Source organism: Furipterus horrens, unplaced genomic scaffold (genome assembly GCF_987537825.1).
Source record: "Furipterus horrens unplaced genomic scaffold, mFurHor1.1.pri manual_scaffold_12, whole genome shotgun sequence".
NCBI classification, from domain to species: Eukaryota; Metazoa; Chordata; class Mammalia; order Chiroptera; family Furipteridae; genus Furipterus; species Furipterus horrens.
The window spans coordinates 65,161,229-65,305,407 of record NW_028327182.1 but is presented as its reverse complement, the minus strand read 5'-3'; the positions used below and the strand labels follow the sequence as shown (position 1 = coordinate 65,305,407).

Here is a 144,179-nt window from a genome sequence, read left to right as displayed (position 1 = left end):
CTCTCAAAACCACATGGAGAACTCAGCTTCTTTAATCCGCATGGAGAACTTAGCTTCTCAAAACTGCATGGAGACGTCCCCTTCACCAAGCCACATGGAGGGAGCATGAGAGAGAGAGAGCAACCTGGAGAGCCCCCTCCTCCAAACCACATGGAGGGAGAGCGCGATAGCAAGCGAGAGAGAGCGCAAGTGAGTGAGAGAGGAAGAGAGAGGGAGAGAGAGCACAAGAGCGCGCAAGAGAGCTAACATGTCCACAGCTGCTTATATATCCCTGACTGCATCCTCTGATGCAGTGGATGTTGCAACCAGTTTTGACCATTCACAGAACCCTACACAGGCTCTGTAGGCTCCTTCCTTACCATCCCACATTTCAAGACTCCTCCCATCTTCTTAGGCCTTAGAAGTATCAAAGCCATTTTGCATAACAAAGACACTAGCAACTAGCCCCAGGCATGCAAAGACGTCTTAAAAGCTGCTTCGTTTTCCCCATCCTCCAGCTGCAAACTCTGGGGTTTGTTTTTGGACACCCCTGTTTCTGTAACAATGGCACCCTGATCTTGAACCTCCAGCCTCTAGAACTGTAAGAAATAAATTTCTGTTGTTTAAGCCATACAGTCTATGGCTTTCCATTATAACAGACCAAAGACACTAAGATAGTTCTTCCTGAGTGGTCTCAAAATTTGTCTCATCTTCACTATGGTCTGAGGCTTTTACTGCCTAGTCCTTGCTTGCTCCCCTCTTTCCTGTCACAGGTAACTGATCTGCATTGGAATCCAGAGGTTGCCCTGTCCAATACTGCATAATAAACCTAACCATACTTTTCACACCATCCCTTCAAACATTTCAGCAGCTTTCTATGAGGATGGTAATTGAAATTTTTAATGTATGCAATAAAGCATGCCAGGATCTGGTATTCCTTCCCCTCTAGCCTCTTCACCACATTGCCCTCCTTCTCCCTCTCTCCCAATCTCTGTCTCTGCTCCAACCACGTCAGCCTTTCATGATGTTATAAGAGGACCACCACCCCCACCCCCCCAAAAATCAATTATATTCTGGAGGGCAAGCCCCTTGTAGTACAGGCTTCTCCCACTAGGTAAGTGTTCTAGGAACCTATCTGTATCATTGTACCAGTAGTGTTATTGTGAGAGGCTGCATTTAGCTGCAGTGAATTTTTTTGAAGCCTTAACGCATTTGCCCATTTCATGATGGGTGATTTACAAGCACACCTGCCCACACCCACAGTGCTGAGTGTTCAGAAGTTTTTGACCGAAAAACAGTACGACTCTCCTGCCTTGCCTTCCTTATTCACCCAGTCTCCCTCCAAGTGACTTTTTTGTTTGTTTGTTGCCCTGGATGAAAAAAATTCTCAAAGGGAAATGTTTTACCTATGTAGAAGAAGTTAAATGAAAACTAGGAGAACCACTAAAAGGCATCAAAATCAACAAGTTCAAAAACTGTTTTGAGCAGTGGGAAAAACATCTTGGTAGGTTTATTACATCAAATGGAGAGTACTTTGAAGGTGACTGAAGTTTAAACATGTAAGAATACACACACTATTTTTTATAAATAAATTCTAATTTTTTGGGTCCCCCCTCATATATGCACCACTCAGTATCCACACAGGTGGCTTCCTCTCCTGGAACCCTCCGTTCCTTGTCTTTCCCTGTTCATTAAGTTAACCTTAAGTCTTCCTTCAGAGCTTAGCTTGAATTATCCTCCCTAAAGAAAGCTTACCCTGTTTTCCCTAATGAAGCAATTTCTCCTGTTATTCTTACAATGCCATTTACATCTTTTTAGAAACACCCCAGTTACCCTTACACTGATCATTACAATAGTTTTTATTAATATGTGCCTCTTCCACTAAATTGTAAGCTCCCTGAGGTCCAGAGCCAGAACTACTTGGTACTGTTATTGCCTTGTTTTTGTTTTGTTTTTGTCTTTTAACTGTATTCTCTCCAACAGGAAGTACAATGCCTGGTAAAAAGTAGACTCAAAAAGCATGTGTTGAATAAATGAACGAATAAACCTTTTTATGATAATCACCAAAAAGCTGAGGTTCTCCCATGCCAAGTTCTATGAGTCAAAGAGGAGAAAATGTTGGCTTCCTTTCTTTGCTTTTTTTCAAGTCTTCTTCCCAGTGTTTCTTCCTGGAATCAGTTAATACAACTAAAACATATAAGAGTTGAACTCTGAGATTCAGCCCTAAACAAAGCGGAGTATTTGTAAACATTTAAATCAGGACTCTCTGCCAAAAAGCATATGTTGGAGTGAATTATAGCCATGTGGCATGGAGCTGTGGAGAATTTCTCTGTGGGTTTTAATTGAATTGGGGGATGCAGGCCCTTGCTGGAAGGCCCTCCCATCAAAAAAATAAAAATGTTTTTTTACCTCTAGAAAAATTGCATATTTGAACCAACTCTAAACTTTCACCCATTTCTACTGCAAAGTTCAAAAGTTGGAAGTTATTCTTGTTTAACTTCCAAAACTCAATTCCATCGTGAACTGGGCCTTTCTTTTCAATACTGTAACTAAATATGTCAGCCATTGAGTTAAACTTCCAATCTCTAGTTCAGTTCAGCATTGTTGAACCCATAAATCCTCAAGGGGCATTAGCAATACAGAAAGAATGAACAATTTCAATAGGAATGCATTTCCTCCTTCAGTTTCAGTTAGGAATCAGAAATACCTAACATCAGCAAAGTTAGTGAGGCCCATGCAGCCTAAACCCTGAACATCTTTTCAACATATGAGAAGTGTGTGATATGAAGGAAAGGATGAAACTATAAAGATCTTTATGGCTCTATGCCCCTCTTAATAAGCTCCATGCAGGCAAATATTTTCACCTGTGTTATCTATAGCTAAAACAGTTCCTGGAACACAACTCAATAAATATTTCTTGAATGATGAATGAACAAATGAGTGAATGAAATGAAAAGTAAGTTCCACGCGATTTTCTAAGTACTTCACATGTACCAATTCATTTCATCCTGACAACTACCTTATAAGGTGGCAACCGTTTCTATACCTATTTTCAGATGAAGAAACTATAGTAAAATTTAATAACTTATGCATGGCCACCAAGCTTGACAGTCATTTTTCGTAGGCTTAATCCCCACTCTAACCAGACCATGAAACCAATGCACTTTCTGGGGAATAGTCCCTGGTTTACATGTCTCTGAATGTCTACACTTTCAATGAAACTGTGGCTTCAAGTCTACATTTCTATGCCAGAATTGCCACTCAGCCCTATACATCTTCCCAGATTTCTAGGCTCGGAGTATACCAGCCTGGCACATCCCATCATCACCCCAAAAATGAGAGCTTGTCTACTAATGTATTTTTTGCACTAAGCTGAGTGACCCATCAGGAAGCATATTTATTAAGTAGAGCAAATAATTTAGTACAAGCAACAAGTCCTTGGACTGAAGGAGAAGTTGTGCTTTGCTGATACATATTTTGCATAGCATATAGAGCTGGCTTCATTAGCTTCTGACCATGAAATGAGAGCAAACTTATTTTTAATACCTCATTACTTATGGCAAAACCCCCAGGATCTATATGCCCACCTGGGTATGGTTCCTTCATCCTGACTTTTTCCTGCAGCCATGCTGTTGCCTCTGCTCTTCTGGACACAGCATCTCCCAAAGATAAATGTTTCCTGATGCCCTCTCCCATCTTGGATAAGGAATTCTGCTCTCCTAATCTCCCTGCTCTCATTTTCTCCCTCAGATGTCAGTAACTGTGACCTTTCACTAGAATGTATGGAAAATTTATGGTTATCAGAAAGACAGCATCTTGTCACACAGTCACTCCTAGAAGTATCACTATCAGGTCCCAACCACACCTCAGCAGGGCTCCCACCTGGAGGAAGCCATATCTATCACTGCCAGTGGAAATCTTGGAGACTCCAAACCTCTGAATCCAAACTGAACTTTCTCATAGTCCCAGAGACAGTTTCCTTTCCCCAGTCAAAGGCTCAGCTCAATGAGAGTAGCTACAGCTACTTCCTTCAGGGTTGATCCCATGTCCCACCCTTTAGCATCTAACTCAGAAGGCATGAATCAAACAATGACACTAATTCACAGAGAAATTCCCAAAGTCTGGCTTATTCAGTTTTAAATAACATCATGTGTGGGAATCCAGCAACCCAGTTCCAAAAAAAGAAAGAGAGAAAGAAAGAAAGAAAGAGAGAGAGGGAGAGAGAGAGAGAGAGAGAGAGAGAGAGAGAGAGAGAGAGAGAAGAATAAAACTGCGCTCTGAGCCCAATTTTATTGTCTTCCATCCCACACAAAGAGAACATCAGGCCTGCTTGTCCCTCATGTCATGGTCCAGTTTTCCAACTTGCCATCTAAGGGCTTAGGCAAGAATTAACACACACACCCTCTATGAACAAGCAATAATTTTCAAACACAGAGCACTTTAAATCATGATTCAAGAAAGAGAAAAACATTGTATATGATTTGCAAGAACGCAAACTTGGTAAACCCTACAGTTTACATTACTCAACAAAACACTGATCAGCCCAACATTATGCCTTGGTATTCAGTACTGTGCCAGGCAGCTCCCATTGGCACTTCTAAACCCACTCCCCCTCCTCTCCCCGTGCACCAGGCTCTCTGCTAAGGAAGGCTGACCTGTTTGGAACACAATGGGCCCCCTTGCCCTCTAAATTCCAGTTAGGCTTGGCCAATAAGGAGTCCTGATGAGAGACTGAGAAAAGACTTAGAAACATTATTCCTCTAGCTCAGTGGTTCTCAACCTTCCTAATGCCGCAACCCTTTAATACAGTTCCTCATGTTGTGGTGACCCCCAACCATAACTAAAGCATAGTGTTTAATCACAAAAACAATATGTAATTATATGTGTTTTCTGATGGTCTTAGGCAACCCCTGTGAAAGGGTCGTTCCACCCCCAAAGGGGTTGCGACCCACAGGTTGAGAACTGCTGCTCTAGCTCCTTCCCTCTGGGGTCCCCTGGAGCTGGCTGTGCCCCTCCATCCTACAAAGATGGTCCTCTCATTACATGATTCTCCCAGGTCCCAGTAACTACTGGGTCCCTCTGGGTCTAGGGATGGTAGCAGCTCTGTTTTATTAGCACTGGTTACTGCACTATTATTGCGGGCTTCCCAACAGCCTGCCCACACCTTTGTAAGTCACACTCCTGAATCATCCTAACTTGAAATGTCAGAGGTTTCCTGGTCGGATGCTGATAGATACAATGGCTTTTATGTAAAAAAAAAAAAAAAAAAAAAAAAAAAAAAGCTGCATGGTTGAAAGAGCTGGACAACATGGGTTCATTTTCAAACACAGGAGGCTCTTCAGGTAGTTTCTGAAACTAAAGACTGTTTTAAGTGACTGCACAGTAGTGTTCCTGCATCCAGTTATTTCTTCTATCTCCATCCAACACTCCTTTTCTTCCTCCTTCCTCACCCTGTAGCTGGGCTTTAGTTTCCAAACACAATAAAAGAAAGTCTGAAAGTGAACAGTACAAGTCTTGGCACCTTTAAGCAAAATATATTATTACACTTGTTTTTGTATTATTTGCAAAAGAAACAATATAAGAAGAAGAGGAATTTTATTATGAGCTGAACACCTCCATCCTGGTCATTCTAGGCAAATGTTTAGGACTTTTTGCTTTAGAGCTTATTTTATAAGGAACATTAACTAATAGGCATATTTTTCCTTAATAACCACTTGTTTTTTATATAATTATTAAATATTTACTCTTAGACTGAGGTTCTATTGCATTTTTAAATTTTAACATTTCTCTAATAATTTGAAAATGTCCACTTAGAGTAATGCTAAATGTAATTCCGTAAAACGCCTACCACTCCCTTAACAGTTATTTTCTGATATTTGGTCTCTGAAAGAAAGAATTAGAATAGAGCACCCTTTGTGGATACTCATACAGTTTAAATGACCAGGGACAGGGCTCCTGGAGAAAGTTCCACTCTGTTATCTGGCAAGCACCATGTTTTTAAAAAAAGGATAAAAGTGTACTGGGCAAAAGTAGAATGACCAAGAAGAAGTAGGAGCCCTAAACTACAATATAGGAAAAACAGATGAAAAATGGAGAAAAATTAGCCATAAAGAAAAAAAGCCTCCAGGGGAAATTACTAGGCACGTTCAGTAGTAATCATAACAATAATCTGTTATTGAGCAGCTACTATACACCAAAAACTGCACTAAGTGCCTTACCCACATTTTCTTGAATCTTCATAACCATAATGTAAGTCAGGTTTCATAATCAGCATTTTACAGGACAGGAGAACTCAGGTCAGAGAGAACAGGACTTTGCCCACAAATCTCTCTCACTCTACCCACTGCCTCCCTTCTGAGAGCTGAATGGCTGTCATAGAATGGAAAATAGGCCTGTTTCTTTCTGGGTCTGAGACATATAACTGGGAACAATGGGGGGAAATTACAGGAAGACAGATTTCAGTTGATAGCAGGAAGAACTCTGTAACACTGGGGCTGTTCACAGACGAAAGGCCCGCTGCCTTTGGAAACTAAATTTCCCACCACTGGAAACATTTGAGCATTGTTTGGAAGAGGGATTTTGAAGAGGAGACTAGAATAGCAAAAGTACACCTATATTAGATGATTTTTAAGATTCCTTTCCACTCTCCTAAAATTTGTTCAGCCTGTGAAGCAATCATTCCCCAGATTAGAAGGGGAGAGGAACACGTTTGCTTTCCCCTTTATGTCTCTTCTAATGACTGAGCAAAGAGCTCTGTAATATTTGAGTGTGCTAGAGAAGAACTTTTCCACGTCCACCTCATTATGGGTAAGGGCTCTTAGTGTAGGAGTTTGAAAGAAGCCCTGAAACCATGCCTAGCGTCTCTAGTCTCTGCATGAATATGATCCCAGCTTGAAAGTTCCTGAGTTCTCATCCCCAAGAGTAGTACCAAGTTCCAGGCTCTGCAATCCTTATAATCATACATTTGGGACTAGTTATTCAGTATCTCACAAAATCTTAGCAAAATAAAAGAAACAGAAAATATAAAATAACACAACTTTTTTTCACACAAAGCTTTAAAGAGAAAGTCAGCAAATGTGTTTTAGGCATCTCACAAAGTTCACATTGTATTGAGAAATTATTTTTAATGAAGCTGTTATTATGCTACAAGAATGCAATAAAACATCTGAAACCTGAAATTTCCTATTTTTATCACCTTCTATAAATTTTTTCAAAAAAGCCAAAATGATTTGTTTCAAAATACGTACAGGAATAATTGGATTGAGAGTTTTCATGCCAACTTTCCATTTGGAATGAAATCTAGAGATTGTTACTTCATAAACCACTGAAAACATGAGCACAAAATGAAAAGGGTAAAATATTATGGAATTTAAGTGTAATCGAACAAAACAGACCCTGGAAGGAACCACTGATTTACCATTTCCCAGTGTGTGGTTCAGCACAGGGACCTTTTTATATGACAAAGTATTCACAAATAATTGGTTTTACCTGAATCCCCTAATTACTTCTGGAAAGAGAAATGCAATATACACAAAATTCTGCATGTGAACATATAATGCAAAAATGCTAATCCTACACTGGTTAGTTTTGAAGCACAATATTATTTTGAATTGTTCACAAAGATGATATACCAGCTCCCTTAATTTTCTCTTTGCAACACACATCTTAGTCATTCCTTGTTACAAACACTGGCAAAAATCTAATCCTTGGGTGCTAAGCAAATGCATTTCAGCTCACAAATTGAGTATAAGAAGTTTATTTCAGATTGTGATTTGTAATAACAGTTCTGCCAAATGAACAGAAATTAATCACGCACCCAAACATGTAAGTATACAGGGAGATGTTACTTACCACATGATTTCAGATTTAATTTCAATTCACACCTTTCTTAAAGCTATTCTAGAACCTCAGTGACTTAGGAAACAGACAAACCCTCCTCAACTGCAAATCAAGTTTCTGTTTTTGGTGGAAGCCCTTTCCAAACCATTCATCTTTGTCAATGTACACAGAGCACGCTCTTTCATGAACAGTTTCCAGAATTAAGTAGAGGAATTCTGTCTACCATCTGGCTCTGTGAGCAGAACAGTTTTTTTCTACATGAAAATATAAAACTGACTTGCCCCATAGTCTAGACTTAAAATCTTTCCAAGGATATTATCCATCTCTTCAGCCATTCTAAATGAATGGAATTTTAGATGGACCAGTAATCAGAGGTGATAGGACTGGGATCTTATTTCATATGTTTATTTAAGTTGTTTTTAAAGAACAGAGAAAGTAGAATCACCTTTTTAAGAGTATCACCGTCCTTGGGAACCATCCCAATATTTACTTTTTACTCTGTGACAATTAAGCACATTTTCAGAAATACAGTAGGAAACCCTGCATAACAGAAGTGGCATGGGTCTTACCTAGCTGTGTGCAGATGTCAGTGGTTAAAACTACCCAGCTTTCACTGGTTGATCTGGAATTAGATCTCCTATCATTGTAATAATTCTAACATACTAGATAAAATCACAGTTGGGAAAAAAGAAGCATAAACAATCACTATAATAAGAGTAAGCTTAATTCCTATTTAATGTTCTTTTAATTCAATGGCTTGCTTGCATTTGCAAGTAAGTTTGAGTTTCAGTGATGGAATTGGTTTTTCTCCTCACCTTTCTCTGGTCCCACCAGAACAACATTGACAACTATGGTCAGGGCCACAGAGGAAAGAGGTCTCTAATATCTACTGCTGTGAACATTTTAAACTGATAATTTTTGAAACACTTAAACCACGATGACAAGAATTTTTAAAGAAATCTTATCTTTGTTTTACAAAAAGCAATTAATAAAACAGGTGTCCATTGTGGGGGAAGAGAGTATCATCATCTCTACCACACAAACTCATAGAAGTTGAGGCCAGCTGGATTCCAACCCTCTGGTACAGAATTCAGCTTAGAATCTGGGAGGATAACCTATAATTCTGCGTGCTAAATTAAGCTTCAGTACAAGACTATCCTCTTTCAGACACAACAGCACTGATAATCAGTCAATTTTATCTAAAAGATCTTGGTAGATCTACCGCAACAAGTCAAACAAGTCATCTGACTTAATGTCTTACAACCAGAAAAGTTCATGCTGCCGAACCCCAGCCAAACACTGTTCCAGCTGGAGTAAGAACTCCAGCATGTGTATGCTGGCCAGATGGCCAGCTGGAATCTGCCCCCTTGCTCGCTTGCTAAGTGACTCTAGAAGTGACTAAGAAGTCACTTAACTTCTCTATGCCCAGTTTACCTGTGCAGGGAACATTATAAAAGCACCTACTTCATAGTATTGTGGGAAGGATTTAATGAGTGAATATTCAACAAGTAAAATAAAGGATGAAGGTCTTTCTCTTTCAGCCTCTGACCAGCACCATTGATAGTTGAGGGAGAGAAATTTTCATAAGGACTCATGAATTATCAATTTTAAAAATCTGTGCCTAAAGAGAGCTGGAAGTAAAGCTATGAGCTCCCTATTCACATTTCTTTTGTACCTCCTAGAATGCATCTATATCCTCTTCTTGTCCCACTTCTCCTTCTGTTCTTTAGCTTCCTCATCTCAGTACCATTTTTTCTACCTTTTTCAGTGGCTCAGAGTTAGGCTTTTCGAGGTTTAATCATGGGAAGGAGAAAGAGCTGATGAATACTCAGCTCAAATGACATCTACTTTTTTATATGAATATTTGACTTTAGCTCAAGGTAATTGTATCATTTCAGGCTATGTGACACAAGGTAACATTTTTAGCTGCAGAATGGTCTTCCTAGGCTTTTTGATATCATATGGATCACCCCACCCTTCTTAAGACTATTATAAGCCTCAGAAATACCAGCATAACCCCAATGCTACACAATTTTTTCAGTAAAACATGGTGATTCCTCTCAAAAAGTCAATCAATGTGACTAATATCAACCTTACAGAACCAATATCATTTACATTAAAGTTCATATATAAACATTCAGAACAAATTTTCATAAATAATATTTTACTATAATAATAATAGAAAAATACCTAACAGGTCTGATTGTACGTTATAAAGTCTGATTTATAAAGTTGTGATTTTTGTGTGTATACTGTAATCAAATAATAAAAGATAAATATCTCACAATTTTGGATGAGACTGTCTGTTGCGCTTAAAATAAAAATTGAAACTCCCCTCAGCAATACATGTTTGTTTTTCTTGTTTCAACATCTTTTCAGTCCGCATGGAGCAGGTAAGCTGGAGCTGTTGTAAACACACTCCTACAGGTAATTTGCCATACTTGACGCTAGGGGGAACTGAAGATAAGATAGTGACTCAGGTCTGCAAAGAGAGAGGAGACAAGGTAATAAAGACAAAGCCCAAACGAAGGGGGAAAGGAGCTCTGGCTGGGCACCAGTGGTATTTATGGAATCTGTCATCAATTTCTTCAGGTTAATGATTAGGTGCCCTGATAAGTTAGCAAAGGTAGGGCCTGCCAAAGCAAGATTGCCAGGAGCTTCCACTTCTGAGAGAAGCCAAGTTTCTGCTCTTCTTTCATGTGTGCAGGGAAATGAAATCATGCTTCCTGATGAGAACCGGCATTTTTGATGAATTATCAGCCATGACATGGAACCCACTGATAACATGCTTGATTCTGTTCTGCTTCTGTTCGTTTTTGAACTTAACATAGTCTCCTCTCATAACCTCAGTGAGGAAGAGATGAGCTAGAGAGGACCATGCTAAGCATGTGGGGGCTTGCAAATAAAGCCCGAGTAACAAGCTCAGTAGAAATGAGTTTTTTTCCTCCAGATTTCAAAAACAATCTCTCCTCCAAAAATTCATGTCCCATTCAGCATTTCTAAGATTAATGGTAAAGCCACCATTTAAATGAATTGTTAATTGTCTGGTTTCAATCACTGATAAGAATAAACCCGCTGAGGCCAGTTGGTTTATTGTCACTATGGCTCATAGCACTATTGTCCCGGCACTGGAGATCTTGGAGAGTAAGGGGAGGAAGAGGAGAAGAAAGGGGGTATCCAGGGCAGATTGCTGGCCTTCTAGGAAAAGCTTACCACCCAAATGATCAAATCCAGGGGACCAAAATAATCCCCATCCAATTCTCACTAGGGGGGCCCAGAATTTGTCTCCATGGGAGCCTTTTGTGCCAAGATAGAGTCTCCATTGTACCGAGAAGACAGTGGGAAGCCTTTGATAGCCATTCCATCACTCTATAATATTATTCTAATTCTTGGCATAGCATTATCACTATTTAATATTTACCTGTACATTCTTTCCTTTATTTATTTATTTATTCATTGTAATTGCCTGTCTCTCTCAACTACAATGTAAGCTCCATGAGAGCAGGGACTTTTTCTGTATCATTTACCATGGCATACCAGAAAATAATCTAAGCAGGACATGGCATGTGTTCAATAACTGTTATCACATGGATAAAGATTTTTATTTGAGAAAGTGTCTTCCAGCAGCATGTGGATGATGGACTGTGGTTTGAGGGTAAAGGAGAGAGCAAATTATGTACCAAGACAATAAGCAGGAAATGTGCAGTAAGGTATCCATCCAATTCCTTCTTCCAGGAAAGTTGTGGTATCAGTGCTGGGGACAGACAGGAGAACCCAAACTTCAGTCTATAGTGTGTGAGATAGGAAAGCAGTCAAAACACAAAAATAGAAATAGTATTTAGGGGGTGAATCAGAAACTTGGGCAGATGACAAAGGTGGGTAGTCAAAAGGAGTGCAAATTGAAGTATGAACCATCAGGTGGGAAACCATAGAGATCCAGGTGCAGGGAGTAGATGTGATAAGTCCCTCTACTCCCAAAGAAATGTGCAGCAAAGAAAAAGCATGACAATGGAGCCTGGGTAGAATCAATGCTTACTAAGGTACAGATAGGTCAAGAGGAGTTTTAAAAGGGACTGCAGTAGCTGCAATGGTTCCCAGGATCCCATACACCATTCCTCAGTTGATGGGAGTGTTGGTGGTTCCTGGCTCTCGGCTGAGTCCCTCCCTCTCTAGGACCTGCCCTCAGTGAAGGGAGCCACCCTGCCCAAGTTCGCAGCATCTCCACAGGGGCTTCTCACATGGATGAAGTGGGGATATAGAGGCCTGGTTCTACCCTCATGGTAGGCAACTCTGAAAGGTCATCCCAGCTGAAACTCAACAACAAACTTCAAATTCCCCCTCTGCCTAAGGTTACTCCTGCTATTTCTTTATAGGCATCAATATCAAGATCTCTTCTCAATAAACTTGTTTCACACAAATCTTTATCCTCATTTCTATTTCCCAGAGAACCTAAGACAGATGGTGCCAGAAGTGATACAAGAACACAGACTCTGCAGGGGAATTATAGAGCTGGATCCTCCATGTGCTAGCTAGAAATTAAAACCCAACCTTGTTGAGGGGTGAGGGCCTGGGATTGTTAAAACTTCTACTGGTGATGAACTAGAGTGGGATATGCATGGAAGAGAATGCTTTGGTAAGTACAATATCCAGGCTTTTGAAAGGTTCAGAAAAGGTACCACATCTGAGAACAATGGAATCTGGTGTCTCTTGCTGAATGACTGATCATTAAAGAAAGATAATGTGAGGCTTAGGCCTGTGACCTAGCAATTGAAATGAAGTGTGCAAGTTAGAAAGCCTCATTGGTGGCATCTAAGGCTTTTAGCTCCTATGGATAGAGGATAGAAAAAGCTAAAAATAATATTCATGATTTAATTTATGAGAATAGCAGAACTTCAAAGAATTTAACCCTTCATCCCTGGCAAATCTGTTCTGAAAATGTCAGTGACTTCCTTGGTATGATTAAGACCCTACAACCTGAATGGGGACATCAGAATTAATGCCGATGGTTGAAATGTTAAAACTCCAATCAGAGCCATGTGGACCTGCTGAAGGGGCCCTCTCCAACCTGTTGATGCTCTGTTTGTGCCTTGTTTGAACATGAAGCAGAAGTCTCTGTATTGTAAGGTAATATATAATCTATCTTTCCCCCTAATTCCATCAGATCAGTTACTACAGTCCAGTGCAAACAGCACATGGTGGGAAAGTGCTGGGCCTGCTGAAAGAAAAAAGGAACTATGCCTAGAGGTGGCTGCAGGAGCCAATCCATGTGTACTGACCAAGACAGGGGTTGTTTATGGCACTGGATCTTGAAGATGATGAATCAAAGGTGGCAAAAGATAAAGTTGGATAAGGTGAGTTCACTTACATGAGTGCAGCCTACTACAATACGTAATTTGAATTCTGACAAGGACTTTGGGAGATAGTTTCATAACACTGCTAGGATGACTCTTGGAACTCTGAAGAAAATTATGGCCCATGTTAAGTAAAACAGAAGTGCCAGAACTGATGTCTCAGATTAAGTGATAAAACAAATCTCAATCCTTGAGCCAGTTTTCTGACCCAGACCACACTAAATAAAGAGAGACCAGGTCCTCATGGGTCCCTACGACAAATGAATATAGTCATGATCCATAGTCCTTTGCCAAAAGGATCTACAGTCATTTATTTAGGAAACCATACACTAGAAAATGGAATATTAAAGAGAATATGCAGAAGAGCCCCAGTGTGAATAATCTGCAGTCCAGACAGATAAAAGGGCCGAGGTGAAACAATAGTTGTACACACAATCTATGAAATTTTCCAGGCTAAAGAAAAACCTCATGTCTGCAGCTTAAAAGGGCCCACTGAGAGCTACGCAGAATAGATGAGGGAAAATACACTTTAATCTCCACATGACATAAGTCCATCAGGAAAGAAAAGGACTGATCATCCTAGCAGAGGGATTGACCCAGAACCTCTAGATGGGATGCCCCTACTTTGACACAATGAGAGAAAAGAAAAATATGTTTACAACCAATATTGAAGGTAAGGAATAAACATATCACCCATAGCCTAAGAGGGATATTGAGGCTAGCAGCTTACCCATCTCGGAAATGAAGGTCACTTTACCAGGTGAGCTCCCTGTACCAGCAAAGCTGCCAATGGAAGGGGCAGGCACTCTGGAATTGGTAGTAGAGGAAGGAGACAATGTCATTTATGGCCTCAAGATCAGCTACTGAGTCTGTATTTCATCCTGCTGTGGACTGAAGGCCTTTGTCCCCCAAATTCGTATGTTGAAACCTGACTCTCAATGTGGCTGTATTAAAAAGTGGAAGATTTGAGAGGTGAATAGGTCCTGAGTGTGAAGTCCTCACAAATAGCATTAGTGCCCTTATAAAAGAGACTGCACCAAGCTCCCTTACCCCTTCTACCATGTGAATACACAGTGAAAACATGGCTGTCTATGATCCAGGAAGCAGACTCTCACCAGGCACCAGCCCTGTGGTACCTTGATCTTGGAATTCAGCTTCCAGAACTGTGAGAAACAGATTTCAGTTGTTTATATGCCCCTCAGTTTATGGTAATCTACTGTAGCAGCCTGAATGGACTAAGACACATCCCATCAACGTTCCTCTTGTAACATACTAGGAAAAGATACTGAGAAGTCTTGAGGAAGCTATGCCCAGAACTAAGCTATGAAAGTAATGATTATGACAGCATAAAGACTCTTGAGGATGCTGTGGTGAGCTACTCAGATCCACCCTACATTGACTGAACATAGCTTCACCCAAGTTCATGTCCACTCCTTGGGAAGCAGCCCTCACTCAATGACTGGCCCATGACTGGAGGGGAATAATAAAGACCCATTTTCCTGACCTAAAGGTGGGACATCTCCAAAGGATCATCCCAACTCCAGAGCTCCCTGTAAGATCAGGGACTGAGAAGGATTAGCTAGAAAGAAAAGAGATAATAAAAAAGGAAGTAGTATCCCAGAAATTAGAGAGAAGTTCCTATGACAAGTGTGTGAAAGTCTTCTGGAATTTTCTTTAATATAATCTCATTAGAGATAGATATACATGAAACCAAATTGGCTATAATAATTGTGAAGTTGGTAATGAGTACAAGAAGATCCATTTATACTTTCTCTACTTCATATATATTAGAAATTTGTCATTAAAAAAAAAAAAAAAAAAAACAGAAAATGGCCCTGACCTTTGTAGCTCAGTGGGCTGAGCGTCATCCGACAAAGTGAAAGGTCTCTGGTTCGATTCCTGCTTAGGGCACATGCCTTGGTTTCAGGTTCTGTACCCAGTTGAAATGCAAACCAAAGGCAACTGATTGATGTTTCTCTCTCACATTGATGTTTCTCTCCCTCTTTTTCTCCATCTCTTACCCTCTCCCTAAAAATAAATACAAATTTAAAAAACATAAAAGGAGTGAATGTCAATGAATATTGTTGAGGTGGCAAACATAGAAAGCTAGGAAACTAAAACTTACCACTCCTTCATCTCTTAGCAGCACTGGTCTAGGCACTGGGGATACAACAGTACACAAAGCAGGTGAAAAGTCTTGCCTTTATGAAGATTAGTTTCCAGTAAGTGGAGACAGACAAACAAAATAATTAAGACTAAAAAACTGTTTTTGCTTAGCTGTTTGCCTACCCTGCTTTTTCTTCCCTTCCCTGAGGGAACATGTAACTGGTTCAGGGATGAAAATATTCTGTGAAAGTATTAGGATCACAGATTACATATACAAGTTCTCCCTAGACCTATTTTTATGTACCCACTAACCTAATCACAAAGTAGAAATATAGTTTCATCTAGCAGGACTTAACAGCATGGGAAGAATCGCCTAAAGGGAACCCAGAATCAACTATGCATTCCACAAAGCTGATTTTTACTATGAGCTTCATAAAATGCAAAATGACTATAGCGGATGTACACCTTACAACCTCTGTCATTCAAGTTGGCTAGAAAGACCAAAGGCTCTTTCCCAAGATATTAAGCAAAGGCTTCATTACGTGTCATTGGCTCTGATTGGGTCATGAATCCTTAACCAACCATTGTGACCAGATTAGTGTAATGCACTGATTGATTTAGGATTAAATTTTATGTGCTTTTCCTGAGTTGAGGGTGGAGTCTTACTCAAAGATGAATCACATATTACAAATGACAAGATTTGTCTTGACAGTAGAGTCAACAGGACTTGATAATGAATTTTAAAAAAATAATAGAGCAGTGATTTTCAATGGAGGTAACACCACTCAGGAGGGAGTTTTAAAAATTTATGGAAGTATTTCTTACTGGTACAATCATTGAAGAGGAACTACTGGCATTTAGTAGGCAGGACATAGGGACATCCTGATGCTCAGCAGAGAAAGAAAAGTTGTACAGAGCAGTTTTCAAGGAGAAGATATTCTTGGGTACTGCACAATTTTGATACATCTACCTATAATTAGGCCTGAATGTATGCTCTACAACGTGGTGGGTTACAAAGAGGAGGTTTGTTTTCTATGATACTACCACTCCCGATACATATCAAGACAAAGAAAATTATTTTGTCCTCACAATTACAAATAAAAATGCTCTACTCATTTATAAGATTACAATACTTGCTCATTTTTTTACTTCAACAGTCTCAATCTATAACTTGTCTTGACATATTATCAACTTACTTGTTTTAATTAAGGATAGTTTCCTCACCCTCTCATTTTATATCCTTGGAGGTTAAAGATCACAGATTATGAAGCACCTCTGAGATTTTCCTGATGGTCACTAGGGAAGGAGGGGCCTCACACAATCAAATAGGAAAAATGGAACATCCTGATGTTCAGCAGAGGAGGTAAAAAGTACAGCTATTGTCAAAAGTTAGTACACAATGGGGAAAGAAGTAATTCAAAAAAGTATTGATAACACAAATTTTAGAAGGATTATAACATTTGTCCAAGAAAACATTTAGATTCTACAAGCTAATCACAGTGCTTGTTCAAGAAGTAAGACATCAGGATTTATTGTTGGTTAAGGATTTTTTTGTTTGTTTCTTTGTTTTTGTTTTTGTTTTTTTTTAAACATAGAATACATGGTATGAAGATTACTGGGCTAAAGGGGGCTAATTTTTTTCAACATTGGAGTAACTGGTTTTTCTAAAACTAATTTCTAATCCAACATCAGTTTTCAATCAGTGTCCACTCAGATCTCTGCTCTTTCATGTTCCTGACCTTTCTCTTCAGAATGACTTCCAATCTTACTTCTCTTAAACCCAAATGATTCCCAGAAGCAGTTGCAAGCATCTCATTACTTCATTGTGGATTGTTAGTTTCCACCGCTGTGTAGCTAATCAACCTAAAATATAGTGACTTAAAACTACAACTTTATCTCGAAGTTTCTCTGGGTCAGGAATCTAAGTACAGCTCAGCTGGTTCCTCTGGCTTGGGGTTGCTGGGTCTCCGATAAGGCTGCAATCAACATAGCATCTGGAGCTACAGACTCATGTCAAGGCTTAAGTGTGGATGGGTCCACTTCTAAGCTCACTCATGTGGGTGCTCCAGGATTGAGTTCCATGCAGCTTTTTAAGTGAGGGTCTCAGTTCTTAACTGGCAATGGGGCAGAGGTTGTGCATAGTTTCTTTTAACGTGGGCCTCTCTATATAGAAGCTTGCTCCATCAGAATAAGCAAGAGCAAGAGTGAAAGCGAGAGCAGGGTTCGTGGTGGAGAGGTGATGAAAGTCACAGTTTTAATCAAGTAACCTTAAAAGTGATTTCTCATTATTTTGCTGTACTCTATTCATTGCAAGAAAACTACTAGGTCCACCCACACGCTAGGAGAAAGGTAGACACAAAGGTATAATTTAATGGGGAGCCTTTTAAAAAGCTATTTGCCAATAGCCCAAGCATTTGGTTTTAAAATATATATTTATATAATATAAAATATGTTATAAATTGCATTTTTATTTCTCTATTTTATTATGGCTAAGGCATTTTATTAATATTTTTACTACATGTAAGTTATATTGTCAATGAATTTCATTTTAGATGAGAAAAGAGAGTACTGCAAAATATTTGTTATAAAAAAGAAGAACATTGTGTCTGACAGAGTAGGGGAATACTATCCAAGATTATGTATAGTTCTAATAGGAATGAAGCATTGGAGATATTGACAATGGAACACAGGAAGGGAATAGAAGTCCTTGAGGAACCAAAGGAGATGGGAATCAGGACACATTATGGGGTTGAATTTCAATAAGGACTTAAAACTTTGTATAAAGAAGCCAGAGAAAATAAGATAATAATTATCAAATATCGAAATGGCTATCTTGTGGAAGAGGAGTTAGATATATTTACTATTGCCCCAATCAGTAGAATTAGACCAGTAAATAAAAATTAGAAGTCATGATAATGCATGAATAGGAAAGAAGGAACATTTACCAATCAAAACCACCCAGAAATAGACAAGGCTGCCAGGAAATGGATTGAACAAACCTTACTGCATACTTGCATAGGGTCCGTGCTTATGTTGCTTTATCAAATGATGGAAAGATTAGAACAAGAGTGGCTAAAATAAAGTCCATTAAGATCCCTCCTAACCATGATGTTCTCTGATATTATAAACTAACAAATGAACTCACATTTGCTGAGACATTATTCTATAACTATTTTTGCATTTTTGAGGAGCTTGTCTTTTAAAAGAATGGCTTTATCTTTTTAGTTCATGTTCTGCTTATGTGGAAGAAGTCAGCATCCACTCAAGGTTACAGATCCTAGTGGGCAAAAGACACAAACTAGAGCAAGAACAATAGAGGCAAATGGATAAAGTCCATCAGATGGTTAAATTTAATAATTCCTTCATTTAAAAATACTTATCGCAGAACTTCCATGTATCAGCTTTGTGTTAATTATTGGAATTGTGCTATAGGCTAGTTACAATTTTAATAGCAAGATATCCTCAGCAAAGTGAAATGAGGATAGGGAGAGAGAAGGACCTAAGCAGAACTTAACTACCTCTGAAAATTTCTGCCACATGATAGACTGGCATCTCTGTGAAGGTTAATTACGATAGTTAGGAACACTTAATATTTGACACAGGTGTGGGAAGTTTTTCTCTGAATATCCAGTGATGAGGCACAGAGGAAATGTCTTATATTGGGCTGCTAGAGGCAGAGCCTGAGAGAAGATATTTAATTCAGCGGTTTACTTAGAGCATGATCTTAGGAGATGAGGAGCACAAGGAGCAGAATGGAGAAGGAAAACCCTGGCAAGAATGCGGTTTCCCCAGAAACAAGCTTCAGTCTGATCCCACAGGGAGACTTGGAGTCATGATTATACACAAAGTTCATCCTCCCCTGAATCTAGGGGCAGATATTTATACCCTTGTATTATTCAGTCATTGGCCATAGTCCACATGAATTTAGCAACATGAATATTACTTATGACCTTAGTGAAAGCAGGTCCAGTGGTGAAGTAGGAACACAAACCTATTGAGTGCATTCAGGAGAGAATGAGAAGGGAGAAATTGTAGACAGTGGGTATAGGCAACTATTTTAAGAAGTACTACTGCAAATGGGAGCAAAAAAATGGATAGGTACATGGGGTCAAGAAAGTCAAATTATATCATATTTCTATGTTGAGAGATATAATATAATAGAGTAGACAAAATGATGATACCAAGAGAAAGGAAAGATTTAAGGAAATAAAGAGAATAGAAGTCAGTGAATAAGCAAAGGGTGTGGCCTTAGTGAGGATAATTCATCTCTAAGAACATAAGAAGAGATAAAATATAAGAGAATATTCATGTAAATAGGAGGGTAAGTATGGTGATTAGAGCATGTAGAAATTCTCTTCTGATTGGGTTTAGTTTTTTGCTGAAATAGAGTCATGAGTGAAAAATGAGCAAAAAAAAAAAAAAAAAAAAAAAACACCACTGAGGAAGACAGAAAAGAGGTTGTAGGTTTGAGGTGAAATAGGCACCTTGGAAGTGAGAAAGTAAATGTAAGAGGGAAAATTAGGGTTACTAAAGAACTTTACTAATTCAAATGGCATTTGAGTTAATGCTTTGAGATTCCTTAAGCACACAGTCTGAAAATAATCATGTCTCTTATTCTCTCTATATCATAATATGTCCTTTATTTCTGTGTCCTCCTCATTGTATTAATATTAGCCAGAATCCCAAAATGCAAAGCGCTATTGATTTTTGTTTCAAATATTTCATTTTATGTCTTTCTCTCCATCTCAACTATCACCACTGCAGGACACACTAACATCTTGCCTGAACACTACAATAATTTCTTAATAAGTCTCCTGACATTTTGTCTGGACCTTTTCCAATCCAATCTCTATTCCAAAGGCTGAGTGAGTTTTTTCAATATACAAATCAGATCCTGTCACCCTCACTCTAAATCCTACAGTGGTTCTCACTCTTTTTTGGCTAAAGACCCTAAATAACTTGCTCTGTCTTATATCTCTGCCTCATCTCATACTTCTCCCCTCTTTGTGAGTATCAGCCACAAAAGTCTTCTTGCAGCTTTTTCTCAAGTAACTGCATGCTCTTTCCTCTGAAATACTCTTAAACATTTTCCTGACTTTGCTCAGTTAATGCCTATTTACTCTTTATTTCTTATAAAATATTAAAGGGAAGTAAAGAAAAATAGAAGTTACTCTGAGAAGATTAATATATGTTTAATGGGAGTTTCAGAAGTAATGGAGGGAGAAAGAGTGAAGAAAAAGCAATATTTGGAGACACACTCACTGAGAACTTTCCACGAAGACATCAGTATGTCAACTCAAGTACTCAGTAAATACCAACCATGATAAATAAAAAGAAATCCATACCTGTACACAGTACAGAAAAACTGAAGAACACCAATAACAAAAAGAAAAACTGAATTTAAAAAAAGAAACTAGAACAACACAACAACAGCAATAACAAAAAAAACAAATTACCTTTAATGAAGTGGCAATTAGAGTTTCAGATGATTTCTCAATAGCAACAATGGAGGCCAGTAGACAGAATGATGCTGTCAAAAATTTACCATTGCCCTAAAATTGTAGAATATTGAAAATATCTTTTAAGAACAGTGCAAAGTAAAAACATTTTATGAGACTAAACATCTGCACCTTGCAGTCCCTAACTACAGGAAAGCCTAAAGGCAGTAGAAAGTGATCCAGTTGAAAGATCTGAGATGGAAGAAGAAATGAAGAGCAAAATCATAGTAAATAGGTCTATAGGAAAACTGGCAATGTAGGACAGCAATATGATGCAATTATAAGTTTAAAAAATGAACAAGTCTTCTAAGTTTTTGTATTTCTAAGTGTAGGATAAAGTTATTTATAAATTTTAGACTTTGACAATTTAAGCATATAATTGGACTTCTAAAATTCCACTCTTTTTATTTCAACTGGACCACTTGCCTCATTTGCATTTGATTGATTAATTAAAGCTTAGCTGTGAAAGGCAAAATTTTGTAACATTAGGAAGTATGAAAGATGTTTACGACCTCAAGATAAGCAAGGATTTTTAAAAACAAGACACAAAAATCATTTATTATAAAAGATATGATTGATAAATTGGACTATATTAAAATTAAGAACATTGGTTCATCAAAAAATGTCTTAAAGAGGGTAAAAATACAAGACATAAAGTATCTGAAGGTTTCATAATCGTCGTCGGCAGCCGTCCGTCTCGAGAGACGATGGTGTAGCTTCTTAAGAGTCTATCTGCACTGCCGAGAATGGCTGTGCAGTCCAACTCGGGAGTGACACGGTATCTGTCTCCTCCCGTGTTGAATCGACATCTTGCGATGACGCTGGAGTGTCCTCTCCAGTGAAGCTGAAGCTACAGAGCCTGGGCAGGGTGATATGGAGGGTCTGCTGTTGCCCATGCAGCAGACCCCCCCTCTCTTCGCAGCTGAAGGGTCCAAGGGAAAGACGGAGTCAATACAGCTTGACTTCAGGTGCGCCGCAGGAGTTGCCGGTGTTGACTACAACGTCAAACCACCTTAGGGACTCCGGCTCCGGATTTTCTGTTGGGGTTTACTCCCTTAGCCTTTCCCCTGAAGAGGTATGCCGCAAGGCAGCGGAGGTTTTTGGGAGTCAGAGTTTTCCTTCTCTGAGGTTTCATAATACATAAAATATAATGAGTACCATAGGAAATAACTCATTACTCAATAAGAAAAACAAACAAACAAAAAGATATAAACAGGGATTTACAAAGGAGAAAACTCAAATGATACATAAACATTTGAAAAAATGACTAACCTTATTAGCAATGTAAGAAATGTAAATTTGAACTTCAGTGAACTAGCAATTCATACCCAACAGCTTCTAAAAAATTAGGAAGTCTGATGATACTAAGGTTGTCAAGGGTATGGAACAATGGAAACTCTTAAGAAATGTTTTGGGCAATGTTAATCTGTTTAACTACCTTAAATAAAAATTAGCAATATCTAGTCTGAAAATGTACAAACTTATAACCTGTCAATTCAATTGCTGGAGAGTCTCTTGCATGTAAGCTACATATGACAATACTAAGAGAAGCATTATTTGTATGAAAGGGTGAAGCGGGAAAGCTTGTATGTATGAACCATGGGCATGGATTTGGTGGGGGATTGCTGGGTGAGGAGGGGTGCTGGGTGGAAGGGAGGAAAGGGGAAAAAATTGGAATTATTGTAACAATATAACCAATAAACTGTAATTCAAAAAAAAGAGAAGCATTATTTGTATTAGCCAATTAAACAGGAAAAACATGGAGACAATATAAATATCCTTCAACTGTAGAAAAGATAAAATATCTGAATATACTCATATAATACCATTCCATACATTGAGCATAATTCAGCTACCCACATGAACACAATAGAAATTTAATAATGCTAAGTAAGACAAAAACAAAAAAGCAAAAACTAGTCTCAGAAACAATAATATGTTTTACATAACAGACAAACTAAAAAGTTTGCAGTTTGGGGAGACATACAAAAATGGGAAACTATAAGGAAAGGGATACTTATCACAAAGTTCAAGAAAGTGATTGCTTCTGTGAAGGTAGGCAAAGGTATGTGATTTAGGAACATCACACAGGGGACATGTAAGGTGCTGGTGATGTCTTCCTATTTTAGACATAGAGATTTCTAATTGTATTTTATATTTATACAAATAACAAATTAATATATAAAAACAAATACATTTATGTTTTACATACTCTTGAATGCATGCTATATTTTACAAGTTATTATCTCACATTTTAAAAAATGAAAAATAAATAGTGATTGAGAAAGCTACACAAATAAATGTAGACAGCTTTTTCAAGTTTTGCTGTGAAACAGAGTAGAAAAGTGGTTTTAAAGGTGAAGAAGCATGACAGGTCAGTGAAAAATTCTTTGAGATTAAAAAACAAAACAGAAGTGCCCATGAGAATGAGCCAGTTGAGAAGAAGAAAGAGATGATACAGATAGAGAGATAGAAACTTCAGAAATAAAACCTTGGAGAAGGAAGGAGAGGGAGAATGGCAGAGATTAGAAGGGAAGGAGCTTGCCTTTAAAAAATAGCAGTGGTGTCTCGCTCATAACAGAATGTAGGGGCACATACATGCATAGCTTTAGTAAGGAAAAGTGAGGGTTTTCCTATCTGGTTGCTTGGAAGTCAGGGTTGACAGCTAACATAGAGGGAAGTGGAGAGGAGGGGATACAAAAATTTCAAAAAGAGTTGAAAAGTAGAAAGTATTTTGGAGAATGTAGCAGGACAATGAGGGAATGCTGAGTGTTCACATGGGGATTTGTGGTCATGAATTTTATTTTTTTAATAGTTTTTCTTAGGATTTTATTTATTTATTTTCAGAGAGAGGGGAAGAGAGGAAGAAAGAGAAGGAGAGAAACCTTAATGTGTGGTTGCCTCTTGCATGCCCTCAACTGGGCACCCGGCCTGCAACCCAGGCATGTGCTCTGACCAGGATTGAACTGGCGACCCTTTGGTTCACAGTCCAGCACTCAAACCACTGAGCCACACCAGCCAGGCTGGTCATAGATTTTAACTGATACCCTTCCACCTGGTGTATAATTTTCCCAGATAACTTGTAACTTCCAACAGGTAAAGTTACAGAAGAGCTAGAGAGTTGAGTTTGTGGGTTAACCAGGCTTGGAGATGGCTATAATAGAAGTCAGAGTTTTGTTATAAATTACAAGGGGGAAAAGGATTGAGAATGTTAGCAAAGGAGGAAGGAATTGAAAACAGAGTGAGGTTCCATTGTCACAGAGTGATTAGGGAGTATTCAAGTCAAACAAATGCCGTTCATGCATAGTTCAAAAACTGTTGGAGAAGGGTGCCAGATCAGGTGCGCTGGAAGGAGAGGTGGCACACAAGATCACAGTGAATGAATGAATTCATTGCAAGCTGTTGCCTGGTTTGTACACTGTTAAGAGGATGTCAAGAAGCCTCCATGGGCACCAAGTGAGAGAGCAGCCTTAAGAATTATGTATCTAAACAGCTTTTGGGAGGCCAAAGAGGCTCAGTGGAAGAACTCCAAATGGGTTAAGTCAAAAGGTGGGGACTATAAATAGACGAATAAGGGAGTTGTTTGGACCTCTGAGAAGCAGAAACAGTCAAAGAGTAAATACAGAGTCTACTGAGGTTCACTGAATAATAATGTCCAGAATGGGGAATGGAAGAGAAAGGAGATAAAGCCACAGGGGCAGGAGCTGAGTACATAAAGAAAGAAGCAGACACTGGGAGGAAAGATAGCAATGCAACAAGAGATCCAAAACTTCTCACACAAGTTGTCGGACGCCTCTTACTGCAAATGTCATCCTAGGTTCAAAGCACAAGGTCAGCATGAGAGTCCCTTCCCACAGAGCAATGTTTATCAGAATCTCAAAACACTAAGAAGTAACCTGAAAAAATAAGGTTTGAAAAAGACAAACAGTAGTTCATCTAGAATGAATAAAGGGACACATGTTCAAATGTGGGCAGGAGGGAAAGATTCACATGAGCTGTTTCATGAAGGTCAGAGAGAATGTATGACGTAGAAGAAAATAAGTCTTGAGTCTTTCTTCTTATTTCTCAGGTTAATAAAAGTAAAGGAAGTTAATATACAAAATTCAGTAAAGTTTTAAAGCAATGAATCATTATTTGGGGGCACTGAAATTTATCTATGTGAGTCAAACCTAATGGAGTAAGTCAGAAGAGAAGCCACTTTAAGTGTCACTTATGTTTCAAGGCTGACTGTTTACTTTCCTATTTACCAGCTAATATATGACATTTGAAGATTTTGAAGGGTAAGTAACACCATCACCTGTCTTCTACTTTGCTCTTATTGTTCATCACCTCAAACTTCTGCTCCTCCACTTCATGGCTATCACTTGTTGTTCACCTTCAAAATGTTGATCTTTGCTAAAACCTGTGTGTTAATGATTCTTAACTCCTATCTCCAGTCCCAAACTCACTCCTGCATTCTAACCTGCTGTGTATTAAACTGTCCAATGAAAATTTCCATTTGCATGTCTTCTGAGCACCGCAAACACACCCGGACCCAAAGGAGGTTCTTCATTATAAATGTCTCCCTAAGTCTGCTCATGCATTTTCTATGACTGTTCCTTGAAATCCCAGTGGAACCCCAAATGTTCCCAAACTCCTGAAGGTCATCACAGGCTGCTTCCACTCTTAACATTCTATCACTCCTCAGGGTTTAAGAATTCATTCATTTAACATCTGATATTCAATTATTAAAAAATTTTAAAGTGTTCACTCGTCCATGGCAATCTGTCCAGGGGAGGACAAAGGTTGCTTTCCTGAAAGATGGCTAGAAGGGACCTTAAAGCACAACTGCAAACCCAAAGGACTTGGAAAAGACAGGTGTTTACAGGCAAGGCTGAATGGCAGATATGTGGCTCAGTTCCTGTGCCCTGAGAAGCAGACTGAAAGTCACCCTAAAGTTTCCTTGTGTAAGTTCCAGCAAAGCAGACATAAAGATCATATGTGATCATTTGCTGCTCTTGTTGTGTTTATACAAACTAATAGGATAAATTAAAACTGGACTTAATGTGGTCCCTTTAATGACAAGGAGGGTAATCTTAGGGAGAAAAATCATGATTCAAGGAAAACCACAATGCTCAGTGGTAGACTATAGAGTAGTGCAGCTAACTGTTTTTAAAGTTTCTTTTCATTTAAAGTTTGTTTTCATTTGAAAGTTAAAGTAGGTCTGTGACATCATCAAAGATGCTTAATTTACAAATTTACAGGCAAGAAGAATGTCAAATGCCTTGCAACTAGATGTCTTTCCAATAAGAGAGTCTTGCAGATATAAAGACTGGTTGTGGGTTATGTTACATAAATTAACATGTGTGTTCTGTTTTCAAAGGGCAGAAGCCTATGATCTCATTACCTAAGTGATTGTCCGTACGTATAGGCCTCACTTAATTCTGTCTGCATTGCTGCCTCCTGAGACTCAATGGTTTGGCTGAACTAAGTGGCTGGGTTGGTGAAGCATGGCGTGGTCTGTGGGTTTCACTTTAAAACTGGTTTCTCTTCTCTATCCTAATGGCTTGGACAGAAAGGGCCCAGAGGTCTGGGGTGGGGGGGGTACCTAAAATATTCCACTTAGCCCAAACTAAGTATAGTGTGCAAAATGGCTTTGGACAGGTGTGATGTGCCTTGCACACCTTCCTCTAAATAGCCTTTCCCCCCCCTAATATGGGACATTGAAAAATTAATCCCTGCCTTTTATCACCTAGTAGCTATGGATTGAATGATACCTTTTAACACTGTTGCCAAATCTGTTGCCCTCAGAATACAACAAGGATGCTAGGCTGTTAAACCAAGCATGCCGTGGTCTGGGGACAGCCAACTGACCTGGAGTCTGCACGATCCTTCCCCATGTGGGAAGGCCACCCTCCCCTCCACACCCCCACTCTTATTAGGGATTTCTGGACCCAAGGGTAGGTAGGACAATGACCATGTCCAGCTTGAAGCAGCTAGAAGAGCTTGAGACCTTCACCCATTGTCCTTTATAAGATTATAAAGGGTCTTAAGTCTGAGAGGGGGAAATTGTCATAAAAAATTAATTAATTATTTTTTTTTAAAAAGAAGAATATAAGAAAGGGTGAAGCCAAAGAACTTATATGCACAATCCCTGGACATGAACTAAGCAGGGTGGGATTACTGGTGGAAGGGGGAACTGGGCAGAGAAGAGCAAAGGGAGAAAAAATTGGAACTATTGTAACAACATAATCAATAAAATATACCAAAAAAAAAGTGTTCACTACTAGTCAGAAACATACAAATAAACAGAAAGGAAAAATATTTTTAGTCAACCAGTCTGAAAACATGCAAAAGATGATACTCAATGTAGTTTAGGAATCAAATGAAATAAAGTCTTTTGTGTGTAGATGGAGGCCATCCCATGATGTACATCAGAAGTCCTTAGAAACGCATTTCCTTTAACTCAGTCACTTCATATCTAGAAATCTACACCAGGGAAGTAAACTGGGAAATACACAAGCATTTAACTACACTTAGTTTCACAATATTTTTTAAATAGAAATATATATATATATATATATGCAAATTGCATAAATGCATAAACAGCCTAAATAAGAGATTTGTTAAATAAATTATGCTATATTTTTAATTTCCTTGAAGCCATTAAGTCCCATTTGTTTTTCTTCTTTGTTTCCCTTACCTGAGGAGATATATCAGAAAAAATATTGTTACAAGCAATGTCCAAGATTTTACTACCTTTGTTTTCTTCTAGGATTTGTATGGTTTCAAGTCTAACATTTACATCCTTAATCCATTTTGAATTTATTCTTGTGTGTGGCATAAGAAGGTGGTCTAGTTTCATTTTTCTGAAGATACCTGTCCAATTTTCCCAACACCATTTATTGAATAATTTACATTTAGCCCATTGTATGTGTTTGCTTCCTCTGTCAAATATTGACTCTAAAGGCATGGGTTTAGTTCTGGGCTCTCTATTCTGTTCCATTGATATATGTGTTAGTTTTTATGCCAGGCCCATGCTATTTTGATTGCTGTGACCTAAGAGTATAGTTTGATATTAGGTAGCATGATTCTTCCAACTTTGTTCTTCTTTCTCAAGATTGCTGTTGCTATTCGGGGCCTTTTATGGTTTCATATATGTTTTTGAAATATTTGTTCTAGTTCTGTGAAACTACAACAAACTAAAATGTTTTGCACAGCAAAGGAAACCATCAACAAAATAAAAAGACAACTCACTGAATGGGAGAACATTGTCACCAATACACGTGCTGAAGGGTTAATTTCAAAATTTATAAAGAACTTACAAAATTCAACACCAAAATACAAACAATGCAATTTAAAAATGGACAAAGGACATGAAAAGACACTTCTCCAAAGAAGACATACAGATGGCCAATAAACATAAGGAAAAATGCTCAATGTCACTAACTATTAGAGAAGTGCAAATTAAAACCAAAATGAGATATCACCTCACACCTGTCAGAATGGTTATCATTAATAAATCAACAAACAAGTGCCAGCAAAGATGTGGAGAAAGAGGAACTCTTTTATACTGTTGGCAGGAATGCAGATTGGTGCAGCCACTGTGGAAAGCAGTATGGAGATACCTCAAAAAATTAAAAATGAATCTGCCTTTTCACCCAGAAATTCTACTTCTGGGAATTTATCTAAACAAACCTGAAACACATTCAAAAGAATATAAGCACCCTTATGTTCATAGCAGCATTATTTACAATAGCCAACATTTGGAAGCAGTCCAAGTGCCCATCGGTAGATGAGTGGACAAAACAACTGTGGTACATTTACACAATGGAATACTGCTCAGCCATAAAAAAAAGAAGAAGAAAATGTTACCCTTTGTAACAGCATGGCTAGACCTGACATCAGCCAGTCAGAGAACAACAAATACCATATGATTTCGCTCATATGTGAAATCTAACTAACAAACTGAACTAACAAGCAAAATAGAGACAAAGATAGAGAGCAGGCTCACAGCTCTGAGGTGGAGTGGGGGGTTGGCAGTGGAGGGATCAAGCAAAAAGATAAAGGACTTATTGACACTGACAACAATGTGGTAATTGCAGGGGGGAGGGGTGGAGGTGGAGGTGGAGAGATTATAACGGGGTAAAATTGTAATAAGAAATACAATAAAAATAAACTATAAAAAATAAAAAATATTAAAAGAATGATTATGTAGGTATATACATATTGACACAAATGAAAACCACATATATTTTTAGACAGAAGAAAGAATGAAAAATAATGTATTTTGTTTCCATTTTAGTTAAAAATATATTTATGTATGTATCTAAACATAAATAGATATTCTAGGAACTACTGCCTGTGCAACTCGTATTTAAACCTAAAATTATTTCAGAATAAAACTGCTAAAGAAAAATCACTGATCTGTTGAGGATTTCTGTTTGCTAAAAAAAGCATATGAACTTCATTAAGTTAAATCTTAGATCAGCACATAAATATGTGGGAATAAACTTCGAGACCATAAAAGGTAGGATGAATGTAAAACTGAAATACCTATGATTTGAGGTCAGTTTCTGCCTACTGAAAAACAGAAGTAACTGCTTCCTGCTCCCTATGTATAGCCAGGTTGTTATGAAATCAGGTAAAATAACTGTATTTCACATTTTTACACAGAAATTAGATAAAATAAAACAAAAAATTTAAAGTAGGACACAAGTTATAGTTGGACAGCAAATACATTTACTTAAAGCAAAACAACATGCCAAGGCAACATATACTAAGTGCTAGAGAAGTACAGACCTAAGTTGTGGAAGACAAAGGACTGATAAGGTCAAAGATGACGTCAAGAAGAGAGCAGGCTTCAGCCTGACTAAGTCTCATGTAACTATGAAAAAGGAAAACAGAAAGTGTATTTCAATTAAGACAAATGTTAAGGAAATGAAATTATGTATAATATGTTTATGAAAAATTAGAGGACCAACAAATGAAAAGAACACTCTTATAGAAGAGCTGTGAGAGATAAAAGCGACAAGAATTAAGATGCCACACACACACACCCCATACATAAAACATACACAATATATACATCCCACAGTCAACATACACACTACACATAATGCACACACAATACACCAACACACATACCCTAAATTCAACATACACACTAAACACCACACTCAATGTACACAACACACTCACAAAATCATGCACAACCCATACACATCCGACACAACATATACAATACACACATAAACTTACACACCCCATACACACAACACATATAAAACATGCCCCACACACAACATACACACCACATACAACACACAATCAAACAAAACATACCACATACACACAAAACACATGACTACACACAAACTACAACACAGAGATACACACAAAAACACATGCCACATAAAAAACATACATCACACACAATACACATGCCACACACCACACATGCGACACACACCACACCACTCACACAAAATATGTACAAGCACACCACAACACACACACTCCATACCCACACACAAATCCACCACAGCATATACCAGACACACAAAAACACAAAAGCCACACACTACACACACAACATGTATCCCACACACACAACACATAGCAAACAGCAAACACAAAACACACAACATAGATGATGTGCATAAAATGAGAGTAAATATCTAATTCCTTGACCCATAGTAAGTTATATTGTGTATTGTGAACAAAATTACATTTTATTATAATATAACTTAATTTATTAATATTTCTGTTATAAAACATTTGTCTCCATCTGTCAAGTTTCCACCCTCTCATCTCCCTCCTGGTTTTGTCTTCTGCAGACATATGGGGAATTGGTCATCTGGTGATGAATGGAAAGTAACAACCAGCAAGGTGACTGTTTTATATTCAGACTGTCAACCATTGCTCCTCTTTTCCCCCAGCCTGTCCCCTGCCTGCTACCACAACTCCTGCTTCCATTGGCTCACTTTCTTGAATGTTTAGATTCCAAGTTCTGCTTCTCTACTAACTCAATTAGTTACCATTTTTATTTCACTTTACAACTTGTAAAAATGCTCTGAATTCATCACTCTACTGATATTGTCTCTTCTCCTATTTTTTGGTTTTTATGTTGATTATTTATACCTTTGTATTAAAATGACTTCTCTGACATTCTGCTGGGGTATGGAGAGATTATGAAAATTGTTAGTTATGTGTGTTTACTCTGTATTTAAACAAAACTTCCTATAAAAAGTTCCAATTGTGGAAATGAGAAAAGGGCCTGGATAATAGTAATGTTACACTTTATTCCCTGTCACTTGAGATAAAGTTTTGCTTTTAATCCAACCTCCAAGTTTTTCAAAATAAATGCACACAAAAGCTCGTGCAGGCATATCCACCCCCACATACTGTAGAGCTTCTGATACCAACCAAGGAGCACCACATTTAAAATAAAATGATCTGACTCTTGGCAGTGAAAGACCCAGCATGATATATAGTCATTTTAGGAAAAAATAATAACTTTTCCCACAGATATAATTTGACTCCAAGCATGTATGACTTTGCATTTCAATCCTGTCACTCCTGGGTGGAACCAACTTCTATGAAACAAACTTAAGCAATGGAAATAAAAGTTCACTATTTTAAAACAGCTTTCAATCCCTAACTCATCCAAACAAATAAGAAAATCACACACTTAAATTTTTGGATAGCATCGAGTTTTGCTCCAGCCTTCAGATATCATGCAGGTGAATCTTTAAAGCAGTATTTATTAGTTTCTGTATTTCCATTCATTTATTCCTTTACTCATGCAATTAATCTTTATTGAGTAAATACTATGTTCTAGGCATTGTTTTAAACACAAGGGATGTAGCACTGAATGAGATAGAGACGATTTGTTTTGTAGCTTTTGTTCAAGTAATAGGTACAATGAAGAAACTGTGATAAGCAGGAAAATAAGCTTAAAAGCATGATAGCTTATTATGCAAAAGATTATACAATTTTTTATCTACACACAAGTAAATTCTCTAAGAGAAACAATGCAAAGTAAAGCAGAAGAGTGGCTGTGTGGACAGTAGAGAGAGTAGGCCTGCCTCTGTGAAGAATGATATTTGAGTAGACACATGAAAAAAGCAAAAGGAAGATGAATAATGAAAGGTAGTCTAAAATGTAGTGAGGAAATAAATTTGTGAAGTTCTAGGGTAGAGTTATAGCAACTGCAAAGACTCTGGGGCAGGGATCAGTTTGGTTTGGGGGGGGAGGATCAAAAAGGCAGAAATAGCTGAGCCAAAATAAGTAAGCAGAAGTTCAGAGATTTAGACAGGGTTCTTTGCAGGCATGAATTAAGGTTTTTCTAGCATGGAAATGTAGTCTGGTTTATACCACTTAAATGAGCACCTTTGTAGCTTTGTTTCCAGAATACTAATAGCGAGACAGAAACAGGACTTGGGGGGCCAGTCAGGGAGAGCTTGGAGTAATCTAAGAGAGACTAAAGTGGGCCCTCAAAGATGGTAATGTTACAGAAACAGGGGAGTCCAAAAACAAACCCCAGAGTTTGCGGCTGGGAGATAGGGAGCAGGAAGCAGCTTTCAGGATGCCCTTGCATGCCTGGAGCTAGTAGCTGGAAACATTGTTGCAAAGATCCGCTTTACTTCCAAGACTCAGGAAGATGGGAGGGATCTTGGACTGTGGGCTGGTATGGAGGAAGCAGACAGAGCCTACGTAGGGTTCTGTGAATGGTCAGAACTGTTTGCAACACCCACTGCGTCAGAGGACACAGGGGAGGGAGAGGAGCAGCTGCGGACATTTTGGGCTGGCTCTGGCTCTAGGAGGCTCTCTCTCTCAGGCTCTCTCTGGCCCTCATGCCCTCACTCTCTGGCTCTTGAGGGCTCCCTCCATGTGGCTTGGAGAAGGGGTCTCCAGGCTGCTTAAAGAAGAAGCTCTCACCAGGCGGTTTTGAGAAGGAGAGGAGATCCATGCAGTTTACAGGAAGAAGGCAGTTTGCAAGGAGGCTGAGAATCAAGGCGGTCCTGCATTGAGAGCTGGAGGGCACCACAGCACAGAAAAGACCTCCCCAATCAGAACTGAGTGATTGGCAGCTACTGGTAAAGCTGAACTGTGCCTAGGAAGTAGGGAAACAGTGTCTCTGACTCTCCTAAGACTGGCCAGGTCTGGGATGGGGAGGCAGGACTATGTGTAAATAAACAATTCTTTTTCTTTTCACCAAACTCTGGTATTAAGAGTTATAATTCTGGCGGCGGGCAATCGGGCCCCTAATTAAACAGCCAATGGGCTCTGTTTTAATCGGAGCAGCCCAAGGGTTCTGTTACAGTAAGAAGGGATCAGAATCAAGCTATGTACCTAAGTAAAAGCTTATAGGACTTGATGATTTATTGGGCATATATAAGCATGGAATTGGGAGATGTCCTGAAGAACTGAAGTGGCAAAAACTGGGGATAAAGAAAGTTCCTGTGAGGAACAAAAAGAGTTTTGCTTTGAATATGTTAAGGTTAAAATTCTCACTATCCATTCAAGTGGTGATATTGATTGATAGGATCTACAAGTCTGGACTTCAGGTTAAAGAACAGGGCTGGAAACACAAGTTTGGGAGGATCATTGGAGTTCAGGTGGAAATCAGGGCCTAGAGAATCCTTTAGGGAGGGAGTATAAATCAGATAATCAGAGGTCCTAGGAAAAGAGAAGGACAATGCACTGGAATAAGCAGTGAGGGAGGACAAGGTATGGTGGCCTGAGACCAAGAGAGAAAAGTGTTTTAAGAAGGAAGAAAGGATCCTCTCTAAGCTGCTGAGGGGTAAGATCAGGACTGCAAATGAACCATTGGGTTTGGTGAGCTGGGGGCCATTGGCAACAAGGACAAGAGCTATTGCAGTAGAGGAATAGAGATGCCAACCAAAGAGACTAAGGGGTAAGGAGAAGACATAGAAACAGTAAAAACAGAATAGATGTTTGTAGAACTGCTTGGAGAAATGTAGAGTCAGGTACTTTTTCTTCCTTTCTTTCTTTTAATGAGAGTTAATTCCACGTGTTTGCACATTAATGAACTTAATCTGGAGAAAGAAAAAATTAACCATGCAAATGAAAGGAGATAAATGTAAGAACCAGAAGCAACAGGATCTGGATCCAATTCAGGAGTTGAGTTTTGTCTGGGGCAAGGACAGTTCTTCCATTTTCTATTCTGACCCATTCATCTGTGTTTCTAACCTTGGCCCAAATCCACTTAAACCTAGAAATCTATCTAACTTAATGTCTGATAAAGCAAGGGACCTCTTGCTGACATTATTTTTAATCCTTAATTTAAAAATATATCATGAGTATTTCAGCACATATGTATTTCCAGCTGACCTAAGTTTTGTTTCAAGTTCATTTCATTTAAATTAATAACTTCATGTGGTTTGAAATTCAGACATTATAAAAAGCATACAATGAAAAAATATCCCTATGCTAGTATCTCCCAAACATTCATTACCCCCACTTGGAGGCCGGCAAGGTCACCATTTTTGAATATTATTTCAGAATTATTTTATACATATACAAATAATTTTATTACTTATTTCTTTTCCCATTTTTATACAGTTAGTGACACATGGCTCTGTCTGTTGCTTTATTTCTTAAACTATATCACAGATTATTTGCTATCAGTAACCAAGGAAAACGGTCATTCTTTTTTTTTTTAATTGTTCTTCAATTACAGTTGTCACAATTTTCCCCCATTGCTCTTCCCTGCCCTCCCCCTTCCACAGTCAAACTGTTACTCTTAAAAAAAAAAAAAGAAAGAAAGAAATTTAGCCTGGCTGGTGTGGTTCAGTGGATTTAGCACTGGCCTGCGAACCAAAAGGTTGCAGGTCCGATTCCTGGTCAGGGCACATGCCTGGGTTGTGGGTCAGATCCACAGTTGGGGGTATGAGAGAGGCAACCAATCGATGTATCTCTCACGCACCGATGTTTCTCTCCCTCTCTTCCTCCCTCCCTTCTCCTCTCTCTAAAAAAATTAGTAAAATCTTTTAAAATAATTAAAGAAAAAATCTAATAAGGAAAAAAATCTTCATTAAGACCCCATAAGAGAAACACGAGAACACAAGTAAAAAATGTCAAGACAAAACAAAAAGAAAAGAAAAAAATCATATGGAAATAAGAACAAATTGGAAGGTGAAAAAAGATGATATATTATTGAAAATGTAGTAAAAAATAGAAGATATAAATAATAAAAGAAAACAAAGAAAATTAAAATTTTTAAAGGATTAGTGGGAAGATGAGAGCTACAAAGAGTGCAAAGGGGAAAAAAAGTACACATGGTTAGAATCCCCCATGTATAATGACATAACAATAATAATAGTAATAAAACATTTAAATACAGAATTAAAAATAAACTTTCCAGATATAAAAACAAAGCAAACCTGTTTCTAAGTGAGAAAAGCACACATTATGTTTGAGCAACTATCAGTATCTTCAATGCAAATACATACCCTAATAAAGTAATCCAACCTTAAAGAAAAGACTCCTTTGGGCAGGTAGACAAAAAAATCAGTCTGGCTGCTGATTTCCTCAGATCAATGGTCAACACCAGAAGACAATAGAGTAATAACTCTTAAGATTAAGAACAAACAGTAACAACAACAGCAACAATAACCCATGACTCAAAGGTTTTATATTAAATGAGGTTAGTCTTCAAATAGAAAGGTGACAAGAGAGTTTTGGAGTTGTAACCACAACTCCCATGAGACATCCTTGAGGAACTCTCAGAGAATGAACTTTAGTCAACCAAAACCAACATAGAAGAAATTATTTTAAATGTAATGCATGATGAAGAGAAAGAAGAAGGATGCAAATGCCATCTGCACTGAGGATGCAGAAATGACACAATTAAACAGGAGCAGAGGAAGAAAATGGAAAGTAGAGTCAATATGTTGATCGCTAAGAGTGGGAGGATGTAATTCAAAGCTGACACATGAGGTAAGAGAAGTGTAAGTAGATTACACTGTTGAAATATAAATACTAAGAAACATATTATTACTGATTGAAATCAAGATATAATAAAAGAAAACAAGGAAGGAGATAATTCGAATGGCATCAATGCTGTCTAAAAAATAAATGAATAAAAAGTATGTGTAATATTATGTATATAAAAGTAGCCAATAAAATGAGAATACATAGCTTAAATATAGGAACTCCATGTACAAAGAAAGCATATTATATCATGAAAGATTTTTTTTAATACCCTAAATACTGACATAAAACATAAAATAATGTGACAGATAATACAAAACATAACTGGTAATCACTAAATGAAATAGGATTAAATCACCTATTGAAAGAGAAAGATCTTCAGCCCTAACTGGTGTGGCTCAGTGGGTTGGGCATCCTCCTGCAAACTGCAAGGTTGCTGGTTCGATCCCAGGGTCAGGGCACATGCCTGGGTTTCAGGCCAGGACCCTGGTTGGGGTGTGGAAGAGGCAGTTGATTGATGTTTTTCATACAAGTGAATTTTCCCCTCCCTCTCTTCTTCCCTCCCTTCTACTCTCTCTAAAAATAAATAAAATATTTTTTAAATATATTAAAAAATAAGAGAAATATCTTCATATTTAAGCACAAAGCAAAATCCAACACTGTGCTGTACACAAGAGACACACCCTATAAAAGTGATTCAGACTTCAGAACTTCCAGCCAAGATGGAGGCTTAGACTGACATGCTCTGTCCCCCTCCACAGCTAAGAAGGACTACAACTACCGCAAAACCAGAAATAACCAGAAGTTCCAGAAAATAAAGCTATAGGGAAGTCCAACGTATGAAGTTATAAACAAGTGGTGCTCGTCTGGATGTATACAAGGGGTAAAGCTGGGGCGGAGAGATCAAGCTGTGCTGGCAGCGGCAGCAGTGGCAACAAGGGGCGGGACTGTGATAAGCACAGACACCCATATTTAAGGGGACCTAAGAAGCACCTGGGGAGCACCCCCGGCTGCAGTCCAGACCTGTCAGCTTGCGATTCCAATGCCAGGGAAGGAAGACCATTGCCTCAGACTGTGAGGCCCAGAGGGCATGGGGACAGAGAAGGAGGCTCCCAGTCTCTCAGCAGAGAGTAATGGCAGGAACCCATCTTGGACCCCTGCCCCACACGAAGCGCAACAGTGTGATGAGAAGGGTCGCCTAGTAGTGATGAATGCATGTGGCTCTGCCCCCTATAGCATAGGAGGTGTGAAAGCCCCACCCAAGAAGGAAAGATAAATGAAAACGGTCAGGATGGCAGGAATCATGATTGAAATACCAATCATGCAGCTGACCAAAAAAACAAATACATGAATTAACCGATGAACAAAAGGATAATCTTTCTAGGCTCAGTTCAGAGCTATAGTTATAAGGCAGCTTACAGAATTAACAAAAGATATTGAACAAGACGGGGAAGGAATGAAGGCTAGTCATGCTGAAATGAACAAAAACACATATGAGACAAGTGGTGAGGAAAGGAAAACCAGGGATCAAATCAACAAATCAGAATATAGGGAAGAAACGAACAGTGAACCAGTGCAGAAAGAGGAAACAAAAAGTGAGGAATATGAGGAGAGGCTCAGAAACCTCTGGGACAGCTATAAGCGAACAAACATCCAAATTATAGGATTGCCAGAAGGTGAAGAAGAAGAACTAGAAATTGAAAAATTATGTGAAAAAATAATGAAGCAGAACTTCCCAAACTTTGGGAAGGAAATAGACTTACAGGTCCAGGAAGCACAGAGAGTTCCAGAAAAACTGGGCCCAGGGAGAACCACACCAAGACACATTATAATCAAAATGTCAAAAATTAAAGATAAAGAGGGAATCTTAAAAGCAGCAAGAGAGAAGAAAAGAATTATGTACAAAGGGGTCCCAATTAGACTATCAGTTGATTTCTCAAAGGAGACTCTGCAGGCAAGAAGGGACTGGCAAGAAATAGTCAAAGTAATGAAAATCAAAATCTACAACCACAATTACTCTATCCAGAGAAGCTGTCATTCAGAATAGAAGGGCAGAGAAAGTGCTTCCAGGACAAAGTAAAACTGAAGGAGTTCATTAGATCCAAACCACTGTTATATGAGATGTTAAAGGGACTTGTTTAGCAGAAGGAGGATCAAAACTATGAACATTAAAATGAAAACTGTATCACAGCAACCAACAATAGAAGCTAGGGAATTGAAACAAAGGCAAACTAACTAGGCAACAAGAGTGGAAAAAGAATTATAGGTATGGGGAACATATTGGAGGGAGGTCAGCAGAGAGGAGGAAGGGGGAAAGCGGAGGGAGATGATGCAAGAATTAAGAAGTATAGTAGGAGGGAATGGAGTAGTCAGGAAGATGTTGATAAGAACTATATGCACAACCAATGGGCATGGACTAAGAGGGGGACAACTGGAGGGAGGGGAGGTCACTGGGTGGAGGGGAGCAGAAGGAAAAGAAATTGGGACAAGTGTAACAGCATAATCAATAAAACATATTTTTTTAAAAGTGATTCAGTTTAAGTAAAAATGAAAAGATGGGCAAAATACAACTAAATAGATACAAACAAACAAACAAAAAAGCTTTGGTCCTGATATTAAAATCAGAGAGAATAGGATTCTGGTCCCAAATTATTAAAAATGACATGAAGCATACTTTGTAATGCACTAAATACCCAATAGTACTATTCTAAAACAAAGTCAAAGAAATAGACACAGCCCACAGTGGGAAGAGATTTGAATTCATCTGTAAGCATATGAAAAATCCACAAGCCAAAAATAGGTAAATATCAATAGTGAAAAGACATGGTAATATCAATAAATTGGAGGGAAATAGTTTCAGTCATATCCAGGACAAAAAAACTTACCTTACTGATATAAAAGAGTTCCTAGAAATTGAGGGGAAAATAAGAATTTAATGAAAAAATAAAATACATGCAAAGGATATAGACTACTCACAGAAAAACCAACATGAATAACCCTTAAATATATGAAAAAATACTCAACGTCCACCTTAAATTAAAAGAAAAGAAAAACAGTTATTAAAACTATACTGAGTGAGCCCTAGCTGGGTAGCTCAGCTGGGTAGAGCATCAACCCTATATGCCAAGGTTACTGGTTCGATCCCTGGTCAGAGCACATACAAGAATCAACCAGAGTATATAAATAAGTGGAACAAAAAATTGATGCTTCTCTCTCTCTCTCTCTCTCTCTCTCTCTCTCTCTCTCTCTCTCTCTCTCTCTCTCTCTCTCCTGTTTCTCTCTATAATCAGTAAATAAAAACAATAAAATAAATATAAATAAAACTACATTAAGATGCATGGTTTCTCATCAAAAAGACAAGCAAAAATCCCCAGGATTTACAACATACATTGCAGGAGAGGTTACTGGTTTTCAAACAGGCCCCCCATACATGGAGGGCAGGAAGAGACAGAAGAAAGAGACCCACACTCCCAATTGGTAGGTGGCCGGTGTAATAAGCAAGGGTACTTACATACCAGACTTTTTCTGGTTGCCACAAGATGACTAGATCTCCACACCTGCCTACCAGAATCTTACAATTTATATAGAGGCTAGAAGTCTTAACCAGGGTTCAGTCACATGTTCAGGCCAGATGATTTTAGAAATACATTACTCTCTCAAGGCTGTATCCTTGAAATGACAGCTAGTGTGAAAACAGTGTGCTTAATATATATTGATATTTTAGGACAGAGGAGGTGGTGGGGTCTCTGATTGCACTTGGTCCAATTCAAGAATCTATTGGTGGTCACATCCTCTAGATGATTTCTTTCTACAGATGTATTCTCTTTCCTCAGAGGACAAACCAAAGTAGTGCTCTACAGGAAAGAGCCCATCCTGGAAAATTTGAAGGGTTTGGGTTGTCTTTGAAATATATAATTAGCAGTTCTCAGCAATTTATGGGAGGGGGCAGCAAGAACTTTTTGACAAAAATAAATGAGAAGAATACGTTGTTTATGTTGTGAGATTTAGCAAATAAAAATACAGGTCACCCAGTTCAATTTCAGATAAACAATGCATTTTTTGGTAAAAGTATGCCCTATGCAATAAGTATGTTCAATGCAACATTTGTGACATACTGCCAATACATCTAGTTAAGAGTTTGGGGGCAATATACTTCATATAGGATTTCATTTGATCAGGTCAGGCATTCCACCAGTACTCTCCAGCCCTCATACTTCCTGACCACTTCCTATTTTGATAACCATACCAACCTTGGTCTTGAAGCTCAATAGCCTTGACCCTGGGCTCTAATAGTAGCTGAGAGATCTCCACATGTGGGGATGGGCCTGAGCAAATTCCTCAAAAGCTATCTAAAGAAATACCAAGGTTAGGGTCACTGTGAGGATGGAGAGCAAATAAAGCAAATGAAGCAGAGCAACAGCATCTAGCACTTGCAATAGATGGATGCTACATCTACCAGTAATCACAACTAGAGTTGAATGATGGTGATCAGATTTGTTTCTGCTTCATTCTTCCTTAGAATGTCATTCTGCCCTAAGTGGCATAATAGCTTCCCCTCAGATAAAGGTCAGATATAAAATTCAAACTAGACCCTCTAAGGTTTTAGAGGAAGAGCCATAAAATCATAGCTCTGAAAAGAGCTGTGGAACCCATCTAGTGCAGCCCTTCATCTTGCAGGTGAAGAAAGTGAGGGCTAGAGAGGTACAATATCTTACTCAAAATTAAACAGGGACTTGACAGTACCTTCCAAGTAGAATATATTACCATTTTCATTACATATTATGTGAAACACTGATTTGTAAAGGGTGATGTGATGATTTTTCTTTGAACTCTGATCAAAAAGAGTTCTACTTCTCACCAAGAGGCAGTATTAAACCTCTTCCACTTACATCTGGGCCAACCTTAGTGACTTACTTATAACCAACAGAGTGCAGCAGAAGTGAGCAAAACAGCTTTTGAAGAAACATGCAAAAAGGCCAGATAGTGTCTGTCTCACTTGTTCTCTTACTTAGGTCACTCAGGTTAAGAGCTGCTACAAAGGCTCCATGTTTTGAGGAAGCCAAGGGCACATGAAGAGGGCACATGTAGGTGATACAGTTGATAGTCTCAGCTAAAGTTCCAGGCAGCACCCAGCATCACTGCCAGACATGTGAGTCCTTGTGGCTACTGGTCACTGAGTCAGACTCCCCCTTCTGCTTTCTGTCATTGAGTCTTACTAGCTAAGCCCCAAGAAGTTATGGAGCAAAGACAAGTCATTCCCATTGTACTGTGTCTGAATTCCTGACCCAGAGTCTTGGACCATAATGAAATAGTTGTTTTATGCCACTGAGTTTGGGGGTGATTTGTTATATATAGCAGCTGAAATATAAACACTATTTTTCCCTACTAATAGGGCTTTTAAATGGGGCATGAAGAGCAAAAATTCATTCCTAGTCTATTTTATCTCACTTAAGGCCAACTAAAGTCAAAATACTATATCTGATTTGAGAGAAAAATGAAATAAAACCTGGTTTGGAATTTTAACTTTCTGTAGCACAGTTTCTCTGAGGCAATTCCAAGAGGTTTTTCTTTTTATAATGTCCTGATTTTTTCAGATGATAAACAATAGCTTAGCAGTATAGTTCCCAAGCAAATACCTAGGCAATTAATCACACATACTGTATACAGGACATTTTCCAGTGGAGAAAAAAATGTTGTTGAAAAATATAGCTTTAGCTCTTCCAGTCAAGATGACAGCATAGGTAAACATGGTTCACCTCCTAAAACAACCACATAAAAATTACAACTAAAATATAGGACAATCACCACTCAGAACCACCAGAAATTGAGTTGAATGTAAGTCTGAACCATGGAATTAAAGAAACCACATTTATCCAAACTGGTAGAAGGGGCAGAGATGCCAAATAGTCTGGTCCTGCAGCCACATGTGGTGGATAAAACTTCGGGAGGGATATCTCAGGAGTGAGGAGTCCCAGCCCCACACCAAGCCCTGTAGTCCAGGGTTCCAGTTCCAGGAAGATAAGTCCCCATAATTCCTGGCTACAAAAACCAGCAAGAGTTGAGGCAGTAGAGGAAACTGCTGGAGTCTCAAGCAGTTTCTCTGAAAGAACCCACACACAGACTTACTCAGACTCATTCCCTCTGAGCTCCAGCACCAGTGTAGCAGCTTGGAAGGCACCAGTGGCATACAGGGAGAAACTGAAGTGTCTGGCATCAAGATGAAAGCTGGGGAACAGCTTTCTCCCAGATGGAAAGGCAAGCAGAGGCCATTGTCCCCATTCTGAACCCTTCCCCCACAGAGCCACAGAGCCAGCAGACTGGTGCCATATCTGAGACTCCAACAACCTGGCTAACACTGTTTGCCCCACCCTGGAGATACCCTGAGACTCCATCCCTCCCAACTTACCCAACCTACTGGCATACCCAAACTCCTAACAGTGACTTTTCCATATGAATGGCTTGTCTTGGCTCATGCTTCACAACTTCCTAAAGCCTCTCAAACAAGCAACAGTTGGCATCAGTGAGCCCTCAGCCCCCAATGTTTTTTGTTAAGTGGCCCCAGGACTGGCACTAGCAGCAGCCAACCTTGGTTCACAGCTTAGCCTTGCCTAGGAATCTCCAAGCCCAGCACAAGTAGCAGCTGTCTCAAATTGCTTGACAGCTCATGCAGGGTGGCCCCAAAGAACACAGGTGGGAAGAGACCTTGGTCTGTACCACCTGGGAAACCCCAGAACCTGTGCACCCAGTAGACAGCTACAGATCATGTCAGAGCACCACCACCCAGCTCCTGCGTAGTTGATCCTCCATGACAGGTGAAAGTTGGTAGTCAGTGGTCACAGCCAGTCCTTACAACTGACTGGCCTGTATAAACCCCTACCAATTTACTGCCAACAGCAACCAAGGCTCAATCACAAGAGAAAGATGTACTCAGCCCACACAAAGGGCACACCTTGAGTACCCAGTTTGGGTGTTAGGGGAGGCTGGGTGACTGGACCCTACAGGACACACACTACATTAGGCCACACTACCATGACTGGGAACATAAGCTCAACAGCTAGTAACATACAAGGGAGTTCCAATAAAGCTACCAGTTGATTTCTCAACAGAAACACTATAAGCCAGAAGGGAATGGCACAAAATATTCCAAGTAATGAGAAGCAAAGACCTGCAACCAAGACTACTCTACCCATCAAGGCTCTCATTTAAAATGGAAGGCAAAATAAAGAGCTTCCCAGACCAAAAAAAAAAAAAAAAAAAAAAGTGTAAGAGTATATCTCTACCAAATAAGCATTACAAGAGATGCTAAAGTGACTGCTTTAAGAAGATAACGAAAAAGAAGGCGCGCGCACGAGAGAGGAGCATAGGCACAAAGGGAAAAAATGGCAATGATTAAATACCTGTGAATAATAACCATAAATGAAATAAATTAAATGCTCCAATCAAAAGACATAGGGTAGAAGAATGAAGAAGAAAACATGACCCACAAATATGCTATCTATAAGATATCCGCCTCAGAACAAAAGATATACACAGACTGAAAATGATGGGATGGAAAAAACATTCTATGCTGGGATAGGAATACTTATATCAAACAAAATAGACTTCAAAACAAAGGCCATAACAAGAGACAAAGAAGGTCACTACATAATATTTAAGTGAGTTGTTCGACAAGAGAATTTAACCCTCATAAACATATATGTACCCAATATAAGTACTGTACACTGAAATATATAAAGAAAATATTGGAGGACTTTAAGAAAGAGCTAGATAGCAATACAGTCATTATAGGGGATCTTAATACCCCACTGTCAACCATGGATAGATCTTCTAAACCAAAAAAAAAAAAAAAAAAAAAAAAAATCAACAAAAATATTGCAGAATTAAATGACATTCTAGATCTAATGAACTTAACATTTATAAAACTTCTCACCTTAAAGAAGCAAAATACACATTCTTTTCAAATGCACATGGATCATTTTCAAAGATAGACCACATGGACACAAAACAAGCCTTGGCAAATTCAAGAAAACTGAAATAACATCAAGCTTCTTTGTAGACCACAATGCCTTGAGACTAAAAACCAACCTCAAGGAAAAAACTCAAAAATATTCAAATACATGGAGAATACCTAACATGTTATTAAATAATGAATGGGTTAACAATGAGATCAAGGAAGAAATCAAATACCTGGGAAAAATGAAAATGAACACACAACAATTCAAAACCTATGGGACATGGCAAAGGTGGTACTGAGAGGAAAATTCATAGCAATATAAGCCTACCTAAAGAAGATAGAAAAATCTCAAATAAACAACCTAACCCTACATGTAAAAGAACTAGAGGAACAACAACAAACAAAGCCCAGAGTGAGTCGTTGGATCGTTGGCAGCCGTCCGTCTCGAGAGACGATGGTGTAGCTTCTTAGGAGTCTACCTGCACCGCCGAGAATGGTTGTGCAGTCCGACTCGGAAGTGACACGGTATCTGTCTCCTCCCATGTTGAATCGACATCTTGTGATGACGCTGGAGTGTCCTCTCCAGTGAAGCTGAAGCTACAGAGCCTGGGCAGGGTGATATGGAGGGTCTGCTGTTGCCCATGCAGCAGACCCCCCCTCTCTTCGCAGCTGAAGGGTCCAAGGGAAAGACGGAGTCAATACAGCTTGGTTTCAGGTGCGCCGCAGGAGTTGCCGGTGTTGACTACAACGTCAAACCGCCTTAGGGACTCCGGCTCCGGATTTTCTGTCGGGGTTTACTCCCTTAGCCTTTCCCCTGAAGAGGTATGCCGCAAGGCAGCGGAGGTTTTTTGGAGTCAGAGTTTTCCTTCTCTGATGTGCCCTGACTGGAAGATCGAACCAGCGACACTTACTTAGCTCGCAGGCCGACGCTCAATCCACTGAGCCAAACCAGCCAGGGTAAAGTCAGAGGATACAGTGTAACAAAAGTAGGGTTTTAATCATCAAACTGAAAAAGAAGAATTTAAATTCTCCTACAAAAGAAATGACTGAGGTTTTCAGATATTGCAAAATGTTCATTCCCATGTAGTTAAATAAAATTCTGACTTCTGCCAGAGTGAGTAGAAGAAGGGAAATAATCAAGATCAGAATAGAATTAAATGACATAGAGAGTAACAAAACAATTTAAAGGACCAATGAATCCAGGAGCTAGTTCTTTGAAAAGATAAACCAATTTGACAAGACTCATCAAGAAAAAGAGAGAGAGAGAAAGAGAGAGAGGACCCCCCAAAAAATCAGAAATGAGAGAGGAGAAGTAACATCCAACACCACAGAAATACAAAGGATTGTAAGAAATTACTATCAACAGCTATATGCCAAGAAATTGGACAACCTGAGTAAAATGGATAATTTTCTAGAAGTATACAATCTTCCAAAACTGAATCAAGAAGCATGAAAGCTTGAATAGACCAAAAACAACTAGCAAGTTTGAAGCACTAATAAAAAACTTAACACACAAAAGAACTAGACCAAATGGCTTCGCAGGTGAATTTCACCAAATATTCAAAGAAAAACTAACTCCTGTTCTTCTCAAACTATTCCAAAAATTTTAAGACGGGAGACTCTCAGACTCTTTTTACAAGGTCAGTATAATCCTAATCCAAACTAGGTAAAGACACAACAAAGAAAGAAAATTACAGACTAATATCTCTGATGAACATAGATGCAAAACTCCTCAACAAAATATTAGCAAACTGGGTACTGGCTGATGTGGATCAGTAGATTGAGCACCACCTCGTGAACTGAGGTCACAGGATAAACTACTGCCCTGAAAACTAGAGACAGATGACTACAGACTATACAGACTAGCTTCTCTAAAGCAGATGTCACTGGAGCCAGGAACAGGTAGGAACACTTAGTGGTACTTTCAACAAACTGCTGAAAGCTGAGGATAGACTAACTTGAGTGTTAAAAACTCATGGAGGCCCAGTAGAAGCAAGGATCCTCCACATTTTCATGGATTTTTACTTCCACTGCCCTACCAGATTCTCACAGTGAAGATAGGAGAAAAATCCCCTTGTGTTTGGCTAGGGTTGGGGGGAATAGTCATTTTGAATATGTCACAACAAATACCTACCCATCAAGTAAAAAAGACTTCAACAGAGTCTTATCCAACCTTGAGTAAGAGATATTTGCAAACTCCAGACTCCTCTTGTTAGGGCCAGAGATCCCATGTTGCCTGCCCCAAACCTGCCACCTGTGTCAGGACTTGCAAATCCGGCTATGGTCAGTCCGGGTCACTGTGTTCTTGGGAACTGTGGCCTGCAGTTTTGCAGGACCCAAGCCAACATCTGTGCTGAGACCAAGAATGAATGCATCACCAGCCATGCACCCAATCATGAAGTTCCCTATTGTCAGAGGCAACTGAGGCATCCTGCTGAGACCTGGTTTTTCTCCCCTTGAGCACTTCCTAGGAGCAAGGGCCATAAATCTCCTGGACTTTCTGTTCCTACAGCAACCATCCCTAACCAAAGGGCATTGTTGTTTCACCTATATCCTGGACTCTGGAGCTGACCAGCAGAGTGGCTCACCCCGCTGGAGGTCTGCTCCATGACCTTAAAAATCCCCCTACTCCTTCCCTTGCTGTAGTTTGCTCAGATTAAGCCTGCCTGCTTGAACATCCTTCAATAAAAGCTTTGAACTGGTCCACCCTACACCTTCCTTCTTCTGAGCACAAACCTAACACCTCTAACCTGTCTGTCTAACCTAAAAGGAAAAAAAGCTGAGAAACTCCTGTCAAGTTCTTCAGAGAGAAGGGAAAGTACAAAGGTCAAAAGCTCAGATCTACACAAAGAAAGGAAGAGAGTCAGAGAAGGAGTAAGTGAAGATTCTTAGGTCGTGCTTTGAAGCCCTAATGCTGACAGGGTTGACTGTTACTTGAGCCCATTGCTCCCGGAAAGCAGCAAAGATTAAGAGCACTCCTACCCTTTGAGTTCTGGAAACGGCACACTATAAGGAACCCCTCCTCCCCATATGACTACACAAGATTCACAGGAGCACCCTGCTCCTGTGGTTACCTATGACAAGACCCTCCAAATTTCCATTCTTTGCCTCATAAATGAGCTGAACTGTTTTGTTCCCACTGACCAATGGGAATGAAATGTTGTTAGTTGAATATTGGTTAAGCTTCTTTCCTACCCCTTTGTGCCCAAAGTTTGGCCCACCCTCAGCCTGAGCCAGAAGAGAGTCCCTCCTGTGAACAGGCTGGCCTCAGAGTAAAACATTCTCTGATTTATTTTCAGATCATCCACCCCCCAATCCTCCCTTTCACCCCACTCCCCAGTACCTAGGTCTTTTTTGCCTAACTCCGGAGACACTTGTAGATTTAATGTCACTATATTCTCCCTATTTCCACGGGCCTCCTCCCCCTTTTGTGAAAGTCTTTCAACCTCCCCCCCACCCCTTGCAATAACCCTTTTGAATAAAGTTTCTCCTTAGTCAGGATTTGTTTCTTATTTGACACTAAATTTGCTCTCCTGATTTGGACTGGTTCCATGTCAGAGCCTACTGAGCACACACTCCCATCTTAGAGATCCGCTCTAGTCACTGTCCAGTCTGAGCAAGTTTCCAGAAGGGCTTCCTTTGCCCTCTTGCTGCTTTGCTCTTCAGGCATCTGAGCTGAAAAGATAGAGATCTCTGCATTTGTTGCTCTTGAGACTATCTGTATGTGTTTCTCTCCATCTGAATTTTTTTTTTTTCCTGCTTTCTGAGTAAAACATTCCCTTTCTATTTCTTAGGCAAACTTGGATTTTTTTTCTGTTTAACATTTGTGTAGAGGCATACATACAATTTTACAATTAACCTGGCCTACAATAGGGCCTTCTGACAATAGTTTTAGATGAAGAATTAGAGTAACACTTGTTTTAGAAAAAAAAAAAAAAAGCTTAATGTTTTGGGCAGAACCAAACATTATGAATTGAATCAAAAGATAGTTTTTTGGAAGCTAAAGCTTTGCTGATTTTATTGTCAAAGCTGTGAGGGCAATCAGTTTTTCTATGTTCAAACTATGTAATAGTCTGTAATTTTCAATTGTCTAAAACAGTTTTAAAATAAGTGATGTTTTAAAGTTTCTGAGGGAAACTGGATAATGCATCCCATGTTTATTCATTCAAATTATGTTTTGTTGACTGCTTCCCATGTGCAAAGTACTAGGTCCAAGTTGGAAATACAAATAAGAAATCAAGCATGGTTCCTACCCTCCCCTTTAGAAGCTCACATTTTCATAAGAGAGATGAATACTAAAAAAAAATTACCATTTTTTAAAATGACAAATATGAAAAGTGCTGCTGAGGAGAACTAACCTACCAAGGGGCAAGGAATTGAGTGCGGTAGAAAAGGATGGGTATAAATGGGGTTTCAAATAGCTTAGGGAAAATTTAGAAAGATGATCTAAGAAACAACAAAGTGATCAGTTAATAAGTGAGGTACCTAGAGATTGGTAGCTGCCAAGTGCTCCGCCTATTTGTTAAGCATAGGTATAAATCTATGAGCAACTAGCACAGTATTTTGCACAAACTAGGCACTTAGTATTTACAACCTGAATAAATGATGCTGCATCAATAGGTTAAAGGATACATTTCAAATTCTGAAAAGTTGATATTGTAATTATTCAAAGATGAAAGGAGAAAACACTTTTAATGGGAGAAGGGAATGAGGGATGGGTAGCAACAGAAAATTTAAAGAGTCTAAAAACAAAACAATAGAAAAGAGAACCACATTCATGCTCAAAGTAAATGTTATTCATTCAACATGTATTATTCATTCAACATATATTCCACATACACTTTTTAAAGTATATTTTATTGATTATGTTGTCACAGTTGTCCCAATTTCTTTTCCCTTTGCTCCCCTCTTCCCAGTAACCCCCTTCCCTCCAGCAATCCTACCCCCCTTAGTTCATATCCAAGTGTCGTCTATATAAGTTCTTTGGCTTCACCTTTTTCTATATTATTCCTAATTTTCTCCTGTCTATTTTGTACCAACAAATTATGCTTCTTAGCCCCTGCACCATTTCCCCATTTCTTCCCCTTCCCCTTCCCAGCTAATAACCCTGCAAATGATCCCCAAACCTGTGATTCTGTTCCTGTTCTGGTTGTTTGCTTAGTTTGTTTTTGTTTTTATTTTTTAGATTCAGTTGTTGATAATTGTGAGTTTGTTTTCATTTTAATGTTTATAGTTTTGATCTTCTTTTTGTTAAATAAGTCCCTTTAACATTTCATGTAATAATGGCTTAGTGATGATGAGCTCCTTTAGCTTCACCTTGTCTGGGAAGCTCTTTATCTGCCCTTCCATTCTAAATGATAGCTTTGCTGGATAAGGTATTCTTGGTCCTTGCCTTTATCACATTGAATACTTCTTGCCAGTCCCTTCTTGCCTGCAAAGTTTCCTTTGAGAAATCAGCTGAGAGTCTTATAGGAATTCCTTTGAAGGTAACTCTGCTTTTCTCTTGCTGTTTTTAAGATTCTCTCTTTACCTTTAACCTTTGGCATTTTAATTATGATGTGTCTTGGTATAGTCTTCCTTGGGTCTAGCTTGTTTGGGACTCTGTGTGCGTCCTGGACTTGTATGTCTATTTCCTTCACTAAATTTGGAAAGTTTTCCTTCATTATTTTTCACATAAGCTTTCAATTTCTTGCTCTTCCCCTTTTCCTTCTGGCATCCCTATGATTCAGATGTTGGCACGTTTAAAGTTGTCCCAGAGGTTCCTAAGCCTTTCCTCAGTTTTTTCAATACTTGTTTTCTCATTTTGTACTGTTAACTGTTTTTTTCTTCCTTATATTCCAAATCATTGATTTGAACCCTGGTGTCCTTCTCTTCACCATTGGTTTTGTGTGGATTTTTCTTTGTTTCATTTAGCATAGCCTTCACTTCTTCCCTTATGCATTTGCCATACCTAAGTATATTTGTCAAGTCTGTAAGCATCTTTATCACCAGTGTTTGGAATTCTGCATTTGTTAGATTGGCTATCTTCTCATCACTTAGTTCTCCCACTGGAACCTTGATCCATTCCCTCTTTTGGGCCATACTTCTCTGTCTCCTCATCTTGACAGGCTCCTGTGTTTGTTTGCCTCTGTGTCTTAGGTAGAGCTGTTGCACCTGTTACGTTGTAAGGGGCAGAGCCTTAAGTACTCATCAGTACAGGGTGACCTATTTCACCACATTGTGATGCTGTGTGTGGCAGAGGGGTCTGAGAGGAAACAATGCCACTTGCTCAGCACTTGCCCCTTTTCCAGGCACTTCTCCCACTTCACGGATGGGACTGGCGCCCCTGTAGCTGTTATCCTGGCCATCACTCCCAGAGTGCATGGGCCTGCAGATGTTCTAGGACCGTGGGGTCCCTTTGAACAAGGGGACTCTACTGAGACACCAGCAGTTTCTTCCTCCACCCCAACTCCCACTGACTTGCACAGTCAGAAGCAATGAGGCTTTATTTTCCTCAGTGCTAAGACCGAGAGCTATGTCGTCTGGTCTAGTGCTGGGAGTGCTCCCTAGGTGTCCTAAAATGTGTGACTGTGCTTTCCTGCCAGCCTGCTGCTGCTGCTGCTGCCACCACCACAGCTGTTGCCACACTGCTTCCTCTCTGCCTTGATTCCGCCCCTCTAACTTGTCCGGATGATTATTTCTTCTTTATATCTTTGTTTGTTGGACTTCCATGCAGCTTGATTTTCTGGAACTTCTCGTTGTCTCTAGTTTTGAGGTAGTTGTATTCCTTCTTAGTTGCGGAGGGAGACACAGCATGTCTATGTAGGCCTCCATCTTGGCCAGAAGAAACTCAGCATACACTTTTGAAGTTAGCATGCTAACCCATGGGTTTAAATGAACAGAAAACTCTTTCTCCATTAATATTTAGCTTGCTTTCGATTGTCTGTCATTCATATGATATATTGTTATATCATATATGTTGGGCTGTTATACTGGTGGAACAAATTTTTGCAAGTGAGAAGGCTGGGTCATGGGGTGTAAAAACTCAAAATGCAGATAGACATGTCTAAATTATACTCTAAAATGGTTGTAATAAACTCCTACTAATGATATATATGGGTGTTTGTCTTTGACATCTCACTCCTTCACCTTATTAACACTTTATTAGTTAATGATTTTTTAAATAACTAGGAATTACAGGAAAACACACTCATAAATAATTGTTATTTAAATTTTATTTCCCTGGTTTTTAGTGAGGTTTAGATTCTTCTATAAGGTTTTGTTTTTTTATCAGTTGTAGTTCCTCTGTGAATGGATTTTTAAATATCTTTTGCTCATTTTTTAGTTATATTTCTCTTAATTATTGTTAGAAACTCTTCATATACTAATAATATTAATGCCTTGCTTGCTAAATATTGCAAATATTTTCTCCCAAAGTTGTCTTTTATTTACATAGATATTAACTTGTTCATTTATACCAGTGTTTTTCAAATTGGTTGGTGGAATGTCTACAAGAGAATTATGTGGAGTGCCTGTTAAAAAATGAAGAGTCCAGAGCCCAAGCACTGTATGAGAATCTCTGGGAATAGAACTTTGTATTTAAAACAAACCTCTAAGTGATAGAGTCATTGCTTTATATTTTTATGATTCAGATGAATGTATTTAAAAAATGATATTTTAAGCTTTTGAATATATTTAGATTTCAATCCATCTTAAATTAGTTTTTATTCCTGTTATGATGCAAAATCTAAATTAATTGTATATTATTTTTAATATCTTTATTTAAATTATGTCAGCAGAATTTATTAATAAACCACTTTTTCCACTAACTTAAACCATCATCCTTATCACATATTAGATTGTGACATTTCTCACATTCCTGTACTGTTTAAAAGAAACGTCCGTTATTTTTTTTTAATTTTTATTTGTTGATTTTAGAAAGAGAGGAAGAGAGAGAGAGAGAGAGAGAGAGAGAGAGAGAGAGAGAGAGAGAAGCATCAATTTGTTGTTCCACTTATTTATGCGTTCATTGGTTGATTCTTGTATGTGCCCTGACCAGAGACCAAACCCACAACCTTGGCATATCTGGATGATGCTGTAACCAACTGAACTACCTGGCCAGGGCCTATCTTTTTAGTCTTTTCATAAAATATTATATGCTTTATATAAAAAATTCATGACATGAAAAAAATACTAAGAAAAAAGTTTTTTAAAAATCCAAATGTAGCAGATTGAATAGTATTCCCCCCCCCAAATTCATGTGATGCAGACATGTGACCTTATTTGGAAATAGGGTCATTGCAGATGTAATTAAGTTAACGGAGGTTATACTGGATTACACTGAGTCCTAATTTAATTATTTGGATCCTATAGGAAGGGGATAGACACACAGTAAATGCCATCTGAAGACAGAGACTAGAATGGAAGCCATGAAATGTCCAGGAATGCAAAGGATTGTCAGCAATCGCAAGAAGCTAAGAGAGAGGCATGGCACAGATTGTGTCTCAGAGCCTCTTAAAGATCCAACCTTGCTGACATCTTGATCTTGGACTTCTGGACCCTGTTACTGTCAGTGAAGTTTCTGTTATTTTATAGCATCAGATTGCAGCACTCTAGGAAACCAATATACCAACTAACTGGAAAAACCATCTTAAATGTTTGATGGGCATCATTCATACGTGTGTGTATAAATGTACGTGTATGTATGTGTATAACATATATAACAGATTGACAGAAATATTTCCAGTATAATGGAGTAATTCTATGCATTCTAATGTTTTTTGTCCTTATCCAAGGACACTTCTCCATTGTTTTTAGAGAGAGAGGAAGGGAGGAGAGAGAGAAACATCAATGTGAGAAACATCCATTGGTTGCCCCCATATGCACCCTGATGGAAATCAAACCCACAACCTAGATGTGTGCCCTGCCCGAAGTGATGCTTCAACTGAGCCACACCAGGCAACATTCTAAATTATTAAATGTTATTTTACTTGAATGTATCTGAATTAAAAAAAAATTATCATCTTTCTATTACACTGATTATTTTCCTATTTCTGTGCTAATACCTTTGTGTTTATTTTATTTTATTTTATTTTACAGGGCAGATCCTTACTACTCTTCTCTTTCAATGTTTTCTTGATAATTCACAACTGTGTGTTCTACTATTAAAATTTTAAAATATTTAGCTAGTTGTAACTCATCTGCAAGAGAATTTGAGATTCTGATGGAAATTGTGCTAATTTTGTAATTTGACTTGGGAAGAACTGGCACATTTTTGATACCGAGTTTTCACCCCCCAAAATGGGCATATGTTTTTTATTTGGTCAGGTCTTGTAAAATTTGATTCTGAAGGATTTTATAGTTATTGTTGCCTTGTGGAGAAAATGTCTTAATATGTTACTGCTTGTGCAGGACAGTGACAGGTTGTTGTACCATATTGGGCTATAGCTTTCCTGGCTTGGATTTGGTGGACTTACTGGTTATCTGCAAGGATTTTGTACACTCCTGCTCTGCCACCTGCTAGCCGTGTGACCTGGGCGAAGTTACCCTCTGGACCTCAGGGCAACCACCCCTAAAATGAGAATTAAACACCAGTTAATAAATGCAAAGCATTTAGCACAACGCCTGGCACATGAAGGCCTGTATAAACATAAACACAGGCTTCTACTTATCAAAGTCTACTTTATCTTTTGTAAGCCTTACGACCACCTGAATAAAAAGCATGGTAATCTTCACTGTACAAATGAGGAAGCTAAGCTGAGAGAGCAAGTGATCTGCTCAGGGTCACTCTGATGTAACTTAGGGCTGCCTGGCAAAACCAGTTCATACCGAGACATGATCTCGGTCGCACCAAAACGTAATAGGTATATTGTTACGGTGTTGGGATCCTGCCAGAAAACTAAAGCGCCTAGAGAAGAAGCGAGGAACTCCGGCCCTTGCGTAAACGGTGGAACGCGGGGGGTGGCGGAAAAAGCCGAGCGGACTCGGAAACGCTCGACTCGTTTTCGGCAACAATCGTTAGGGGGCGGGACTCGCGCGGCCGCGCGTTTCGCGCAGAGCATTGTGGGAAGGGCGGCCGGTGCAGCCGCGGCTGCCATTTTATCGCGTCCTGGTGTTGCGGCCTTGTCTTTGGAGGCGGCTTTCGTGGCGGCTGTCCACCTCACGGAGTGACACAAAGTCAGCTGGCTGACAGTTTTCCTTCCCCGGGCTTCAACAAGACGGCAAGCCTGTGTCTGGAGGCGCAAGCGAGAGCTTCCAGGCGCGTGCGGGGCCGGAGGCCAGCGGTTAGCCACAGCGTCGCCCGGAAGGATGGGCCGTTCTCGGAGTCGGAGCTCGTCCCGCTCCAAACATACCAAGAGCAGCAAACATAACAAGAAACGGAGTCGGTCGCGATCTCGGTCCCGAGATAAGGAGCGCGTGCGGAAGCGCTCCAAATCCCGGGAAAGTAAACGGAATAGGCGACGGGAGTCCCGGTCACGCTCGCGCTCCACCAACACGGCCGTGTCCCGGCGCGAGCGGGACCGGGAGCGCGCCTCGTCCCCGCCCGACCGCATCGACATATTCGGGCGCACCGTGAGCAAGCGCAGCAGCCTGGACGAGAAGCAGAAGCGAGAAGAGGAGGAGAAGAAAGCAGAGTTCGAGCGGCAGCGAAAAATGTGAGCTCCCGCGAGGCAGGGGCGGGAAGAGTGGGAAATGAGGGGTTAGGGCTAGTGGGGGCTGAAGAGGGAGGTTGGAGGGTTGTAGGAACCCGCCAGAGAGGCTGCAGAACTGGCTCGTGGAAAGCCTGCGGCAGGACATACCTACGATTTGGGTGGGGAGGAAATTAGTGGGGCTTGAAGCCGGAAAACTTTCTAGGGAAGAGAGCGATTTTGGCGCGAGAGGGTTGGAGACTGCCGGAAGTAGCGGGTGGAGTTCAGAGTGGGGTTGGAGAGTGGAGTTGGCCGGAGGACGAGAAATAAGGCAGGTTGAAGTCTCGTTTGCAGAGCATTTGCAGTCCCTCTGGAGAAGAGCAGAAAGGAATTAACCCTTAGAATGCAAGTCGCAGCCGTCCAGAGCATTCTTTTATTGCAGTTTAGATTTGGGATTGGGCTTCTCCGGAATAAGACAGTTTAGGTGGTCCAACAGTACACCCCCCAAAAATGCATTTTACTTTAATGCATTACAGTTGTTTAAAATGTCGCGGTCACTTTTCTTTTCTTGGGCCTACTTGGTTTTTTATTTTGTTTTTTGAGGTGTAAAAGCAATGTACACACCTTAAGTGTTCAGTAGGATGAGTTTTGATGCTTGAATTCACCTGAGTAACCACCATCCCAAAGTTTACTCTTTTCACTACTTTTTAACTTTGATATATATTATTCTGTAGCAAACTTCGGTGTAATACTGATATTTGTTTCCCCTAATAGTGTACTTGCTAGTGAGAAGACAATTGAATATATGCTTCTATTTTTGCATTGCTGACATACAGAATTTTTATGTAAGAAAACTCAAAACCACATAGTGTTTGGGTAAAATGTATTTCTTCTCTATCTTTTGATCCAAGAGTAGGTGTAAATAATCCCAAACTAATGAACTTTTGTTGATGAAATGCAGTGTTTAGTTTTGTTTTAAGACCATGGTACTCTGCTCTAGATATTTCTTTTCCACAGGTAATGTTGAAAGGTAGTAAACGTATGTGCTCACTTCCCTTATTTAACTAGCTGTCTTCCTCAGTTCCTTCAGTGCACGTGAGACAGGAAAGTGCTCATGAGACAGGATAGTTACTGAATATAAAGTTTTCCTGAGACAAGTTTATGTATACTGAATTGTCTGATGGGTTTTAAATTTTTCTTCAGTTGGGTTTGTATTATGTAGATTTTTTTAGCAAAGCTTGTTTCTGAGAGCAAAGTTATTAAGAGGTAGGGGACTATATAACACTAATAATAATACAGAGGAAGCAGTACCTGGAGAGGTATTTTGCTGCATTCCTTCAAAAGGTGCACAATGCTTTCATTTTTCCTTTATTTCTTAGAACTGTTGATATATATGAAAACCAAGTACAACTAATTTTTTACAAAAAACTTTTATTATATAGAATCCAGTTATTTGGTTTGGAACAAGTTTAACTGTAAAAATGTAGGTCTCAAATGTATATCAACAGGTGAACATTGTAAAAAATTAACCTAAGATATTTCATACGTTTATGTGGAAACAGAGGTGACCTCAAAGAGACTTGCCATTCACTGGGAAGCTAAGATTTGTAGGGAAAATGAAAGGAAACGTGGTGTGCTAAGAATAATTAGAATTATTTAGCTAGCCACATAAATAGCAGAGAAAAAAATGCAAGGATGAAAATTAGAAAACAGAGCAGGTATGTAGTTCCAAGTTGGTAGACGTAAACTACCATTAGCTTTTGTGAAGGAAGGAGATGGCAGCACTAGCAACCACCCGTACACTTAATTTGTGTGTGCCATGCAGTAGGCAGTACTTAATATGGTCTAATGTCTTAGAAATAATGCAAAGAAAACAAGGAAAAGATCTACATTTTGGAACAATGGGAATGGGCAGAAGTTGCAGGTCTGCAAATCCCTATTGGTGAGTTCACTCAACTACCCAATTTATTGAGCATTTAATGTGTCAGGCACTGTGCTAGGTGCTGTTAATGTAAAGATGATTGACTCCTGTCCAAGATCTTTTTCTAGCTTGAAGACAGATGTAGATAGGTATAAGTAACAGTGTGGTAAATTCATAGATGGTGATAGGACTGTAGACAGGAAGCATCTTGGATGCGTAAACACTAGTTTTCTTAAGGAACGAGTGGTGGATAGAAATAAGACTGTCAAGCTAAGGTAGGAGGTTATATGTGGACCAAAGGAGAATAAAGGGAGGGAGACAGAATGGTCTAACGTTGAGTAAAAGGGTGAGTGTTAATTGGAACATGAAGTTCTGTAAATTAAAGTCATGGAGTTACTAGAGAGATAAAGTAGAGGCTGGAAATCATGGAGAGGGTCTTATATGCCATATAAAGGAGTTTGGATTTCATTCTAGAAACAGGAAAGGCTTTAAGCAGGTAAATGGCATGGGGCATTAAAAAAATAAAAAATAAATCCCTGACTGTACAGGATAGAAACTAGTTACAGTCAGTCCACACAGGACTAGTGTGGGAGCAGTTGTTGGAATGGAAAAGAGGGACAGATTTAAGAAGCATTTAGCACCAATAAAATTGGGTGTGAAACAGGGACAGAAAGCATTAATAATATTGGCTCTCATTTATATTTGGTTATTTCAGTTCAGTCACCAAATGCTTAAGTAACTACTCTATCTCAAGACACTGGTTAAAATGTCAAACCCAGAGGAGAGGAGAGAGGGGAAATCAAAGCCTGGGACTTCCACTGTAGACTCTAATATTTGGATATAGTGGTTTTACCCAAGATTGATATAGGGGACAAACCTAGGGGAAACCTTGAGAATAGAATCATCCAGAGAGAAAGGATGAAGAGCAGTTGGTTCAAGGGACTGAAAGAACCTTAGGGACAAAACAAACAAATGAGCAAAATAGAACCAGAGGCATGTAAACAAGGAACAGATTGACAGTGACCAGAGGGGGAAGAGGGGTGGGTCTAGTCAAGGAATTAATATAAATGACCCATGGACATGGACAACAGGGGAGGATTGACTGTGGGAGAACTGGGAGGAGCAGGGGAGAGCAAAGGGGGAAATGTGACAACTGTAATAGAAAAACAAACAATAAATTTAAAAAAAAGAACCTTAGGAATTGTTTGTGTTTACAGTTGGATAGAGGGAGACAAGCACAGGTGGAAACTGAGAAAGGGTACCATAAGAACGTCTAGTGTGAAGTGTACCTTCAGGAGGTCCAGTGTGAGATGGAGAGAGACAACAAAATAAGAATCTTGTGTTGGGTTTAACTAATTAAAAAGTCTATAGTAAGGTTGGAAATGAGATTGCTTGCCATTTAACAGTTCTGAGGCCTTGAATAAATCGCCTGTGAGCCTGATTTCTTACTTGTGAAATGGAGATACTTGTTTGCTTGTGGTGAAGATAAGAAATAGTGTATTTAAAGTATTAAGACAATGATTATATAATGGGCCTTAATAAATAATGTTATTTATTATAATTTATATAAATACAGTCAGATTGAGCCTGGTGAATATAGGAAGTAATCTTATAAGGTGCAATCTAATGCAGTAAAACACCTTACATTTTTTTTTCATTTTTGCATAGCTAATTCACATGGTTCAAAATTTAGTTCAAAACCTCTGCCTCTCCTCCCTGTGTCGCAGCAGTTCAGTGTGGTTCCCTCTCTTTGTCCCTGCATCCTTACTGTCGTTTCTGTATGTAATTTTTAGAGATGCTGTATACATGTTGTATTAACTGTTGAAAAGTGGGCAGCTGAAAATGACTTGCAGCAAATCAGGAAAATGTTAATGACATAGTAACTTACTGTAGCCTGTGATATCGAGGTTAGAGTATGCTTAGTATTTAACTATATGACTGATTGAAGGTCTTCTAAGTTAAAATATCCAAACTGACCCTGGGATCTGTATGAGTGTTTATTCAAAGAATACTTGAAGAACTTGTTGTGAGAGCAGAGTAGCATTTATGAGCAAATTTAGTAGATGGAACTACATGTTTTGAGGAGGTTAGGGCTTTGAGACAAAACATCCAGGGCATACAGTGTAGCTGGTGTTAATAAGAATTTTGTAATTTTTTTTTCAATAATTATTTTGATATTTAAATCTTTGTATATGTCTTTGCCTCTCGCATTTGTCCTGTAGAAACAATGAAGGGTAGTGGGTAGTATAGTGCTTAAGATCATTAGCTTTGGAGTCTCCCCAGGTGGAGAGTCACCTCTCAGAGGCAACATGAATGAGTTAGAGCCCAATAAGTGAACTGCTTAGTTTGAGGAACCATCAAAAATGTAAATGATGACATGGTGTATAAAGCTGTTGGCAGAACTTACTTACTATTCAGTATTTACTAAATGCTGTTTGCTAATATTATGAAGCAATTCCTAGATGGACGCTCCTAGGGTTGAGTTCATACATTTTAAAGACGTTTTAAAAGAATGTTGTTGCAAGCTGCTCTGTACAACACCATTCTCCCTTTTAATAGTGCTGTTTTGCCAGGCTCTTGCTGTTTTAATAGTTGCCATTTTAAAATTGATTGTGACTAGTATTTTTAAAACACCTGAGAGCGTGGAGAAAGTGGAGACTTTATGTTATACCATTTCCTTTGAGAAACTTGAAGATTTTAATCCAACCTTTTTATCAGTGGCACAAAATTCTGGCTAGGGACTGGGTTCAGCATAAGAGCCTGAGGGAAAGATTAGAGAGATAAAAGAACATCAAGAGACAGACACCTATGCAGAAGTTTTAGGGAATGGATAGGCAATGATATTGGATGATACATCTTTTGTAACATACCAAAAATGTTGGGTTTTTTGTTTTGTTTTAAGAAAATTTCAGTGGCTCTTATAAAAGCCTAATAGCTGCTTTGTCATTGATTATGATAAATTTGCCATCAGTAAAGATTAACTCATGCTTAATTCAGTTGTTCATGTGCCCATTAGTTTTATGAATTTAGGGTGTGTGGGGAGGGGAATTGAATATTGAACTTTTTCAGCACTGAAACTAAAAATTGATTTAAAATTTTTTTCTGATTTGCTGGAGTAGCAATTATAACCTCACCAAGAATAACATCAACAACAAAAATTATATTCCTGGTAATATTTATAGGGTAACAGTTCTGTTGTGGGGCCCTGATCTCTCAGCAGGACACAGCAGCAAGGCTTAAGTATGGTCATGATGAGCTGCCCTGTGGTTCCTCCAGGAACAAAGGAAGAAGATAAGCAGTCTTGTGAGAAACTTCACTAGGCCTTTTCTCATTCTCCCTGTTCAGTTGAGCTTGGAACTTTCCACTTGCCCTCCCCTCTAGGTATAAAACTGCTGACCTATAGTGAGAATTGACTTCTTAGTGGCAGAGCGGCCACACCACCTGTGCTTATACTGTCTGTCACCCAGCCTCTGTGAATTGATATTTGTCAGTGAGAACAGAGAGACATGGGGAGCTAATGCTGTGCTGATCTGGCTCTTTGCTGTAAGTGATAAACTAAATTTGTTTAGGCTCCTTTTCTCCTAACTTGCTTGCTTACATACTTACTGTGGGAATGTGGCCCTATTAGCTATTGTGCTTAATGCTATTACTTTGGGACTGGTTGACAGAAACCCTGAATATGTATCAGGCCTTTTGACCTAAGTTAACTTGGCAGCTTTTCTACTAATAAGCTAACCAGTTTTTCCCCCCATCTTTTTTTATTTTATATGCAAAGTGTTAATTGGAACTTTTGTATTTAAGAGCTGAATTGTACAGTTTTGAAATTTTAAAATAGTTTCTTGGGTTTCTCTACATTTACTTATTTTGTAAGAACCAACTAGCAAGAACGTGAGGGTGTGTATACTTTTAAAATTTGTGTTATGAAAACTTTCAAACGTAATGCAAAAGTAGAGCAGATGGGAATATAATTCGTATATACCCATCATTCGGGTTAAGCAATTGTCCATCTTCTTTTGTCTTTTATTTCTCTCTCTCTCTGGATGAAGTAAACAATTTTTCTATATGAAATGTAGTTTAATTTCCTTTGAATTGCTGCCTGATATTAGATATTTCTGGCTTTTTTATAGTGTTGGGATAGGTATCTGTTCTCTTACTGAACTGCTATAAAAGCTTTTTGAAACTGCACTAATTCTTTTATTGGAAGTTTAAAAGGAATAACAGAAAAAAATTATAGCTAGAGCCTGTTAGACTTTAGTATCTTTTTAAAATAAAAATCATTAATGTGGTGGGGAGGAGTTAAGAAACAAGCAACAGTCTTCAAAATAGGTATTCCGGATATCTAGAAACTATAAGAAGTTATGCTTGCTCAAGCTACTATCCTTGACAGAAAAATGTAGAGATTTTAAATGCAGATATTGACATAAGTTAGAATGTGAAAAATACATTGGTGTTAGGATGGTATCACTGTGAATAAGTAACAGGAGCTGAAAATGAAAGCACTGGATTGGAAATTGAATCACCCCAAAATATCATTAAGATTGAAGTGGGTTGGGTGTTTAATGGCCCCTTAGAAACTACAAAGTCTTCATTAAACAGGGGGAAAAAACAGTGAAATTATTTTTAATATATTTTCAGCCTATCTCAAAATATTGCCATTTAATTTAATCAAATAAAAATATGAGGTCTTGTATATTTTGATATTCAGTTGTGACTAGATACACTTGAGGCTATCATTGGATATCAGTGGTATAAAATTTGGAAAGTTTCCACTATGATGATTTGATAATTTACAATGTTTTCAGTACATATATTTTTTTTTTGAGTAAAAAGTTGGTTTATAATATCTAAAGGTATTAAAACATTATTATGCTTCATTTGACTTTTTAACAGAACTGATTTTTTTTTTTTTAACCTACTTTTCCATCTCTGGAAGAGCTTTTAATTGAAAATCAATTAACAAAAGAAAAGGTACAATAAAGTGTATACAGTTCAGAACCTAAATAAGGTGGTATATATTTTCACTAAAAGCTATACAACTATTACCTTAGCATTCTGAATCTCTTTGAGTCTGTATTCTGACTCTGCTTGAGAGAGGAAGAAGAGGGAGACTGAATTTTGCTGTCTGAATTGCTTGCTACATAATGGTGGTTCCTGACTTCTCTGTAGCTCAACCCTTATTTCAACTGGGTGGACTGGCAAATGAGCAAATTTGTATATTTACAGTTTGTCTTTTCATTGTAAAGTTGATAACAAAAGTGGATTTCCTATTTCAGATTTGTTCTGCATTACTAAATAAAAACTGATGAATAAGCTGTTTGTGTGTATATATATATATATTTTTGTTCAGAAAGTGATAAGAGGGGAAAAATCATGGTTTTATATTTATTTGAATTTCTGCATCACTTAATGTCTTGGTACCTATTATTTCCTTGAATGTTACATGAAAATGAATTGTAAAATCATATAACTAGTTTTAATTTTTAGGTTTAATATTTCTATTTTCTAAATCATTTTTTTCTCACTTTGCTAGCCGGCAGCAGGAAATCGAAGAAAAACTCATTGAGGAAGAGACAGCACGAAGAGTGGAAGAATTGGTAGCAAAGAGGGTAGAGGAAGAATTGGAGAAAAGGAAGGATGAAATTGAGCGAGAAGTTCTCCGAAGGGTGGAGGAAGCCAAGCGCATCATGGAAAAGCAGTTGCTCGAAGAACTCGAGCGACAGAGACAAGCTGAGCTTGCAGCCCAAAAAGCCAGAGAGGTAACGCTCGGTCGTTTGGAAAGTATAGACAGTCCATGGCAAAACTTTCAGTGTCAGGTGTGCCTCCTGCTCAGTTCAGAAAGAGATGGAATACAGACTAATTCCTTTCTCATCTAAACTTAACATTGCTGCGAAAGTGAATTTTTTAGCCTATTCATGAGTGCTGACTGATATTTAAAAGTTATTTTCATAAAACGTATTTAAGGAAACTTTTTAATTTAATGGAACTGGCTTACATGTTTGAGAAGTGTTTGAAACTTTTGCCATGGCTGCAGGACTTACATTCTTTTTTGGGAGGGTGGGGGGACACAGGGAGTGGTAAAGGTAAAAGGTTAAAAATCCACCTGTGGTCATGTATTCTTTTCTGTTTATCACTCTTATCACCTAGACTGTGAGAGGCTTTTTGCCTTCAGTCAGATTAAAAAGAGCAGGGCCTAACATTGAGTGATGCTTTTGATAAATAGGTTTTCTTGCTCTTTTTTCCTTCTTGTATCCCTAACCCCCTACCCCAAATTCTGCTTCAACACAATGGACTAATTTTAGCATTCTGATCATAAGGCCCTCCATTTTCCTAATGTGTTGCAAAGAATCTTTTTAGGAAAAATGTCCAGATTATTCATCCACTTTTTAGTCTCTACTAACAACTCCTTTTTTTCTCTAGAGAGTTATGAAGGAACAGGTTGTCCTTGTCTGGAGTCAAGCTAAACACATGATTTGTTTTATCAGCAGCTGGAGCAGAAGTTGAAAATGTCTTTCTGTGAGATGTAATTTGCTACTGAAGCTTTATGGCTTATTTGCATTGATTACTCCATGATCCTAAAACTTGTTGAAAGTCATTGAAACACTCAAGGCAAATTACAGCACTGAGTATCCCTCAACATAATTTGCATAATGGATATGGATTTAGTTGGCATGTGCCACAGGAAATCCTATAGTTATATTTTCTTAAATTTAAATATTTGACTCAAAATCTATGCCTCCTTATCATTTTTAGTCTTGGCGTTATTGTGTACAAGTTGACATTAATCTCTTTTCCAGTAAGCTTAACTTTTCAAATGTGTTTTCCCTTGTGCTACCTTTAACTAGATATAATGTGTATTTAGTGGGTACCACAGACTATGCAATTGAATATATGAAGCTTTTGTATCAGTGCTTTTAATTATGAAGGTATTTTTGGAGTAACGGTGCTGTCTTGTAGCGAGTTATTAATCATAGGAAGAATTTTTCTCTTCATTTGCTTTTCGTTTCATATTAACAGTTTTTGTTTTTACACGGACACAACCCTCTGACAGTCTTTCTAAATATTAAAATCATTTGAATATGTATGCTGTGATCTGAACATTGCCCAAACCATCAAGCAGTCTTCATACAGTTTGCATTATAAAATCTCATTAAATTCTCCCAGAAAAAATAAATTACAGAATTTTATTTCCTGACTATGCACCCACTGGATTCCTGAATTTCAATTCAGACTGTAGATGGCAAGATAAGCTGCCTTTAGAAATTGTCAACATCTGAATGTTAAGTCCATTTTCCCCATGGAAGAAGCCCTTAGTTCCATGAAGTATGGATTACCATTTGTATTTTTCACTAACAGTAAATGTATTTTTCTTATTAATTGTTTGCCTTAGGAATGATGAATTACATTTTTTGTTCCTTCTTACCATAAACATCTGCATTCCTCAGCTCAGCCTTCCTTGTATGTTGTTTCTTTATAAATGGTTGAGCTGCTGATGCAGGTATTGCCAAGCTAACAGTACAAATCATTTTAAAGAGGAAGCTGGCGCGTATGGCAGCCGAGGAGCACACTCTGCAGGACACTGGACAAGACAGTAAATATTCAACTTTTAATGCTGATTAAAGGAGTATAGGTAAAGAATACGTAGGTATACATAATTGGTGAGACAAATATTCACTTTATTTATATTTTATATTATTTTTTTAATTTGGTAAATACTATTCCAGTTTTGTAGTTGTCCTTGTTGATTTGTGTGATATTAAAGTATTAGTAATAATTACCAAGAAGCTATCAATTAGGGAGGGTTTAGTTGGTTGCTGTTTGGACTGGGAGGGATGATTGAAATTTAGGGTTAGAAACAAATTTTAGTGGCTGCACAGTTTATCATTTGTCAGACAGAAGGTAGCTGTAAAGCTACCCTGTAAGTCAGATCAAAAAAGTTCAGAGGAAGATTAGTAAATATTTATCAATAAAAAAATAAACATTTTATTTTTCTAACATCTTAACATGTCCTCCCCTTTAGGAGGAAGAACGTGCAAAACGTGAGGAGCTAGAGCGAATACTGGAAGAGAATAACCGAAAAATTGCAGAAGCACAAGCCAAACTGGTATGTATAAAGCATACATGAATAATATTTTATGTCCTTTTTATCGAATTTGTGAGATTATTTTGTGTTCTAAAATTTATTGTTAGTTCTCTTGGTCATTTTAAGGAATTTGGAGGCAAGAGTGGAATAGTTGACTAGATTTTAGCTACTGTGTTCCAGAGTATTCTAATTACTCTGAAGATGATTCCAAAATTTATAATCAATTAAAACAAGTTTCCTGGGGAAAATTGTACTATCTTCATTCCCAGTTTTTTTAATTTCAACCTCATTCACATTTCTATGCCTAAAAAGAAAAAGAAAAACTTGAAAGTATTTAAAACCAACTAAGAAGCAGCATTTCACTTTGCATTAGTTGCCTTTTACCAATTACTACACAGAATAAATGGTTATATTTAACAAATTACCAGATTAATAAATTATTTTTCCTATTCCAAGTTTATAATCTAACAAGAAATACAGAGATAATTATAACATGATATAGAAATGGAAAAGATGATACAGAGCAATTTAAAAAAAAAAAAAAAGAAAATACTGATAAGAAAGCTAGAATTAAAAAACTATGGATAGAATTAATCCAAAAAATAAATGGGTGTCTGAGTGCCTAGAGACTACTTGGCGCTTTTATATTCCTCTAGTAGTTTTTTTGTTTACTCTCATGAACCATAAAAATATAATTTCCTATGTGTCATTACTGGGAAAAGATTAGCAAGTATATTATGGAACAGTGCTTCCCAAGTGGTGGTAAATGGCCAGTTTTTGTTCTGTATTATAATTTCAATTTGTCTCAGACTTCTTCTTCTGCGAAATACTATTAAGATGAATTATTACAAAAAACAGTTGCTCTAAAAGTTTCTGAAAAACCTGTGGATCTATTGGTTTACAGACTGTCACTGGACCGTCGGCCCTTGGACTAGTACTAGTGGTTCTAGTACATCTGAGTTTGACTAATAGACTGGTGACACTATTCTGTCTTCACGTTACTGATAAAACTTTGGTGAAAAGATATCTTTAGGAAAAAGAAGTTTGAACTTGATGAATTTGGTAACAATTTGGACAGAACTAATTTGCTTCTCGTGTTCAACAAAGTTGAAAACATAAGATTATTGTTAGTGTTGGAGATGATTTTTATTTGGTTTTATATGCTTTCAAAGAAAGAGTATCCTTTGTTTAGGAAGACTAAAAATGTTAATTGTATAGAGTTGCAAAGCACATATTGAGGTTTCTTTCATTATTGTTGTCCTTTCCTTTTCTAAGTTTTTGGAGTGCAATTATTTATAATCTTTATACATTTTATTAAGAAATATTACGTGAAACATACTGAAAACCCCATTAAAATAATAGTTTAAGAAACGAAGAAGAATATAATAATGTTGGAGGCAACATGGGAATTTCCTGGGTATGAGCAGTGCTAGTTTATCTTGTTAAACCAACAGTTCTGTTTGCTTCATGACATAATAAATGTGCTAGAAATGTGGAGCAGTTGCTTCTATATAAAAGAAAAGGAATGGGATGCTTTCTAGCTTCCAGAAAGATTGGCCAGTCTTAACTATTCACATAATCTATATTAAGAAATAATCTTTAAAAAGCAATTTGGAGATAAATATAGACAAGGCATTAAATTCTCTTAATACATTTAATGTATTAATTGTGGAGACAAGGACAACTCCAGGAAAGTTAACTGATGATATGGTAAGTTAACTGATGAAATATTTGGTAAGTGGTATGGACCCTGTGAGATGATTGACATAATTGCCCTGAATCTTGATGGATATTGGAAGTTGAATTAAGGGTGGGACAAGACTGTGAAGAAATGAAGCAGGTCAAAAGCCTTTTGGGAAGTAGAATTAGAATAAAGGCAAGAGTATGTAGGATCTCTCAAGTAGTAGCAGTTGGTAGCAAACCAACTTTATGTGTAGTATGAAGTTTGTGTGATAAGAAATGGGTGGTGAGGTTTTGAAAGCGGATTAAAGACAGGTTGGAAAAGGAAGTACCCTGAGGAAAATTTCTTTACAAAGACCGTCTGATTATAGGTGAAAAAAGACTGAGAGATTTAAGAGGTACACATAAGTAAGAATGAAAAGTAACTACAACTTCCTGAAAATGTATCTCAACCTCAATACGAAAGCAAAGAAATTCCTCCCTTTCATTTTCTCTAATAATAAATACCAAATTAGAAAGGACTCTTTTTTTTTTTTTCCTCATTACTATCAGGTATTGGCAAGGTGGCAATCCGGGAAGTTTAAATGGATATGATTGTTTTAGAAAATCCTAGGAACCTTAAATAATGCTACTTCTAAGAATTTATCTTATGAAAACTGATTCAGATACAAATAAATTTACAAAGATGTTCTCCCCAATATTATTTAGAATTTTAAAAATTGCCTAGATTTTTACATAAATTATAACACCTACATACAGTGGATTTTCTGTAGTCAGAAAATATTTGATAATACAGGGGAAAATTGCCAAGTACAGTATTATCCTAATTCAAAAAATGTATTTGCATATTTTATAGACAGGAAAATATGCTAAAGTGCTATGAATAATCTCTAACTGGTAGACTTATATGTAACTTTATACTTTTCTCTTAATTTCTGCATTTTCTGTAAGTAAAAATATTAGTAAAAAAATAAATTTAGGCCCCACTTGACTAACTTTAAAAAAAAAAAAAACTTTATTGATTTTTTAGAGAGGAAGAGGAAGAGAGAGAGCGAGAACAGAAATACTGATTTGTTGTTCCACTTATTGGTTGATGGCTTGTGTACTCCCCAACTAGAGATCAAGCCCCCAACCTTGGTGTATGCACCACCACCCAGTGGTCAAAGCTTTGCTGGCATTACTGCCTGAGCTCCACCTCCTGTCTCCCCGGACCTTCCCATCCTGGTCTGTGGAAAAATTCTTTCACAAAACCGGTCCCTGGTGCCAAAAATATTGGGGGCTGCTGCTCTTAACCAACTGAACTCTTGGCCAAGATTATTGACTAATTTTTTAGTAGGTCCTTGTGGCAAAAGTTCAAAGATTGGTTCCAGTATTGACTAATAAGGAATGCATTATCTTAGCTACATGGGCTCTTTCGTATTAAAATCATGTTAAGTGCTCAAGACTAAGCATAATTTTTGCTCATTTCAATTTCAAATTGTTTATCAAGATATTTGGTGTTATCTGTCCATAAGGAAGCAAGAACTATTAACACACAAAATCAAATAAGAATTAATCCAAATGTGGCTTGGCTTGACTTGACTTGGCTTTTTGGCAGATTGGGTCCTAGTTCTTGGGTTAGTGCTGGCAATGCACAAGTATCTTCAGATAATTAGAAAACTTTTTAATAGGGAATTTTCATTTTCTTTAAAATGTTAAAAATTGTACTTAAATTTTTTAAAGTTTTTTCCACCGGGGTTTTTTTGTTTTTGTTTTTGTTCTTTTATGATGTATTTGTCAGAAGTCCAGATATTATGTATATGATCCTTATTTGTTTAGAAGGGGCAGTTTTGACTGGGAGGACATTCTTAAAAGTTTGAAAATATATGCACATTATAAGTCCTAGGTTTGCAGATTGTTTTCTCTAATATTGAAATAGTTTTCCCCTTACCAAATAGGGAAATTAACCATGTTCATTGTGCTTTAATGCTTTGTACCTCACTGGTTTGAGAGATGAAATAGTACCATATATGGTATGTATTTCACATAATTAAGTTTAAAGTAAATCAGATAACACTTTGCAATTAAGAGATACCTCTGAAAAGATTTCTTAGAAAAATGTAAGCAAGGACTTTTTTAATGAGTTTGTTCAGTAAGCTGAAAAGTACGTCCCCTCTCCCCACAACCCTTGATTTTGGTTCAGTGATACTGATCTCAGACTTCTCTACTCCAGAATAACTTTTTGTCATATTAAGCTACCTACTTTGTGATAATTTGTTACTTAAAAATGTGGAAGTGGTTTTGGAATTGGACATTAGGTTGAATCTGGAAGAATTTAGAATCATATGACGGAAAATGCTTACACTTCTTTTAAAAAGGTGTCTTGGTAGAAATACAGACTTCAAAGGGAGTTCTGGTTAGGATTCAGAAGCAGATGAAGAACATGTTATTGGAAGCTGGAGACAAGGAGGTCCTTCTTACATAGTGGAAGAAAACCAACTAAATTGACCTACAGTTGTGTGGAAGCCAGAACTTGCAAGTGATGAACTTGCATATTTAGCCGTACATATTTCTAAAGTGTTGAAGGTGAAATCTGGTTTGTACTTGCTGTTAATAGTAAAATTGAATAAGATAATTTGAGGAAATAACTAATAGGTAAAAAAGCAATGAGTACTGAATGGGAAAATTTTCAGTCTTCTCTAAATTACAAAAAGGAAAACGCTAAATTAGGAGACTGTTAGAAAAAACTTGCTCAGGAAAGAATGCTGAGGATATATGGCTGGAAAACCTCCTGCTAATGCTGAGGAGATTATGCATGTGAATAATGAAAAGGTTATACAGTCACTTTAGCAAAAGCCAGGATTAGATGAGATTATCCAGGAAAGGTCTGGAGGAGCCTCTTGTCTAATGGCCTGATATACAAAGGAGACCCATTGTGTTTTTGAGGCTGTTAACATCAGCAGAAATACTGCCATACATAATGATGAAAGGCTGTCGAGATTCTCACCAGACTCCACTCAGCATGAAAAGGTCATGTGAAGATAGAACAAAAAGATTTAAAGATACTGGCCTTGAAGATTCGAGTGATGTGTCTATAAGCCAAGAGACACTGGCAGCCATCAGAAGCTGGAAGAGGCAAGCAACAGATTCCCTCCTAGAGCCTGCAGAAGGAGTGTGCCTTAGTTAGCATCTTGAATTTGTTCCAATGATACTGATTTCAGATTTCTTGCCTCCAGAATAAATTTTTGCTCTTTTGAGTTATCCAATTTGTGGTAATTTGTTACAGCAGTTAGAGAAAACTAACACTTGGAAAGAGAATGGGGCATTTATAGGAGAGTTGAAACAGCAGAGTACTTAGAATACCTAATAGTGTTATGCTTACACATTTTAATAATATGGCACAAAATATAAATGTCAAATATTTTAATTTGAAATGAAATGGGAAAGTTAGGTAAGGATTTTCATACTGAGACGCTTATTATGTTAATGTATTCTGGGCAACTATTTTAAAAATTTTTGGTTGTTATTGTACTGACATTGTGTAGAGTGACTTGAAGGACAGAGACTGGAAACAAGAAAGTCTGAGGCCAGTGAAAACATAGGGGCTTGAATTGGTAAGGTAGCGGTAGAAACTGTTAAGAGAGAAAAGATAAACTTGTTGAGTGATAAGGGTGTACAGAGAAGAAGAGGAGGAAAAAGGAAGGGAAAGAAAGTCTGTTGTAGGAACCAGAGAAGACATCCTGATGTAATCATATTAACAGCCACTAATCACCAGACACTAAAGGAGAACTTCCACAAATGGGGATTAATGACCAAGACAAAAGAACTGACCTGAAAGAACAGGGAAAAGTTAGGTTGTACAGGAGATTCAAAGAACCACATCTAGATGAGTGCGGTTTTTTGTGAAATTTTAAGACGTGAATGATAAAATCTTGAAGGTATCAGATTTCTCTCCAGAGTTCTGGAGTACAGTAATTATTTTTTTTCCTTTTTGTAAGTGTATTTTATTGATTATATTGCTACAGTAGTCCCTTTTTTTTTTTTTTCCTTTGCCTCCCATCTGCCCAGTAACCCCCTTCCTTCCAGCAATCCCACCCTCCTTAGTTGATGTCCATGGGTTGTGCATGTAAGTTCTTTGGCTTCACCCTTTTTTGTATTATTCTTAACTTCCCCCTGTCTATTTTGTGTACCTACAATTATGCTGCTTAATCTCTGCATGATTTCCTCATTTCTCCCCCTTCCCGTTCCCAGCCAGTTGCCCTCCAAATAATCCCCATACCAATGATTCTGTTCCTATTCTGGTTTGCATAGTTGGATTTTGTTTTTATTTTTTAGATTCAGTTGTTGATAGTGTGTTTGTTGTCATTTTAATGTTCATAGTTTTGATCTTCTTTTTGTTAAATAAGTCCCTTTTAACATTTCATATAATAATGGCTCGGTGATGATGAACCCTCTTAGCTGTTTTCTGGGATTCACTTTATCTGCCCTTCCATTCTAAATGATAGCTTTGCTGAATAGAGTAACCTTGCTTGTAGGTCCTTGCTTTTCATCACATTGAATACTTTTTGCCAGTCCTTTCTTGCCTGCAAAGTTTTGTTTGAGAAATCAGCTGATAGTCTAATGGGAACTCCTTTGTAGGTAACTCTCTGCTTTTCTCTTGTTGCTTTTGAGATTCTCTATCTTTCACCTTTGGCATTTTAATTATGTTGTGTCTTAGTGTGGTCCTCTTTGGGTCTAGCTTGTTTGGGACTTTCTGTGCTTTCTGGGCTGGCATGTCTATTTCCTTCACCAAATTTGAGAAGTTTTCCTTCATTATTTTTCACATAAGTTTTCAGTTTCTTGTTCTTTCTCTTTTCCTTATGGTACCCTGATTCAGATGTTGGCATGTTTAAAGTTGTCCCAGAGGTTCCTAAGCCTCTCAATTTTTTCAATTCTTGTTTCCTTATTCTGTACTGGTTGACTATTTTTTTCTTGCTTATGTTCCACATCATTGATTTGAACCCCGGTTTCCTTCCCTTCACCATTGGTTTTGTGTGGATTTTCCTGTTTCATTTTAGCATTGCCTTCTTCCCTTATGTGTTTGCCGTACTTATGCATATCTGTTAAGCCTCTGAGCATCTTTATCACCAGTGTTTTGAACTCTACATCTCTTGGGTTGGCTGTCTCCTTGTCACCTAGTTCTCCCACTGGAACCTTGATCCACTCCCTCTTTTGGGCCATACTTCTCTGTCTCCTCATCTTGACAGGCTCCTGTGTTTGTTTGCCTCTGTGTCTTAGGTAGAGCTGTCGCACCTGTTATGTTATAAGGGGCGGAGTATTAGCTATTGGTCAGTATAGGTGACCCGTTTCACCATGTTGTGACGTTTGTGGTGGAGGGGTCTGAGAGGGAACAATGCTACTTGCTCAACACTTGCCCCTTTTCCAGGCACTTCTCCCACTTCCGTATGGGACTGGTGCCTGTAGCTATTGCCCTGGCCGTTGTTCCCAGAGTGGGTGGGTGGGTGGGTCTGTGGACATTCTAGGACCACGGGGGTCCTTTAAATTGGTGGATTCTACTGAGAGACTGGCAGTTTCTTCTCCCCCAATGCCCACTGGTTTGCACAGTCAAAAGCAATGAGGCTTTATTTTCCCTGGCCCTGGAAATGTGGGCTGTGCAGTCTGGTCTGGTGCTGGGAGCACTCCCAGGTGTCCCTCCCTACATTTTAAAACATGTGACTGCACTTTTCACTCGCCTGCCGCTGCTGTCATCTTCACCCCAACCCTGCCCCTCCTACCTGTCTGGATGAGTATTCCTTATATCTTTTGTTTGTTGAACTTTAATGCAGCTCGATTTTCTGGAACTCCTGGTTGTCTCTAGTTTTGAGGTAATTGTATTCCTTCTTAGTTGTGGAGGGAGACACAGTATGTCTGTCTATGCCTCCATCTTGGCCAGAAGTTTCTGGAGTACAGTGATTTTATGCATAATATTAACGATCAAGCTCAGTTTACTTTCTTCTTGAGCAATTGTCTCCACTTTAATACAGAATATGAGGAAATGTTATCTAATGTTAAAGCTTCAAAAATATATTTAAGGTTATAAAGATAACAAAAGGGGAATTAAAATAAATTGAGAAGTGGACTTAGAAGTAATGGATTGGGTCTGGGTGTGAAAAATTTCCATTGGCCCCGGAAGTGGGGATTATTTTAATCCTTAGTTTTTTTAACCTTGTACATGAATAACTTTAGAAATTTTTACTAATGTGTAGTTTATTAGGAGCCAGAGCTAATTACATGAAACTTCATCTTAACAGTTGTTTACCTAAAGTAGACCGTACATATAGTTGTTATGGAAAGGAAGATGAGTCAAAAATTATAATTGCAAGCAGCAGAGTGGAATGGGATCCTTGGCAAGTTACAGTGCAGAAATCGATGTTTCTTGAATGACACTTTTTAATTATAGTATTTTTTGTTCTTTTCCATATAGCTTCTTATAACAAATATTTTTTTCTGGATATTTACTTATTTATTTATTTATTTTGGTAAAATTTCATGTGCTTCCAGTAGAGAGTAGTAGGTTTTAGTATCCATGTTTGCTAAAGAGACTACTGCAAAGGGTTACCTTGATCTAAAAAATATTGACAGCCTAAGAAGAATGCTTAGAATAATTTTTTAAAAGACAGTAGGACCTCTAAGTAAATAAAGGAGGTTGGGACAGAAGATACTGGGAGGGGTAAATAGGCCCTACTATAATGGTATGTATTGCCTTTGTGTATTTCATCTCACCACTTTTTGGAGTGGGGTGCAGGGTTGAAAGCCACTTTTGTGAGACAGAACAGGATCCGATGTATAATGACTCCAGTATTGTGAGTGTTAGCATTCTCTTTGGCCTTTGTGGTCTTTGTGGTGCCCACCACTTAATCTTTATAGGAGAGCTTCGTATTGTTCAGGCTTACATACATGCACATATCTCTCCCTCACAACATTGGGAATAGTGCCTTTTGCATAAATTTGAAACAGAGTAGGAAGGAATGATGTATATTCTCCAGCAAGTGTGGCCATCAAGAAGGAAACAAGCAAATCAGGCGTTTACTGCAGAGGGAGGATAAGGTTTAGAATACCAGACAAATAAGGTATAGAGTCATACCACACAGATGAATAGGCATGAAACCAGTTTTTCATCACGTGAGAGCCACCATTAAAATGAGAGATGGCATTGGTTTTTGCTAGACTAATCTAGGGGTGTTTTTTTGTTGTTTTTTGTTTTTGCCAAGGTGTAATTGAATAACATTTGTGCTTAATTTAAAGCTGTAATAGAACTAAATACAAATATTTACATGTAAAGATGGGATATTTACCTGTTCAATTTACTTATGAAAGTTATTCCATTATCAAATACTTACAAGACACTATGTGAGTATGTTTAACACTGGGGATTCCACTATTACCTGTATTCTGAGAGAAATTAAAGTTCCCTCTCTACACACATGCATACTTTTATTTCCTATATTTGTAGGCCCAAATGAAACACACTTTTATTCTTTCTTATCCAATCTAAAGGTAGTATTAGAACTAACATTTTTGGTCTATGAAGGAAGTTACTTTTAAAATCTTGTTTTTAATTCTTGATGATATGAGTGCATGATTCATTTTTATTTTTTTAAAGAAAAATGAACAGTGAAATCCCTCTATCTTTTTCCCCTATCCACCCACTTCCTATTTCTTTTTTTTTTTTTTTTTTTTTGGTTTTTCAATTACAGTTGTTCCATTTTTCCACCATTGCTCTCTCCCACCCAGCCCACCCCTTCTCCCACAATCATATCCCTCCCCCGTTGTTCCTATTTCTAAAAGGTATATTCAGTTACCTTTCTGTTTGTTTTTCTAGAGTTTGCAATGAGTATTTAGGCAGATACAAATACATACATGTTTATTTCCTCTTTTTTGCACAAAAGTAGCATATGATACATTTGGTACTTTGCTTTTCTCACTTAACAATATAACTTGGAGATTTTTCTATTTTAGTGTATAGGGGATTCCTTGTTTTAAAAAATAGCTACACAGTATTTTGTTTTATAGATCTTTAATTTATTGGTAGTTCCATATTGGTGAATATTAGAGTTTTTCAGTCTTCTGTAATTATGTTTGCAATAAATAACCATGTATAATTTAGCTTGTGGGCAAGTTCACTTATAGAATAAATTCCTGACAAATTGCTGAGTAAAGGTATTATCAAGATGCAATTTTAGTGGCTACTGCCAAAATACTCTTCATGAAGTAGCATTTGGTTATATCTTTGAGTTTCTATCAGTATAACAGGGTTAAAAATGCTATGTAATTAAACTTCTCTTATGGGTTGAGGTTGTGTTCAAACCCTGTACTCCCCAGGGTTCCTTCCAATCTACCTTCCTAGGGCTAAAGTTAGAACCTTAGGGAAAACTGAGTCTGGGTATTGGTAAAGGTTCCCAAGAATATGCACACACACTAAGAGTCTTTACTATAGCTTGATTCAGTTACACATGCCAAGCTCTTACCTGAAATATGTGATGATTTACTAAAACTGGGTAAAGTAATTGGCATATGATTTAACTAAAGATAATCAGAAGCAGATAATTCTTTTTGTTGTAATTATCAGTGAAAGGCTAAGCCAGAGAGTGGTGATTTGAAATGGATTTTGGCGTACAGGTAGGATTTTAGTAGGAGGAAAAATGGCATGAGCAAAGGAAGAGGGAGGGGAGGCAAGATAGAAAAGATCATTTAAAAGAGAATAGTAGAAACAAAGTTGGAGCCAGATTATATAAAAAGTCCTAAATAGTATGCTAATTTAGGAAATTAAGCCATATTTTGTGCACTTTGAAAGTCTGAGGGCAGGAAAGAGCAAAAGTTAGGAGGGTGAGACTTGCAGCATTGTGTAAGATGGATGAAAGGGCAGAGACTGGATACAGGGAAACCATTTTAGGTTTGTAAGATATGTGCCCTGGACTGGTATGGTAGTAATGGAGATGGAAAAGAAACTTTAGATGAAGGAACATAATAGAAGAATTAACAAAGTTGATGACTATTTTGTGGTGTCAGGGAAAGAGGGAGGAGACAAAAAGCTATAGAATATGGATGATAGTAGAGAAGATAGAAAGGACTGATGTATTTTAGCATTAGGTTAGAGGGATTTAAATCTTGAACATGTTGAATTTTGAAGGTACCCAGGGTTTTCCCTGGTGGATTTTCATTAGCCAGCTGGAAATGTAGCTTGCCTACCCACCAGATCCCCACTATTTTTTTAAAAATTGATTTTAGAGAGAGAGAGAGAAACATCAATTTTATCATTCCACTTATTTATGCATTCTGGATTCTTTTTTCTTTTTTTTAAATTTATTTTATTGTACTTTTTTTCCATTACCATTTATCCCCCCGAAACCCTCCCTCTTCCACTTCCACCCACCTCCGTCCTGCAATCACCAGTATTGTCCATGATCATGAGTTCTTTCTCTTTTTGTTTTACTTCTTTGCTCCATCTCTCCACACCCCTAACCCCACACAGAGTTGTTAGCCTGCTCTCTCTCTCTGAGTCTGTCTCTATTTTGCTTCTTTCTTAGTTCAGTTTGTTCATTAGATTCCATGTGAGTGCAGTCATATGGTACTTGTCTTCCTCTGACTGCCTTATTTCACTTAGCATAATGTTCTACAGGTTCTTCCATACTGTTGCAAAGGGTAAAATTTTCTTTCTTACAGCCAAGTAATATTCCATTGTGTAAATGTCCCGTAGTTGTTTTATCCACTCATCTACTGATGAACACTTGGGCTACTTCCAAATCTTGACTCTTGGCTGTTGTAAATAGCGCTTCAATGAGTATAGGGGTGCATATATATTCTTTCAAATTAGTGTTTAGGGTTTCTTTGGGTAAATTTCTAGAAGTGGAATTTCTGAATCAGGTAAAGGAAACAAGAAAAAAATAAACAAATTGGACTACACCAAACTAAAAAGTTTTTGCCCAGCAAAAGGAAAGCCATTGATGAAAGGAAAAGACAACCCACTGAATGGGGGGAACATATTTGCTGATACATCTAATAAGGGGTTAATATCCAAAATTTATAAAGAACTTATAAAACAACACCAAAAAACAATCCAAATTTTAAAAATGGGCAAAGGACCTGAATAGACCATTCTCCAAAGAGGACATGCAAATGGCCAATAGACATATGAAAAAAGTGCTCAGTGTCACTAATCATCAGAGAAATGCAAATTAAACCATAATAAAATATCTCTTCACACCTGTCAAAATGGCTACCATCAATAAATCAACAGACAAGTGCTGGCGAGGATGAGGAGAAAGGGGAACCCTAGTTCACTGTTGGTGGGAAGGCAGGTTAGTACAGCCACTGTGGAAAGCAGTATAGAGTTACTTAAAAAAATTAAAAATTATTGGTTGATGCTTGTATGTGCCCTGACCAGATATTGAACCCACAACTTTGGCATATCAGGATGAAACTAACCAACTGAGCTAGCCGGCTAGAGTCCCACTGTTTTTAATTTTGATCTTCTTCCTCTCTAACCTTACTTGATTACAGATTTATCCCCCCCACAAACACTTCATAATCTTTCACCTTTAGTCTATAACCACCAACACTGTCACGCGACCTGAAAGCAAAAAGTAAGACATACCTCTCTGTGTTTATTATGTATTTAAAAGTTGGGCTTTTTTTCTACACATTAGATAAAATGTAAACATTTTATGTTGTGTACTGAGCCCATTACCTATCAGTGGAGACAAACAGGAGACTCAAGTTCAAGTGAACGGAAGAATGAATAAAAATAAAGAGAAAGGTCACTAAACTTACTGTTAGTTTTTGACCATTTAAAAAATGTTTTCAGTAGAATTAGTGGATATAGAAGTAATGACTTTTTAATATTTGAGTTTGGGAATAGGAAGGCACTCAAAGGGTGCAGTGAATGTTTTAAGAACAAGATCAGATATGGAAAAAAGGGACAACACATTGATAATTGAGATTAAAAATTCAAGGGTTTGAGCAGGTTTTCTCTTCCTTGGCACTGTTAACCTTTGGGGTTCGAGAATTCTTTGTCAGGGTTGGGGAAGCTGTCCCATGAATTAGTATAGGATATCTGGCAACATACCTGTCTCTTATCTGTTAGATGCCAGGAGCCATTTCCCCAGTTGTGATAACCCAAATCACCACCACATGTTTGCCTAATGTCCCCTGGGAGAGAGTAAGTAGAGGAGTTGTGAATTAAGGCAGTGGGCATAATATCTTTGGGAAGCAAGGAGAGACTTGATGAGGAAGGAGGTGATGAGAATGGCCTGCATTTTCTTGGTTAAGAGGGGGAATCATCTGTAAAACACGTTAAGGAAGTTGGTTGCTTGAGACTGAAGGAGTTAAAATGCACTTCAGGAGTTAATTATATAAGTGTCCATTTGAAAATTGATAGAATTTTATAGTCAGGCAGGTCAAAAAAGTTTCATAATTTTTTTTTCTCTCCAAAGAAAGAGGTGTTTAGTATTTCATGGTTGTATATTAACAGTATAATGTAGTTTCTGTAGGGTGGGTTTTTTTTTTTGTTTGTTTTGGTATGCCTTGCTAATTATAAATCTAGCTATAGTAATTATAGATAAAAAACTCTGAATAAATCCTTGACGTGGTTTGTAACTGACAATGTTAATCTAATGGTACTAAGGAAATAGGAGAAAATGTATAAGTGCTTTTCTACAACTTTTTTTCTTTAAAAAATCAGAAAATGTAAGAATAATTTAAGAAGTTCTTTTCTAATTTCTCTGTTTTTTCTCTTTTTTGTGTAATCTTAGACCAAGTTTTCTTAAACATACTGTTATATGCACTTGTTGATTATAAATTCTCACCTGATTTCCCAAACACTACTAATAAAAGACATGAAATTCATTAAAATTTCTAATTTTCTTTTTAACTTCCAGGCTGAAGAGCAGTTGAGAATTGTTGAAGAACAAAGAAAGATTCATGAGGAAAGGATGAAACTAGAACAAGAACGACAACGTCAACAAAAAGAAGAACAAAAAATTATCCTGGGCAAGGGGAAGTCCAGGCCTAAACTGTCCTTCTCATTAAAAACCCAGGATTAAATTGCAAACTGAACTTTTTACAAAGAAAAATGGAAAAACTTTGTATTGTAGCTTCATGTTGAAGTGTTTTTTCTTTTTGTTTTGTTTTGTTTTTGTTGGTTTTTTGTTTTTTATTTGGAAAAATCTGGAAAGTTAGCTTGTTCTAATAGGGGCTATGCTCTGCAATTCCTTTTCTTCCCCCTTACTTCCATTAAGTCAAATCCTTATCAGATCACTGTTGTCTTCTAAAAAGTGATATATTTTTCACCTGTTTGGATTCTGTGTTAGTGGTCTGGAAAAGAGCAGATCATTTTATATACTGTGGATGGTCTGATAAGGTTTTTACTGACCCCACAAATTTTGGAGTTACACTCTGTTTACTACATCATATAATGCTGGTTTTGCTGACTTTTTGTTTTTTTATATATTTATAAAAAAATAAGAAGTTGGTAATTGCATTGGAAGCTCCCGGGGTGTTGCTGGACCTATGTGATATATTGTTAAATCAGTGTCCTCATGATACTGTTGCTCTTGATGTTCCTGATACAGGTAAGGAAACAGTTGGTCAGCTCTAATACAAAATATATACAATTCACTATTTTCTCTGTTCAATTTGTTTTTATTTCATTGATAAAATCAAACCAGCATTCCCATTGTGTAAATAAATGATTTTGCTGAATAAAGTAAAGTCTTAAATTCATATGTTGAAGCAATTTTTTTTAAGTTCTGTTAAGTCTTAAAAGAGGGTGGTTTACTTTTTGATGGTCAGCAGTTTAGAAATCCTAGAATTCTGCTATGTATATATATACTCGTTTATACTTTTAACATAGGATTTATATGTGAATTAAATATACTTGTAAATTAGTATTTAATGGCTATTTTTACAAATATCTCATTTATGCTGATACAATTATAACATCGGTATTACCTTTAAAAGAGACTAAGCACCCAGAAAAAGATTTAAATTCTCAATGCTGTACCTCTGTTTTAGGATATAAATATTACTTAATATATTATGCTTAATAAAGACTATAGAAAAATGCTTCTAAAATTTATAGAATCTTAGTGGGCCATCAGAAAGAACTTAGCTTTGTACTTTCACAAAAGGCTAAGGTAGTTAAATCATCTTCAGTGTAGAGTACTTGAACGTTTATTTTGGAGACATTTAAACTTACTACAAGTTTTTGTTTTGTTTTTGCATGTGATATGGATGACTTACACAGAAGAATCTGCCTCATTTATATTTACATTTGGTTCTTTTAAGTGTATTGGTATTAAAACATTTATTGAAGACAAGTATGAATATAAAAATGCTACCTGAGATACATAAACATGACATCAAAGTAGAGAAAATGCTCTCCAATATTTTTGAGACAGTGTGATAAGTCTTTAAAAGTGAAACATAAGTTAATGAAATGACTAAATGGTAGATTACTTTGTGTGCATGCTAAGAAATATGCTGTTGCTTTAGTTTGAGCTCTTCAATAAGTAATTGTGAGGAATAATAAAATCAGTTTACGTGTCTTTAAAGATAGAATTTTAAATCTGTATGAACTGTAGTAAGAACTTACATTTTAGTAAACATGGTAACTTATTACACTAAAACATTTATTTACCTAAAGAATGTAGCTTGGTTTTGAGTTATTTTTTAACCTCTAAATATAGGTTAGCTCTAATTATTTCATGATTCTTACACATTTTTTTAATGTAACTTTTTTGGGGGATCGGTGGGGGGGGTACAGATCCATTGTTCCTAAATTGTGTATTCACGTTTTGGGAAATGTTTATTTAAAATTGTTTTGCTATTCAAGTGTCTAAACATTGTATCTAAGAGTAGCCTGGACTTAAAATATTTGAAATCAGCTTATGTGTGCCTTTTAATTTTTAAAAAATTTCTTACTGCCACATATGGTGTGAAATCACAGTAAGTTGTTTAGTGATATATTGCAGTATCTGCTTTCTGTTGGAGACCCAAATCAGATATTGAAATTGTTCCTGTGCCAGGCAACAGGAAAGAGGATGTAATTGTTAATAAAATACACCCAATCATTTCTATGCTGCAACAATGTGTAGTAATTTGTTTTCTTCATTTGCTTTCACTGCCTTTGTGTACATACTATAAAAGTTCAGATTCTATCCCAGTTTATTAGTACAGATGTTCCCTAATTATTAAAAATGCTTTTCATAATTTTATTTAGTCTATTTTTAATGCTTTATAGAATTAACTGGTTTTATTTTTATTGCAGTATTTAAAATATGCAGTTATTGCCAATTGTGGAGTCTGCAGATTTAAATCAGTTGTATAACTAAACCTTTAAATTATCTTGGTGTAGGGACTTTGATGCTTGCAAAGAAGGGAAGGGGTTTGTATTGAAAGATTTAATGCTCCAAGCTCCCCTTATGAAGATGTAGCAATTTAGGCCATTTCTGCTCTCAGTTGAATACTGAGTCATTTGCTTGTAATATATGTATATAGCTTTTTTTGTACGGCCACCAGTACCTTAAGAATTTTCAGTGGTTTGTACTTTTTAATTTTATAAAGTAAAATAAGCATAGAATCCTGGCTAATTGAATTCTGTATATCATTTATAATGCATCATTTTATATTAAGGATCCCCCATTTGTCACTTAAAATTTCTCCAAATCTTTTACTATTAACTAGAGCTGTTTTCAGTTCTCAACTTTCTGTTCCTTTATACTCAGAACCATTCGACTGTTTTGTATTAACTGGCCATGAGAAATTCTGAAGACAGGGTATCTTAATTTTTGAGACCTGTTGCTCCCTCCAGTAGTCTTATGAACACTCAAATACCAGAGTGTTATTAATTAGTGAAAGGACCTAAAAAGACCACTGAAGGTAAAAGAAATAATGGCTTCATTTCTAGAAATCTAGAATGGATGTTGAAAGCCCAAGAAGTAGGCCCAACTTTTTCATTTGTTAACCTTGCATTAATTGTCTTGATTCCTTCACTATTCCTCTGTTACTCGTTTTTGTTTACTCTCATTTTTTAAATTAAGTTGTCCATCATCTTGGAGTTGCTAGTGGTGCAGTGATCTAGAAGATTTATGTTTGCACTGTACATTTTGTAGCAGATTGGCCCTTACTGGTTTTCAGAGGATTACATCGCATTGCCTCATCTAATATATTGTGTACCTGTAGTTATTAGAGTAACTGATTTGCAGCTAGGAAACACTGGAAGGGGATGCAGATGACCCAATATCAAAAGTGTGTGTGTGATTGAACTTCATTGGCAGTCTTTTGAAAAGAAGGTGGTTTTTTTCCTGCATCTCCAGTGGCTGATCAGAGGGATGGTAGTCTCAAACAGTTGAATTTTTTTACGTAATGTCTCGTCTTTCTATGTCTGAAGCCAGTAAGTTAAAAAGTACAACTTAATCGACACAGCTGTTTTGCTATTACTCAGGCAAAGGTGTGCATGTGTGTTTAATAGTATCTCAGTGTATTTTCTAAGATTGGTATGCTGTTGATTAAGCCTGGCTTTATAGCATTAGAATAAAATGGGTTTGTACTTCATGTATATCTGAATAATGATTGTTTCCTTCACTTTCCAAGTTTTCACTATGGACTAAATAAATGATAAGTAACAAGGAATTAAAGGAATATATAATTGTAGCTGGTTCTAAATGTTGAATTATCTTACTATTAAATGGGTTAAAGAGGGAGCAGAAATTTTATAGACCCATTTTAAGAGATGCCGTTATCTAATGACTGCTGCCAGTAATGTCACACCTTGAGCAGCATTTAACTTTTTATAATATACAGTATGTTGTTATCATAGTCTGTAAAATGGGAATGCTGTTTAGAATATTTAAAGCATTACAATCTGGTAATAGAATCAGAACTGCACAGCTAGGTATTACCTGCACATGTATCTCCATCAAACTAATCCCGTTTGGAATGGTGATGAGTTTGGCTGGTTCTCTAAACGTGTTGGTTTGCAAATAATGAAATGAAGTTTCATGCCAGGTGCCTGAGTTGGAGCCATAACTACTGGTCCCACGTTTGCTGCTTTTCCATTAATAATATAAAAGCAATGATACATTGAGCTGGAGATTTAAATGACTATAGTGGAAAATGGTATTCTGTTTTTAAAAGGAATATGTTGTATGGTCTGTAAGGTATGAGTTGTCACTAAACTTCCCAGAGGGGGGAAAAATATTTTTAATCAAACATCTACCAAACTCATAAATAAGTAGATAGAATCTGATGAATAGGAGTGTGTGGCAAAGTTGATCTAAGAAAGGATTTTATTTTCCAGTAAATTGAGCAAACTGTGATTTGCGGGACAGTTCTAAAATCTTAAGTGACTGAAATAAACTGCATGCAATGCCAGGAAACAAAATACAGTTTTGGTAGAGACTTAGAGCCACATAGAAAGTTATGACTTGGACATGTAATCATGTGCATAAAAATTTCAGATATTTTTTCAATAATGTTACATTTAGATAAGGCTTTTGTTCTTGGTTTTTACAGGAGTTATATTAAAGATGTCTTTGGAAGTACATATTAGAATTAATAGATTACCCTGCAAGAAATATATAAGAAACCTAAGTTCTAAAGATAGTGCATGATCAGGAATTTAAAGGGGCAGAAATATAACTAGTAAGGTGGATTGGCTCTCTTATTACTTAAGCTGGAATTAAACATTTGCCACCTCATTCGACATTTACTCAAACTTATATCTCAATTTTTAAGACTGAAGTTCCCAAAATTTTTATTAATTTAATTTTAGAAACTTCTTTTTTAACCCTCGGAATAGTATAAAGTAACTTCCTGTGCTAAAATAAAATTTTGTTTTTTAAAACTAACAATTTTATAAAAGTCCAAATTAAAGAAATATTGAACTGATGTGATTGGTTCTTTTTGGGTTGACATGCCTAAAAATTCCATTTTTTCTTTTGTATATGCTAATACAACTTTTTTTTTGGCCTGGCATGATATATGGGATGAGGTGATGCTTTTAATTATTGTAATTACTCAACAGCAGTGGGACGTTAGCGACCGCAAATTGCTACTCTTAGTGCTTTTCATATAGTCTGTACAGTTAATTATTACATATTTACTGAAAGTAAGTTGATGCATATTTTAAAGCTATACAATAGGAATCTTGTGTAGGATTTTATTTTTTGGTCAAAAATAGGAAACAATTTTTACATGTACCTTCACATTTTTCTCAAGGTTAAATGCTGTGGATGTGAATTATCTGATTTACTAAAAATGGAAGCCATGGTTATTTTCAGACAGTGCAAATTTCCTTTATTTCCTCTAGTTTACTTGAGAGGATGTACTAAGGTAACAACTTGAACTTCACTATGTAAGATTGATACTGAGATACTCAGTTTTAGTTCTTTTTAAAGATCTTTAAGCCCTCTTTATAATATATTTTAAATGAACTTAAATGTTTTAAGCTTTTTAAATACCTTTTTTTTTTTTTAACCCTTGTAAAATTATGAGTAATATTACCTGCCCCTTCATGGTTTTTTAGTCGTCTGGAAATCTGCCTATGGTTTGGAATCGGTTTACTGCCTTTTGAGTCTTTAAAAAATTATTTCCTCAAGTTGGAGGCTTATTTAAAATTTGCAATTGAGGAAGTTTTTTCTCATAAAGATCAACTTGGAATACTAATGTAAATGTATTCACATCCTCACGTATCCTAAATGTTTTCGATCTTAAAAGTAGTCCACAAAATTTTTACACAAACGTACATTAATGTATGATTGTTTCAGAAAACGAATACTTAATACACCATAAAATCTTCAAGAGTTGTAAAAATAAGAGTGAAAGAAAAACTAGTATCTAAACGAGGTAATTTCTCAAATTTAGCTTAGCAGATAATTTGGGTGAAGAAAATTAATTGTATACTGCCTGGTTCTTTGCGTCTGAATCATTAAATCCTGGAGTAGACGGGGTTTTTTAAAGAAGGTTGTGGATATACGACATACTTTTTTTTTTTTCCAAGCTGAATTGTACATTTATACTGTGCCTTATTTCAGTGTTCTGCCCTTGGTCACTTAAGAGTTTCCTTTGGACTTTTTCTGCGTGATGAAATTGGAAAAGGATGTTGGGTGCGGGTGGGTAGACCATGTGCTCTTGGACGCAGAGAAGTCAAGCTGGCCGCTAGTGGGCGCTGTGGGTCCGTGGAAGCAAGTTGACAAGGTGGCGCTCATCCAAGTCATTTGGAAAAGCTCTTTGCCAAGAACCCGAGAAGAAATCCTGCTCTCTCTCTGGGCGCTATTTGATAGCGTCACCCCAAAATCCCGGTCACCTTGGCCCACTACAGGCTCTAGTATGCCGGAGGCACTTGGAAGAAGTGCTGTCTTCATGCTAAGCAAGGCGCCCTGAGTGCAGGGCCAGGACCTCTGCGCGCCCCAATACTTCCTACCCCTCAGTGCCTCGTCCCCAGGAGTCATTAGCTGACGTTTGGTACCGAAATCAGGTCTCAAGTGCGTCATTTAAGAGACCTAATGGGGGTAGAGAAGGGATGTATGTATGGGATGTGAGTCTGACCATGGAGGACACTTTGTTTAGAGAAGGAAGACGCACCGGGAAATTCACTGCGACTCCGCAGGGAAAGTTTCGCCCTCGACGTCCCTCAAGTTACGACACTTGCTGGGCAATAAAGTGCGCCCTGAGAGCGGGGACAGGTGGCACAGTGCTGTCGCCCTTCCCACTCGGCGGTCCCTATCGTCATCCCTGCCCCATCACTCAGGGGCCTAACAGCACACACACAGGCCCCTCTGCTTTGGAGACTCCCCTGCCTTCAGCTCGCGCCCAGGCCGGAGGGCCGAGGGCGGGGCTCACCTGTCAGCCGGCGCCCCGCCTCGCGGCGCCCAATGTCGAACGAGGGCGGACGACCGACGGGCCAACTGCCCAACCAAAGTGCGAGTATCGTGCGGAGGACCAATGGGCTGAGCTGTGTGGGGCGGGGCCCCGCGTTTATAGTGCTCTGACAGCACGCTGGTTGCTCTGACTCTTCTCTGCAGGGACAGCGGCGCCGAACGTATCGAGTAGCCGCTCTCAGAGCGGATCCTGGTGCCCTACACGCACACAAAGGCTCGCGCGCGTCCGGCGCCCGCGGCTGAGACCGAGACTCCCCTGCCTGCTCTACAGGCTGAGAGCCGCGAGGACTAAGGAGGCTCCTGCACTACCTGAGACATCCCTCACCGCTCCGAGCTCCGGGACATGGAACCGCGTCGACACGGCGCCCGCGCGCTCGGGCCGATGCCCGCCCTCCTGGATATATAGTGCGAGGCGGCCCCTATCGGGACGCATTGCCCTCCGACCGCACCTAGTGGTCTCCCCGCTTTTGTGTCCCGGCCGCGCGCCCTCACTGCAGCCCCGCGCCCGGCACCCTGGAGCCGCACGGGATCCGGCGCTTCGAGCTGGGTCCGGCGGGGCGACCTGGAGCCCCGAACCGGCCGCGCTGACGCGCCCCGCTTGTGCGCTCCCGCCTCTCGCCCTGAAAGATCCAACGGGAGCACCCCTGGCTTCATCGACCATTGGAGCTGCTCTGCGCGCCCCAGAGCTACCTGCGGTCTCCCCCTTTTCTTGCCTGGAGGATTGGGGCTTCTGGCCCGTGTCCCGTCCCTCCGCCGCCCCGAGTGCGCGGAGCTGGGATCGGCTTGGCCATGGCCGCGAGGAGGGACTCCGTGTGGAAGTACTGCTGGGGAGTTTTGATGGTTTTATGCAGAAGTGCGATTTCCAGATCGATAGTTTTAGAGCCCATCTATTGGAATTCCTCGAACTCCAAGTAAGTGGCATCCGCGATCACCCGCCTCACTGCTGCGCCGCGCGGTGTGTACGGGAGGAAGGGTAGGGCGGCGAAACCCCAGAGCCTGTTTCTGGAACCTTGATCCTACCCACTTCCCTCCATAGGTCCCCGTCCCCGATCCACGCCACATTACTCTTGATAAGAGTCTTCTCGGTAGGCTTCCAGCCGGAGCGCCAGCCTGAAGGAGAGCCCCCTCTTACCCGCCACCTTCCTTCCCCTATGAGCTCACCGGCGCTAAAAAGCCCCTTGGTGGCTCTGGTGCCAAGTCCGCGAAGGTGTCCGATGGCAGTACCTGACCCTTACTTTTGGAGGATGGAGAGCAAGGTCACAAATAGGGTTGGCAGGCGCGTAGGGGCTGGCAGGTTCTGGAGAGAAGCGGGGACGCTGCACCCCCGAGGAGCGCCCGAGCACGGTCCGGGCCCCACAAGCGGGGGTGGCGGGGGGAGGCGGCGGGCTCGTGGCAGTGGGGCGCACCCAGGAGAAGGGAACCTGTGTCCCTGGGCAGTCTGTAGCACCCCGGAGCCCGTACATCTCGGCTGCGCGCCGCCTGCCTGAGAGTGCTCGGAGAGCTCGCCAGCTCCGTCCGAGAACTCCGGGGACGAGCTCTCTGTTCTCCGTCCCAGAGACGGGCCTTGGCCTTTTCTGGGAGATTGCTCTGCACGTCGTTCTCTCTCTTTGTTTCTAAACCAGTGGCCCGGAACTCGAACCCCGTGCGGCCCAGATAGCTGACTTACAAAAGGAAGCTTTCTGCAAAAGCTTAAGGCCCTGCCCAGTTGACCTAGCTAAAGCCTTCAAGCTTGGGGAACCTGGACAAGAATGGAATCCTTAGATCCGACTTGCTTTTATCAAACAAGGCAGCCGGAGAAAGCCAGGCGTTGTAGAGATTAATTTTTCTGATGCGAGCTACCAGAGTGCATTTAGAATTTAGAAAAGGCGATCTACTCGTAAGTAGTCGTCTGTGCACTTAGTATTGCATATCACCTCATTCTTGGGATGTATTTTGAATTATAGCCAAAAATATTTTACAGAATCATTAAATTTTAGCCTTGGAAAATTTGGGGAAACTGTGGAGACATTGGCTGGTTCCTGGAGTAAACGTTTGAGATCAGAAGCAAAATCAATGGCCAAATTAAGCAAGCTGGCCTCCCACTTTAGGAGTAAAGAGAGGGGGGATTGGTTTAGAAATCTTATCTTAATTTAAAAATTATATCCACTCCTTTAAAAGTGGTCAATTTCAAATTTACCAACACGCTAACCAAGAATTCCCAGTTACAAGGGTGAGAAGCATCGCAGCTGTAAATCGTATCAAATCCATGCATGATAATTAGATCGCACTTCACAACACTGTTCATATTTTAAAAATACTTAATGCAACTCCTTCCGTTTGGCCTGATCTAGTATGGACGTCTTTATTTTTTAATGTAAGAGATTGTATTGGCTGAGGAATTAGTAACATCTTTACACTGATACCGAATCGTGAGGAACCAGGTGGTGCCAGAAGGCGCCGGGCTCGGACCTGCTCGCAGCAGCCGGTGTCCGGGGTAGGCGGGCGGGGAGCCGGGCTTGGGGAGCCGGGATGAGGCCAGCCAGTGCTCGCTTTGTGCCTACAGAGGTCACTCTTCCATGCGCAATGCTCGTGGTGCCAGTCCTCACCTCTTACCCCAGGCTGCCTGCTCAGCTCCACTTTGCACTTTCACTGACTAACTGTCTTTGGGGTGTTTTGTTTTGTTTTTTTCCATTAGGACTTAATATTTATATTTAAATCTAGTTTAAAGAAATTCCCATGAATCCCTTCAGCGTTCAGCTCTATGTGTATTAACCATTAGTTTGTGTGTTTCTGGGAGGAGCATTAGAAATACCTACTTGGAAAAAGAAATAGAGCAATAATTCTTTAAATGTAAAGTTTAGACATTAATGTTTCTTTTCCTAATATGTTTGTGACTACTATTTACTTACTGCCCTGATGATTAACATTAGTCTGTTCTCCCCAGTTGTGGCCACAAATTTAGAGAGCTGCTGAAGGCCTGCATTTTAGAGAAAGAAGCTTGCCTCAGTGCACTGCTGATGTTGCTGTTGGCATGATTGCTCAAGTCTTTAAGAGTAGAATTTCTTTTAGAGTTCTCACGATAATGGCTTGCCTGGAGGACTGAGTAATTTGTCCCTGGAAAAGGTCTTCTTACCAAAGTATGTAGTTGTAAATGCTAGCTTGAAAGATTTCTTCCTGGAGGAATGACTCAAAATCCCTCTTATCAAAGGGTCACTTTATTTGGGGGAAGTTGCATATGTATTTCCAGGGAAAAATTTGTCAGTCAATGTGATGTGACAGGAAGGTAATCAAATGCACTGAAGTTTCAAATCAGTTCATATGAACTGAGGAACAATTCATTTGTAATGAAGCAACCATCAGTAATTAGATTTGTTTCATTCAGGGGTCAGCTTTTTTAGCAGGTGGTGGGACATAGGGAGCATGCAGCAGCTGTTTAGGCACAGAGTCCAGAAAATCCTTTGTAAATTTACTGTCTCCATAACCACTTTAATCACACTGTCTGCTGCTCCCATCCCTGAGAGTTTATGCAGTAATTGAAGGAAGTTCAATATACTGAAACATTAGCCCGGTTAGGTTATTAACATTGTACCCATAGGCTCAGATAGAGGTGGGTCGGTTGAAGCCATTTAGGTTGTTGAAACTTTTTTTTTCCTCCTTGGAAAGAATAGCAACCTGGCTTTACTGCATGTCTAATTAACATTTCAGTAGAACAGTTTTTCCCAAGCATGATGTTTATGCCAAAATAAAATAGTTTCTTTTTATAAAACATATATATGTATATATATTATATCTTGATTTCACTGTAGAGTGAGCAAATGTGTATTGTTATGTATTCTAGAATGAATAACACTGACTTCGTTGAAAATTTCAGTTGAACATTCATTTCTTAAGTCTATGAGTGCTATTTCCTCTTCACCACATACTAGTTAGTTAACAAAGCATTTTGCTTTTCCCATGTCATTTTCCCCCACATAATACTGAATTCCTGGTATTGATTGACTTTATAGAAAAGAATGGCCAGATAATATCCAGATAACCTATAGTGCATGGGCCCCACCACAGTTGGGCTCTGAATAAATACGGACCTGTCAGAGATTGATAAAATAAACTACAATGGATAGTGCTATTTAAACAGTCCATTCAATACCATATATAAGCCAGCCTGCCTTCCATTGTGTCTGAAAGTCTTATTTTTGTAGGTAAACAAATGCACATTCAGCACTGATTGAATAGCCCCTTGAACTATGCTCCACAGTTTGCGTTTGGGTTAATCTTGTCGGTTTTAACATAGAGAGAAAAAAGCACAAAGCACCAGGGGTGGAATTGTTAGTGCTTTCACATCCACATTCCTCACGTTTTGTCAGGATGATAAACTGTAGGTAATGGACTGTCGTTGTTCCACAGGACAACTGAGCCAGAGAGAGCACAAAGACGGGGCTAAAACAATATCACAACTTGCTTGGTAGCCTTCTTTCAGACCAGGCGAGAATTTATTTGGGAATCCTGTGTCTAGGGACTGCACTTTTTAACCTCAGCAGTTACGGGTTCAAGCCTCAGAAATGGGAGCTGGAGGTTAAGATGATTTGTTAAGCACTTGGTTCTAAATCTTTCACAAAGCATAGCTGTTGACACTTATCCAACCGATGCAAAGAAACATTCTTAAATGGTTCTGACTCCTAGGCTAAAAAAGTATGAGAACAGGTGAATATAGGCATCATTTCCAGGTTAGCTTTAAACACACACACACACACACACACACACAGTCAGCTGAAATTATAATATGTTTTTGATTAATTATCATAAAACCTCTTATCTGTAAATTTACTGAGATAAGTCATTTAATTGGTGGATCACCACAACATCACAATAATTACCTTCAAATCGACATTGCAGAAGGAGCAACCAAATCTTTGCTATCTGATCTTCCATAGAAATGCTTCAGGTAGCTCCCAGGAGACTGAGTACGAACATCTCTACCTTAGAGCAACATTTCCCAGTGTGTTCTCATAATAGGAAACAATTTGAGATACCAGCTTGACTGCAGTGATGTGTCATAGGAATGGGAGTGGAGGGGAAAGGAAATACTGTAGACCCTCATCAAGAAAGAAAAAAATTTAAAGAATGATATTTCTTTACCGTTTTATGAAAACTTTATTATTAAACTCTTGCATTGCAAATTAGACAAAAAGAAGCGCTCGTCTAAGAAAAATAATAATTAAAATGGTATTCCTGTCTGCCTAATCTCTGCCTTCATTTGCTGCTGACATAAAGGGCCTGTTTTTCAGGTCACTTATCATACATCTACATAGATTTGCTTATGAGTTCACCCTTTGTATAGAGGGGTAGAGCCTTAAATAGGAGTGTTCAACTGTTTAAAATATTTTGATTAAAGTAGGTAGAACCCATAGAACTATAAGCTTCTAGTTAGGAATTAGCTCTTTCAGGGAAGAGACCCAACCCCCACCATTTTTTAGGGGAGGAATTAGAATGAGGCTGGGAGAGGAATATATGAAAAGCAAAAAAAGGAAAGATAGCAAATGGGACAGTGTTCCAAACAGCTTGGAAAAATTCCTGTGGCTTCATTGTCTCTCTAAAGCCAAATAATACAAAGACATAAGCAATTCAACCCTTCTCCATGATGGAAAATGTAAACCGTTGACATGGCTCCCCTGTTTAACTTGTTTAATTCTCATTTTAATTCAGTACTATACTAGCCGTGTGAACTCTGAAGATTTCTTTAGTAATCCATTTTGTAGTTCCGAATCAAAAACAAAGTGAAAGGGTCTGACACAATTTGCTTTTATTTTTAGGCAAATCAACCCTGGTCATAGTTAATAAGGGGATTACAACTCAGAGTAGGTCTTTACAGATGTAATGTAAATCAAGGGCAGAGTATAAAGAAACTGATCCCTTTTGATTGAAGTATGGTAAAAAGGCATAGAGAAACTAGCAGCAGTAATCTGATTGTATGGCAATAAAACCACCATTTTCTGTCTTTCAGATAAAAATAATGTGGTAAATCCATGCAGTTCATAAAATGTAAAGGCAGATAAAGGGTGAAGCCATGGCAACATATAGATTAGCTTGATGTTAGAAATGACACGTCTCTGAAAAGGGTGTAGAAATGGGGGTCCTTGCTCCAGGCTGTTGGCTATTATGTGAGAACCACACAGACTTGGAAACTCGGATTAGAAAGTATGAAAGCCCTACTTGTGGCCTGGGATGGTTAAAGCAGGAAAGAAAAGCTGCTCAGTTCTTGCTCATTGGTGGCGGATAATATGGCAAAGGTAGATTTCATTGACTGCCTTTTTTAGAGATTGAGATTGGGGCTGATTAAAACTTCAGATCACTGCAGTTGTTAAGGCCTGCAAGATTTTTCTTTTTAACTCCTGGCCTAACAGCGGCAGCCGTTCTGTAGGATTAACTGCACTTGGCGATCCCTGCCTTAATCTATTTGGGCTTCAGACAGAGACATGCTGGGAAGGAACAGAGACCAGAGGGAATAGGTAGGGCTGGAGTTATCTGAAAGGAAAACAGAGACCTTTTGATTTCAGCCATCTCTCAGACCCAGAGCCATCTTGCACACCCAGAGCCATCTCGCACAGAGCGAGAGAAAACGGTAAACATCATTGTCCCTCTCCATCAGCCAGATAGCTCTTCTCTGAGTTTTTCCTTCCCACCCTGAAAAAAATATATAATAAAATAAATAAAAGGGGGGATTTTAATTTTTATTCCAATATGCCCAAACCAATGGGCTCTCTCTAGGTGATATTTTAGTCATAAATGTCAGTGTTAACCTGTGAGTTTAATAGGATAGGCGCCCTTCATGTAAACGAAATGCTTACAAAAATGTTAGTGCTGCCCAGTTTTAAAAGTTAAATACAACAACAAAATTGTCATGTTGTTGAATCTTATTGCCCCTTGTACTGGACAACCTTGTAAATAAGCTGTACTTTTGTTTTTGCCTTCCACACTTTCCATTTTTGTCATTAAACAAAATAAGCCATTGAAGCCATGATTGAGTTACATGCAGAGTGACATCTGCAATTGGATCAAGCCAAAAAGGAAATACTTGCTTTATTGCCTCCTGAAGAAAAGTTTTAACATTTTCTTAGGAGAGTCTTAACTCTTAAGACATTGATGATACTGAAAGTTCCAAACACCAGACTGTCTTTTGTGATGGAGTAGCAGGCTCAAGGAGATTCAGTGCTGTTTTCTTAACAGAAACATGGGGCTTAACACACTCTGTGAGTGTCTGAAGGTCTTCATTAGTCCTAAATATTCTATTTCAGACCCATTTAATTGATTATTCCTAATTCTCAGACAGCTGACTTGACCATCTGGTTTGGTCTGTAGATTTATTGCATTGTTGCCTGTTTTTCTGGTCTTTATTATGTGGCTGTCATAGATTAAAAACATTTTAAATGATTGTATGTAGACCTGCCATACCTAGTGCCCACTGCTTTACCTTTCTTTCTAACTTAATTCAGTAATCTATATCAAAAGATCCATTGCACTTCTCTAGATTCATCAGACAGAAGGGACACCCCCTAATTTACAAACTGGTCACATCCAAGCACCTTGCATTCTACATTTGACAATGATTGCTAATGGCCCATTCAGCTAAAGTATTTGCTTGTTAACAGGGAACAGAGCATGATAAATGTCCAGCAAGCTTGCAGCCTCCTTCAGCTTTTCAGTTGCAGACTGGTGCATATTTATGGCAGGCAGATGACAAAAGAAGAAGCTGAATTGCCCTGGCCTCTAGCTTTCTATTAGGAACGGGGTTAAAGTGATTAGAGAAATGAGGCTGGAAAGCCCTGCCAGTTGCTTACTAACCGTCATCCAACATTTAGGTTTGCTCTACCTGCTGTGAACATATTTCAGAAGTGTTATAGGTAAGGATGGTTGAATCTGGCTAACCAGTAAAAAGAATAGGTGATGAGTTATGAAATGTTTTCCGTGCCCACTGAATGCCAGGTAAAACTCTTTCTGTTGCTCCTGCAGCAAATTAGTAGTGGCTCTTTATTTTCCTTTTCATGTATAAATTCAAACATGTAATTCTAGTCTAAAGCATTTTGTGACAGGTGAGTGCATGCTTGCTGACTTCAAATAAAAAATGTAGTAGGAGAATGTTCCATTAAAGAAAAGCAAGTTATTTCTGCCCTTAGTAACTCTAAACAAAATATAGAGAAAATTGGCAGTAGTGAAGTATTAATAATTTGCTATTTTCTTTCTTTAAAGCATGGATAGATAAACATTCTGACTATTCCCTATAGTGGACAGACATTCTGAATGCTGAGAATGAACCACTGCTTTGAAAACTTTGCAAGTACTATAGATTCTTCATGCTCTCTATATAAGATTATTAAACAATCTATTTCATTTTTTCCATTTAAGTGCAAGTTTGGTTGCATACAATTTTGACTGTAGTTCTTTTATCATTTGTCCAATACTTTCTAGTTAAGTACCTATTGCACCCGAGGCATTACTGTTTTTGATGTATGGATTACTCCTGTATCACTCCAGAATAATTACGAGTGCTACGCACATTTTTTTTTGAAACCAGTGTGTCAATGTGTTTGTGTTGGAGGAAAACCAGTGTGTCAATGTGTTTGTGTTGGAGGAAAACGTATGATCACAGACAGTCCTAGGCTTTTGGTTTGTCTGGTAGGAATGTGCATTGGGGGGGCTGGGGGTGGTGCAACTCCCTGCCTTCTGCCTATTCTACTGTTGCTCCCCAGTCTACACTCCCTACTGGAAACCTTACCTCTGTGCATATCAGAATCTCTGATCTATAGAGCCAAAGTGTCTGAAATGTCTCCTTACAGTTTCTCTTCAGCCTCTCATGTTCCAGCCTAGGAACCTAAGGCCCACTGTGGTTCCACCACTGGATGTAATGCATCTGAATCTGGCCTGAAAACATTTGCCTGAATAAGAACAGCCCAATAAGTGAGCAGGGCTGGGCCACTAATGTTCAAGTCCAGCTCAGAATGTATTAATCTGAAGAAGATATTAGAAAATGATAGTTGACTATAAGAACTATATTTGGGGTATATTTTGGATAAAAACAAGCACTCATCAGTCCCAAATCCCCCTTTGTCTATGGAAAATGGGTCTTTATTATAATGGACTGTCTATAAAGTTCACAGTTTCCCCTAAATGAGTACCCTCTCTTTATGACATAGTAGATCAAACATAATTTCTTCAAATGTTTTCTCTGTAATCTCACAGCACTTTTTTTAAATACCTAGAACATAGGAAGATTATTAAACACTGTATTGTCATGATCCGTATGCAAGTCTTAATCTCCTTCATCACCATCATCCCTGTCCCTAAAAGGAAGGAACAAGAATTGTTTTATTTCATCATTGTCTACTAGCTAGCATTGACATCCAGTAAGTAGTAGTTGAACAAACAGACACAACCCAAAAATATGTTTATAGTTGCCTTCTTTGTATTAACGTATCACCTGCTGCTGGAGATCTACCTTTAGACCAGCGGCTCTGGAACGTTAAGGCATAAGAGTCACCTGGAGGGCTTCTTAAAACAGGACTGTGGCCCCGCCCCTGGATTTCCGGATTCCTGAGGTCTGGGTGGGACTTGAAATTTACGTTTCTAGCTAGCTCTCAGTTGAAGCTGATGCTGGTCTGAGATCACATCTTGAGAACAATTGCCATGGAATCAGCCTTTTTGGAAAACTACTCAACATTAGGCCATTATCTTCTCAAAGGCTGTTTTGAGATCTGAAGAAATCTGGTCCTCCTTGACTGCTCTGTGCTCCCATTCTTGCCTCTTTGCAGACCATAAGGAATCATTGATAGTAGATAATTTATTGACTTATTCAGCAAGCATTTACAAACTGTGAGATCTATTACTAGGCTCTGAGAAGACAAAAAGGAACAATCTCTACCCTCAAAAGATTTAAATCCTAAAAGGAGTAGAGGGAATCTTGGTGGAACCAAAAGCATTTTGTGCTGTGGTGCCTGGGAACTGTGTGCACTGGAAACACAGAGGAAGGGAATGGTGTTCATTCTGGAGGGGTCTCCAGAAAAATAGCCCAGGAGAAAGGCAACTGAGTCTAGAGAGACAACAAGCGTTTGTAAGCAAAGTCACAGTGTCTGAAATAAACAATTCAAAGTAATAGCATTTCAGTTAAGGGCACTGTGTGTCTATAAAGTGTACATCTGTAGACATCTACATTATTTTATCTGAGCATAGCTCCAAGACAGAACCCACAAATAAAACAAATCAGCCCTGTAGTGTAGTGAACCCAGTGATTTTTCAGTTACCTTATTAATATGAAAATTAGAAGTACCCTACTTGAAAAGGCCTGTGTCGATCATGGAAAGGTCAGGCAATTCGATTAAGGAAAGACTGCCGGGCAAGTGCTATTTTAGTTTAGTCGAGAGTACATGCTTTGGAATCCAGTTGTATGAACCAATCCCAGGTCAGTTATTTTTTTAACTGTAACTTTGAGAGTATTATCTATTATGTCTCTCAGTTGTGTGGTCTCTTAAAATGGGGACAGTAATCTAATAGTACAGAATAAAAGAGTAATATAATTATGGTCAGGATTTAAAGAGTTTATTTATCTCTATGCTTGGCACAATGGGCCAATAAACATCAGCTATTGTTAATTAAAATTAATTGAATATCTATTATGTGCCTAACTCTGGTTCAATTTGCCTTTCACATACAAACACAAAATAAATAAAAGTAAAATGTTAATAAAAATTATAACCTGCACATTCACCTTTTAAAATCTCTGATGTTACATTGTAGCTTGTTTAGCTGCCAGACTTATATGAGGCATCTTTTTATTTCCCTTCTACTACCAAATTAGATGCTCTATTTTGTGCTTTCTATCCTGATGTAGTGACATTTAAAACCCTGAACCCGCTCTTTCAAATTCTCCACCATGGAGGAGGGCCTGGGCAGAATTTGCTTTGTGTGTTCTACTCAGGTATATAGTAAGGGACTGGGTTATTGAATGACAACACAAATTCAACCTGTAGGGATGGCAGAGTAGCGGGTTTTTTTTGCACTAATATTAAATGCAAAAAAAGTATTAAATGATATTTCTTATTTAGAAACCTACTTACCCAGTGGACATGGTATATTTTACTTAATAACATTGTATATAGCACTTACTATGTGCCAGCTGCTGTTCTAACTGCTTGACAAATACCAGTACATTCAACCTTCATAGTAATCATCTGAGAGTGGTATTTTATGATCCCTATAATACCAATGGGGAAACCGAGGCACTGATTGGTTAATTATCTTGCCCAAAGCCCTCTAGCTAATAAGTGGTGCAGTCTGGATTTAAACCTAATTACTCTTGATTCCAGATTCCCTCCTAATTTCCTGCCTCTCTTTCTTAGGCGTGGAATAAGCAGAAATTGTGTACTAAACTAAGCATGTATTTTCTCAAAGCAGCACACACAAGGGATAAAAAGAAAGTTTTGGGTGTAATTCTTTCCTTGTCTTACAGCCTTTCCTGTGATGGGCATGCCATTCTAAAGGGATCCTTTAAATCTTTGTTATAACAAGGTTTTTCCCAATGGAGACTAGATAGTTATGAAAGTATATAATATTAATGCACTTAATGGATATTATTCCTTTAGTTATTAACAATTTCTTTTTTAATTTAAATACTTGATTGTTTGCTGGGAGAAAAAGTCAGATTTTCGAGGAGAGTTGCTTGCATTTGGTTAGATGCAGAGCGTGTGTCAAGCTAAGGAGATAGTATGACATCTTTTTTAGAGTCTAGTCACAATTAAATGCCATTTTATTTTGGATTTTGGGAGCTGTGCCAGCTTCCAGCTTGTCAGAGCTGAGAAGACTCAAATCAAGTCCAGGCCTATTTCTACAGCAAACTGGGATTCTGGCTTCTTGCCTGTGGATTCATTCAGTATAACCCATCTGGCTTTTGGTGTTCTGCAAGTTTGGAGCAGTTTATTTCAGGAAGCCAGGCGGCATGTATTGGTGGGCCTGGGGTTCTCTTGACACTAGAGTGAGCCTCTCCGGGTGGCATTTCCCTGGATGGCATTTCCCGGGACTTATTATCTGCTTATACCTGAAGACCAAGCAGCCAGCTGGATGTCTCAAAGAACCAGATCTTTATTCCTTTTAGAGGGCCCCAGGGCATCCTCTTATCTCCTCCTGTCCAGTTTCCTTAGTTTTAGTTCAGTAGCAGCTTGTTTGAATAACTAACTTATGGGTGTTTTTGTTTTTTGGTCAAGTTAATTCCAGGCTGCTTGTGGTGACTGAACAGGAAATATATTGTCCATAAAGTTACAGTGGCACACCATTCACATTTTTCTAAGATACACAGTTTGGGGATGATCTGTATGGAAGTCAGTAACCCAACTGGTTTTACGCTTTTCACACATTATCAGTGCAGACCTAGCCTTTGTGTAGCCTGCTTTGTTTCTCTTCCCTCTCACCCCACCCCAATCCCAACCCCCCTATTTTCTGAGCTGTCTCCAAGCTAGGACCGGGGCAGAAAAATGTTCCCTGCCATATGTCTACCCCAGACCTAGCCCTGACCCTACTCTGGAGCCAGGGAAGGAGGAAGTATCCAGGAGGCAGCCATTTAGATGGTTGCAAAGTGATTACGCACAGCCCTATAAACTGTGTTGCTAGACTTACTATGCTTGGCTGGCAAGAAAAATCTTGTCTTACATCAAGAGAGAACTGAAAGAATTTTGTCTCTTCCTAAACTTTATTTATTAAAGTATTTATTCTTTCTTTACACATACACCTATTGACCACCCAATCTATGCAACATACTGGGAGGATAGGGGGCTGGGGTCCGGGATAAATGTGACAGGCTCAGTCTTAGAGTCACACTTCAGCTTAAAAGAGAAGCATTGGACCCTCTTGGTGTGCACACCCTTTCTTTCAGAGCTCTTTGCCCCACCAAAGTTTTATTCACCCTTAAAACATGGGTGAATTGTTTTTCTAAATCAGCAAAATTGTTTGAAAAAATTTTTTTATTGTGATTATGGGAATGAAGGGGATGGGAGGGGTCATAGAAAAGATACACCCACATTCCAGGTTGTGGTATTGCTGTGTGCTAAGATCTCAATTCCATTTTTTTGCATTGTTAAAATGCCAGCCCATTCCCTATGATTTACACATTCCTTTCATCTCTGTGATTTTCCCACTCAGGTAGATGATCAAATAGATCTCCACGCTTATATCTAAAACAACAAAGAAGCCGCTGGAAATGCAGTTTAAATTTCTTTCTATATGAAAGCCATTTTTCTTTCTGGAGCCTCACCTATAAATAACGAGAGTTCCACCTTCCTTTATAGACTCTTGCTAAAGGCACGGTTTGGAGCAAGACCATACAGGTGCAGATAAATTACAGTTGGGAAAGAAGTTGCACCGTCTCTTGTGTCTGAGGGTTGTGAAATACTTGTTTCGATAATGGAGCCAGCGTGGTCAAGCCAGCATGACAAAGGTGGCCTTAGTGATTCACTCCCTTGTTCACTTTCCCACTGTACATTGTAGCATCCCAGACTTACTGTTCAAGTCCCTCAATTTTGCTTTACCTAACTACAAAATTCATGGTGTGATTTTCTTTTTTCTTTTTGGAAAATTTTGAGAGAGGGGTTATTTTAAGTTAACTGGTCTCTGTGAACCTGTGAAAAGAAAGCGATGATATGTGTGTATCACACAACATTTGACTTATAGATGAAGGTATCCTTTTCAACCTCAGCTTGCTATAGGCTGTTCTTCTGTGAATTGCAGGTTTTATTCCAGTGAAAATTATTGTATAAATAAAAATTAATTTCTTGTGTTATTTTCATGAAAGAAAACTTAAACTGAGAATATTTCCTTTGAGCATTTAAAAATAAAATTTACTTTAGCCACCAGTGCTTTGAGCATTATATCACAAATAAAAGACAAGATTAACATCAAAAGCAGTCTTTTCCATTCAACTGTATAGCATTATAGGCTGTGAAATTTAATATTATTTTGACTTGTATGGTGATTGTAGAATGACAGAGGGAAATGGATTAACTTTAAATAAAAGTATACACATCAGGATACATACAGTTAAATGCAAATTGCGGTCACTGGGCCAAGAATGAGGTCCTCAAGCTCTGTATTGCAGATTAGAATTTTATAAATAAAACTTTCCTTTGGACTAGTTTAACACTTTTTTTCAAGTGTATGCATAGATGGAGAGGCACAAATACTTAGCACCTCACTTTGAAGAGCTGCTAAACTGGTTTGTGTGCCTATAAGCTCACAGTGCATTCCTGTGCTTCTCATCTTTCCTCTTCTTGAAAAGATTGTACTTGTCATTGGTGTGAAGTTTGAAATGCACACCCCTCTTCTTAGTTTTCAGACTTATAACACTTTAATAGTCCCAAATTCTATAGCCTGCCTTTATGCCCCTTTTCTTTTCCTTGAATAAATCAGGTTCATGTTGCAGATATTTGTTTCAGAAAAGTGTGAATAAGGGGCACCTGTGAAAACAGGCAATTGTTCCAGCACACATACACATTCAAATTAAAGCAGAAATGTCAATTGCAGCCTCCAATTACTACCTTATTTCTTGGAGGTTTAAAGGCACTGAGAAGATAGTGGTGCACTCTCTGGAAGTTTTAAGGTAATTACTTGTTACTCCAAGCAGTAGGATCTGGTAACCTAATTCTGTATAAACCTGACACCCTGTAGCTACACTCCATTATCTCTCTAGTTTCAGAATAAGTTTGAACAGAAATTTGTTCTGATGTTAAAGTGCAAAAGGGGGCAGTAAAGTGCTATCTACAAAAATAAGAAAATTTTTTCCTCAAGTATTTCTCATGGCTTATATTGCCTAAGCCTTTTTGGAGCCCTGCTTTTATTTATTTATTTTATTAAAAACTCTTTATGGAGCCATTTAGAAAATGCCTTATCAAGCGGTAGCAGCAATCTAGCATTGAATGAAAGTAATGCAAGACTGAATATCCTGCCTGTTTATGAAATGTGCCACTCACTTCACACACTTGTGAATATGTTGTTCTTCCAGAGTATTTATATAACCAAGTATATAGAGTATTTCTGAATGGAAACTTGAGCTTCTGTGTTCATGCTATTCTAGCTCCAGATAGACGGACAGGGCCCAGGTGCATAGTAAATTTATGGGTCAAGGGCTTGGGCTTATCTAGAATAACATCCATCTTTTGTCAGGAAGTAACTGGAAAGACCAGCCAGTTAGAGCAAAGCAGCAGAGTGCTTTTCCTCATTCAGAGTATCAGCCTCACTCACTTTATAAACTGACTGCTTTTCTTCCCTGCCACCTCTGACATTCAATTGAAATAAAAATCAAAGTATTTTATGGGAAAAGTTCATGTTTTCTAAAATGTGATAAGCTCAAAGTATACTTAATATAGAACTTTGATTTGTGAATAAACCTATTTTATGATATGATATGATTTTTGGTGTGCCCACTGCTAAGGTATACCTGTTCCTAAAGTTCCTAAAGCTGGCATTGAATCCCTAAAATGTTAGCCAACTTCCAGATTTGTGCAGTTCAGTGATTAAGCATGAATTGTACCTGTCCTGTACTTTTTATGTATTTGAATGAACTATTTCTACATTGCATAGTAGCTGTTACTACACCTTTTGTGGACTCAAAGATTGATTAGTTGAATAGATCACAATTCAGACTATAACAACTTTTTTAGTTAAGGTTTATAAGGAATTGCATCAAAAAAGTTAAAAAGTCTACAGGCTTTAAATATTTTAAATGCTTATTTTAAAAACCAGTTATGAAAGTTTGATTAAGAATATGATATAGCTTGTTCTTTGAAACTGTGCAAAAATAATGTTCCAGTCCAGTCACAAATCATGTAGTGTTTAATGCAGAAAATTCTGAAAAACACTGAAAGCCAAAAATTAAAGTATACATCATATACTCTAATGATGTAATTTTGAAATGAAAGGAAAAAATAAAAGCAATTCTCCATGAAAAAGATAATCTCTGTTTACTTATGAATCTGATTTTGCTTGGCAGTTTGCTCCAGAGACAGGTCATCCTGTGTGGATCTCCTGTCCCCCCAATTTGCATATTGGCAGGATTTGCATTGGTCCTGTTACATGAGTACCAGGGTTCTATTTTCAGGTGGATGATGCCTTTCATAAGTATGCAGAAGTTTTAGATACTTAGATAGTTTTTTATGTTCATATAGTAAATAGAAATGGCTCTAGGTCTGACTTGACATTTTTTTAAAATTAGAAACACCATTGTCATATCTGGCTGAAGGGGCTTTGCCTGACCCAGAATTTGTTTAGACATAGAAATGGGTAATTCCTGTCAACATATTTTAATCCTGATCTCTTATTCTGTGTCAGCTTGATTATGTTTGCATTTGGTTACATCATATTGATTTGCCCGTGTTTATATGGTAGTTTGGGATATTCTTCAATCATTTACTTCTGTGTGTTGCTTTTTTTAGAATATCCAAGTCTTTTGTATTTCATGTGTATTTTCATAGACCTATTATCAGCATTCAGGGGTCACTCAGTGATTTGGCTGTTCTTCTAGGTTACCAACATATTTTAGGCAACCTTGAAGAAAAGTAAAAAGTCGTTGGATGGTTGCCCTGAAGTGCACATTTCATGGTTTCAGGGCAATACAGGAGTAGGTAAGAGAGAAAAGAGAAGCAGGGAGAACGGGGCATTTACAGGGGTTTGGGAAATGTAGTTGTGGTTCTACTATACTTATCCCTAAGCTTCCCAGGGATCCTCTTGTTCCATCGGGCCAGGTTCAGAAGTCAGTTGGGCAATCGTAGCCTCCATATTGTTTATCCTGTGAGACCCGATAATGCAATACTGGGCAATAGAAGAATCCAGACTTGAGATCACAACATGTGCTGTTCTGCTCTATCAAAGAAAATTGTGTGTCATGATTCCTCAACTCTTAGTGTCTGGTTTATGTTTTAAATGCATTATGCTAAGATTTTTAAACAAGCATGGGTTCCTCATATGGATTAAAACATTAAAGAATACCGTATCGCATGGTGGTTGTATTATAAAAATAGTTTCTACAATGATGAATATGAAGTTGAAATGTGTAATTTAGATTATTAAATATTTATGTCTAATTTAGGTTATTGAATTGATTATTCTCCATGGAAGTATTATAGTCTGTTTTTCAGAATAACTGTTTTAAAAACTTGGAATAAATTCAATAGGTAAACAGAAGATAAAATCATCTTATGTCAAATCATTTCATTTCAGGCAGGTTGACTTGGGAACCCTACTTCAGGTTTCCATTTTATTCCACATTATATAGGCTCTGTATTTCATTTAAAGTCATCATATGTATTGTCTTGCTTGGGAATGATTCATTGGAAAAAACCATAGGAGTTGCCAATTTCTGCTCAGTCCACCCCACTCTTGTAGCATTCCAAAAAAGCCCTCCAGGAAGAAGCACAAAACCACAGCACCAATGTCCAGGAGGCAGTCCTGAGCCCCAGGTTCTCCTGATGGGGAGGAAAATATAGTTTATCCCACTCAGGAAAGCAGCAAGGTGACTGCTCTGACCTTGACTAGCCTCGCTAAGAAAAGAAACTGGCCTGCCAACATTCTCCTATGTAGGACATGAAGCACTGTTGACCTTTGCTTTTTGTTTTGAATTGAAAACCAGAAGACTTTATTATATGACACCTCTAACCATTTTTTGTTTGGGATGTAGTTTAATAAAAACAACCTTATCTGTGTGGTATGATTTCTAACTATGGGGCTTTCCCTCTATGCTCCTTTTAGTTACAAGAAGTTATAAGATGAATATTTTTTCATCACACAGAAAGAAATCTGTATTTACATTCACTATGTATATCCAGTTTAGTAATTTAAAATTAGCCAATTGTCATCACCATAGTTATTCTTTTTTGTGGGGCGGGGTACTTTCTAGGTCAAAATAGGATAAATATATTATTGAATATTATAAAATATTATAGTCAACATTATAAAATATTGAATATTTGGGGCATAGATATACTATATTGCCAGAAGTATTAAATCTCTAAGCAATCTTGAGATAACAAAATCTAAATATAATGACCTAGCTTCAAAAATAGAACTCAAAAATAGAACATTATGGGATGTTTTCCATTCAAAAATGGTATTACTAAGAAATTCATCCCATTTTTTTTCACTTACACTCTGCAATTCTCATAAGTTGTCTAGAGTCCATCTGTAATATTACATTTCAAACACAAATTCCATATAGTCAGGCAGTTTCTTTTGGTTCTTGGCCTCCTGGGGTTCATCTTCTGGTTCTTGGCCTCCTTGGGAGAAAAGCAGAGATACCAGATTGCTGCCTTTGTGAGCCATGGTCTCAGGTTCTCTTACCTCAGAAACAGTCTCAGCTTTGGGCACAACTAAGGTGCTGGCAATCCTGTGTGTATATTGATTTCTCTTGATTTTCCATAACTTTATGGCTTAACTATGAAAAGCTCAACTTAGAAAAAAGTGCATTTCACAAACCAGATTTATGCTTGATGTAATTCAGTGAGAACTGAAAAGTGTGCAGAGAAAGGGGGCTTTTCTTGTGCACAGGTGTCTCCTCATCTGTTTTTTTTTTTTTGTGTGTGTGTGTGTGTGTGTTAGGTACGTATGCAAGGATTAAAGGAAGATAATGAGATGTGAGGTGCTTTGATGAGTGCTTAGCAAAGAATAAGCGCTCAAAAGCAGCAGTGTTTTTGTTATCAGTGTTTCTGGAGGTGGTTAATTGCTTTGCATTTTTAATACAAAGGGATTGTAGAAGACCTCTGATACTCATAAATCCTTCTAGAGAGAACAGGTCTGAAATTCTATCTGCATGGCTCCTTGTTTTCCAGAAACATATGCCTGGGATGATGTCTTCTGCAAAGCTCACCTCTGCTGCCAGCACAGCCCTGTTCCAATTCTAGGTGGTCCTATCCTAAGAATTCCTTTCATGCCTGTAATTGCAAATAGTTTGCGGCACCTAATTTGACTTAACTTTATTTGTGTATATTTTGGCTTCCATTTGTTCTTTCATATTTTTTCTTTCAGCTAATACATTACTTACTGAGCATTTACCATATGTCAACCCTTGGGCATTCAGTATTGAATCAGACACACTGGAACCTTTTGCCCTCAGGAAGCTAGATTGTAAATTCCTGATGATCAGGATCTACTTTTTTGTCACTGAGGGTCTGGCATGAAATATGTTGCTTTAGTTGTTATACTCACATTACTTGTATTTGTTCCCATGTTGTCTCAGAATCTGTGAGGCTCCAAGGAGGGAAGAAAGCAACTTCAGGGGCTCCATTGCACGTAGTGGTGACATGTGCAAGAAATCTGTGATTCATTCAGGCTCAAAGCTCAGCCACACCCTTTTTCTACTGAGAAACTATAATATCATCAATGAAAGTCATTGGTATACTAACCAGTGTATATATATCTATACATGCTTAAAAAGTAAACCTCTAAACCACTCAATTATTGTGTCTTTTTGTATGGATTTAAATAAAGAAACAATAATTTTTTTAAGGAACTCTTGAAACAATTCTTGCTTTATTTTTTGCCACAATATGTTCTGAAAAATGAACTGGCTTTTTTCAAAACATTAGAGATAGCTTTATCAAGATTTACTCTTCATGAACATATTAAGTAATCTTACTGGATTTTGAAGTTCCTCACATTCCTTTCCATTTTGATAAGCCATCCCATGGGCTACCCTCCCTATACATCGCTCCCCCATCACTACTGTTACCACTTTTCATGTGATTTGTGCCTTCTGAAAATGTGGTCTAGAACATGGAGATCTTTGTAGCACACCAATCTATGTGTTATATGGTCTTGACCTCACCCATCAGCACTAGGAAAAGCTGTAACTCAGGGTTGGTGAGTGAAGAGAAAGTCATGATGAGTTACTTAAATGGGTAGGAGGAAATCCCTGATGAGTCTTCGGTTGAACAGGAAAAAAATGTATCTCATGAAAGAAACAGGATCCTGGGAGCATTTTGAATGGGAAAGAGCTTAGTGAGCCAAACTTTAGACATAGGGTGTGATGTGGAAGAGTTCTAAGATATGCAGAGATGATATACATTTTGTGTGTGTGGCTGTGTGGTGGAGAGTGGGGATGGGAGGGTGCATCTGATGCATTTATTAAAAAGAATTGGTTGGGTGGACAAGAAAATGAGTCCATCTGGCTGCTAAGAATCCTGATATCTGAAGCATGGGCAAGCCCCTGTGGTCCATGTAAAGTTTGTTGAATGTGAAGATCAGAGTTTTTGAGAGGAGGCAGGTACAGGCATCCACGCTGCAGACCTTGGTTGTAATTTAGGTATACTTATAACAACAGCTTACATGTGGTGATCACTCTGTGCCAGCTACTAAAAGAGAGGATTTAGGGTAGAAAATATTTGGAGTGGAGTGGGAACCAACCCTAGGCAGGAATTGGCTTCTGGTTCTTGGATGCAGTGAAGATTTTCTAAGAAGGTTAAGGAATAAACTGAGAAAAAGGATGATTCAGTCAGGTGAGTGAGATAATGCTCACCGTATTTCATTTGTACTGACTGCTGGGCATCCTGCCCCCACTTGTAAACCACAGAGTCACATCAGAATCACTGTGGGGTGCAAGGGTAAAGGCTAAAAAAACCTCATCCACAGACATTCTGATTCAGTCCTTCAGTACATGCACCAGAACCCAGTCTTTGTTATTCACAAAGGAGGTGGAATTGCCTAGAAAGGCTACACTGGCACTCAGGAGGTGAAGGGAATACCCAGGGAGTCCATCAGCTTCCAGGAGTTGAATTGTCAAAGTGTCTCCCCAGAAAACAGTAGAAATAGTCAAGAATGTCAAATAGAGATTCTTACCAGTTTTACTAAGTGGTGGTCCTCATTTGTCAAAAACTGTAGAAAAATTCAAGTGTGCACACGTGTTTGTATGAAATTCTTCATTGTTATAAAAAATAGTCGTTTTGAGATTTTGTTACGTGATTTTTGTCCTCCCTCCCTCCATTCCTCCCTCCTTCCTGCCCTCTCTCCCTCCCATCCTTCTTTCATTCTGACTTTTTTTTTCTTTTTGTTAATGAATAAATGTCATATGTCCTGGCTTAAAAAGCTCAGTAGAAAAAGGTGGTGGTGGCGGGGGATTACTCTGTCTTTGGGATTGTAAAGCAGTGTTCCTAAGAAGTTGGCAAACCACTCTCTGCAACATGCATTTTTTCTGCCATGAAGAGTATTGATTTTTAATATAAATCTGTAATGTAATTTCTGTTAAGTTATGTGATGCTTCATAACCAACCTCATGCCATTTTCGGAAAATTAATACCATTTATTAGCATAAACTATAGCCTATTTCCTCAGTATGTATTTGAAATTGAGGGTGCCCCATCGTCCAGGCTTTCTCTCAGTGAATTACGACCCATTAATTGTCATGACTGGTGGGCTTCCCGATTAAATAAAGGATTGGATTGGAAGGATTCAGGCATGATGCTTTGTTCTCTGGCTTTAATATTTTAATGAGCCTGAAGGCTTGGCAGCTTACAGAGAAAAGAGCTGGGATTTCTAAGTGTTAGCATTTGTAGGATGTTCATTAGAAAGCTCTTGTTTCAGTTTCTCAGAGAAAGAAACTCCCCATTAAGAAAGATCTTTCAGCAGCATGGCTAGCAAGGAGGAGGAAGGGGAGGGGAAAAGCTTTTAGCTGTAAGCATTAAGGGTATATGGTATCAGTTGTCTTAGTTCTAAAGATTTGCTTCTAAGAATTAATTGGAGCAAATATATCTCAAGGGAAGGGGAAAAGGGTTGGTAGAGTAAGGACAGTAGTTTCTGTCCTTGCCAGTAAGGGAGTCTTCATCTTGCAGCTGAATCAATACTACATCTAATTATTTCTATTTATCTTTTATGGGTTTGTAAGACATTTCTTTTGTTCAGTGTAATAAAAAACCCATTGTTTGATCAGTGACTGACTAATTATGATAAGTAATTTGAAGCATTCTTGATGAAACTTGTCTGTTAATTAACATCAACAGCCAATGGAAACTAACAAGACAACAAAGTATTAGTGCACCCACTGTTCCCTGGCACTAATGCTGTCTTTCTCTGGCATGCCCAATAAACGAAAGCTGCCAATGGTTAAAAAATAACAAACAGGTGGGAAGGCCTGACTCACCAGGAGGAAAAGTTATTGTAAGTTATACAAAGGAGCACTGAACTATTATAAGCAAGGGGTTAGTAAAGAAATGTCAGCAGGTTGACTGGTCTTATTGCATAGAGCGAGGAGAGCAGTTCTTTCTTGTTTCTTTTCTTTAAAGTTTAATTTCTAAATACATTCTTTCCATGCTGATCTGAACTAAGATACTTTGGTAAATAAAACTATGGATTTATCAAACTGTAGTTTGGAATGATTGACATCATCTGGCTATATTGTGATTATTAATACTGTTAACTTTTATCAACTCAAAGCTTTTGTTTGTTTGTTTGTTTGTTTGTTTTTTTAATGCTTTTAGATTTCTACCTGGACAAGGACTGGTACTATACCCACAGATAGGAGACAAATTGGATATTATTTGCCCCAAAATGGATTCTAAAACTGTTGGCCAGTATGAATATTATAAAGTTTATATGGTTGATAAAGACCAAGCAGACAGATGCACTATTAAGAAGGAAAACACACCTCTCCTCAACTGTGCCAGACCAGACCAAGATGTAAAATTTACTATCAAGTTTCAAGAGTTCAGCCCTAACCTCTGGGGTCTAGAATTTCAGAAGAATAAAGATTATTACATTATATGTAAGTATAATTCTATTTATTTATTTTATAGAAATTAGGATAAGCTAAATAGGTTTGTATCAGTTTTTGTTTACTTGAAATTATTATTGTTGCAAACATTTGGTGAATCTTTGCTGAAAATTGTCTATTTTTTTAAAGAAACCTTAATTGAATGTGGGACCTGTACGAATACTACTCATTAAATATAAATAGCTAAAGAGAAAAAAAAACTTCTAGAGTTTTTATAGTATTGAAATAAATGGATGCACACACACACACTCAGCATCTCTACTGACAAAACTATTTTCAAGAACCATTGGTGAATTTTTGATGGATAAATCTTGTACTTTGACTTTTCATCCATTCATCCATCTATCATTCACTCATTCATTCAGTATTTACTCTGTGCCTAAGCACTAGGGATTTAACAATAACAAGTTGGTATAGTAATACCATTTCCTTATGAAGGCATCAATGAGATGGAGCTTATAAGTTCGGAGAATGGGCATTACAGGCAAACCACAATTATTCATGGGCACATCAAATTTGAAGAATATGACCAAACTTGGTGTTGCTCAACCAATACTTTAAAAAAATATATATCTAATAATTTGATACATTACTTCAGGAACAGACACTATGTATCCTTTGAGTTATATCTGAACTGTTGTCACTTATGAGGCTGTGAAGTCATATGATGCACCCCTGGAGCTCATGCCTACTAAGTGCAAATCACATCCTAGCACAAAGCCAGGGTCAGTCCAGGGCCAGGGTTTTGTCAATGCAGTATCAGTGACTGAGGTAGCTGTTCACATCACTGAAGCAAAAAGTATTTTTTTCTTAATTTCTTTGGTTTAAAATTTTGCTCATTGCTGGGTTGGAGTCTCCACTTATCTGTTCTTTAGGGAATGATGAACTGCTATCTGCTGGCTGCACCCACCTATCTCTTGGTGAACAGGTTAAAACTCTGCTTTCCCAACCCACTAACTGCTCTTTTGCTAAGCTCAGAATCAATAATTCACTGAGGAGTGATTTAGTACTCAATAACATACTATTTTTTACTACATTAGTACTTGAAACGAAAGTGGTCATAGCTGTCTGATTATCTTATCCTTTGCTGCAAACCTGAAATGCCACAGAGACCAAGAACCTATTTTTAAGTCAATTTGATACACAGGGAGTGGCTGAGCAAGAATAAGTAACAAAGAAAAAAAAGAAGGTGTTAAATTATATAGTTAAAGAAATAATTATAAAATGAAAATAAAAGCATTCTTAAGGATGAAACAAGTAGATGGAGTGGTAAAGTGTACAAAATAATAGAGAAGTCTTTGAAAATACAAAATAGTTATTAGGTGAAATAAATGGAAACTTAAGCTTTTGGAAGCTTGGCAGTTTATTTTTATTAAAGACATTTTAAGTAAGACTGTTTACCAAGGACACTAATATTTAGCATACTATTTATAGGGAACTGAAAGTGACCTCAGTAAGAAGGTTAATTTCCCCATAGGGTAAAAGAAATAAAAAGCACAGGGTGGGAGCAGGTACCTGAAAAGCAAATGCCCCAGAGTATCAGATGTTTCTCTGGTATTAAATGTTTGTCACTAGAACTGATCCTGCACCACAAGTCCACCAACTGGCTCTTCCATCCAGATCAGCCAACATACCCAGATTCTCCTCTCAATACTTTAGTTTATGACTTCATAAGGATGGCTTTGTAAATTCTGTAAGTTCCCACTGAGCAAATGGAATTTCTGCAAACATTGTGGGTTTAGCCTTTAGGCTGAACTAATACACAGGAAATGCAAATAAACACATTCTTTAGCAACATCTTTTTGTTTAATGTAGTGAGCATTTAATAATGAATGACTTGTTACCAACACATGATAGGTTTGTATTTAGAAGCACAGTTTAACTTGTATTCATTACGTTAGTAATCTACACAATAATGGCATCTCATATTTTTCTTTTCCTAAAAACTCAGTATGAGGTTCATTAGCAGGTAGCTGAGAGCTCTGCTGGCCTACAGAACTCTCGTTAGAGTTATGATTTACAGTACAAAAGCATGTGGTAACCTGGTTTAAAAGAACTGTTCTTAAAATAGAGTTGAGGGTTTCAAGTTTGAAACAATGAGGAGCTGTTTGAATGCTGCTGGTTAGGTGATAGTCACAAGGCTGGGAAAAAGGCCCAGAGCTCAGAAGTGTGCCTGGAAGTCCATGCAGACTCTCCATGGTGAGTTAAAGACTTCCACCAGGTCACAGACATAGGAAGATGTTTCAGAAGTTGGGAAAATGTGGAAGCCAATTTCTCACTCAGCCTACAGGAAAGCTCATTGATATGCAACTTTCCCTAGAAAATAAATGAATGGTGAGAGCAAATTTTAAAATAGTTTAAAAAGTTAGTGTTGACTTTCTTTGCTTCTTTAAGGAATACCAAGGCACCAAAAAATTAAGAGATTTTAAAAAGTGACTATTTTCCACATCAGACAATCTTTCTCTCCTCTCCCTGCCCCACCACACACAGTTGCATTCTACTTAAAATAGCACTGTACTAGGTAGCAAGATGAAAAGTACCAAAATCTACAAGTATATTTTTAATACTTCAAATCATCAGATAATTTTGAGACAGTTAATAATATAACTGGTATTTTTGAGTTACTACAATATATATACTACATGGGCTTAATTCCAAATGTTAGTGTCTACTACCTTCATAATTAAGAGTATCAGTATGAAAATCATCATTATTGTGTGCTGGTTTCTTTGCATGGGGAGAAAGAAGAGAATTGATAGTTTTAAGTGTGCTTCATTACCCTGGAGGGATAATTGCCTAAATGAGCTGATTACAGGAGCACTGGGCCCAGAGATTTGGGTTCTAGTCCTGCTGTCTGAGCTTAACAAGAAAGTCACTTTTATTTCTTCTCTGGAAGCTGTTGTTGTTGCTCTGGCTAATGATGGAGGTCTCCAGTTCCCAATCATTTTTTGATTGGATGTACACATCCAATAGAGGATCTCTTGTTAGTGTGGCTTTATTCTAATTGAAATGGACAGAATCTGCTGTAAACTCTTTAAAGAAATTTAATTTGATTTGTAGTGTGAACAGAGTTAAAATGCAGGCATCATACTTTTGAGTTTCAGAAGTAAATATTAATTTTTAATTGGAAGTGTATTTTTAAACCTACTGAGTATCCACTCATGACATGATAAAATGCTGTGAAACCCCATTAATTCTTACAGATGGTCATTTGCTTTGACATTTGGCAAAATTATATATGTATACACACACACACACACACACACACACATATACATATACATAGAGAGAGAGAGAGACAGAAATTTTCTTAATGTTTAGAATTGATTTTTTCAAGTGATCTATTTTAATCATTAGCCTTGGGCCTAACTTGCATAATGAAATTTCCCAATCTTAAATGATCCAAAGGTGGGGATGTTAAGATAATTTGGTCTGAAAAAGCCCTATTTTATGTTATATTCGGATTCTTTTTTTAAATTGTTTTTCTATTACAGTTGTCCCATTTTTTCCCCCTTTGCTCCACCCACCTTCCCCCCTCTCCCACAGTCAATCCCCATTTAGTTGTCCATGTCCATGCGTGATTTATATATTCAGATTCTTAATTACCTTAAAAATATAGTAAGCATTTTACATAATCTGTAGTTATTTTTATTATGTCCTTAGCATTTTAAAAGAATTTGTGAAATAACTGTTCTAAAGTTGCCTGTTGTCAAAGGAAATTCTGTCTTATAAACACTTCAGTTACTATTAGGAAAGCATTCCTGTGTTCTCAGCCTTCATCCATATTTGAGTCATAAAATTTTCTTGTAGACACATTCTGTGCTTAGTTTACAATTTCTTTTTAGAGGTGCTAGAGCTGAATGAATCAACAGTTTGGTATGTTGGCCCTTTGCAACATCCAGCTTTATGAAGGTGCTGTGGGTTGGTTAACAAACCTTAGCATAAAATCTTGCAAAATAGCTACAAAGAGGTTTTCATTACACTATAAAAATTTAGTCAGCGATAGATGAGAATGAATGGCATCATATTAATACTTTTTCAGGGAACAGTGGCCATGACCCAGTTGTTTAGACAAAGAACACTGCATGCTCAGAGCCCCTCCCAATTTAACTTATGTAGCTTTGTGTTATTTTACTTCAAATCCATAGCCGGGACATAGATTTGTGAAAAACATTCTAAAGGTCAGCATTTCTAATGATTGTTTTTATTAAAAGTTGTTCTGTGAGGTACACCCTGCCATGTTCACAGTCGTCCTTCCGAAAGCCACCCCTCACTTCCCATGCCTTGGGAAACTCTTCCTTGAGAAACACTTAATGAGTTAGAAGAGTCACCATTCTTAGCCCTTCATTGGTTCAGTCCTCCAAAGCATTTTTTTTAAAAATCAGAGCATATAAAATTGGAAGGCTGTACTGTCAGCTTTGCTATTTTCAGGCATAGACTCCACTGTTAAGCAAAATTGCAAAATAAATTAAAACACTTGCACACAAATATAATGAAACACTATTTTTAAAGAATCAAAACAGAAGAACACATTTTATTTCTGTATTTTTGTTGAATGTGGCTACATATTTGTTTTTCTTTTGTTTCTTCTTTTTTGTTTTTGATTTACTTTTATATCTGGGAAGTAGTATGGCAAGTGGTACTAAAATACACTGAAAAGACTATTTTCCTAGTTATGGGAGCTTTCAAATGTCCTTTTACATCTCGATTTCTTTTCAAATATATAAAAATGTGTGGCCTCTGTGAAGTGATTATATGCTTTAGTTTATGGGTTACTTATATAATAAATGTAGCAAAGGCTACATTTCCATCAAGTTTAGCGATATAACTACATCAGCCTGTGACTTATGTCTTCTGAGTTTAGGGTAAGAATTTATATTTGATACCTTGCACATAATTACCAAATTCAAGCATTTAAACACATTTTTATTTTTAACCTACAACTGTCATCTTTGTGATAGAATGTTCATCAGAATCTTGGTGTTTGGGGGATATATACATACATCACTTAAAACTACAGATTAACATAGTAGTTGAGAGTCTGGAGGCAGACAGACCTGGGTTCTTAAATGCCCCTTAACAAGCAACTTAACCAGTCTGTGCCTCAACTCCTCATCTGTAAATTGGGGGTGATGATAGTGCCTGCCTTCTTGGGATGATGTATGCTTAAATGTGGAAATATGTGTAAAGTGCTTACCTCCGTGGTTGGCACCAAATGAATACAACTCTGAGGCTCTTTGGAGTCGGAGAGGATGTATGAGATAGAAGACAAGACAAACCTATACTTTCTTACAAGCTAGGGGTGGAGAAGATGTGCTCAGAAAGTATCATTTAACCCTAACCATGTGGCTCAGTTGGTTTGGCAACTGTCACCAGTTCGATTCCCAGTCAGAGCACATGCCTGGGTTGCGGGTTCGGTTCCCGGTTGAGGTGTGTACGAGAGGCAACTGGTCAATGTTTCTCTCAGTGTTTCTCTCCCTCTCTTTCTCCCTCCCTTTCCCTATCTCTAAAAATAAATAAAATCTTTAAAAGAAAGTTTCGTTTATTTCAAAACTATCCATAAAATGGAACTCAAGAAAGTTTACAAGTTTCAGTAATGCTGCATACCTTAATAATAAGATCTTCCCTCTTTGTCTTCTTTGAGTGTTAGAGAAATTCTTTAGTCTTTGGGCTTCCCTAATCAGGAAACATGCATTTATATATATAGCTTTTGGTTGATCGAATTGCCCAAGCATGTTAGCATATCCTCTGTAAGACCCAAAGGACATGGACTGGTAGGAGTCTTCCAAGTGCATTTTCCCCACTTGCCATTTAACCAATTTTGCCGGGATTTTTCTCAGTTCCCTAATACACAAAGAAAATGCTGTGTTTTTACTGATAATTTTAGCAGCATCCTAGTGTAATATAAATATTCTTCTAGAGGAAAAAAATGTGTCAGAATTGCCTTGTCACCAAGGCTAGCTGGGAAAGTACATCATTTCATTAATCTGATATTTAGAGGTGTCATTCCCAATATTTTTAACATAATGTGAAATCCTTTTCTGACTATACTGAAGGCTCTCCCAGAGTATATTATTTAGACTTTTTGTTCAGTTTAAGATGAAAAAAGCTCCAGTTCTTTGCACTTAAGCAATAAAGTGTTGGCTTCTTCTTAAATGGAGATTGTGCTAGAAACTTTTGGCCCATGGGCCTGATGGAGTCATGGCCATTGGGTTACTCATTTCAGATCACTCAGGGTTTAGGAGGAGAAGGCTACTGCAGAGTGATACTGTTCATGTTCCATGGTGTCACCTAGCTTATCTCACTTAGAGGTGGACAAAGTCTTATGAGCACTATTCCTAATTCCCAAAATAATCAATGAAAGAATAAGATGACTCTGATTCTCAAAGTGATGGGAGAAACCAATACCTCATATGCAAAACAAGAGCAAAGCAAGAGCAGGTAAGAAATGAAGGAGATTACTTAGGGAAAAAAAGAAATTATTTAGGAATTGCTCAGAATAAAACTGCCTTTACTATTTCATAAAATACATCTTAATGTCTCTTGCACCTATATTTATAGCTTTTTAAAAATTCACTTAGACTTTTAAATAATTGAACAATACTGGAGACCTAGTACAAGCATAAGAGAAAATGAGTTTCTTTCTTAATAGCCTTTAAATATTCATCATGAAGATCAAAATTTAAAGCAAAATACAGCACTTTAGGAAATAACCAAGAAGCATAGACAGACACAAAAGATTACTTTGAAAAAACTTATTTATGTTTTTAAGAGGCACACATTTGTTCCTAACATGAAGTCTCAAGCTGGGTTGGGTGTTTGCTTACTCAGGGGGAAGTGTTATGGCCTCACATGTGCTGTGTCACTTTGGAGTCTTGAAACACAGGTGACAGAGACAGTTTTATCACTGAGGGAAAACTGAAACTTTGAAAGTGTGAGTTGTTTTAGTACAGTTCACACAGCCATGAAATGTCAGAGTTAAAACTCAAACCAGGGCTGTCGGACTCTTAGACCAATGTCTTTAGTTTATGACAGTGCCTAATGAGTGACTGAGCATATAAATGCATACACAATGAAAGGAAGGATACTATTTGTATATATCATATCATGTACGTAGTTACAGGGAAGAGTATATGTACATACATTTGTAACACATCCATAGCAATAGCAAAGAATCCCATATGATAAGGATGGATACCTAATGAACTCAATGAACTCTATGCTTTTATCAGATATGTTCTGCCTGCCTGATGCCCTGTCCTATATTGTGTAACTAACTTCAGTAATAACTAACTTCAATCATATGCCTCAAAATTGAATGAAGAACCTCCTACAGAGCAGTAGGAAAGGAGAAAGGGCCCCCAGAACAAAGTGATTGTAATAGCAATTTGTCAGATATTCCAAAAAAAATTTTTATATCTGTTAGCTATTACTCAATTCCATTTCTTCAATAGTACTATACCACTTTTTAAAAAATGTTACCAAGAACTTTAAGGCCCTCAATAGAATGTTGCTAAATAGTAAAATTACAAGAATAAAAATCTCTCAAGTAGAGGGACTAAGAAACTAAAAATTTCCTTTGCCATATATAGGTGCAGCAGTTTGGATTAATGGATGGATGACTGGATGGATGGATGGATGGATGGATGGATGGATGGATGGACGGATGGATGGATGGATTGATTGGCAAAACCTCTGGCAGTAGCATAATTGATCACTTCACAGAGGATTCCAGCTTTGTGTTGCTGAAAGACAGATGTGCTTAGCAATTAGCTTTTTGCATTAGTGAGGTTGCCTAGTTTCGCTGTTCCTAATACTAAACCAGAAGATGAAGGTATTCTTTTATTGAAGCAAACATGTGGAAAATTGCTCTGGATTCTTAGAGAAGAGAACATGTCCTCTGAATGAAATCAAGTTCATGTGTAGGGCAGATTCAGACAGGGTCCTTTATTGGGGTTACCACTGGTGTCTGAATGGTAAACGCAAATAACATCATGTCCATCTAAACTATTATGCCATGAAAGTGGCACATTTTCTCATTTGCAGTGGTGTATTCTAAACTGTCAGCAAACATTAATTCGGTCACTGGTGAAGTTCTACCACCCAGAGTTGAACTCTGCCTCAGATGGATGTTTTCCACTTCAGTGCTGCAGTCTCGCAATTACTGGGTCATTAATATCATTGCATGTGATTAGTGACAGTAGAATGAGCCAGAGGTTTGTGGGATGTGCACCCCCTCTCCACCATGAACTTTCTACTTTGACCCTTTGCTATCTAGACATTTCCATATCTCCACAAAGATAGCTTAATGATTAAAACTGTTAGAAACTCAGGAGTGAGAGTAGATTGTGGGCTAGAAATACTCATTCACTCAAGCACATGCTTCTTCATGTTTCAGAATATTTTCATTAGATATTATTACTATCTTTTGACTGGGAGGTCTCATTTTTAACAATTTTAATACTTAAACTAATATAGACAGTAGGAAATTATGTTTTATCTTTATAATCCTCATGTCTTTCTTTTTTTGTTTGTTTTTAAATGTTAGTGCGGTTATTATATTGAAGTGATCATCTGGGCACCTATTTTTAAAACACAATTCCTTTTTTTAGTAGGTTTTGGCCCATGTTAAGGTTGACTCTCATATATAAAGGTAATTATTCTTTCACTGTTGATTATCACATTCTCATGATGTTAGCTTTGTTGGAATCACTATGACAATAAGATAAACTCCCTTAAAGCATGTTAGATGAAGAGCTCTTTTAATAGATTCATGTTGACTTTTTTCCTAATGAGAGATTCCACCTGCATAAAATCATAATTTTTAGTAATAAAATTTTAGACTTAACAAGGGATGTTTTTTTCTCAATAGAATTTATTAAAAATAAAGACAACAGGGTATATTTTGAGGGGAAGTAAAGTAACCCACATGGTAATCTCACGTATTTAATCATGCCTCTAGTAAAAAAAAAAGTGAGGGAGGGGAGGACAAATAATTTATTTTCAGGACTGTGATCTTTCTCAGAAAAGTGTTGGTGCACTGAGTTGAGCTTAGTGTGTATTTTTACAGTGATATATACCACATAGATGTGCATACACTAACATTCATATACACATACACATTCACTACTCCTCATCTTTTTCATTTGGATTGTATGTAATCAGTGACTTTTCAGGACTATATTATCAAAAATAACTATGGCTCTTAGCACCTTCAATGATAACTTGAATTTTTGTTTACAATTTTTAATGGTTAAAAGATTTTATGACTAAGCTATGACAGAATTTCTTCTAGATGTACTATTTATTACTTCACATTGTTACTATTCTCTTAATAGGTTGACCCTCAATGTCCAAGTCTCATATGATGTATAAGATATGAGGTATAATACTCAGTTCTACATAATATCTTATCTCCTATCTACATAGTATTTATCTCCTGTCTTCCCCCCAAAATAATATAAATGGCTAAGTAATAGTCATTAAATCTTTAAGTGAACACACAAAGACAGTTTACTAAACTGTTTTAAGATTGTTATATATATTTTTAATTCCTCCTTTTTAAAAAACAATGAACATTTGAAATTGTGGAAATAAAATTATACCATTTTATTAAGAACATCCATTTATACTCAATACCTGGTATCTTTATTCATATTTAAATGCTAAAATACAAGAGGGAAGGTCTAAATTGTGACTTCAGTTTTAAATTCATTTTTCCAAATCATCTGTCTAGTGAAAAAACATAATTAATTGTGTTATATGGAAGTCATTGGAGCTAAGCCAGTTATTATTTCTTAATGCCTGATTTACTGCTTTAAAATTTCAAAATACAACCATAGTGATATGCTTTAATTAAAATTATTCTTTCTGTCATACTGTAACATTGCTTCCTTGGGTGAGAAACACACACATCCTACATCACTAGTAGCTTATCCAGTGTTTTAACTGTGAACTGTTTCCACACACTAAAATCAGTTAATCAAATGCTAGTGAAAGCTATCTCATCAAGTAGAGAATTTAAAAAAAAAAAATACTTTTATGGATATATATTTCTTTTTGAAAATATCTTTCCTTGTATTTTTCATTTAAGAAGTATTTATCAAACTTTTACTTTAAGATCAGGCATTATAAGATGAAATGTCATGTTATTTGAAAGAATGCTGAACTTTTTTTAAATATTCCAAGCAAAAATAACAGGGCCCTTGGAAAGTCATGATGGTGTATTCCTCATTTCTTTCACTGTTAATCGACAAAGAAAATACATAAAGCGGAAGAAGTTAAAAAAGTGAATTTTTCTTCTTCCCTTTGGCACATTATACAGATGTTTCTGTTTCAGAAGATTTTATTTTATAAAAGGTATTTATTTTTTTGGAATTCAGTGAACATTATTATTTCCATGTTAGATTTTTTTTTTAAGTTGAAATCTGAAAGGAGAGAACCAAGATACATAAGGAATTAAACTGCATTAATTTGAGTTATAGAAATCAAATCTTTGTTTCTATAGTACATATTTTAATTCATATCACATTTTTGAATTTGAACTGATGTCAGGGTGTTAAGTAGACAGAGCTTAGTGTCCTGGGTTCTGTGTTTGTACCAAGTAATTATATTTTTATCAGCCTCCTTGTTTTCAACTTAAATGTCTCATTTCCCTTTTTTTTCCCTTTAGACACTCAAAGAGTTGTTAGCCTTGGTAAAGGAAAACAGTAGCCTAGTTTTTGTGTCATTTTTATTTGAATGCACTGGCTTTACTTTCCATACTTCTTCCTTGATTCCGCTTCTTTTAGTTTGTAAGTTTTTTTATGTAATCAACTTCTGGTTCTTTGGAAGACTGTGTTGACCTTAAGGAGACTAATGTATAGGAAGGCTGATCTAAGAAATCAAAATTAGCAGAGCCAGCATATGATGACAGGGTAGAAAAGAATAGTACAAATAGAATGATACTAAGAATTTTCATAAAATGTTTTTTGTTTCATAATCCAATAAGAGTGAATATGTCAAGTGCAGATTTATATAAATACAAGGTTTTCATTCTCGCTAGAAAACTGAACTCTGATTTTCCTGACCCTGTATGATTATTTGTCTCTTTGGAGGACTTCTTTGGTTGAATTTGATAGAAATATTTGCTTTTGAGTGTCCATCAACCCCCTCCAACCCATCCCAGCCCCATCCCAGTAAAGTACACTTTAAAATAGTTTGAAATTTGTATATGTTGATGCTTCATTCTTTCCATTATAACCTAAGAGTTTTCCTTCGTAGTGAAGCTATGATTCTGTAGAACGTTTTTGTGCTGCCCGCATATCTACCCGTTTTGTGAATTCGACCCATATATCAGCAGCAACCCAGCAGTTGACTTCTCCATCTGATTAGCACGTTACTGATATGATAGACTAAACACGGCCAAGATCCAGTGCAGCAGCTTACCCCCTTGGGGGGCAGAGCAATAACAATCAAATGAAGGCATGTTTAAATGCAATATTACTTCCTTCCCCTGGGCACAGCCTTAAAAACACAACCGAAATAGTCTTGCCCTTTTAGTGCTTTACTCACTGGTTCTCTATTTTCTGCTCAGATAGCCAGTATACTATTCCCAGTGAGCAAGAACTGCAGATAAGTTCATATGCAAATTAATGGGAAACCACAGATGTTGGCTGTGTAGTTTTAAAATGTGATGAGGTCTTTTAGGCAGTGTGAACTTGGGGTACTTTTTTGCTGAGCAATGATCTCCACACACTGAAAATCAGGCCCTGGGGGAACAGTATAGTGATTTCAGTATACTCACTATATGCAATTAGATCCCTGAAGCAAAACCTTTTAAAAGCAGGCTATAAAATGGCCATGTATTTTTATTAAACCTATTTTCTAACTAGATGGAGAAACTTTTCTAGTAATTTTTAATTTTATGAAATTATGGGCCAAGAAAAAAAATGTCTGGGCATTAAAAGCTTAGGTATAACAATGTTATTTTTTCTGTCTCTGAGTGATTAAATGCAATTTAATCCATTTAGTAATACTGATTATGGTAGGATTAGATAATGCTGGTAGAGAGATACAAAGGAAAACAACATATAATGAGGTAACAATTTATTTTTACTCTTTTTATGTTAAAAATTCCCAATACATTCCAATCAACACTAAAAATAATTGTGAAATTGTCTTCTGGAAAGGAAATAGGTTGTATTCCCAAGTATTAGCAATTTCTTGTTTTTCAGTCAGCCACTAAACCTTTTAAAGTTTCTTGGTGACTGGCTATTACAGGAGAAATCAGAATATTAGTCTTGTGGCTTTATTTCAGCATTCTTTCCCAGGAAAGAGGCACAATCAGGATAGGATGTTTTGCTATGCAATTTCTCAAGGTGGGGGCAGGAAGACCTCTAGAATTAAAACCACACCCCCTACACTCCCAGATAAGGAGGTGTAGGGAAGAGAGAGGTTAATTTTTACTGTGGAATCCAATATAAAATAAGTTGAAATTACTCCAAATCATTTTATGCTTGCTATAAAGTTGTTTTACCTGCTGAAGTTTCAGCTGGTAGTAACATCTTAAAATAGGATTTTCCTTGACAATTTATTTAGATCATTCCTAACTTAGGACAAAAATATTTTCATGTCATAATATTGAACAGTATTTCAAAATTTAACCCCCTTTTAAATAGCCAGTTATTTGTGTGCTGTTTTAATGTTAGTAATAAAATTTTTAATACCTTCCTGTAACCTTTGCAACTTCCAAGTTGACTTAAAGGGGAAGAAGGAGAGTCCTGTAATGTAGGAGAAAACTGCCCTCGATCATGATGTTCTCTGCCTCTTGGCCAACTCTCCCCATTCACCCCCACCCTTCCCTTTTTTCACACCAACAATAGCTTCAATCGTCAAAGACCTCTGCAAAGGTAGCATCTATGGATTTGCCTCTGTGTATAACACCAGGGCTGTGGAGTCATGCTAGGCATGGCTTTTCTAACCCTCATAATGGAAGGCTGGCCAGAAGGTCCCTAGCCAGAAGGAATGTGTATTGCTTTGGAAATGGATTGTAGTTCCTTCCTTATCTCCTTTTGGGAGTGACTTCTTGTCTTTTGTGACTGCTTCTCGATGTTTTCTCTCTGCCCATACACACTGAGGTAATGTAGTCTAGACTCATGTGCAAGACACTTACCCGCTTTGTCTGGGATCCCTTAAAACAAGTCTTGGACTCAGAGAGGTGCAGTCCTGCTTTTTGCCCATCTACCACCATTGGTGCTCACTATAATGTGAGTAATAAAGGCTATGTCTGCTCCATCCAGTTCTCCTCAGGGATTTTCAGCTTATCCAAATGAGCAGTTGAGATCCCTGGGCTCGACCTGCTCCGTTACAATTGGCGTAGTCATTGGCAGAATTTGGATACCCCAAAAACTCCCTAAGTTGAGTCGACTGTGGGTGATGTTATGCCGAGTTGGGGGATGCTGGAAGGAATCCTGGGATGCCCAGCAAATTCTATGTGCTAAGAGGTGGCAAACCTCCTTGATACATGGGGACCGCTACAGGATTGGGGGGTGTGAGGGGGACTGATACTCCTGCTGGCCTCCGACAAGCTTTGCAGCATGTGGGAGAGCAGGTCGCCCTAGGGAAAAAGAAAGACCTTCTCCATGTTGCAGCTTCTGTGGGCTGATTAATGTTGGCAGTGCTACGGAGGGTAAATGAGAGAGAGACAGAGGCACAGAGGTGAGTGATGTGCATGGAGAAGAGGCACTAAAACTAGAAAGGAACATGCACCTCCTAATGGCAGACAGTAAGATTGCTCTAGAGAGACAATTAGAACAGACCAGTGAGCAATTATGGGACCACAGGACCTAGAATGCTGCTTTGCAGCGTACAGGGATGGCACTAGCACTCACCTGTATATAGGCAATTATGACACAGTCTGACTGGAATCCTCACAAGTGGGATCCTATGGCTGAAAGTGAAAGTGATTCAGATGAAGAAATCATAATAGAGGAGAATGGGGAGGCCATAGAGGGAGAAGAAGGGAAACTTAGGGATCGTCCAAATATGACTCAGAAGATTTAAAACCCAACAGCCATGGCTGCTGCAGGTTGCTCCAGTGTCACCTCCCCAAAAGACCTCGCACACTATGATGCACCCCTACACCCAAGCTAGTAGAGCTGGCTGCTAAGTTCAAACAGAAAGGGTCTGAATCCATCACAGGGTAGCTGTTGTGGCTGTGGCATATAGGGGCTGATGGCATTTTGCTTACAGGGGATGAATTAAAACGTATGTCTTCTGTCACCACCCATTCCTCTCTGAGACAAAGAATTCACGGGGCTGGAGCCCAAGCCAGTCACACAACTACCCTCCTTGTGTGGCTAATGGCTGGCTCTAGGGCAGTGTGGCCTAATGAGGGGGGACCTACCCTCCTCTAACCCACCCTGGATCAGTCTACTAGAACTCAGGCAGTTCATCTGGGAGCTAGGCATGCGACACATCATCTATAACCCACAATCAAATGGGCCAGGTATGAAAGGATTTACTCCAGGACTGAGGGACCAGGTTGTGCAAACAGCACCCCCAGCACCCTGATACCTATTTTGTTCTCTAGGGTGGGCGATTTTGTACAAGAAGTGGCACAGACAGTTGCCAACCTAGGAGAAGTAGAGCTACTGAGACGAAAGAAAGGGAAAAGACAGGTAGAAAAGGACAAGGAAGGAAAAAAGGGAGAGAATGTAACTGTGAAATGTAAGCAGAAACGTCCAGTGAAAGTAACCTGCAGACAATTATGGAATAATCTAGTAAAGACTGGGGTAGATAAAGATAAGATAGACAAGAAACCTGACTGCATTCTTGTAAATCTGTGGCAGTAACTGAAATTTGAGCAACAGTACCAGCCCATAACGAAATCTATTGTTCAAACATTGGAATGGACACTGTCAACTGGAATGGTCCCATCAGCACCTCCAGAGCCGACGCCCTGATTGGCTAACTTCATGGCTGCCCTGCTTGTGGAGTTGCCTCCAGCCCATCCAGACGACTATCCGTGGAGAGGAGTCTGCATAGGGGGATGGCCAAGGGCCCTGTTTTACGGGGCACAGTGGGGACCAGAGGCCGCATGTAGAACTTGCTATTTACTGGTTCCCAAAGTAATGTACTAAGAGTGCTGGCTTTAGCTAATACCGGTGCATAATGTTTTCTTACAATAACCCAGAGAGATTTAGGGGGTCCATAATGGCCATTGATGGCTAAGGAGAACAGTCCATTCTGATAAAGGCTGTAACACTGACTCTTGGAATAGGGCAATTACCACCACACCCCTATAAGGTGTATGTTTCCCCTTTCCCTGAGTATATTCTAGGAATTGACAATTCTAGCTGGCATGCACTTGCAGACCACCATGGGGGAGTTTTGCCTCCAAATACAGGTTGTGAAGGCCATTTTGAGGGGGCATGCCAGACACCCCCATGTCACTTCCCACTCCTTGTTGTATAGTGGCCTCCAAACAATACCACCCTGTGGGTGGCCATAAAGAGATTGGGAAGACCATAGAAGAATTGGCTAAGATGAACATCATCAGACCAGCCCATACCCCCTACAACTCACCTGTGTGGCCTGTGTGAACTTGGTGTATGACTGTAGCTTATAGAGAACTAAATAAGGTAATCACCCCTCCCTTTGCAGCCGTGCCAAACATAGCTAGCCTCCTAGACCAGCTTATCCATGAATTGGGCACATACCGTTATGTGTTAGATTTAGCTAATGCCTTTTCCTCTATTGATATTGATCCTGAAAGCCAGGACCAGTTTGCCTTCACCTGGGAAGGCTGCCAGTGGACATTTACTGTTTTGCCTCAAGGTTACCTTCATAGCCCTACTGTTTTCCACGACCCTGTTGCTGAAGACTTAGTTGCATGGACTGTACCATCTTCTGTGAAACTGTACCATTACATTGATATTATTATGCTGACCTCTTAATCTCTTACAGTTAGAACACACCACTCCTCAGCTGTTGGCTACCCTCCAGGTTCAAGGATGAGCAGTCAATTCCAACAAAATCCAGAGACCTGGATTATCTGTCAAATTCTTGGGTGTTGTTTGGTAGAGTAAGACAAATGTGATGCCTGCTGCCATGAGAGATAAGATTCAGGCTTTCCCCATCCCGAAGAAGCTGAAGCAATTACAAAAATTTTTAGGGTTGTTGGAGTATTGATGGGGTTTTATGCCACATTTAGCTCAGCTAGTGCACCTTCTTTATTGCCTCACCCACAAAGAAGCCATCTTGGATTAGGGGGGAAGAGCGTGACAAGGCCTTTAAGGCTGCTAAGTAAGTGGTGAAGACTGTACAAGCACTGTGGGTCATAGATTAATCTCAGGCATGTGATTTAGTTGTCCACATGCCCACTGAGGGCTATGCTGGTGCCTCTGGCAACAGCAAGGGTGCACCAAGGTGCCAGTTGGCTTCTGGTGCCAGCTGTGGAAGGGGGTGGAGGCTCGATGTAGCCCAATAGAACAACACGTGAACACTGTTTACCAAGTTCTCCTGGCTGCTGAAGTCATCATCGGACCAACTGAGGTTCAAGTACATACAACCTCTTCCATGACTGGGTGGGTACAGGACATTGTAAACTGACCGAAGAGCTCAGTAGCACAGACAGCCACTCTGAGTAAATGGAGTGTGTATCTCCGACAAGAAAGCAAACTAGCCCTCTGAGTCAAGAATTGCAGCAGCTCTTGAGCCTGGTTACTTACCAAAACGTGGGCACAGAGGCGCCTGCTCCTCTTTCCATGCCTGGGGCTATTATTAAAGAAGATGAGCCCCTGTGCCTGAGGACGGCTGGTACACTTATAGATCCTTCCAGGGCCAGCCACTCCCCTGGAAGGCTATGGCCTACAAGCCTAACATGAACAGCATATGGATGAAAGATGGCTCAGGACAAAGTAGTCAATGGGCTGAGATGAGAGCTCTTTGGATAGTCATAATCCAAGAACCTGGGCCAGTGACCATCTGCATAAATAGCTGGGCAGTGTACAGAGGACTGACCCTGTGGCTGCCCTGTTGACAGCAAGATGATTTGCAAATGGCTCAAAAATCCCTATGGGGGCAGGACTAGTGGAAGAACATTTGTGAACATAGTCTGGAAAAGGACATGCAATGGACATCAACTGCTCTGCAGCCCAGGCAATGCCGAGGCCAGCGACCTGGCATGCATCCTCTGGTTGGAAGAGGCTCCAGGAGAAGTCATGGCCAAGTGGCTCCACTGAAAGAGGCACCATGCAGGATAGACAACTTTATGAGAAGTGGTAAAAGCTTGGGGCCTACTGCTTCATTACTCCGATGTTGTCATGACCTGTCAGCAATGCATCATCTGTGCAGAGAAGCACCCTTGCTGGCTGTCCCAAGATACAGGTGGCCTGTGATGGGGGGGGACACCCTGCTGACCCACTGGCTGGTTGACTACATTGGCCCCCTACCACTATCTGAAGGCCCATGTTATGCCTTGATACGTGTGGGCACGACTACTGGCAAGGCCTAAAGCAGCAGTGTGCTGCCTATGGGACCCCAGATATCATTGAAAGTGATCATCGCACCCATTTCACAGTACATTAAGTACAACTATGGGCAGATGCCCTCAATGTAGATTGGAGATTCCATCTACCATACAGCCCCACTGGAGCTGGCCTCATTGAAAGGTACAACAGCCTCTTGAAAAACCCCCTGAAGACTGACTCTAGCTCATTCTAGGAGTGGAACACCTGCTTTTCTGACTGCCTGGGAACTTTGAATGAATGGCTTAGGGTAGGACAAGCATCTCCCAGAGCCTTCTCACTAAACCTTAGACAGCACCTAATTCACCTGCAGTTAAGTACATGGGAACCTCTGCTACGTCCTGGGCTGGGACAACAAAATATCACCCTTAGACTCTGCTCTGGAAACTTCTTTATACAGTGGGCCAGTATGCTAGCAGCTGTCAGCAGCTCCTCTGATTGTTTGGTCTGCACTGAATTTCTCACTGCTGCCTCCATCAGCCTACCATGGTGGAGCCACCCTGTGAACAAGACACCTTGGGACTGGCTTTAAGGATGGAAAGCTCCTGACCCCCTCTTCAAGGTGTTTTCCCTTGTGAGGGAACAGGCCAACTGCACCAAGCCATGGCTTCCATATGCAGTTTGGGACGGTGTGGAGTGGCTGTCAGCGTTACAGGTAGAGAGGTGCAACAATCCATGCCCACATGTATTGAACACAAAAATGGTACTGTAAATGAGACTGTTCAGTTCGTGGAGCGGATACCAACAGCCCTTTGCAAGAAGATAACGGTAATGACTACTACAGACCATTGGGGGCAGTCTACTAGTAAGGCACAGGCTCATCCTGTCCAGTGGGTAGCCCTGTGAGCCTGTGGACTGGGTGTTGCACATGGGGAGAACCATATATCCCAGGGCTAGTGTTAAATACTCTTCCAAATGTCCCTCAAAATTGGGACTCATTTCCAACACGCTGTTGAGTCAAGCACTCTGACTGGTGGTTCTACCACCTAACCATTTTTGCAGGTACTATTCTAACCCAGGAATCCATTAGGACCCTAGTAAATTACCCTACAGTTGCTCTTGACCACACCAGACATACTATAGTTCTGGTTCCTGATGACATAACTCAAGTGAGGAAAGTTGTGCTGCAGAATAGAATGGCATTAGGCTTACTCACTGTGCCCAGGGAGATACCTATACCATTCTGCACACCGAGTGTTGCGTATATATATCTGATAATTCTCACAATGTATCGCAAGCCTTAGAGAAGGAAAACTCTGACTCCAAAAAACCTCCGCTGCCTTGCGGCATACCTCTTCAGGGGAAAGGCTAAGGGAGTAAACCCCAACAGAAAATCCGGAGCCGAAGTCCCTAAGGCGGTTTGACGTTGTAGTCAACACCGGCAACTCCTGCGGCGCACCTGAAGCCAAGCTGTATTGACTCCGTCTTTCCCTTGGACCCTTCAGCTGCGAAGAGAGGGGGGGTCTGCTGCATGGGCAACAGCAGACCCTCCATATCACCCTGCCCAGGCTCTGTAGCTTCAGCTTCACTGGAGAGGACACTCCAGCGTCATGGCAAGATGTCGATTCAACACGGGAGGAGACAGATACCGTGTCACTCCCGAGTTGGACTGCACAGCCATTCTTGGCGGTGCAGATAGACTCTTAAGAAGCTACACCATCGTCTCTCGAGACGGACGGCTGCCGACGATCGCAAGCCTTAACTGCCCTAGGAGGTGAGATTAATCATATATTAGCCATAGCCTCTGACTCCTTTACAACTTGGTGGAATTCTCTGTTCTTGGTGGCATTCCCTTCTCCTAGGTCTCTTTGGGTTTTGTCTTGGCATTGTTGGTCTTAGGGTGTAGCCTTTACTGTATCTGTGGTACATGGATGCAGTGTGCCAACATGCTCAGCACACAGGTCCCCTATCAAAAAAATGTAATGTGAAGAATGTGAGGTAGAGGAGCAATGTTGGGGTGGAGTGTGGGCTCGTACTGGACATGGCTCTGCCAACCCTCATAATGGAAGGCTGTCCAGAGGACCACTGGCCAGAAGGAATATGTATTGCTTTGGAAATGGATTATAATTCCCTCCTTATCTCCTTTTGGGAGTGGTTTCTTGTCCTGTGTGATTGCTTCTTGGCTTTTTCTCTCTGCACATACACACTGAGGTAATATAGTTTAGAGTCACACACAAAACATATGCCCCTTTGTATGGGACCCCTTAAAACAAGCCTCAGGCTCAGAGAGGTGCGGCCCTACTTCACTGATCTGCCGCAGTCGGTGTTCACTGTAATGTGAGTAATAAAGACTGTGTCTGCTCCCTCCAGGAGGGTTGGGGTTTTTTCTGCTTATCCGAATAAGCAGTCGAGGTCCCTGGGCTCGAAATCCTGCGTTACAAGGGCTTAAAGACTCTTTTATCCCCATGGAATAAACCAAATTTAACCTTTTAAAGATGCAATGCAGTTTCATTCTCACAACATTCCTCCTACTATCTTATAGTCAGTGGTTGATAAATTATAGATCATAATTTAATTGAATACTTGTAGAGTTCTTTATATTTGGGTGTTATTTGGACATCATTTTGGGTGAACCACAGGGAACTCTGCACAAAGGCTTTAATATTGAAAAAAGGCATTGACTTACAAATAAAATCAAAAGAAAAAGTCACTCTAATTGTGGGCATTTCTTGTGCTTCCAGGTTCACAAAATAGTAGTAGTCAGTAGTTTCTATCTCTGCAGATACCATTTTTTATTATATTTCCCAGTGATTCTTATCTTCCCTGCCTTGTTTTACTCTTTCTGCTGTTCTTTTTTTTTTCTTCTATAAGACCTAAATCTCTGACCTTTTCCTCTAGAGATTAAAATAAATCTATATTTTCCCCCATTCTTTTCCCTGTGCATTACCCTTCAGCTCCCATTTTAAGCATTTGTCAGCTGGTGTTAAGCAAGAAAAAGTTAGTCATTTAACTTTGAGTTTGGGTACTTATGTATATGGGTAAATTTATGTGTATATGAATTAAAAACGTTAAGATTTCATTTGATCTAAGTAAACTAAACCTTTGAAACTAGCAGCCAAAATAAGACATCAATTTTCTAGCTTTTTTCCTGTATAAAAACATGTTTTAATTTTTGAGAAGGATCAAATGAGAAAAATAAATAATTAAGTAAAGATTATAGTGCTGCTCTATAATTATCCAAAATTAATGTATGCTCATAGATATGCATACTATTCTAACTCTTTAAGAGAAAGGGGCGCTTTAAAATTTTGGCACATATTTAGAGAGGAGGGAAATGGGAAAGAGTAGAATAAAGAAATGTGGGGGAGTGATTTATTTATATTCACATTTTTTTAGTTTTTAAGTATTTGTTTTAGCTTATCTGCCAAACATTTTATCAACAATCTGCAAAAGGCTACTATCTACTTTCTATCCCCCAAAATTATTATGGCAACTTTTGCACAGTTTCCCAGGAGAAACTCAGTGTCAGCAATAGCAGGAGAATGAGATATGATTGTGAGACTGAGAACTTAAGGAAACACTTAGATAAGCAAAGAGATATTTATACATACAAGAGGTAGCCATTGTTTTTAAGGAAAATAGTGAAAGTAAAAGTCAACAACTCAGGAGTACAAAGACAAGTAAATAGTGTCTTATTTTCTAGCTCATTTAATTATCCTCAATATACATATTTTATACACGCATCCAGGATTTGTTTACTGGCTCACCGTTGAAAAACAAACAGCCCATTAAAAAATAGTGTTGTTGGGGTTTATTTTTACCAAAAAGTCTGTCCCTTTCTCAGTGCCTTTAAAAGTATGTTTAGTGGACAAGACTTTGATAATCAAAGTAGAGAACAATTTACATTGCAGAAAGGTATTATGAAACACTTCTGTTCCTTGCCCCTTGAACTTTGGAGGAATAAAAATGTCTAGCACTTTCTTTTCTCTTCTGGAACTTGACCTGTAATTTAAATCCTGTTCCTCAGTACCTGCCAGCCTATCTTTTTACAGCTTTAGTTACAAAGCAATTCAGAGGACAGAACAATAATGTGTTTAAATGGAGTAGAGCATAGACTGTTTAAAAAGAAATGCTGAAAGTGGTCAGATGTTCTGTCCTTCCTCCTCTGTCCCTCTTGAAGTGAAAAGGAAATGAGGCAAATGGCTGCTAGAACCCTTGCCTTATATATCCTGGTTTTCCGCAGGACCCTAATAGAGCAGAGGGTCCCCCTCTGCCCATCCAGAGTTGTCCTAAAACAGGGAACTTGGTTGAAGAGTTTGACCAAGGCCAATGTTGGTAATAATAACACACACATTCTTTCTGGTCAACTACAAAATGAGGGGGACAAACTTTAGAATCTGAAAAACTGAACTCTAGTATACTTCTTAAACTGAAAGCTGGGAAAGAAGAAAGAGGGTGTGGGAGTCTCTCAGTGTTTACAGAACTTGGATGCTTGACAAACAGGACACATCAAGCTAATTGTTCTTGAAGCAGGAAATCTGTAGTAGAGGAAGCAGGTGTTGTGTGATGATTACCACGTTTTGAAATTATCGTATTAACTATTTTGCTCTTTTAGGATTGACCCCGAAATAGTCAGTAATCTTTTCGGAAGATGCTGTTCCTTTTATCTATATACTCTTACTAAATCAGTTGATTATAATGGAAGAAGAAAGTACTTAAGTAAATTTGAAACTAGATAGCATACATGTGGCAGTGTTGACAGTATCCATTTTTTTCTTTCTTTTTTTCATTTATTTTTGACTTTCAGCATCCCATACGTTTAGAAAACTTGTAACTAAGAGTGATTCTTATTTTTCAAATTGTTTTCAGACATTTCATGTTCATGTAAAGTTGCCTTATTGATTTCCTGATTTTTCTTTATTTTTTTGTTTTGTCCATTTTATTTTTAATCAGCTACATCAAATGGGTCTTTGGAGGGCCTGGATAACCAGGAGGGAGGGGTGTGCCAGACAAGAGCCATGAAGATCCTCATGAAAGTTGGACAAGGTAAAGACCATCTGCTGCTTCATGAAGCCACTATAATCTGGTTGAGCCCCCCAGCTAGTGTGGCACCAGTATTGTTAACACTCGCCTTCAGTCATTCTTCAGTTTAGTTTTGAAAGCAAACCTTTCTCTGCACCTTGAGCCACTGAGATTTCCTCAATTCATTGTAACAGACTTCTTTTATTGGAGATGCAAGTTAAGGTCAGCCAGGTAGAATGTCTATTGCCATATATGTGTGTGTGTGTATATACACACACACACACACACACACACACATATATATATATATTTCTTTTTTTCTTCTTCAAAGCAAAACACCTCTATGGTTCAAAAGTAAAATATCCAGAATGAAAACTAAGTTTCTTCATTTTTGCCCATTTCTGCATCTTGACTACAAAGACTTTTGTTTGTTGAGCTTTTCCTTTATAGATAACTGATTGTGCAGGAAAAAAAATCATTCTTCTAATTAGAAATTGGTATAGTAGTCAATCAACTTGCTCAGTTAAATTGAAATGTCATCTGCAAAGCTCTGTCTGCCAAATGCAAGAATCCCTCTAGTTTCCACAGATGGCCTCACAATCTAAAACCCTGAAATAACTAGTATAACTTTTGTTTTAAAAGGAACATAATATTCTTATATTTCATAGTAGTTTGCATAATCTTATGTTCACTGCTATTCATGCCTCTTAAGATATATATCCATATCCAAAACCTAGATCTTATCAGATGTCTGTGCTGTAAGTAATCATTTGTTTTTCATATAGATGCAAGTTCCTCTGGGTCAACCAGGCATAATGATCCAACTAGACATCCAGAACTAGAAGCTGGTACAAATGGAAGAAGTTCAACAACAAGTCCTTTTGTCAAGCCAAATCCAGGTATAGAAGCATGACCTGTGTGTATAGGTCTGTGTGCACCATACACTTAGTATCTCAAGAAGTAGAACAGATTTGAAGTACCTGTGCACCAGCGGGATTAAATTGTAATTACTGAATACAGTAATCTTTGCTCTCAATTAGCTGTTATTAATTACTAAGTAAGAAAAAATAATCTGTTCCCACAAAAATTCTACATTCAAAAAAGTGGAATTCATCATATGTAAGTGCCAATTATTAGCACTACTTTCTCAGAGCAAAGTTATTTCCATTGGCTGATGCTTTCTTATGCTGGTGGCAACATTAGCTTACAGTTGATGTTAATGTATATATAATTAATGTTCTAATCCCTCATCTAATTATATCTAATCCACAAAGTACCCGACTGATCCTTTTCTACATTTTAGATGGTAACATCTTAAAATATTATATAATGCCATGGTTTTTAGGTAGTTATTGTAGAAAAACTTTTTATACATTTTCAGTGTAATATAAAATATTAAACAAATTCCTGGCAAAAGTTTAGGATACCAGACAAAATTGGCTGTCATTTAACTTTATTTTCTTAACAGTCTTTGAACAAATAGCTATGTATTTGTTACCATGCTAATAAAATTTTTGTATGGTAGTTGAACAGCCATCAGCAGTTTTGTATTAGGGATCTGTATACCTGGTTGATAGTCATGTGAATTTATCATTTGTAGCAATATTCTGTCTCTTTCCAAGTGTCAAGGAAGGAAGTTTTTATTTCTAACTTTTAGTGACAAGATGTGTCAAATTCTTGTGACAAACTGATAAATGGATAAGATAATGGTGCCAGCTGATTTTTTAATGCTTAACATTTGGGTTGGCAGTCTCTTCAGCATGAGTTTCTGCTGCTTTCCAAATATATTTTAAGTGTAAATCAAATAATACAGATGAGTTATAAGTTGAACATTCTCCCAGCTCCATTACTCCTTGGCATTTCTGTGCCACCCTTTGGGTAGGCAGGGCTTGTCTGGAGAAGGCAGGGGCTTTGGATTCCCAGGAAGCCACCATTTCTAGAGGAAAGCAGGGGATCAGTGCAGGTTGAGCGGCAAACACTGACAACCTAGAGAATCGACCACTTCCTTTTTTACCCTTGCTGTGGCCGCAGGCTGGCTGACATGGGTTAAGGCATGAAGCAAGATCAAGGGCTGACTGTCACAGCCCATCCACACGGTTGATAGATGATGATGTATGAAAAGGAAACAATGTGATTTGGGAGCAGCATGAAAATCTGACCTAGAGCCATGTCTCCTTTCACATTAATTGCTGACTTCTGCCTTTTACATTTAGCTATTAAATGAGGTAATTGGTTTGTCAAAGTCTAGCTGCCATTTAAATCTTCAGCCCTGCTTAATTTTCATGTTTTTCAAGGGCCCTGAGAGCAGCTTGTCAACAGTCGGGGCAGCGATAACTGTTCTGTTTCTTTTTCAACCTGTGCAGGTCAGAGCACAGATGGCAACAAAGCCGAACATTCTGGGAACAATATCCTCGGTTCCGAAGTGGCCTTATTCGCAGGGATTGCTTCAGGATGCATCATCTTCATCATCATCATCATCACGCTGGTGGTCCTCTTACTGAAGTACCGAAGAAGACACAGGAAGCACTCACCGCAGCACACGGCTACACTGTCCCTTAGCACGTTGGCCACGCCCAAGCGCAGCGGCAACAACAATGGCTCGGAGCCCAGTGACATTATCATTCCATTGAGGACTGCAGACAGTGTCTTTTGCCCCCATTATGAGAAGGTCAGCGGGGATTATGGGCACCCCGTGTACATAGTCCAAGAGATGCCTCCACAGAGCCCAGCGAACATTTACTACAAGGTCTGAGACTTGGCGGTGCCTTCGCTTTCCCGGAGGAAACTTGCTGTCCCGCTGCCGCCAGCCTGTGCAGGGTTGGATGACCCCTTGTGTCTCAAGTGGACTGAAGCACAGCGGGGAAGAGGGAACACTCCTTCTCAGAAGAGCCCCGTTGAGTTGAACAGCTTACCTAGTCTGTAGCGTTTCGGCCAAGGTGAATACAGATGCTCACCGACAGCTGGAAGACTTGTGTAGAAGTTGCCCATTAGGACTGTGGCACTTGCCTCACACCTCTCATCCTTGAAGCCATGTGCCGCAGTCACTCAGGCCTACACTAAAGCCAAGGGAAGACAGAGTGGTTGGTGGACAAGAGAGCCTTGAGCATCCTGGTTAGGTGCCCCAGGATGCCATGCCTGAAAATGCCGTCTTCTGCCTCGGGTGTGCTCCTCGACTTGTCTCACAGACCTCTGGCTGAGTGGGGCTTGTAAAGCACTCTAGCTTTTAGTCCTCACTGTTGCACACTCCTGTTATCCAGGGCTTTGTCATATTTCACATGAGATTTCCTCTCACACCACATTCTGCATCACTAATGGAACATTAATGTTTGGAGTCTCTTGCTCCAACCATTTGCAACAACAGCTACAGTTGAATGGTAATAATATAATACATTTATAGAAATTGTGTTTGCTAAGAAGGAGCCTTCCAGCCAGATACTAGGCTGTCAGTGAGGAAGACTAGAAGTTGGTGGAAGGGAGTGGGCTGGGAGAAAGGGCTGTCTTGCAAACACAAGTCAACGCTGCTGCCTCTGAAACAAAGTTGAGAAACGAGGATAAAAACCAATTGGGTAGCACAGCACTTTGGTTTCACTAAGATTTTAAGACGTAAGTAAGAGACACAAAAATACACACACAGTGGCTTAGGGTGCATTTAAGAAATTCACTCTTATCAATAGCAATGTGCAGGGAAAAAAGTCCCTCCTCACTGGGTGGAACAAAGGAGCATTGTTGGTAGAGGAGCAGGCTTGGAGAAGGAAGGGAGAAAGCAGGCCGCTGACGGGAGATCCCGCAGGACCACTGTGGTACAGGCAATAAGATGTACAGCTCTGATGCTGTAGGGAAGTCAGTCTGCTTTGGATGATGTTTAAAGCAGACTCAGCTGCTATACTTATCACATTTTATTAAACACAGGGAAAGCATTTTGGAGAATAGCAGAGAGCCAAATCTGACCTAGTAGTTTAAAAGCCAAAGGTCAAACAGGCTGCAATTTCATCATCATTGACATCATTAAATAATTCTCATATATAAAAGGTAGGTCAGATTCCCCTGTCCCCCCAGTGCCCCTTCCCCACCCTAATCCTCCCCAATTGAGCCTTACGACACTTTAGTTTATGGCGGTGCTGTCCAGGCTTCGGGAACTGCAGTGTAGGTACTGAGCGAGGCCATGCACGGGTGCTCTGTGTCAAGGTGAAGCACATATGGCAAACCTCTTAGAGTCCTTAAGACAGAAATAAATTATGTCAAGGGGGAGAAGGAGAGTAGGACGTATTTATAATAGGTATATAGAACACAAGGGATATAAAGTGAAGATTTTTACTAATATATATTTTAAAATTGCACACAATATACACCAGAAGATGTGAAATTCATTTGTGACAATTAAGTGGTCCCAATGCTCAGTGCATAAAAAAAAAAAAAAATTGGACAGCTTCTTCTGGGAAAAACAACATCACTCCAAATATAACAATAATGAGAGCAAATACAAAAATAACCAAGTCCTCTGAAGGTATCTCACGTAACTGTAGACTAGGAAATGCAAGCCCCAAATACCAGGAAATCGATGTTACTGCATCATATATTTGACAATGACAAGATGTTCCGGCATTTATTTTCTGTGTTGTGTTTTCCCTTGCCTTATGGCTGAAGTGTTCACTAGAATCCACCAGGTCACATCGAGGGGGGTTCAGCTCAAAGTTCAGCTTTAACCTCCCTCCTCCCTCCTCCCTCCCCTTCCCCCCAACCCCTCTCTTTTGGGAAACAAAACCAGTAAACAGGAAACCTACTTTTTATGTGCTATGCAAAATCAACATCTTTAATATAGGCCTGTTACTATGGTAACACTTTGCTTTCTGAATTGGGAGAAAAAAAATGTAGCAACAGCATTTTAAGGTTCTCGAACCTCCAGTAAATATCTGCAAAACTGAGTTGCAAGAGAAATTATTCTTCTGTTTCCTGAACCTGAAAATGATGTTGGTCCAAAGTGTGTGTGTGTGTGTGTGTATGAGTGGGCGTGTGGTATACATGTGTACATATATGTATAATATATATCTGCAATATATATTATATATATATCTATATCATATTTCTGTGGAAGGTTGCCATGGTGATCAGCCACAGTACATATGTAATTCTTTCCATCACCCCAACCTTCTCCTTTATGTGCATTCGTACAAGATTTTCTTGTAAGCCATCAAAAATTACCTTTAGGATGGGGAGAGGGGCAAGAAGGGGAAAAATGGGAAATGGTCTGATTTTAATGAAATCAAATGTGTGTATCATTGGTTGGCTACATTTTGGTTCTATGCTAAACTGTGAAAAATCAGATGAATTGATGAAGAGTTTACCTGCGACCAGTTGAAGTGTTCTGTGCGTCTGTTTTGTGTCTGGTGCAGAATATGACAATCTACCAACTATTCCTTTATTTGAAGTTGGTTTAGCTTTGGAAAGTTACTGTAAATGCCTTGCTTGTATTATCATCTGTAGTCACCCGACTTTGGAATTTGCACCATAATGTTTAAGTGAAGATGCTGTAAATAGGTTCAGATTTTACTGTATATGGATTTGGGGTGTTACAGTAGCCTTATTCACCTTTTTAATAAAAATACACATGCAAACAAGACAAAATGGCTTTTCTTACCCAGATTGTGTACATAGAACAATGTTGGTTTTTTATAAAGTCTAAGCAAGATGTTTTGTATAAAATCTGAATTTTGCAATGTATTTAGCTACAGCTTGTTAAACGGCAGTGTCATTCCCCTTTGCACTGTAATGAGGAAAAAAATGGTATAAAAGGTTGCCAAATTGCTGCATATTTGTGCCGTAATTATGTACCATGAATATTTATTTAAAATTTTGTTGTCCAATTTGTAAGTAACACAGTATTATGCTTGAGTTATAAATATTTTTTCTTTCTTTGTTTTATTTTAATAGCCTGTCATTGGTTTTCAGTCTGCTTTAGTTCCACATTGCAATTAGCCCCCCAAAAATGAAATCTGTGAAGTCATATTCCATGTCTGTTTCAAATTGAATTTGTTCTTAAAAAAATAAAATATTTTTTTCCTATGGAAAAAGTGCCTTCAAAGTATTCTCCTTTTCTTTTGTTTTCTTCTCATGTCGTTGTTTGTTTTAATTTACCTTCTACCTTATTTCTCTATTATGATAGTTATCTGGAGCCTTCTGCCTGTGGGCATTTCTGTGCCCTTTTTTCAAACAAATCAGGACAGGCACATAATGGGAGTGCTGATCTTGCAAAGAGCCATGAGGCCACTGGTTTCCCCATAAAATGATTGAACTCATACAAGTATTGTTTGATCATAAAGTTATATAAAGCCCTAATCATCCTGAACAGGAAATGGCTCTAGTTTCACCTAGATTGCAGTCTAAACAGTAAACCTACGAAGTAAGCTGTGAGAGAAAAGGGAGGGAAATACACTTTGGTTATCTCAATGCTTAATCCAGATTGATGTAGTTTCCATTCAAGCAAAGCAGTTTGCTATTGACAGCTTCATTTTTCTTCTCGGAAATAATCTCAGAGAAAGGAAAAAGTCAAATGTTCTTTGTAAAATTTTAACATTGATAAAAGCATGTTTTATGATACTGGATTGAGGCAAGCCAGAGGCCAGCAATGACTTTAACTACACTTTCAATACTGGCCTTCCTGGGGAAGGTGACCAAGGTGACCTGGCACTCCACTGGTTGGGAGGGTTTTGTTTTCCCTTGCTCTTGTGGTGTTAATACTGGTCACCAGACTTAGAGACTTCTATCGACATTATTTCAGGTTAATCTTTACCACAAGGAGTGAGGTATTTTAGGTAGGGAGGATAGGAAAGGCTACTCTAGTAAGGAAGTGATCCAGAAGATTTTTCCAGGCCCAACTGACTTGCCCAAGATCTAGTAAATGTAGATTTATATGTTTCAGAAGCCCCTCAGGGGATTCTGCTGAAAGGCTGGTTTTAGAAGCAGGGGTCTTGCTGCATCTGCCTAGCACAGTGCTTGGACCAAAGAAGTGCTTGTCAAATGCTTTCCTTCCTAAAACACAAAAACTCCAGAGGCCCACAATTTAGTTGATGCCAGAATAGTAATTTCACCTTCTGTATTTTATTCTGCTGCATCTATCCTCCATTGCAAATCTGAGTTTAGGGGCACAATTTATAGCCAAGTCACTAAGTTGAATGCTCCACTCTGTATACCAAAATCACTAATGATTAGTTTGGGTAAAAACAAAACAAAAACAGAAGTACTGCATTTTCAACATTCACTTTGTGGCCTCTTACAATTTAAATGACCAAATACACCATGTCATTGTTTCCACTTTGTTTTCAAAACTACATTTTCCAAATCGAGTAAGCCAAACTCAGACGAAAAGGGGACGAAATGGGCCCCGTTGTTTTTCTTTTCATCTGGCGAGGAGTCTCACACAGAGACACTTCTCGCAGAGCTTGTACAATCAGACGCTCTTGGTGCTGAGAGGTGAACCTGCTATTGCAACAGCACTGCACTGCATCTCGGAGTGTCGTCAGGGCCAGCTAGCCACTCTTCAGAACAACTCTTGCTGTTGTCAATTCCATTTTTGGTTAAACAGTTGCCCATTCAAACCAAACACTGTGCTAAAGATTCATGATGGAACATGAGAAAAAAAAATCAATAAAATATCAATCACAGGACTGTGCAGCTTACTGTCAGCTCTGTGCCCAACCCTGAGAAGAATCAGCAAAAGCTAGAAAGTAAAATCCAGAGGAATAAAACTCAATTTCTGAATGCATGTAGAAAAGAGTGATAACTGCTTTTTGGTTGGGTAGCAAATAGGACTTTAGGTGCCTCAGAAGGAGACAGAAGTGCTGTGTAATATAAGGACACTAACCTGGGTGTTCTGCTTTTGTTTTTGTTTTCAGAGGATTATGTTTATGATACTTATACTATAGACATACCTGAAGGCAAATTTTCAGTGTTGTAATAGAAAAGAGTATTTTCTACCCTTCATTTAAGTACAGAAGCATTGATTGAGGGATATTAACATACTGTATTTATTTGTAACAATGTATAGCACACGAGGTAGATGAAACTATTTTTAGTGATTAAACTGTGCACCAAAAGCTAAAGATACATTTATTCACCTCAAGATTTTAATACTGTGATAAATTGATTAATAGACTCTCCTAAAAACAATTCTTTGTATGAAGTTAATTATATTTTTAAAAAAACAACCACCCCCCTCATAAAAAACCTCCACATATATAACTACAAAGCATTAGTTGATAAAATGTGTTAAATGAATGGAAGGTGAGACCTGGTTCCCAGCTCTATTTTTGCTGCTGATTGCTCCATGTCCTGTCAGCAAATCCCTCCTCAGTCTCACCTATAAAATAAGAAGGTGGGACTCTGATATATTAACTTTTTCCAGGATTTGAAGCACAGCCATCAGCATTTTCAGCTGTATAGAAGTATCTTTTTTTTAAGTATATTTTATTGATTATATTGTTACAATAGTTCCAATTTTTTCCCCTTTGCTCCCCTCCACCCAGCACCCCCCTTCCCCGACAATCCCCTCCCCAAGTCCATGCCCATGGCTCACCCTTTCACATATTCTTCTTCCTTTTTAAAAAATAATTAATTAGTTAAATATTTTAACAATAAAAAATAACAATCCCTCCCTCTCAGACTTAAGACCCTTTACAATCTTATAAAGGGCAATGGACGAAGGTCTCGAGCTCCTCTAGCTGCTTCAAGCTGGACATGGTCGTCGTCCTACCTACCCTTGGGTCAAGAAATCCCTAATAAGAGTGGGAGTGTGGAGGGGAGGGTGGACTTCCCACAAGGGGAAGGATTGTGCAGACTCCAGGTTGGTTGGCTGTCTCTGGACAACGGCATGCTTGGTTTAACAGGCTGGCATCCTTGTTGTATTCTGGGGGCAACAGGGTTAAAGGACATCATTCAATCCGTAACCACTAGATGACAAAAGACAGGTATTAATTTTTCAATGTCCCACATTAGGGAAAAGAAGGATTTCTTTGGAGGAAGGTATGCCAGGTACATCTCACCTGTACAAAACCCTTTTGCCCATTATACTTAGTTTGGACTGAGGGAAATATTTTAGGTTTCCCCCCTCTCAGACCTCTGGGCTCTTTCTGTCCAAGCCATTAGGATAGAAAAGAGAAACCAGTTTTAAAGTGAAGCCCACAGACCACCCCGTTCTTCACCAACCCAGCCACTTAGTTCAGCCAAACCATTGAGTCTCAGGAGGCAGCAATGCAGACAGGATTAAGTGAGGCCTATACGTACAGACAATCACTCAGGTAATGAGATCGTAGGCTTATGCCCTTTGAAAACAGAAAACACATGTTAATTTATGTAACATAACCCACATACAAGTCTCTAAATCTGTAGGACTGTCTTATCGGAAAGACATCCAGTTGCAAGGCATTTGACATTCTTCTTGACTGTAAATTAAACATCTTTGATAATGCCACAGACATAGTTTAACTTTCAAATGAAAACAAATTTTAAATGAAAAGAAACTTTAAAGATGGTTAGCTGCAGTACTTTATAGTCTACCACTGGGCATTGTGATCTTCCTTGAATCGTGATTTTTCTCCCTAAGATTACCCTCCTTGTCATTAAAGGGACTGCATTAAGTTCATTTTTAATTTATCCTGTTCATTTGCATAAACACAACAAGAGCAGCAAATGATCACTTATGATCTTTAGTTCTGCTTTGCTGGAACTTACGCAAGGAACATTTAGGGTGACCTTCAGTCTGCCCTTCAGGGCACAGAAGTTGAGCCACATACCTGGCATTCAGCCTTGCCTGTTAACACCTGTCTTTTCCAGGTCCTCCTGGTTTTCCATTGTGCCTTAAGGTCCCTTCTAGCCATCTTTCAGGAAAACAACCTTCGTTCCTTCCCTGGAAAGATTGCTATGGACCACTCATCCATCCAAGGTACCAGGCCTTTTATCTCGTGGACTTTTATTACCTTTGAAAGTCAGTCCCAGTTCCTCAGGGCGTTTTAGTAACAACCAAAGCCCAAGCATGTCTCCTTTAGGCATGACATTCCAGTCAAAGTCTTAGTCAAAAAATCGTTATTAACAACTGGTCTTATTAGTTTTATGCAAAGAAACTTAGGTCATTACTTACTTCTTTAGAATGCCAAATTCTGGAGGGATCAGATAGGGAGAAAATATATACAGTGTGAAGGAAAATCCTTGTCCTTCTAATATTCACTGAACTTGCATTTCTATTCTTTATATTTTTATTTTCCCCCGACCCTAAAAATTTTTCTGTTTGTTTTTCCATTACAGTTGTCTCACTTTTTTCCCCCTCTTGCTTCTCTGCACCCTGTCCCTCCCTTCTCCCACATTCAGTCCCTACCCACTTGTCCATGTCCATGGGTCATTTATACATGTTCTTTGACTAGACCCTTCCCCTTCTCACCACTTCTCTCCCTCCCATCTCCCCCTTTGTTACTGTTAGTTTAGTCCTCGTTTACATACCTCTGGTTCAATTTTGCTCATTTGTTTGTGTTGTTCATTAGTTTCCTTTAACAGGTGATAGCATAAGGTAATTTTCTTTTGTTGCCTGGCTTATTTTGCTAAGCATAATTCTCTCTAGTTCCAATCATGTTGTTGCAAATGGTAGAAGTTCCTTCTTTCTTTCAGTACTTATTCATTGTCATTTCCCCCCTTTGTACTCGTGTTCCTCTCTGTCTCTCTCTGTTTCTTCATCTTCTTAAAGCAGACCCTTTAGCATCTCTTGCAATGCTGGTTTGCTGGAGATGTATTCTTTTAGCCTTCTTTTGTCTTGGAAACTCCTTATTTCACCTTCCATTTTGAATGAGAGCCTTGCTGGGTAGAGTATTCTTGGTTGTAGGCCTTTGTTTTTCATTACTTGGAATATATTTTGCCATTCCCTTCTGGCTTGTAGTGTTTCTGCTGAGAAATCTGATGATAGCCTTATTGGAGCTCCCTTGTATGTTATTAGTTGTTTCTCTCTTGCTGTTTTTAGGATTCTCTCTTTGTCTTTGAATGTTGGCATTTTAATTATGATGTGTCTTGAAGTGGGCCTGTTGGGGTTCATCTTCATTGGGACCCTCTGTGCTTCCTGGACTTGCATGATTCTTTCTGTTTTCATGTTAGGGAAGTTTTCTGTCATTAGTTTTTCAAAGAGGTTTTCTATTCCTTGCTCTTCTTCTTCTCCTTCTGGAATTCCTATGATATGGATATTACTACGTTTCATGTTGTTCTGCAGCTGTCTTAGAGCCTCTTCAGTCTTATTCAGCCTTTTTTCATTTTGTTGCACTGTCTGTGAGTTTTTGTCTACATTATCCTCCAGCTCACTGATCCGATTTTCTGCTTCCTCTAGCCTGTTTTTAATTCCTTCTACTGTGTTCTTCAATTCAGAGATCGTATTCTTCATTTCCTCTTGGCTCTTATTGATAGCTTCCATGTCCTTTTTGATGCTGGTATAATTCTCAGTAAGTTCCTTATAGTTCTTCTGGAGTTCACTGTAGTTTTTCTGGAGTTCTTTGTAGTTTCCGCTGAGCTCATTGAGCTTCTCCATAATCCATGCTTTCAATTCCATATCTGATAGTTGGCTCCCCTCTATTTCATTTAGCACTCTTTCTGGGGACTCTACCTTTCCTTTCGATGGGGGGTTGTTTCTCTGTCTCCCCATTTTTGTGACTCCTATTGTTTGTTGGTGCTTCTTAGAATGATCTGCACTTCCTGGGTCTGCCCCTGGTGGCATCAGGTCCTGTACCAGTCTGGGCCTAGGCAGCCTGTTGGAGACTTCCAGGGATCTACTGCCTTTGTCTGTCTCCTTTAGTTGATAATCTATTCAATCTGTGATTAGCTGTCAGGCTTAAGGACCGTGGGCGTGGCAGCTTAATTCCTGTAGGCAGGGCCTTTGCTTCCTCTCAGGCTGACGCCACTTGGCCGGGAATGGTCTGCCTGCAGTGTGGGGATGAGTAAGCACTGGGACCCGGCCGGCCTCTTCCCCAGCTCTCCCCTCAAAGCCACCACACCAAACTCTCCCCAAGCATTTCCAGTCCTCTCTGTCTTCCCTCTGCTTGTGCCCAGGGTAAGTGGGGGCCAAAATATTTTTGTATGTGATCCGCTTAAGAGCTCTTTTTCTCCAGCTGTTTCTCTCCAGCTAGCAAGAAACCCTGTGGCTTTTCGCTTTTCTCAGCTGGATACTATTTTACTTTCCACTCTGTTGCTGTAGGCTGGGGAGCCCGGCTGGGGGTTTAGACCCTGTCCTTCTCAGGGGGAATCCCCGGCTGCTGAGCTGTTTCTCAGTCCCTTCAGCTGCCACCTGTGTGACGCCAGCCAGCCCCTTCCGCGTCTCCGCACTCCCTACCGGTCACGTTGTGATGTAGCGGCCTTTTTTGTCTCTCCGTGGTTATAAGACTTCTCTCCAGCTGGTGTTTGGTTGGTTATTCCAGATGATTTCTCCAAAATTATGTTGTAAATCCAGACTAGTTCTTGGAGGAAGTTAGTGTAGCTTCCACTTACTCCTCCGCCATCTTGTTTCTTCCCCTAAAAGTATCTTAATGCAAGCTTCTATTTATGCTGGCATCCTATGGGTAAACCTCTGAAAAGCACTAGAGTTGTTTGCAGTAAACCCCCTCCCCTTTGGCTGCATTTGACCATTCACCTACTGCTTCCATCAAGAACCCACATCAGGACTCGGAGCTCTGCTGTTGATTCTCTAGCATCAAAATTCAGAAAATCCAATAACCAACAATTTATTTATATTGATTAAACTGAGAGCTGTGCTCTTGTGTTTTCAGCCTTTTGTACATAATTATTAAGTGGATCTCATTTCTTTATTTAGAAACATTTGTAGTTCCCTGCAAGCAGGCCTTCATGCTCTATTTAAATATTTCATAAGGGCTCACCATGGGCCAAGAACTGTGTTAGGTGTTGGTGATGGTCTCTTCCACCAGTTAATTTAGCTCAGCTTCACCTTGTCTTCCTTGCAGACTTGAGCTAAATTTACTTACTTAATAGTTAATTCTTTTCCTGCTGGTATGTGGAGCACATCCTTATTATTTATATGTCTTTCATTTTTTATACCTCAGGTTCTATATTCAGTGGCAAAGAAAGGTGTAACTTAAAAACGTCTTTCAGTTAATAATAGTGCTGTTATTTCCTAAGTGCCATTCATGCTTAATAAAGAGATTAGCATTTGTCTGTGTGTGTTTCATTTTTAAAGTTATAGTGACTATCTTTAAAAGTCCAAGAACAGTAGGGGAGATAAGTGTCATCAAAGAAAATTGCATATAATCAATTGAAGTTAAACACTACAAGATTCCTCTTCAGGTATATCATTTTTATACAGTGGCTTCCTTAATACAACATTAAAAGACCCCCCGAAAAAGTGGTAGAAATTAATGTCTAACACTAGAATCCACCAAGTGTAGAAAGGGGAAAAAAAAGCTACAGGAATTGTTCAAAGCTCATCTTTCGATCCAGTCTGTATTTGGCGTCTTAGTTCTTTATCATCTGGGTATTTGCATATTACTCAAATGTGAGAGGTTTCTGTAAACAGAACTCCAAGTTCTTTGTTTTACCAGTGTAAGTTAGCCTAAGGATTCCTGTCCACCCTTTAGATGAAGTGCCATTTGACTCAGAGAGAAAGCATACAACCCAAGGCTTCTGGGATACCTCTGTCTGGAACTGCGGGCTCCTTCCATGACCTCAGGCAAACCAGTCATCCCAGTGTGGGTTCTGTGGGATATTCATGGAGATTGCCTAAGGTTTAACTGGATTATATGCATCTCATTCTGAAGTGAAGCTTATAAAACACAACAGACCCAAAAATATTATCTCTGTAGTTTATCAGCCATGAACACATACAGATGAGTAGAGAGTGATGATGCAGAGGCAGAAATAATGGTTTCAGCCGTTCTCACCTAGAGCCCACAATGCTAACAACCAGCCCACCCAAACAGACTCATGCTTATCTACAAGTCTAGAAGCTTCTGTATGTTGAACACGCACACATACACATTAATTTGTTCACTTACCCGGTGTGCATCTATTTAGTCTTTAACATATGCCAGGCAGTGTGTACTAAGCATTGGAGTGACATGAGAAACA

At 38.6% G+C, this 144,179-nt stretch overlaps 2 protein-coding genes across 3 annotated transcripts; both read left to right on the top strand.

Annotated features, from left to right (window-relative positions):
- Positions 1-53,703: 53,703 nt before the first annotated feature.
- On the top strand, positions 53,704-78,693 carry ARGLU1 (arginine and glutamate rich 1). 2 transcript variants are annotated; one of them, XM_090258514.1, is made up of 4 exons: positions 53,704-54,301; positions 61,726-61,951; positions 64,213-64,296; positions 77,850-78,693. In XM_090258514.1, the coding sequence occupies exons 1-4, from the start codon at positions 53,955-53,957 to the stop codon at positions 78,012-78,014; spliced, it is 822 nt and encodes a 273-aa protein (XP_090114640.1). In that variant the 5' UTR covers positions 53,704-53,954; the 3' UTR covers positions 78,015-78,693. The 2 variants fall into 2 exon arrangements, with proteins under 2 accessions (XP_090114640.1, XP_090114642.1); XM_090258516.1 differs by lacking the exon at positions 77,850-78,693 and having other exon boundaries at positions 63,726-64,281.
- A 6,793-nt stretch (positions 78,694-85,486) lies between these two features.
- On the top strand, positions 85,487-134,508 carry EFNB2 (ephrin B2). The gene is made up of 5 exons (XM_090258558.1): positions 85,487-85,762; positions 107,321-107,604; positions 130,017-130,109; positions 130,871-130,984; positions 132,449-134,508. The coding sequence occupies exons 1-5, from the start codon at positions 85,641-85,643 to the stop codon at positions 132,835-132,837; spliced, it is 1,002 nt and encodes a 333-aa protein (XP_090114684.1). The 5' UTR covers positions 85,487-85,640; the 3' UTR covers positions 132,838-134,508.
- Positions 134,509-144,179: the final 9,671 nt, after the last annotated feature.

What these genes read in the sequence shown, in the direction of transcription:
- EFNB2 (XM_090258558.1), top strand. Translation starts at nt 85,641, where the DNA reads ATGGCCGCGAGGAGGGACTCCGTGTGGAAGTACTGCTGGGGAGTTTTG. An exon ending in CCTCATGAAAGTTGGACAAG is followed by an intron (nt 130,110 to 130,870) that starts GTAAAGACCATC and finishes TTTTTCATATAG; the next exon opens with ATGCAAGTTCCTCTGGGTCA. An exon ending in TTTTGTCAAGCCAAATCCAG is followed by an intron (nt 130,985 to 132,448) that starts GTATAGAAGCAT and finishes CAACCTGTGCAG; the next exon opens with GTCAGAGCACAGATGGCAAC.
- ARGLU1 (XM_090258514.1), top strand. Translation starts at nt 53,955, where the DNA reads ATGGGCCGTTCTCGGAGTCGGAGCTCGTCCCGCTCCAAACATACCAAG. An exon ending in TTCGAGCGGCAGCGAAAAAT is followed by an intron (nt 54,302 to 61,725) that starts GTGAGCTCCCGC and finishes TCACTTTGCTAG; the next exon opens with CCGGCAGCAGGAAATCGAAG. An exon ending in CAGCCCAAAAAGCCAGAGAG is followed by an intron (nt 61,952 to 64,212) that starts GTAACGCTCGGT and finishes CCTCCCCTTTAG; the next exon opens with GAGGAAGAACGTGCAAAACG.